The sequence below is a fragment of the Homalodisca vitripennis genome, chromosome 5, assembly GCF_021130785.1.
Source record: "Homalodisca vitripennis isolate AUS2020 chromosome 5, UT_GWSS_2.1, whole genome shotgun sequence".
Lineage (NCBI taxonomy): Eukaryota > Metazoa > Arthropoda > Insecta > Hemiptera > Cicadellidae > Homalodisca > Homalodisca vitripennis.
The window spans coordinates 77,634,979-77,779,157 of NC_060211.1; positions in this window are offsets into that span (position 1 = coordinate 77,634,979).

The following is a 144,179-nucleotide window of genomic DNA, read 5'->3' on the forward strand; positions in this document are numbered from 1 at the left end:
CTGAACTTGGAAACTACCTCTCCCTTTCGAACCCTGGATTTTACCCCTCTCTCGACTGTTCTATCCGGTGTCTTAGGGTTATATATTTTTATGAACTATCCCTGACCCGATTAAACGTTATAGATTTATTTACTTTTGCTTGGTTAAAAAAAATTTTTACACTTGAGTGAACAAATTAATTTTTAGCTACTACAGTTTTTTCTTTAATGTATTTAACAGACATAGCTAACTTACCAAAAATGTCATCTCCCATAATATGAAAAATAATTACTAAACTACTAATGTGATAGGCAAATATTAAATATTATAATAGGATCCCACTAATATTATAAATGCGAAAGTTTGAATGTTTGGATATTATTGGATGTTGGATGTTTCGAGGTTTGTTTGTTTACATTCGAATGTTATGATAAGAACGAAACGTATTTTGACAGCTGTTGACAGCTATAGTTCGCCAAACTTTCTGAAACATCTGTTTACATTTGAATTTTATCAGTAATAAGTAAACAGTGCTTGATTGGTAGAGTAATGCAGATAGTAAATAAAACTTTAATATATAAATTTTACTTCATATCGAGCCAGTGACGAATTAAAATCATCTAATGCATTAAATACTGTTATAAAAATAACCTTAATGAACAAAGTTATGAATGTTTTCACATAAGTTACTTTAAACTGACGGGTTTCCTTGACATTATATTATTACATTTTAACAATTGCTAATGGAAAACAGAGAAATGAATACTAATATGCCTCAACGATTCATTATTTACGTGGCTACAGTCCAAAAAACAAGTGTAACGCAAAACTTTAATAACGATTATTTTGGAAAGTTGGAAAACCTTAATAAGAATTTCCCTCTTATACCGTAAGTACATATTAAGTAGGTAGGACTCTCCCTTAGGTCGTAATAGGCTCTTCAGTCCTACTTATGTGTGTATTTTCTTAATCAGGACAAGGTAAACTCAACTATGTGAACACGATTTTGACCAAAGTAGGTTTCCGAGAACTAGATAATCTAACGTAAATATATATATATATATATATATATATATATACATACAGGGTGTCAATTAAGTCTGGAACCTCTTTTTTAATTTTTGAACCATAATAGAAAGAAATACCAAAGTTCACACATGCTTACTGGTGATAGTAATGCACACATCTGCCCAATTACCGATCGGATAATCTCTTTGGGGGACGGTGCACAAGGAGTCAGACAAAATTCTTAAATAGCAGCATAGGTCTAGTTTGGTATCAAATTAAAGGTCTTACTTAGCAGAGTACAATGCCGCAAACCGGATTTCAAAAGGTGGATTAATTCAGTAGTTATAGCTTTCTGAATTTTAAAACAATTGAACAATGTAAATTATTAAGTATTACAAGTAAACACCTATTTTTAAGTACCTGTGATCAAAGTAAGTGTTCAAAATGTTCCTCTCCCATCATCTGACAATGTAGTAATCGAAGCCAGGAATCAATAATAATTACCAATAACACAACTACTGTTAGAATGTGAAAGTGGCAGATTGAGTCATACACAGCATCCACAGAAACTTAACCTTTGGGCAGGTATTATAGGAAATCAAATTATGGGCCCATTATTTATCAATGGTAATTTAAATGGTGACTCATATCTAGCAATGCTCCAAAATGAGATAATTCCTCCACTACAAGCTGCTCTTGGTCGACAATTTCAAAGAATTTATTTCCAACAAGATGGCGCGCCACCACACTTTGCTCTCCTTGTTAGAGTATACTTGGATACAATATTCCTTTACAGATGGATTAGAAGACGTGGTGCAGTAGAGTGGCCTGCTCGTTCCCCTGATTTATCTCCGCTGGATTTTTTTCTTTGGGGATACCTCAAAGATAAAGTTTATCATACTAAGCCTCGAGATTTGGCGCACCTAAGAAATCTCATAGTCCAAGAAGCTCAAGATATTCCTCGTGACTACCTTCAAAATGCAGTGGATGGCTTTTACAATCGCCTAGGACATTGCCAGACGATGGTAGGGGAACATTTTGAACACTTACTTTGATCACAGGTACTTAAAAATTGGTGATTACTTGTAATACTTAATAATTTAAATTGTTCAATTGTTTTAAAATTCAAATAGCTATAACTACTGAATGAATCCACCTTTTGAAATCCGGTTTGCGGCATTGTACTCAGCTAAGTAAGACCTTTAATTTGATACCAAACTAGACCTATGCTGATATTTAAGAACTTTGTCTGACTCCTTGTGGAACGTCCCCCAAAGGGATTATCTGGTCGGTAATTGGGCAGATATGTGCATTACTATCACCAGTAAGCATGTGTGAACTTTGGTATTTCTTTCTATTATGGTTCAAAAATTAAAAAAGAGGTTCCAGACTTAATTGACACCCTGTATGTATATATATATATATATATATTTACGTTAGATTATCTAGTTCTCGGAAACCTACTTTGGTCAAAATCGTGTTCACATAGTTGAGTTTACCTTGTCCTGATTAAGAAAATACACACATAAGTAGGACTGAAGAGCCTATTACGACCTAAGGGAGAGTCCTACCTACTTAATATGTTCTACTTTTTTTATATTGTGGTTTAAAAATTAAAAAAGAGGTTCCAAACTTAATTGACATCCTGTATAAATATTTCTTCTTCGTCAGAACAGCAAGGCAAACTCTACTATAGTACTGGAAATATTTTAGACCTGAAATATATGACAAGGACTGGAAATATACGCTTTTTGTGTGTGTGTATATAACTTTCCGAAAGCTGTGTGATCCGAGATTTGTGTTTTCTTGATCGGGATGACAAGGTAGATTCAGCTGTGACGTTATGTATTAAAATTAATTTGAACCAGAAATGCTCCTACACGTGCCAAACATGATATAATAATTAAGTTAAAATCTGATACTATTTACTACGAACTTAAATAATATCTACCTGATGTATGCCTACTTAGATTTAAAAATTTGTATAGGACTCCTATCACATTACATCATAATTGCTTTTACTAAGTAATATAAGGAATTTGGTTCTAAGATTGTGTGCGAAACCGCGGGTAACAGCTAGTAAATAAATAATAAATAGCCAGATTTGAGGAATATATGAACAATGTCTTACTTTGGTAGCATGCTTATACACAGGATGTGAGACAGGATTATTACCCTGACAGGGCAATACTGTTAAACCATTTAAAAATATATAAGGTTTTGTTTTAACAAGGGTGACATTTTACAATTTGAATCCAACTGATTATCTACTCGTAAATGAGAAAAATGCTAAACAAAGAAGACCGTTCACAGAAAACATTTTTCAGATTCATCAGATAGTGTTCTTTGGGCATCCAAACAATAAGAATCCTCCTCCTTTGTTAAAACGACAAAGACTGGCCTCTGCTTTTGAAATTTAAAATAATGTGAAGTAACAAACTTATCCCCACTTCCATTTGTCATAATAGTCTATTTAGTTTAGACGTATACTTAAATTGTATGCAAGATATATGTAATTTTATAATATTACTCAAATATCAAGGTTGTTTTTGTAAACAGTTATATCAAAATGTCCATCAATATATACGTATATAGGATTTCGGTTCTACTCCAAGTTTAGCATCCAGCTTCGGTTTGGTTAAGCAACTTTATTTGGTTTCTAGAAACTTATTTGTGGATTAGGGCAATCTATATCGCTGAAAAATAAATTGCAACACGTCAACTGCTATTAAACTCAGTGGTATTTTATAGTTGTGTATTTTATGTTGTTTACTGAGTATTACACAATATCATTGTTAGTACAATGACAAATATTAGACCAATATGGAGGAACTTCGAAGTCAAAGTTGATAGTTTTCTTAGTGAAAGCATTCATGACAAAATTCGATAGCATCCTATGATAACAAAAATGGAATTATTGATACATCAAGTACCATTTATTCAGTGTTAATGGTTAAGAGGATCAGAGGTTAAACGAAATAGAGAATATTCTTACTTCAGGTTTTGCTCTTTTGTGAGCAGTTTGCCACGATATTGAAATAAGGATTTCTGCTACTGTCAAACTTACTTTAAGCGTTCAAACAAATGTAAAATAGTTGTTTACTTAATCAATCACATGGTAGTGCTGTCATATAAAAATGTTTGAAAAGAACAGTTGATTATATTTAACAAGCTTTTTCAATTAATTATATTAATTTTAGAGACCAAGATCGGATTTTTAACTATCTTAGAGACCAATGGGAGACATTATGGATTAAGAATAGGCTTATATTCATACCAGGAACTCTATGAATGTCCATGTAAAATATCATTAGAATCGGTTGAATAGCTTATGCGTAAAACAAGACAAACAAAGGCATACGTACAATCACATTTATGATATTATTAGAATTAATATGAATTGAAGATTAAAAATATTTTGTTCAAGAGAAAAGTATAATTTTATTTTAAATGATTATTTTGTTTGTATAGGATACATTCTGCAGTTAACTCTGTCCTACGTAGACTGTTGGTCACTTAGAGCTTTGATAAACCCAATATGAAGACTAGCAGCTCTGTCTCACAAAGAGAGATAACCAGATTAACAAGAGTGAGCTTCTTAGTCTCATTGTCTTCTTTAACTTTGTTTGTCAGAGCTATATCCTTCGTTAAACAATATTTGGGACACTTACGTTACCATAATTTGAATTTGAATAAAAACTACTTACTATAGCTGCTATAGTTTCACGTTATTTTCAATGACTTCCTTATCATTGTAATTGTTAGCTGGATTTGTCTCAATGTAACATTGATACACACATCAACAATGGAATAAACATATTACTTATTATTATATTCAGTTTTATGGATGAATGATACAAATTACTATATAGTCTAATAATACAAAACAACGATAATAAATAAAAATCATGTATTCAATATAATGGCACGCTAGTAGGTATAGGTGTTGAAAAGGAAATTCTATGTATAATTGTTTCTTTTCCTTGTAATTTTGTACTTGAAATGTGTAAAAATACTATAAATCCTACTAACAATGACATTTCTACAGGTTGTAAAATAAATAAAGTTATACAGGTTTCACAAGGGTTTGATAATTCCCGAACGAATACAGGTAAAGCAATAAAACTTGGTATATCATTACTGCACCTATAAATCTACTTCTTGAAGCAACTATTATTTTTCTGCCATGTCAGGAGTATGGCCCGTAATAGGTCATAAGAAAATCTTAAATGAGAGCATAGGTCGAGTAGTACATCAAATTAAAATATCTATTGGTAGAACACAATGCCGCATATCTGACCTCAAATGGTTTACTCTTTAAAAAATACGCTGGTTTATAGTTTGAAACATTTAAAACGTAGTTCCTGTTCTAGATGGTTTAATATTCTTGTCTTGGCTCAAGTTGTGGAAGTTAAACTTAGTAAATGAATATTGGACTTAAGAAATAGCTTTTAAGGTAGTTAGTGACTCTTCACATATAGTGGAGGATGGTCTACAAGATGTTCGGCAAAAAAATTAAACGTAAGCATAGCTCAAGATGTACATCATTATAAAGGAGTAGTGTAAGAGAGATGAATGTTTAAGGGAAAAACCTTGTACTATTATTATTTAGAAAAAGTTAGTTATTATTGTAATAGAAAGTTCTTATTTTTAGTTTCGGCTTTGGACTTTACTTCAGGTATATCTTAAATTTCACTTTATAACGGATTCAAATCTAGAAATGCCACAGAACGCCTGAGACCTTATCACAATGGACGCTGAGTCTAAGTTGGCCAGGACATCAGCTCTTTCGTTCCCACAGATCCCCTCATGACCAGGAATCCAATAAACCGTCACATTGTTAATTTTGGCAAGGAAAGAACCTAATATCAACACAAGACAAGTTAAAGACACAAGAACAAGAGTGATTTTTGTGTCTTAAAACACACATGAGTCCAATGCCAACAATCTATGAAAATACTAATCGTATTACTCCTATACCGCAGACGAAGATTCTGACGAGCTCACTCTATAATGACTGTGACTTCTGTCTGAAAGACTGTGGGGTAAGAACCCATAGGGACCATTAGCTCCCTAAATGGTCTCACCCCTACAATTCCAGCGCCTGTGCCACTTTTTATTTTAGAGCGGTCTGTAAAACATTCAAGCTCCTCTGGTGGAATAGGTTTCTTTGCTTTCGACCAACGAAGCCTCTCTTGAATGTAAAACTGAATCCTGAAAGGTTTGTCGAAGGAAAATGTTTTTGGCGTATGATCAGAGATCATGCGCAGAGTATTCCTATGAGTCGGAATGCTAATTCTGCAGTGATGCCTGCTGCAGCCTGACGCCTACGTAAGTCCCGCCTTCTAGAGACGGTAGGCATCAGGCTGCAGCCTTCTATGTCCTGACCATAGCCCAAATGACAATGTTCAGGGGAACGAGCTTGCGTAACAGTCTAGAGCCGCGCCCGGTGCACTTGAAAAAGCCCCCAAGACCCACCTATTACACGTATGCATTGTATTAAAGACCATTTCTCTCTAGCTATAACCCTTTCCAGATGGGATCCATAGTTTAGAACTCTATCAAGGATGACACCCAGGTATCAACCTCGGTCTTTAACTCATTATAAAAGCCTCTCAGTAAGAAAGGGGCTAAATGTCCGGTCGTTGGTTTGACTAAATGCCTCATAACTTTTATCAGTTTAATATTTCTCTATGAATGTTTTGCCTGACCTCATGGGGATACAAATACCTATTTTCTATTACCAATCAAATTTAAAGAGATGTATTTATGTAATAATATTTAAAATTGGATGTTTAAATAGTCCAGAAAATCTATCAAATGCTGAGTTGTGTGCACAAAATAGCAATTAGATAATTGTGTGACATTTTTCTACCTGCTGAAAGTTGGATTCAGTGCAATGCAAGCCACATCAAATATTTGGCAAGCATGTATTTAGGTGTCCTTTCAGAAAGGTAACTTTAAGTCAATACCTCAAGGCTATTGCTGAAAACAAAGAAGATTCTTTCTAAACGTATTATGCGAATATGTGATACTTTGACATGAAAATATGGTCACATGATAGTCTGATTTGTGATATGCATAAACCTATACGCAAAAAATGTTTTATAGATTTAGCTAAAAGCACTACTTAAGTATATTTATACGATACAATTTGCTATTAAATGTGATTTAAAACAAAATTTAAAAACTGATAATGGATTAATTTCTTTTGGAAATAAATATATTGGAAATATGCCAAAGTTAATACGGTTGTTTATCTACTACTTTAAGGCTTAACGTGCTGTCCGTAAATTGCTGGTTTTTACAAAATTTTATTCCCAAAGTTTTTCTTTTTGCCCATTTAGCTTTTACATAACGAATTTGTATCTACATGTGAACAATATGTTTCTACCAAAGTACTTACATCGACTTTTATTGCGACAATTTTTCACGATAAATATTTGTGCACTTCTTAATTATTACAAAACTACGTTGGAAGAGTTATTTAACAATTATAGAATAATACCATAACGGTACAAGTTTATAAAGTGTTTAGAAGCGGTAATGACTTAGCCACTGACGAAGAAGTTTAATCTGTCAAAGCAGGATATCGTTGTTATATGTAAATCATGTTACTGTTAGTCATGGAAATTTGGAAAATGGTAAAGTTTAGGAGATTGATTACGTATGTTCTTAATGTGTTCTATGGAACAGTAATCGTGGGTAATCTAGTTACTATATCTATTTTAGTGACCATAATTGAACTTCTTTCGTATAAATTTAAATTCATTGTGATTTATTTTAATAAATTAAAGGATTTGTTAAACTTTCTGTGATGAAAGAAAAAAAAACGAACGCATTGCAATAATTTAATTAAAGCAACAATATCTTATTGGATTTTGTGTAAGAATTCCACTCTAATAGTGATAAACCTTTCCAGGTATAACCAATAAAATAAGTAAACAATATTTAGAAATCAAACTATAAATATAAATAAAATTTTCGAAATTTTTCAGCAAATCTTCAATCAAAATATAAATTTCTTCTCTCAGTTACCAGGTTCACAAACGACCGAGAAGGCTGGTCACGATCTGCTGGACAGCGTCAGATGTTACAAAATCCACTAGGAAACAGAGTTGAAAATAACTCACTTGGTACATGTCACTGATACAAACACCTACATTAGGCATCATTTCACTTATCATTTTAGCATTTCACTTATAAACAACCTGCAGGTCCCATTTTTATGGATGCTATAATACATAAGTCTCTATAGTTGCTAAAGGAAAAGTTTCTTTCATTTTTCAATTATTATCGTGTTGAATATAATGTTTAAGTAGAAACATTTTTGAATGTTTACTATTTGTAAAATAATATACAATAAAACAAAAGAAAGAGTGACAAATCAATATGCAACCTTGTTTATTTTCTTGGTCGTTTTGACGAGTCGTCAGCTCAATGTTATGGTAGTTCTTATCAAAATTATAAGATTTAGCTTTTTACATATTTAAATATGAACTTCCATACCAAATTAATCTTGAGAGGAGTTAAGAATGTAATAACACCTTTGAAGTTTGAGTTCTAACATTATTATTTGGTCCAATAAATGTTTAGATTGTCAACTTTATGAGCTCCAATGCAATAATAAATATCTTATATTCTTTTCATTCTTTACTATAATCCAACACACCATGTTCCGGTTGCAATGTAGTAGTTTAGTAATAAACAGTACAGTTGTCGATATTTTAAATATGATAGAAGACTTTGAGCAGCATAAAAAGGCAAAACTATTTGCAGACACATACATTTTTCTCCAATACATCACACATAAATTTTAAAACTAAAAAGACTGCTATAATTAATTTAACTACGAACCTATTATCTTGTACAATTATATGTTTTCTGGTCACTAACTGGAAAAAGAAACATGGAGAGGCATACTGAAGGCTCCATTACCATGATGTGCGTGTCAGAAAAAAGGTTAGCATCTCGTAAATTATTCACATCACGATAGTAGAGTTGAGATTGAGTACCCTCATGTGTCGTCGATGCTATGAATATAGTACAGTACCAATAACTTTTCTGTATTTTATCATCTGCTTTAATTAACGCTATATTAACTATTTCTAAGGCTTCTATGAATGATATTACAATGTAGGAGTACGCAACTGTTCGTGTCTAGTACAGTGTTCACTGAGGCTGTATGCACAGTTGTAATTATATAAATGATTTGATTAGACTACATGTGTTACTATTTTAGATGTTAAAATGTCAAATTATTGCACTCAGTTTGTTTAGAAGTTTATTTATTCAGCAAATTTCTCGTTGTTAGACCAATGTAAAATTCGTTTGCCTACCCTCAGCCTAATCCCATAGAGTGACATAAAAATTACAGAATGTTATACAGAAATGAAGCTTCATGAAAATTATCAAGTCTATAAGTTAGTGCTTTCTCGAAATATCTGGTGGTAGATATACACACAGACAAACAGGTAAAACTGAGCTTTTGGGACGCCTTAAGTGACAGGCTTCGCTAAAAATAACCTATATGTATTAATATATGTGTGTGTGTGTGTGTGTGTGTGTGTGTGTGTGTGTGTGTGTGTAATCAAAATAACTATAATTCGCTAAGCGTTTTGAGGCAATTTAGAGAGGAGTAAAGTTTTTATTTTATAAATAAACTGTTGATATAAACATTACCCTATTATCAGTAATAATTCAGTCTCCAGCATAATCCGTAACAGCATAGTGTCGCCATGTGATGTGATGTGGCGACTACTTGCACGGAAAGTTAAATTCTCACTATATTATCTGGGCTGTTATAAATCAAACCCAAAGTCTCACCCTTCAAACATACTGAAGTTCTACTTAGCTAAAGTTGAAAGTGCAAAATGATATCATATGTGTATGTGATATTATGATTTTCGGGATGAAATAATTAACTTTTTGTAATCCAACAAGTAACATAAGCTATAAATATACGGTACATATACGGCTATAAATAGGATACAAGCCTTAATATATCTCTCAGAAAATTAAAAACAATCATAACCTAATCCGAATAGCGAGTAGTAAATACGTTAATGTAACGATCGTAAAGTAAGTAGTAACTTTAAAGATAAATATTTTGGGCAAAAACAAATATTACTTATAAAAAAAATGCTGATAAAAAATAAACCTCCATATTCATTTCTCCAAGAGCTTGATATTCTTGAGAAGAAGCCTGGTTAATGCTGAAGTCCTTGAAAGCTTTTAGTATTAAGTTCCCTTGGTCGTTCTAAGAGAAGTGTGAGGGAAGTATCTATATGTTTTTATCTTGGGACTGCTCACTATTACTATTTAGTGTAGCAGTTATTAATTTTATAGGTCCGATGTAGGTATATATTTGTCAATATTTAGTCAGAAAGTATAAAGGATTTTAATTAATTAAAGTAAATTCAAATAAATTTTCTGGATATTTGATTAAATTTGAACGATTATGACCAAAGTAAATGTAGTTTAATATTTTTGTGTACACAATAAAATGTTTTTAATATCTTGAATATAAATATCCTTCAATATTCGCAATTGAAGAGAAAAATATTACCAAATTAAGATCAATAATAACAAAATTACTTTTAGTCTCCTTGTTTAAGCCTATTTAAGTTGTATACGTTTTTTAAGCATTCCTTAACTATTTGGGCCTATTTATTGAATATATCATCATAAAATCGTGAATTCAATCAATTAAAATGAGTTTAAACACCATCATTTGCAGCAGTTTCGTACAAAATCTGTTTGTATTATATTGCTCGTGGCCATGACTATATTGTCTGAGTTATTGAAAATCATTCGCTGACAATAAATAAAAAATTTACCAAAGAATGTTATGTGCTGGCAGCAGGGCACATGCATCTAGCTGAGATATTACTTTAAGATTGAATTGAGAGAATTCAGTTGTGCTTCATGCAATGTGTTACTGGGCTGAGATATAGATTCTTTGATGTCCCTACCCAGCAGACCCACTTCTTGCTTCTCTTGAAGACAATCTATCCAAGATGTTCCTTTCTGCACTGTCTAGTCAACTCTTGAGCTTATAGATTCTTCACTGTTTAGAGCGAATCGAGTTTCTGCCGGCACGTGATCCACTGCTTCATTTGCCAAATACTCATTTTACACAACATAAAGAATTACACGGCCAACTCATTTTTGTGGGGGTAATGTGCCTTGTAATTTAGTACAACTTAGATTTAATTGTATTTTTGAAACTAAATTTGTATTTTATCCTTTTACTTATTTCTTTATTTTGAATAAACTTCCACATTATAGTTAGATAAAGAAATACTGCACATGCGGTTGGCCTCTACACTCGGTGGAACTAACTTGATGTGATGCCTTCTTGATATTTTTATAGTATTTTAATTGTTTGTAACACACACACACACACACACACACACACACACACACACACACACACACACACACACACACACACAGTTCTGATTTTCTATTATATATAGAGCAGACGGACAATTTTCTTTACATGTAAAAATAAAGATTATAAAGTCAAATTTCGACTGAACTACTACAATTTCGTTGTTTGCTTTTGATTTGTGGTAAAAGAGAACCTACGATTTTTTTATTTTTAAATATTAATTAAATACTGAATATAGAGAAATAACGAATTAATATTCCTTACAGTTTGGGATTAAGATATGTTATGTTTGAGTCTTAAATAGATAAGCTGTATGAAAATTATTATTTCTATAATAATTTTTGTGTGTTAATTGAAAATTTAGTTGCAAATCACGATTGATCAGTTTACACAAGATAAAATTGCATTACCAGTACAAAAGATAAAATTAAACAAACAAAATTACATGGAGCTCCAAGTTTATGTTGTACAGGGTGATTCACGAAGATCTGGAGACTGTGCGAGCTCATTTTAAATGTAAAAATAATGATCAGTTTTATATGAACATGAATCAGGAAATGCTTTGTTATCAAGTTACGGCTAGCGCAAGATTTCACTCGAATTTCAGCTTACCATGTAAAACGACGTCTTCCCGAAATTTTGGTAAGTTAGATTAAGGGGCGAATGCAATTGTTATAATGTTAATTAAATAGAGCTTGATAAATGTTTGGATTCCCGGATTATTTAAATCTAATATTTAGTGAAATAAACAATAGCATTTTCATAACCTAGCAACAGATGCAAATAAATGAAAAAAAAATCTGTAAAGCTAGTTTAACAAAAGAGAGTAATTATTTTGAATTTATATGTATAAAAAAATCAGTCACTATACGTTGTTTAATGTATAGTGATCAGGCTTCAGAAAGATAATGCATGTCGTTACGAAATATTTGGTTGTAACTAACAATGATAAAATATGTATATGACAGTGTATGTATTATTACTAAGCTAAACCAAGAAGTAGGTTTATCTGGTCTGAATTTAAATTTTTTTACCCCAAAAGCGCATTTTCCCTATTTTAAAGCAGTAATTTCAGGGCGCGAAGATGGAGTGTGATATCCCCAATGACCAGATAAAATTTAATGTTTTAAGAATACTATTAAACATTGACAATTTCATCAAATTTTGCAAAAATTGTGTGACTTTAAGGCACCCAATGTTGGTTTCACTGTTTTTTGAGCATGGGATAGAAGTGAGTGAAGAAGAAAAAGACGGAGTTGTCATGAATAATGACCTAATGGCATTATAGCAAGTACAATGAACCCTTTTATGTTACAAAAAATGATACAGAAAATACAGAGAATTACAGTATGTAATGTTTGATCAGTAACGTATTGTCTATTTAAATTTATATTTATTTTCAAAGGCACAGGAAATAAGCAACTTCCGATTTTAGAGAATGTTTAATACACAGAGTTTGATCATTAGTGTACTGCAAATAGTAATAACAAAAGTATTATGTAGGTTTTAGTACATTTGGTACCACTGATGAAATAGTTTAATTGACTAGGAATCCTGTTTAATTATTTCCATTAAATCAAACTTTACAAAAAAATATGCATGTGTTCTCTTAACTCCCTCGAAATCGCCTTAAAATATGAGCTTATTGATTTATTTAACGTAATGATTACAGTATTCATATTTATGTGAAATGTTTGAGTCAAACAAATGACAAAACATTGGTAAAAATACACAATTTTGGGTAAAGGATTCACTAGTTAATAACACTCTTTAACTGAATCTAAAAAATAATAGATAATAATTAATTGATTTACAACCAAAAATAAATTTTGGTATACTTTAATAAAAAATTGTATGATATGAAAAATACCTTAAAGCTAATTAAAACAATAATAATAACAAAAGTATTAACAACAAAATCTGTCTTTGATATTTGTTGTTTAAAATTAATAATAGACTACGATAAATTATAATAATCTTGCTTAGCTAAAACAACTCACAGAAAAATCTCGTAGTGTTAAACAGTGTCTTGAATATGAGCTTGGGACTCGCTAAATGATAAGACGAGAAGATTACGGGAACTGGGAGTTTATTCATAAGGTTGTGGTACCGTTGAAATTGAGTGCTCTCAAACGACTTGAGTCGTGTGTATACATTACGTTTCCACAATTTCCTTTCTTTTATTATTTCACATGTATGAAAACATAATGAATATTTAATTTTTGCTTTTTTAAATTTGTGCATCTAATATTCTACAAATTTATATAATATTTCCTCCTATGTAAATTCCATATTTGGTCGGTCAATTTTAAATATTTCTTCAAATTAACCTTAAATTTCCTTTAATGTTTTGATTATTGTAATAGTTTAGAAGTGCAATGGAGTCTTTCGCTTTAGGTTAGTAGGAGGAGAATAATATATTACAGAATAGTATATGAACTCTAATTTATGTCCAGTTGTGTCACCAGTAAGTCTGGTAATTTTCCATATTCACAATTGAAGCTCAGTTAAGGCACAGTAAAGACCCAGTAATTTGTTTAAATCTGCTTAGCTAGTGTCTAGCATGATAGCAAATTCAGGGTGTTCACTTAGGCTGTACCATTTTGAGAGGAGTAGAAAATTGGAACGAGAATTAACGGCATTTATTCGGAGCAGTTGTGCCGGGTTTTAAAGTTTAAAATTCGTGGTTAAATCTCTCTCTCTCTCTCTCCTTCCCTTCCCCTATATCTCTCCCTCCCATCCTCTCTCTCTCCATCTCACCCTCTCTCTCCCCCTCCTTCCCTCTCTTTCTCTTTCTCTGTCTCTGTCTCTCTCTTATATTTCCTTATGATATCATTTATTTATTTCAACGGTACAACACCAAATTTTACAAATATTACAAGTAGATCCGAATGAAACCAACAATAGATAAAAGTATACAAACAAAACAATATCAAGGTATTTTAAAAAATAGGAATTAATTGTAAAACAGAGCCTATATAGCTCATGCACCACGCATCACTTCCAGTCTCTCAGGAAACCAATAGCATCCGTCCTGAAAGAAGAATTCCCGAGGAAATTGACGGAGGAAGAAACCTCTTCGCCAGTCCTCAGGAGTCTGGATATGCCGTGGTTTTGAGTATAATTAGTTGGCTGGAAATGCCTACTGAAAATATCATATTTGCCCAGTATTATCAAGATTCATTAGTAGATCGGTCAAAGGATTAAATTACATCTTTCAGTTAATATGATGTAAAATTTCCGGGCAATAAAATTCCTGGCTCCTGAAAATCTTTTTGTATAGTACACACACGCTGGTTGTAGATATAACTATTTGCTACTAAGATCATGTGTGTATGATTACCGGTCTCCCTTGGAGATCAGTGCCTATGGAACTCTCCAGCCTCTGGGTCTTACCAATCACGTCTTAGGATGCTGCTTACTTAAAAATTGTTACTTATTTATCTGGAATCTTTTACAACTGTGAGACTATGACATTTTGAGTCTTTCTTCAGTTGGAAATACATCAATATTTCGCAATAAATTATAAACATCTTAAAACCGAAGAAAAATCCAAAACTTTAGATGTCAAATTTACAGCTGTGAGTATTTAGATAAAAGGCGTTTTTTTTAATGTTTTACTCGATAAGTATTCAAAACTCTTTGAGCTCACATATCCAACTTTTTAAGAGTACATAAAAAATTGCCATGAATAAAAAGTGTTGTAATTTATTTGGATACAGAAAAAAAATAATTAAATAAATGGGTTATTTAGGGAAAAAAGTTAGCCACAACATTCCAAAATGTTAGCAATTTAAAACAGTTTAAAATATCTATTTTTAATTTATAAAAATATGTTTTGTCTTTCAAAGTTTACTGTCCATTACCAACGAGACTCTATTCAGTATATCTGCCAAAATATTGTAAATTGTTATTTACAAAAGTTTTTAATTTTTCAGAAGTAACGAATATTAATAAAGTTTTTAAATATGTCAACAGATTTTCTATATGTATTACGTAAGTAATTGACATTATTTTATCTGTTTATACAATTTTTATACGGTAATTATGTAATGAATATGTTACAAGGATATTTCCCATATCGTTTATAAAAAGCGTCCTTTCCATGCGTTTGGATAGATTTATAAATGATGTGATGCAACACTAAATTATAGTTAGAAAAATCAAGACATGAATAGAGTTATATATAATCTATAAGTAACACGCTGCAATTTGGTCGATTGTTTCACGCCTGTCATTCGAGTACAGACCCAAAACCTTAATTAGATACGAACGCTAATGGGGCTGAGGAGGAGCTCTAACGAGTTCTCAGAACACAGTAACTCCCTTAGTTTGTGTTTTCTCATCTCGTGTTACACACATTATTTTTTATAAAATATTTAATATTAAGTACTCAATTATTTTATTCAATTGCTTATAAAAATAATCTATAACAGTGTTACTATTCCTTTTTATGGTTTATTACCTTAAAGAATAATTTTATAATTCAAGCTTCAAAATAATATACCTTAATAGACGCATATTGTAATTCTGCCCTTGGCCTAGTAATATCACTAAATTAACGTTGATCTATTTTTATACAAAGGCTGAATAATTAAGGATTTATATTATGTATAAATATATAAATATTACGTAACTCAAAGAACGGTATTAATTAGAAAAATTAAATATAGTACTACATAATGTTGTACGGTAAGGCTTGTTAATGACACTGTTGGCATTCAATCCATGAGTTTTCAAGTGCTCCTCCTGTATACCGGAATAACTGTAAACCACGTACTTTCAATAATGTGGGTCTTTGCTCCACTAGAAGAGTAACAAGTGAGCAATCAGATATAATAATATGTCAACTAAACTTTTTTATAGTTTTAAACAGGTTTCATTTTACATTTATTTTCAATACGCATCACATAATATTGAGTAATTAATAATTCTGAACAAATCTGCCTTTTACATTTAATACTCCATATTAAATTAAACCCAAAAATTTTTTAGGGAATTATATTTTTTATTTTCTTTACGCAACGAGGAACTTCCTTCTTTGAAAACAAAATGGCCAACGTGTTATAGATTATATAAGCTATTCGACTAATATAGTGGAAGGAGTAATAGTTTATCAGTAAGTAATAGTTTACTGATATTTTACTTATAAGAGGAACATATCTGTACAAAAAATATATCAAAACTCGCTTTGCTGTGTTTTTTGACTAAAACTTTTAACTACACAACTTATTACAGAATATATGTCTACAAACATTCTAACAATGGTTTTTGCGTTAAAGCAGAAATATATTTGTGGGGAAGAGCTCCCATTTTAAAAGTTGGTATGGTGCCAATATATTTACACTCCCTGGGTGCGGAGTACAAACATTTTGAGCACATGAAAAGCGATATAAACACACTCTGTGTAATAAAATTGCACAGGTTTGGTGTAACAAAACGTTTCCCAACAAAAGAGTACGAGTAGTAAAGTTTACTTTCACAATGACTCTGAGAGGAAATTTGGAGGACTGATACACGACTTGGCTCTAGTACGATTACGTGATACTCTATATTTACTCAGGTCTACAATAATTTTCATGACAAAAACTTTGTATCTTTAACCTTTTAAACATTTACAGCAAAATAATTATTATACATTATTATTACTGAAACATTTCACACAAGAAGTTATTAGTATTGGTTATTTTGTTCTCAACGTAGTGGAGAAATTAAGAATAGCCAATACAAGCTTAATCTTCAGAAAAAAATGCTGTTAAAGGACGATTACGTTTTTTTAACTTAAATAATTTTTATTATAGAAACAAAAAGTGTTAAACTGTTAAAATGAATGCATCATTAATGATAGGAAACTTATAAGCACAGACTTTTATAATATTCTTGTAGACGTGTTAAAGCTAAATAAATAGTTGTATTAGATTTCTTCCTGTTTTCAAAATGTTATTTTTTAGAATATTCTAGGAAAATATCTAATTTATGTCCTTGCATACGTACGCAAGTGAAATTAACCGTTCGTTTAGTCTTCAGTATGCATGGAGTAATAGATTTCAACCCTGCCTTTGATGTTTTATTCGAGATATATATCTATTAACCAAGTGGAGAGTTTGATTTACAAGGTGTGTATCACGATGGCCTTGATGTATCCCGTGTTTATAATTGTAAAGTGATTTATTCAATATGGAGCCATACCTAGGCATTTTTATAACAATAAAATATTATTTTTCACATGAGTCTATCCAGTTAAATTAAAATAAAACTTTTGGAAATACGTGCTATTCGTTGACCTTTAATCGACTCGTGGTATTACATTTTTGTAGTACTTTACTACTAACAGCTATGATTATCTTACGTTTAACTCCGAAAATACGAGAATAATCTCTCATGCAGGTGAAGCTGAGAGATAATATCGATGGGAGCTGTACGTCCACCAGCTTCTATGGGTCAGCAGCTCCCATTACAAAATAATGACAAAGAACTCTTGTTTTACAAAGACATTCTTTGGTAACAATCTTTTATTTATTAAAATGAATAGAATTCTATAGTGATTGTGTATAATATATTTTTAAAAGTCCTGTTTTATATCAAATGTGGTGTTTGACTCATAATTCGATAGTTTTTCGTCCAAATTTAAATCAATTCTGTATATGAAACTGAAATAGTGACATTAAACACTATTTTTTCAGGTAAATATATGATTTAAAGATTTGAAAACGGTTTTGAACATCACATTCAGTTTATTAAAACTATAAGATAAAATTCAAAGGTTAATGTCGTTTTTTATTTATCCTGAAGGAAAGAAACTAATTTGTCAACTTGGTTGCAACTTTCCAAAAAACCTTCAGTTTTCCAACTTCAAACTGAACTTTATTTCATGTATCTGCAGTGGACCACGATGGATTTTTTAAAGCGATAGGTGATCCTGTGTAACATAAAAAGAAGTATTATAACTCGAGTAGGTCACCTAAGAATAACCATTGGTCAATTTATATTTGTTGGTATTTTCTCTCATGCAGCTCCTTTTGTCGATTGAGAAATAATCAGAATGTTCAATAGAGTAAAATTACTTAAGGAAATATTAGGTTAAATATACTATTATTCTATATTTTAAAAAGTGTCAACAGATTTACGGTGTTTACTGTATATAATAGTTTTTCCCTATATTTCTGGTTAATATATGTGATTACTACTATAAGCGTTTTGTCTATTGAACTCAAACTAAAATAATAAAATTGTAACAAACGAGTACTCCATGGGTTATTTTGTTTTATTTTACTTCTTAGGGTATACACTATTAAATTATTTAGATTTTTATAAACTGTTATAAAAGAACTATAAAGGGAATCACAGTGAAAAGGAGATTAGCAGAATTTTTTAAAAGATCGAGACAAAATGTTTAATACATAACTAATTCTAATAGATTTGGGCATAGTTTTAAAAACTTATAAATTAGCTCCAATCATGTTGAGTAAAGGAGGAGGAAGGTAAAACAGGAAAAGTATAGTACGAAATACTCAACAATGGGGTTCGTCCACAAACTTAGGTTAAATATCTTGAGGTCTTCTGAGTAGTTGCTACTCTTCACATCATTGTTATAGGATGAAGTGATAATTTTTAAAAAGTGAAAAATCTAATTGAGCTTGTTTGACAACGACCAATTATTTTTGGAGGTGGGTGGAATAAATATTATTAAATAGTTATAATAGTTTATATGGATCAGATAATCGGCCAAGTAATTATAAAGGAATCAATTATATAGACGAGTATTTCATTACGTTAAAATGAATGTAAAATAGTTTTTATATTAACACTAACAAAGATTTTTTTGGATAAATACCTCAAGAAAATCATTCTTTCCTTAAAAGTCTTTATAAAATTAAACAATACATGTATATCAACTTCTAAATATACCTGCACACTGTCACAGTAAGCTGAAGGCTCCAAAGACGTTAGGCCAGAAAAGTCTTTTTTTTGTATTGGTTATAATTAGTTATAATGTGTTTTAATTATATGCATAAAAGAATATTATTTAATTCATTTATTATTGAAAAATATATTCGCTTCCATAGGAATAAATTAATATTGAATATCTTCATTGTTAGCTATTTCCATGGAAACTAGATGTCTTTCCATGAATTGAAAATTCATGATGTCAATTCCATGAATTGAAAATTCATAATTGTGGGAACGTACACAAATTTAATATGTGATTGTAAGAGTATAGAGAGTGTAGTGTCCTATAAGTATTTAGGTGTGGTTTTCGATCATCGTTTAAAGTGGACGGAACATGTAGCTTATTTGCAAAACAAAGTCAGAAAATACATTTATGCATTCAGAAGATTAAGTGACATTTTACGTGACAAAGAAATTAAAACTGCGTATTTTGCTTACGTGCAGTCTCTATTATCATTTGGAAATATTGCATGGGGAGGAGCTCGAAAATCGATCCTTGAACCTCTTTTGGTTATTCAGAAAAGTATTTTAAAAGCACGGTTTAGGAAAAGTAAGAGATATCCAACTTACAATCTATTTCATGAAACATCAATTCTTTCCTTGCGCCAGTTGTATATATAAAGTATATTAACAAACATATATAAACATTTTTCTTCAATTTTCTCCTTAACGTCACATTCTTATAATACCAGGAACTCTAATAGAGTGGGGATCTCTGTAATACCATTAATTAAGTCATATTCAAATACTAACTCATTTTATATATCTCAGACCTTAGACCTTTAGAAATATATGTAACAAATTTAGTATTTTTCTTTATTCGAAACCTTGTCTATTGAAATATTCAAATATATAGTTAAAAGTTTTCTACTGCAATTGGACTTGAGGAGGCCGAGACCTTGTTACTGTCCGAGTGTGGGTGGTCATGACCATTTCTTGTACCAACTGTTGCTCATGATTATGGTTTACCTACGACTAACTGCTACAGTAGACATTACTGAATACTACATTATCTCCCCCTTCATTTCCACCTTCGGCTGTAAACTTGAAAAATAACCTGTTGACAGGTACTGGAATACACTGATGGCAATGAACATTGTATTTAATAGAGACTGCAGTAGCTTTGGGTAGAGATATATCAGTGCTACATTCCTGGGATATAAGTTTGTATATACATACTAGGTATTAAAAATACGCACAGGCTGCTTGCCCATGTAGGCTAATTTCCATACGCTATGTATAATACTTTTAGTGATTTATTGTTCGTATATTAATTATCAATTTATATATTGATAATAATTGTAATAGTATTGTAATTATAATGGAAATAAAATTTCTTTCATTTCATTTAATTTCTTTCTGTAAAAAGATTTGAGCTAGTCGGACGCAATTTGAATTTGACTGCATTCTACAAACAAAGCTCAACTTTAAACGTAAATATACAGGAAGGCCTTCTACGTGAGTTCAACTCCAACAGAACAAGGGTAAAGGCGTATTTTGAAAACCTTCACCGTCTCTAGTACTTCGTGAGAAAACAAATCCGAAGTCCGTCACATTTTTCATCTTCTTTTCATCGACTTCAGCTAGAAAAGCGCCCCGTACAGACGTCCAGTAGGGTTGTCGAAACTTCTTGGAACCTGACGATTCTGATTAGAGCCTTCTGCAACCAACGGAATACCGAAGGTACTTCTACAATGTGGGGCGGTGTGTTCAACTAGTAATCCTGGGAGCGGTGCAGAATCTACAAAACAGATAGGATGACCGCTACACTACGACGCGTTGGTCAGAGCGGCGTAGACAGGGGGGGAGACACCTCTAATCACACCGCCCCTTTTCTCTACACCAACACTGGTGTGGACCCTAAAGAAAATTTTAAGTGAAAATTTATTGAATAAAAATGCATCTGTTATTTTTTCGTTCTTTATTCACACCATAGAGACAGAAATATGTTTATAAAATTATTTATGACTTAATAAACGACTATTAACGTTTATAATATGCAGAAAACTCCGAAATATCAACTTGCAATATAAAACTGACTTCTTCCAAAAAAATATGTTTAAACTTACGTTAAAATGTATTAAAACGTTACAAAAATTCAAGAAATAAGCATGTTCACCAGGGAAAACTTTTAGATTACAAAATTTGGTTTTACGTGATAAAAATAAAACATTTGTGTGTGAAGCCTACATTAGTAAAAACGTGCAACTAAACTTAGTGTTGCTTTTATGTCCTAATGAGTAAAAGGTTCATTATAGCCGTATCCTATTTAAACGGTATAATAAAATATCCCGAAAAAAGTCATTCTCACTGGAAGATATTCAAATTTACTAATCCTGGTTTTCTTTACAATACTTGTTAATATTGAAATGAATTATCCCTGCAATTTCAGATACACTTCTTCTATTTTAGGGCGGAGTGTAGAAATGCTAAGACCGTGGTAATTTTAATGAGAGCACGTATATTATTACATGATATACGTATTATTATAAGAGATTTTCAAACGAAAAAGAAATTTTTCCCACATGACCTCCTACTTTATTATTGATAATACAAATTTATAATAATGTACAAAGCCAGGAAGAAATCTGGAAAGGAGGAAGTATGTGGAAAATTCAAACGGACTTGGACCCTTCGACTTATAGCTCTGATCTAGGATATTGATCTTGATCTCTATAAACTTACTGGTTAGCTTCAAGCTTCTGGTGTTTAAAAGTTTCCTACCTCTAAAGGCTCGTGGAAAGAAATTTAAAACTTTCGATGCGAAAATTCGGCTTTGGGACGTTTGAGAAATTGTGACCATTGGGAGCTCTTGACCAAAAACAGTTAAAATCTGTTAATAATAACCTTAAATAAAAATATGTTAAAACTATTACTAAATATAAATTATTTAAACACTTATTCAATAAAACGGAAATAATATTCATTACACAAGAATATTCTGTGTGTGGAGATGAATCGTTATTTAGAATAAAAAAAAAGAAAATTAAAGTATAGGCTTATAACCTCTGGGAGGTTCTAGTCTATAGAAATTCCAGTCACGGCTACTGGAAGCTCTCACTTTATAAGGATTTAGGTTCCACCTGACTCTAGGAACTCCCTGCTTCTCATAGTTTTCAAACATCCTAGTCTCCATTAGCTTCCCATTAGGATTCCAGACGCTTCACTAAGATGAAGGTGAACTGGAAATTTACATTGAATTTGCAAACACGCATTTATTATGTTATATTTCATCCGTTAACAACATATATTGAATTAAAACATAATAAGGTTACAGTTTATGCTTTTATACACTTTTATTTTTCCCACAGGTTTCTAAGAAACTGCTTTGCAATTTCAAAAACCTAATCACGTTGAAAACGAATTAAGAAATGTTTCAGCAAAAGAATGTAATTCTGGTAATATATACAAACATTCCATACACCATAGTATTAACCATTTCTAACATAGAATTCCTTTAATTAAAATTGGACATGCAGCCGCTAAACGAAGCGAAATAGACCGTGGTGTCATAGGTAAAGTTTTTCACTTGCATATTCCACAATATTTCCTTAAATTTCTTAACATCATGTACAAAAATTTAGTGTAGCGTGAGCAATGACAAATATTAGTTGTATTTTGTAAGCATTTATAACTAATTCAATGTCATCATAACCAAGATGAGCAGTCTAAGGGTAAGAATTATACGTTAAGTTTCCTGGTCTCTACTTGTCGTGTAACGGACTTAGCTGAGTTTACAAGCAAACTTTCTTTTTTAGGAGTCCTACGGACAGACAGCCAACAATAAAGACAACTGAGACACGTGTCAGTCTACTGAGTGTTTGGAAAATCAAATCGTGTGGTTGGACTTCCTCCATCATAGAATTCGTTCTTGTCTATCTATAAATAGAATTATTAGTAAAATTCGATGTCTACAGATAAAATTTTTCTCGAGGTATCTTGCCACATACAATTAACATTCCTATTCATTAAGATGTATTTTCTAGCACTATTTAATTTATCAACGTTTGCAGACCAAACAATTTTGTGTATTTTATTAGTAATCCTTATAAAATCTTTGTAAAAACTTTCTTTATAAATGTATTTATCTCCCATCATGGTTGCCTATTAAGACCATTATAAAACTGTTCACTAAAGCTCATCCAATATGTACTTTCAGTAGATTCAAATCGATTAATAATAGTTTTATCATTTAATTACCGCATGTGGAATTGTTGTGAAAACTGTTTTAGTTCAATAATGTACACCTCACATTGTTGTTATGGTGACGTTGGTAAAGCTACAATGATTGGTCGACGTAACATCCTAATACAGGCTCCGTGATAATGCAAGCCTAGCTAATTGGCTCTTGCAAGCATCGGCATTAGAGTCCTCTTGTTGGAGCAGACATGTTCTAGACCAAGAGGAATTTTTCCATACACAATACCATTTAACTATTTATTTCAAATAAGCATAATGGTTCGAAACGTTCTGTCTCTTTTTAATATGAATACTTATTTATTATTAAGAAAGAGGCTTGTATAACAATAAAATTAATCAATCTTTGTCGATTACATAGCTGTATAATACAATTTTTAAAAATACTCACCACCTTACCTATTTTAGTGGTTGTAATATGTATATTTTGGGTGTAACATTACTGAATGGAAATCATGTTGAAAACGGCAAAAATTATAGGGAGATAAACGAGGACTAATTTTTAGTGACGATGAAATATACTAATTTAGAATTCCAAACTTTGGCCACCAATTTCCAATATAAAAGACAACTATAAAGATTTTAGGGAACTGTATTTTATTAAAATATTATAAATAAACAAACACTAATGGTTATTAATATTAGAGATTTTCTTTTCGGCTACTAGTAGGCTCCTACTTCTGGCAGCCCACGTAACCTTAAAGCCTCTAGAACGTCCCTGCATCTAGTAGGCCCTAGTCACTAGCATATTTCAGTATAAAAATACTATAACCTTTGGGAGTCTCAGCCTGCCTCTGGCAGGCTTTAGCATCCGTAACATATCGGATTCTCAGCTCTCTCAGTCTCCATAACTACCCGGAGAGTCCTGGCCTCCGCAGGCCCCCAGTATCTGGTATACCCCAGCCTCTCACAGTATCCGGCCTCTGACACATTCTGGCTTCTGACACCTCGGTCTCAAAGAACCCTCAGCCTGTAAAAAGTCTCAGAGTATAGGAAATCCCGGCCTTTAGTAAGCTCCTGGCACTGACGGCTATAATAGGTCTATGGAAACTCTAGAAGGTCCCACTCCTGGCAAGTCCCGGTCTCTTGTTGTTTCCTTGCCTTTGGTAGTTTCAGGTATTTGTGAGATCCAAGCCTCCAGGACCTCCCGTCGTCTTTGTAGGCTGTCTTCAAGATTTAAACTGTTTCATTGGCGTTTTTGCCAAGCAGAAAACAAAATTTCACAGCTGCACGCTGTTCAAACCCGCCATCGTAAAAAATGGCACGATCATAAAACAGCACTAGCTAAAACTATTACTGCACGGGGACAGAACACGTCAGGTCAACGCAACAGGCGGCACTGAGCTGGCAAAGAGCAGCGCTACAAGAGCCAATAGGCGAGAATTTGTACTACGCAAGCCCCGCCTACGGCAGAGCTATTCCAGGAACTTTTGGGTACCCCATCGTGTGTGTGTGTGTGTGTGTGTGTGTGTGTATATATATATATATATATATATATATATATATATATATATATAGTATATATAAGTAAATAATTAAGTATTATATAAGTAAATTTATTCATTGCGAGTTCGTAAAAGTCACTGTCTAAGTGTCTAAAACCTTACAGATTAGCACTAAGATATAATGTGTTTAATGCCATAATGTATTCTGTATTCTGTTTTTATTTAATTAAATTTTTAAATTTTATTCATATAACATAAAAAACTGAACATGCTGATTTTTTCAGAAGTAATTTTCAAATTTTATGTAAAAATTTGAATTAAACCATCTAGTTGAATATATAGGATAGAATATATTTTATTAAGAAGTAAAAACTTTGTATTGCATAATTATCTCCTGAGTCAAACAATCACCTTAGTGAATTTTGTGTAGTGCATGAGTTTTGTTCTTGCCTTCTATACGGTTAAAATCATCTTTTTATATTGGTTATTTTAACAACCATCAGTCTAAGCCATACTGAGTATATAACCGAGGGTTTTTTTTATCATCGGTCAATAATACAATAAATCAATAGAACTACATTTCAAGATCTACAATCTGATATCTCCCTGATGGTGGATAACTAGTTGGGTAACTAACTTGATACATATAAATCTAGTTTAAAATTTAAAAAATTACCGTATCATGGTGCAGACATAAGCTTGGTATCACAACAGCCATGTTGTTGGTCACTCCATGCTCCTTAAATTTAAAGCGTGCACTTAACAAAAACTTATCGATAACAAATTACCTAATAATATAACTAAACAATGCAGGTCACAACATGTTTGAACTAAACGACTAAACACAGGCACTGAGTGGTATTCCTTTCCAGGTAGTGTTACTTGTGTAGTTAGGTTTATTGTGTCACAAAACTGTAGCAAATATACGAGAATATGTTTCCTTCACCTACTATGTAAATATGTGTGAAGTTAGTTATGTAATAATACATAGAATATGTAAAAGTTTTATTATTTTATGGAAAAAAAAACTTTTGATTATAGTGATATATTTAATTTTTATGATAATAAACTGAACTATTGACCATGACATATTGAACTGGATAGCATAATAAGCAAGTTTCCTTATATTCCCTGGGCTATATTCACTTATATGTAGTTTCATAAGAGTTTTTTAATCTCCCGTTGGTACTGAGTAGCTCAAATGAGGCAATGTATACTTAAAAAGGGAAAACATAATTAAAGTTATCATATAATAGAGTGGAATGTTTAAGGGTCTGCGCTTGCATTAGAATATTTTCCATGTAAAACTCCTATGGTTTAAATGGTTTACCTTTTAAATAGATAGTTACTTCTTGTTAACGCATTTGTCTTTGTGTAATAATAAGATAAACTGCACTAAATTCTTCCATTACCTTTGTATTCACCTTGAATCTCGTACCTAGTATGTTAACATTATTAAGTTTACCAATGCTGCAATTTCTTCACTGGTACAAAATATTTCTTAAATTACAAATATTATTCTTTGTACTAACTCATTTTTATTTCCCTTATAAATCTTGAAAAAAGAGTTCAACGAATTTAGTTTGGAAATGGTTAAAATGAAAATGTTGCTTTTTGATTTAAATGGACGCTGAAGAAGTCATAAAATCTAATCTAAGGAACGAGACGAAAGTTTTAAGAGCTGCGTAGCCTACATTATGCCAAGTTGGTTTAGCCATAATACCTTCTGTAACCACAGCCAGGAGTGTAGTAGCCTTACAAGCTGAGAAGTGTGGCAACAAAGTGCTACAACTTTTGTTACACTTTTATATACACAGGTCTCTCATGTACTAGCTTTTCACTAATGTTTATTGTCTTTAAATATATATATACACAATTCACTGATATTTAACTTATTATGAAAATATTGCTGTTTCTGTTTACTTATTAGATTGCTGACTGAAACTGGGCAAAAAATTAATTTGGTAAATAAGAAAAAAATCTACGACATTTTTTCATGAAATTTTGTTATTTATGTGCTACTCAAAGTATGTAATTCATTAAATAAATCGTACGATTGTAACAGCTTTTTTCCTTATTTTACATTCACGTATTAGTAATTTTATTAAACCTTATTTTCCCGAACACTGTGATAAAATAAATAACAAAATTTTAAGAATAATACAGCGTAAAAAAGTATACCACGAAACGAAGGATTCCTGTTGAGCTCATCCATGGTGCACTCTATGTTGACAACCAACAATCAGCTGTGTAACTACTCGTAACACAGCAGTAGATATAGCTAATGTGATCTTACACCGTTGTTCAACATTTAGACGATTATTCATAAGATAGTAGCCAGTAATATATCAATTTAGTAGTTTGGTCAACATCACTACTATTTACACATAGAATGAGTAATACATTTATGCTATTTTTGAAACAATGCAAATTTTTCAGTAAAGTACAGAATTTTTAGTGATTTCCAGTACATATAGCACTTTGTAAATAATTTTAGTTATACATTGACTGTTCGACACTATTTAAAATTAGTAATGTTCTCATAGCTGCATGCATAAAAACTGGTAGATGTTACTCTAAGAGTAAAATATTATTTCAGTTTTGCGCAACCTCGAAACGTTGAACCGTGACATACAAAAGATAAGTGAAACAATTTCACACTCAATTTGTTGATGCAAGTTGTATGCTTTCTCAGAAGATTTGCCAACTTCACAAGTCGTACCATTACGAAGAATATTCATGTGAATTGCCATTGTGACATGGAATAGTATTTTGGATGATTTGATAATGAAGGTTTATTTAAACATAGAGAAAGTTTTAGTTTCTTAATTTCTCATTAAAATCATTTTGGTGCTCATATCACATTTTAAATAACGTTAAAAATGACGAGATTTATTTATTACTTCTTTACTAAATCAATTGCACAAGATATTTATAATATGCAGAGATTTATTTAGTTTTACATGGAAAATATACTAATGCAAGCGCAGACCCTTAAACATTCCACTCTATTATATGATAACTTTAATTATGTTTTCCCTTTTTAGGTATACATTGCCTCATTTGAGCTATTCAGTACCAACGGGAGATTAAAAAACCCTTATGAAACTACATATAAGTGAATATAGCCCAGGGAATATAAGGAAACTTGCTTATTATGCTATCGAGTTCAATATGTCATGGTCAATAGTTCAGTTGATTATCATAAAAATTAAATATATCACTATTATCAAAAGTTGTTTTCCATAAAATAATAAAAATTTTACATATTCTATGTATTATTACATAACTAACTTCACACATATTTACATAGTACGTGAATGAAACAGATTCTCGTATATTTGCTACAGTTTTGTGACACAATAACTCTAACTACACAAGTAACACTACCTGGAAAGGAGTACCACTCAGTGCCTGTGTTTAGTCGTTTAGTTCAAACATGTTGTGACCTGCATTGTTTAGTTATATTATTAGGTAATTTGTTATCGATAAGTTTTTGTTAAGTGCACACTTTAAATTTAAGGAGCATGGAGTGACAAACAACATGGCTGTTGTGATTCCAAGCTTATGTCTGCACCATGATCCGGTAATGTTTTTAAATTTTAAACTAGATTTATATGTATCAAGTTAGTTACCCAACTAGTTATCCACCATCAGGGAGAGATCAGATTGTACAACTTACGTACTATTTATTACTCAAAAAACTAATAAAACTTCTTATAAACTGAAAGTATACAGTTTTAAGAACGTAAATTAAGGAAAAGTTTGATAGTTTTGTGCAAAGTTCTCTTTCTAGTTTATCTTACATGATGCCTCCATTTGCAGGTGGTGAACGAGTAAAATATTTTCAACTGAATTTCAGACGAGATAAGGAAATCTGAAATATATTACAAATAACTTAGCAAGTATATTACTTATTTGTTCTCGTCCAATACACATGATTGTTACAAATGTATTGAAGGAGTCATTTGGGGCTAAACTTATATATTTTATTCCGTTAGTTTTAACCACTAGTATCTCTCATTATTAATACTATATTACCTTAAGGACGAATCAGTAATTTTGAAACTGAATCTGCGTTTTGTAAATACCTAGCTAGTATCTTTAAAATCATATAACCTCTCTTTCAGACTCAGAATCTAAAGTATATTTTGAAAGTTGATGAATAACATTAAAAAACAACTCTCTCTTGTTTAGTAGTGTTTTATCTTAGTTGTCAGTTTTCTCACCGCCTGACTGAGCACTGTATGTAAAACTTGAACATTAATGTAGCTTTAACATTAGGTCCCTGATAAAATTACTTATTGATAGTATATACATAGTAATAATACTACTGATTTCTATATAGTTTCTGAATTTAATGTACATTACATAGATAAAAATTAAAAACATGAACCGTTAGTAAGTAAGTCATATCGATTATGTATTATTATCAATAATTAGTTTAGTAATTAATAATACTGATAATTAATCAGTTTGATAACCATGAAGAAATGTTATCAATGGGATTTTTACAATATATTGTAAATAACAAATTAGAACATAAATAGTTTACGATGTGCTCATTGTCATTGGTGTAAATTATTAACTCACAGACCTATATTATCTGACAGTGTACTACATTTTATTGTACTCTGAGCATCAGGGCAAAGCAATGCTTTTTATGTAATAATTTAATTAATTAAGAATACGGTATACAGTGACTATGAAGACTGAAAAACAGACAATACATTTGGTAAGGGTTGGGCATTCCTTAAAATGAAACATTTTGATTTGTTTTATTATAGTTGGTTGGAAACAAATAATATATGTTTAGCTGACGGTCTTTCTTGAGGAATGAGCTATTATTGTTTCTCATTTATCCGCCATATACTGTAGGACACGATACTACAGCTATACATACAGGATGGTAACGCATGAAGATGGAAAGAAAGCTCAACAAATTTGGTCAGTATCGTCTGTTACCCTCCCTGGTGTATATATTGCATGAAAATGTGTACAACTTAAATTAAATTAACAGGATGATAAATGCAGTTAAAATATAAAAAAAACTTGTGCTCTACAATTTAAACTAAACAAGCTCCTTAATAAATTAGCTATATATATATATATATATATATATATATATATATTATATAGCTCCTTTATTAAGGAGCAATTGTTTAGTTTAAATTGAATACAGCACAAGTTTTTTAAATGTTTATTGAAATTATATATTTTATATATATATATATATACCTATGAATTATTAGCTCATTTATTAAGGATATTGTTTAGTTTAAAATTGTACAGCACAATATATTTTAACTGTATATATCCTGCTATATATATATATATATATATATATATATATAATATATATAATATTTTGGTTAGGAAAGTATTTTTAAAGCTTTTTGGACTGGCAAGTATAATACAGTATATTATGAAATATTCATTACGAGCTCATACGGTCATATAATATTTTTAATTCACCCTGTCATGAAATTGCTCCTCGATACAAAAAAATCCTTAAAATATTGCCACCGCCAGTGCGAGTGTACAGCTTGAACCATGTCAGTAGAGTTAGCCCAGCTATCCAAATTTTATTTTGTAATCTCTTTAAAAAAAAAACAGTTTTAGAAAAAACGTTGGAATTTATATAAATTCTAAAAAAATAAATGGCTACTTTTACAGATTATACAAATTTAAAATTTTCTTACATTTTAATATAAAATACCTTAATTATACGGTAGATAAGGACGTTACGATAGTAAATAACATTTTTTAAATATTCACGCTAATTTCACGATCGTATGCTTGAACGCAATTTAAAGGCTTGAGAAAACTGCATTTGAGAGTTTTTCTGTCCTATATTTCCTGAATCTTACAAAACATTGTATTATTTTTATTTCTGACCAAGTGAGTATGAGACCATATTAGGTATAAGGTACAACAAATTTTCTATAAGATCATTGAATTAAGTTTGTATTATTTGGTGATAAAACGAAGTACGTGGAAAACACTTCTAAGAAGGGTTGGAAGTCCGAGAGAATGGGCTGCAATTGACTTCTCTCTGAGCCGGTCTGGCAAATGGAATAGCCTCTTTCGTTGAATAGCCCTTTTCAAGATGAGAAACAGGAAGTTTGCCTCCTGACAAGATTCAAAAATATCGTTGAGGCTCGATATATTTCAATATAATTTTGAAATGTTATTTATTGTCAACAAAAAAATATAAAACCATTACTATGGATAAATAAAACTTATTTGTGTAGATATAATAACCATTTGCAAGGATTATTCATCACTTGCACAGGTGTGATTTAGATTTATTAAATGCAGTTTTAAACAGCCGTCACCTACTTTCAAAACACACACACACACACACACACACACACACACACACACACACACACACACACACACACACACACACACACACACACACACACACACACCACACACACACACACACACACACACACACACACACACACACACACATATATATATATATATATATAATACTTTATACTTATGAGCTAATATAATAAAATATTTCATAGACTAAAACTCATCAACATAACACCGAACGATATTTTCAAGTGTGAAACATACATAAACCTACAATAAGACGTCTATGATATAGTAATGTACATCTTAATTTTAAACTCATTGCAGGATGAATAAAAACATACATTTTATTTCATCCTGTAGGGTTAGTAAATATTATGTCAAATAATTGCATATTAATAACTGTAATTTCAAAATCGTATGTGTCTTTACTGCTAAATAAGATATTTAGTTTATTATCCCAGTATTGTGACCTGCCAATATTAACGTTTGTAGTTAGTTTAAATTTTATATTATTCTTGAACACGGCAATACCATACCCGAATTTATATAAAATAAAATAATTATTTATTGGATGATATGTATTAACTCAAAACAGACGCCTTATAAACATTCAAAGGACCTGTTTAATCAAAAGATTCACACAATTGGAATTAATGATTTATATCCGTCCCTAGGAAACTAATTTCTTCTTACCCACTGAACCGCAATATAAAATAAATATTTCATTAACGTTTTTAAACACAGCAAATGAGACATAAATTGGCGTTCCTATTTCATTCAAATAAAATATTCATTTAAACAATAGAACTCTTTAGTAAAATATTTTGTCAAAATTTAATTACGAATTCTGACCTTTCTGTTTTTACCAACTGCAGCATTAGATTTTTTCATAATTGATTAATTTAAAATTAATAATCACCCTTAAATACTAAAACAATACAATAATACGTTATATTCAAGTTAAATGTGTATACATTAACATTCAATATTACATGCTCCTCCCTCAATGGATATGAGCGAGCTTAATCTATAGGATATCTCTTGTAAATTAATTTTCAATTAGAGCTTAGTAAATACTATGTATATATATATATATAATATATATATATATATATATATATATACACATATAAATCAACAAACAAAGTTTCAAAACAAGAGGGCTGGAAGAAATTCCGTTTATGTCTATCCGTCTGTCCGCTCAATATTTCGAAAACAAACCTACCTGTAAAATTATAAGTTTGCATGGAGCTTCAGTTCTATATGAGGAACACAAAGTCCGATGATGGTGCATGTCACACGATTGGATTTGGTTGAGCGTTGGTGAATAATTTTATACTGACCTTAAAGATAACCAAAAAGATAACGAGAAACTCAAAATAAATAAATTTGTAAACAACGCGATAACTTATTATATGGCATTTAAAAATATGACATAAACACACGCAGCTTAATGAATTGTGCTAAGCACTTGAAATTTGCAGTCTGCAATGCAATCTACGCGAAACCTTTTTACGAATCACGTGGTGTGGCGCATGACTATGTTAACATAACAACCATTACATAATAGTTTATATTATAGTGCTGTATAAATTTACCTCCAAACTATTAAGTGCATTATAATTATTATTTTTTGTTCCGTGTCACTTAACAATTACATTTCTTTTACTAAAGATATATTTTTATGAGTATCACTATACTATCCTTAGTTAATTTTATAGTCTTGCGTGTTTTATTAAGAGAATTTTCATTATGGTAAGACAATTCTATCTTCCAATATTTGTATTATTTAGCGTAATGGATTCAGATTTCTAGATATTTATGCAAAGCACATTCCACGTTAGGTGGTTCGTATTTGTTTAAATATGAACTCAACTATGGGCTTGTCGTCGTATTTATATTAATGTTGTATAATTTAAAATGGTGATCGACTTTTGGTTTTCCAAATATAAATAAAGTAAATTTAACCAAGTAAAACTATTTACGTTTTATAAAATTATAATATTAAAATGAAATGAAAAAATCTCAATACACTATTAGATAAATATAATAGATAATATAAATATATACAAATATCCATGTAAATACTCTAACTTTACATTTAACCCTAATCTCCCATATTATATCCCAAAACACAAGGTAAATACGTACAAGGTAAATAAATAGATTTATTTTTAGTTTTACATGTATATGTATGTTAGTTGAATTTTTTACGAGGTTAAGTGGTAGAGAGGACTTTATAGTCCTAGCTTCGCCTCTAATAAAGACATTTTCATTTCTTTTCAAAACACGTGTTCATTTGGCTTAGCAAGTGGATTTCATTTCTGTAAATGATATCGTAATATTTTGTAGAAGTTTTAAGTAAAACAGCCATTACTGTGAGGAAACGTCAATGTTTATCTGTCAGACTTGTTATGCGTAAAACTAAACTTTTTCAATTCAAATAAAGTGAAATGTTTTTATTTAGTGAGTAGTGTTTACCAACTTTGGCATTAAACAGAGTTGCGTGAACCGTAGTGGGTTTGTTTATTTCCATTTGCGATACATTTGTACATGCAAATCCCTATTCGTTTTCGACATTTATGTATTAAAAATGTATCTACTGGTTTGTTACATATATGATATTATAATTTTTGACGTGACAACGTCTTAAATTAGGTTGCGGCTCGGAGTCACTCATGAATAAGTGTAACGCCCGGTAACGTTACGATGCCCGTCCATTGGGTCCGCCGCACGGGATAAAGCAGATAACTGTGGGTCCGCCGCACGGGATAAAGCAGATAACTATGTTTATTCGTGAAAATGTGGAGTGCTTAGATTCGTCATTTACAACAACTACAACAATAAAGGTAAATAATTGTACACTGATATTTCATTATCGTAAACTATGATTGATTGATTAATTGTTAGATTGACACAAAAGTTGAGAAACTGAGTTTATAGGTTATGTCATTCTATTGACAAATGTTGATAGTGTTAAGTAAATTATTAGTTTAAATCACTCTGCAATCAATCGTAATTCAGTCGATTGAGAAGAAACAGCGCGTATTGCTAGTCAAACATTTAAAATAACAAATTATAACCTCTAACCTGTCATAACAGTGCAACCAAACAAACGAACTAAACCGACCAATCACCACGCGCGGAGTTAGAATTTAACTGTGTTTAGCAAGAATTTCAAATTCCAATTTTAGTAAATGTTTTATTCAACTTTACCATTTACAATAACAAATTTTAATTAATTTCAAATTATGTACAATGTTTTAGTAAACAAAATATATTTCTATAGTTAAAATTTTTGCAATTTTTATTTTCATTCAATTCCTTGTTCCTATTGTGCAATTTAATAATATTCATATCAATAAATATTCTACCGAGAAAAAGACGTTGTCACGTAAAATCTTCGCCCGTAAAACCGACTTTACAGGCAACCATAATTTTTTTTTATATTTGTTATATACTTATTTAGGATATAAATACCGATTACTTACATTATTTTCATTATAGAAATGTCTAAATACATACTCTAATTAGTAAGCCAATATTTATGATTATAATACTATACGAAAAATTGATGTTATGATTTAAGTTTATGAACTACAACATACAGTTTTGTTTTCTTACTATAGCTAATGGGACAAAACACTATAAATTAAATCCTTATGTTTTTTCTCTTTGCACAAAAATATACAGAGATTAGGTTAGTCGTACAAATACAAAGTTTTAATCACTGGTCTTAGCTAGATGTTACTTTGAAAGTAATGTGGTAAGTGCTGCCCTTTTCACAGTAGTCGTAGACGTAGACGAGGAAACTAATATACTCGCCCACGCTGTTCTGATATCTTATGTTGCTTTAGTAAGTTTATTCATATCAATATTTATTCATATTCAAATTTCCTAACAGTTTACTATTATTTTATAGCTGTTTGAAATACAATATGCTCTTAAAATCCATTATTTTTTAATTATCTTGACAAACAGAGTACGCGTTTGTTGGAAAACCATTCAAGTACGGTAGAACACTCTCTTGGGGTGTTAGCATCCAATCAATAATCTTTTGTTAATGATAAGTAAAGATTAGGCTCTAAAATATGCATCCGAAAGTGAAGGATAATTTTTTATTTTTCTTTATTAGACACGTTTTTAAATTACAAATTGTTTTTTATTTAATACGAGATAGAGAATTTAGTGTAAATGATGAGAAAAAACAGAATATATACCTTTAGTAAAAGAATAAGATCCAAAGAAGACGCGGGGAATTCGTGGAAGTAACTCTGAAAGTCCCCTCGTTTCCGCTGTAAACACAGGTTGAGAGGGGAAATTAGTAATTATTAGACAAGATATCTCTAAGAATTAGTTTCATGTACATATATTAACTTTTTATTGCTATTTTATATGTATATATGTTTATGTAAATTTTGTGAAACATATATATAACGACCTGGATTGTGTGGATATTAATATTCCAGAGCATTAATATTTAAATTATCAATGAGACATTTCAAGACGATATAAAATATTTTTTTATTAGTAAGCTCCTAGTGAATATTCAGTACAATTTATTACTAAATTGGTTAACTATTAAATATTATCGGGTTTGTCTAAAACAAAAATCCACAGTTCTAAATAAAATAATGGATTTATTTTAAACTGGCAAATTAATAAGTTCAACGTTTCAGAATTTTTGTCACTCTATTTTCCACAAAGAATTGACAATCCTTTTAGTAAAGTTAAAAGTTCCTTTGGCAAGAAATAAAAATTATTAATCAAATATATCAAACCAAAAATCAGAGCTCTCTTCTAAAATAAAATAATAAAGTTTTAAAATAAAAAATCAAACACCACTGGGCAATAACTAAAATAAAAATGTTCATAAATAACATAATAAATAAATAAAAATAAATGTAAAATAACTTCTCTGTCCACTAGTTTGAACCTTAACTTTCCAGTTACTGCAATTCAGATTACAACTCTCTCAAACAATCATAAATATTCAATTAATTTCCAATTGATAATTCACAATAAAACAGTTTCCAATTAAATATTAATAAATTACTGACTTTTACAAATCTCAATTAAAGCTATTAACAAAGTTCAATTTTAATTCACTTTCTTGCAAGCATGAACCAAAATGTAACTTGTATCATTCTATTGTGCTCTATTGTTCCTCGAGAATAAGTTATTCAGATTGCTCTGTAGTTTCTATGAATTTAATCTTTTCGTATAAAAAAAGACAACAAAATTAATTTAATACTATCAGATCAGGAAGACTATTTCAATAAAACGTACAATAAATTTGGATCTTACCTCAAAATCCCTCGCGGAAAAAAATTTAGAAACACACACGCGGCGCACTTTAATCAACTTTATCTCGAAAATAACCAAAAGAAGGGCGAAAATTATGAGCGGGGCGCGCTTAAATACTTCCCTTTCCAATCAACTTTGCAGGGCATCCGCGGTGTTCTCTCATTGGTCCAGCTGTATCAAACCAGGAGAACAATACTCGCAACAAGACAAGTTCTAATCAATTCAAGGCAGTCAAACTGCCTTCCTAACAATTTAAAAACTACCAGTACTAACTTGCCAAAGGATTGCATGTTCGTTTTTTACCCTGACTTTTCACAATCTAATCTAAAATTAAATCCCAATATTTCGATCCCAAAATTTTTATTTAATTTAAGTTTTAATTAAAAAAATAAATCAATGTAGCTTTAAAAAAACGCTACATTACTCCCCCTCCTTTACTTCTAAATACGGCCCAGCAGTTTATAAAAGAAATTTAACACCAATAAGCAATTAAAAATGTTTTTAAAAAAAACGTACATAATTTAGTTACCCACTAATTTTTTTTGGAACAGACAGAACAGAAACAAATAATAAGTTGACCGTTATCAAAGAAATGTAGGTCAATGACTCGAGATAGCGAACCCTAATACCCTCACAATTCTAATTTTACTATATCTACAGTTGGCCAGTCATTCCCGGTCCAAGGAATTTTGTTCTTTCCGGTCTCCTCCTTTCGACGTCTATGTATGGACAGCAGCTCCTTCAGTCAGTGAGTGCTCGTCTTCACGGTCGTATGTGTCGTCCCTTGGGTCCGTCGTGTAGCTCACCACCCCTCGCTGTTGTAATCGGCGCGCCGTCCGCGGTGTGTGACCAGTGTTAGTTAGTGCGAGTGTTGTCCCGTATCTCACCTCCACAGCATTCCACATATAAACAGAACATTCTCTCTTACTATGACATAAGTCCCCTTTGTCACCATTTATGTCGGAATTTCAGAGCTTGTCTCGTTTCGTTTTCAAAAAATTTTAATTTTCATCCAACTCGAAGATTGCTCATTCTTTCCTTCATAAACTTTATTAAAATATTTAAGACCCTTTATTTAGTTACTAACGCGTTATTTACATTGGATTAAAGGGGGGGGGGGGTTGACCTAAATTTCTTTCTCTCATTCATACACTATAAACAAATAACAACATGAAATTGGACACACAAGAAGGAATGTTAGTACATCAATAATATAATGTCTTTATACTAATATCAGACAGTATACTGGTTGTAGACACTATTATTAAATACTACATTTCTTAATTTTAAAGTCCTGAGGCCATGTAATTATCCTCTTCATGTAAATATTTATTTATATGTCATAAAAATTCCCTTTTTCTTTTAATACCTGAAAGAAAACACAAAACCTTGACTTGGCCTATGGTTACTCAATTATTACATTTTACTATGGGGTTATTTTTTAATTTTATGCTGAAAGAAAAAATTGTCCAATTGTTCTTAATTGCCTAAGTGTTCCAATTAAATTTCACTTAAGCGGGTCTCAAATCTTGTAGATGCACTCTTTTCAAAACTTTTAAGTCCTTGGTGTGCTGTATTATATAACTGTTCTCTGAGATAATAATCACAATCCTGTATGGTCCGTCAAATTTCCTATCCAATTTATTTCTGTGTCCAGGTATTTTACAAAACACTTCATCATTAATTTTAAACTTTCGGTGGTTTCTATTATAGGGCCTTAACTTCGAATTTTTAATAAACTGTTTATTTAAATTTTCCAACGCCTCGGCTTATTTTTGTAATTTTTCCTTTGGCACTAAATTTTCAAAAATTGATTTCAAGTTCCACTTTAAATCCAACTCATTGTTAGGTTTAAAATTAAACATTAAAGAATATGCGCTATACCCGGTACTGTCATTCACACACTAGTTAACTGCTTGTTGAATTTTACTTAAATCAGAGTCCCAGTTCCTTTTGCAATCACTATACAAGCATGTCAAAATTGAATTTCAGTTTCTTAAATATCTTTCAGATTTGTTACCCTGGGGGTTGTACGGGATTGTAGTGATTAATTTTACACCCCATTTGAAAAGATGTGCCCTTAATTCCTCGCTGGTGAAGTAAGTAGCGTTGTCGCTCACAATAATTTCCGGCAAACCAAAGCTTAAAAAAAATATTACTCTCTAAAGCTTGCAACACCATACCTGAATTTACTTTCTTGAGAGGTACGATCGAATTTTACTATGTGAAGTCGTCCACCATTATTATTATGTATTTATTCTGCTTTGAAGATCTAGGCAGAGGTCCAAATACATCCATGTAGATTTAGTGTCACTGCAAGAGCGGTACCTGAAATGAAGCTTAAGTCAATATTTGCATTGATTCAACCCTACCCACCATAGTTACTACTTTATGTGCTGAAAGTGGCGTTAGAAGGACTTTTGCTGGATGAAAAGGGAGATGAGGAAATTGTAGGATATTAGATAATCTGGAGACAAATGATAGAAGAGAGTGAGAGTGAAAATGAAAGAGATTTTTTAAAGGAGAGAGAATTTATAATTAAAGAGTTGATCTGGGCAGTCAAAGAGATAAAAAATATAGGAATAAAATGGGATCAAAGGTGAAGTGGTTAAAATGACTTATGGCAGGATGATAAGAACATTGTTTGACTTGTTCAATAACAAGCTGAGGGACGGTGGATCCTCAGGAGTTTGAAAGGAAGGAAAATTCAAAGTGTTAAGATACCAGCCAAATAGGAGAAAGAATGTTGGAAGGAGTGGATAAAGAAAGAGAAAACAGGATGAACAGAGGTCAGTACGGTTTCACTGAAGGCCTACTAACAGATAATGCATTATTGGAAATGATAATAAAGAAATTGCCTGTTGTTGAAAATATCTGAAGCGTTCGACTCGGTGGCCGGAGGTGAGCCTGTGACAATGTCTCAATAACGTCTACCACTTGATCCTTTTAGGGACAGAAAATTATCTCTAATAGCAGGAAATGGGGAAGCATGGAAAAAATATGAATAAGTTTTTCCTTGGAGGACCTTTATTGTAGAATGTGCTGTTCGATGGTTTCCTCAATAACGGAGTGACAGCAAGATAATATCAGGATAATATTTTGATATTTGTGAAAACTAGTACAGCACTTATGAAAAGGACGACACATTAGATATTGGGATGAGGATAAAAGAGGAAAGGAGGTTGACTTTTTCTAAGGAAAAAAAACGATGATGTAGTTGCGGAGAGGAATTCTCGTGGAGCGGTTCATGAGAGACGACATGGGAGGAGTAAGAATTTATTGTTCTCGATTGGGAGTGATGATCTTCAAATATAATGCTTTTATAAATAAATTCTTAAATTCTGAAAAAACCAACTACTATACTAAATATAAATAAAGGAAGAACTTACTTTGACTTGAATGCTTGATAAATAAGCTACAAACAAATATATTATGTCAACATTTATGATTTATTATATACTTGTATATTTGTGCATTGTCATTTAATTATTATATTCATAATAATGAACTGAATCGTATGTAGGGAAAATGTATATTGATAAAACAATAACATAAAACAATATAAGTGTTTATGAGAATAGAAAACCATTTAAGACATCTATAACTACGATAACAATTACATTTAAAATTACAACTATTACATATATTTGACTTATAAGACTTATTCATACAACTAAATAAGCGCGCTAAAAAGTATAGTCTCATATCATGGATTTTATTAATTACTCAGTATCTCTCGTGAATATTTGTTTATTTGTATTTACAGTCACATGACTGGGAAGTCAAAAATTGGTTAATCACAGCCTTCACCTCTCTGAGCTCCTGGATAGTAGTTTAATGTATTGAAGTTTAGCTATTGTGGTATTGTAACGTAATGTAGGGGTTGTAACGAGGTCTTTAAACCTATGACGTTCCCAACACATGTAACAATATGTTGGCTAAAGTGGGTTTGGCTCGACACAGCAATACCTCTTAAGTGTAAATATTATTTTGGTTTATCCCGTATGCAGGACAGATACAGTAAATATTTTGAAACTACAGTTATCGGATAACAGTTTCAACAGAATATCAAATCATGTTATTGTTTTCATTGCCTACTATAATATTAGGCTTATTTTTCTGAATTGGTGCTGGAACTTTCAAAAAGTTTTGAATCGTGATATTAAGTTGGTGTATTAAGTTAAAACGGTGGGTCTAAGATTGAAAATGTAGTAAACATTTATGTGTTGTGTACTTTTTTTAGTTTTTGAGGTGGAAAGCATTTTCATTATTTCATATCAACATATATTTTTTAAACAAAACTTTCCGTTATCAACAGTTGTAGACAAACACTGTCCATGCCTCTTCAGACACAGATAGACAGCAGATTTCTGCTATCACTGTTTTACAACGTACTCAATTAAAAATTGAGAGCTCTTCTCTTTCTTTGGTTACCATCCCAACCAGCGTGGGAGAATAGACTCCTGGCTAAGACGATCTTACAGATTAAGTTTCTTTTCGCGACTGATGAAAGACAGAGATCTCAAAACGCTAAGAAGAACTTTGAGAGCAGTCACCCCATTTGGGACCTTCTGAACCTAAAGATTTGAAGGAGCAATAGCAGTGCTCAACAAATTTCAGACAATTTATGACTGGGGAATTTCTCTACTGACCGAGATATTTAGTATTATGGACTTACACAAGTACATCAGTGCAGTTCACTTCACCAAAACGTGTTAAAACAGCCTTATCACGCGTGGTTTATGCAACTTGGGGAGGATGAATTCCTCCCTAGTCGTATTCAAGCATTACCCTTGCTCTTAGAGAGGGGTTTTTCCATAATCTGAGTTGATATACACTCCTCATAGTTGGCACCACCACTGGGCTATGCTCTTTCGGTTCCCTTAGAGAACCTTGCATCAAACAAAGGAGCAGATACTCCACAGTGAAGCTGTTTAGATATTAATTCGACTCTTCAGACACACATAGACAGTAGATTTCAGCTGTTACTGTGTTACAGCGTACTCAAACGTAACTTGAGAACGTTGCTCTGTCTTCGAGTACCATCCCGGCCAGTGTACGATACTAAACTCTGCGACTAAAATTTTCCTGGCTACGAAAATATGATTACAAGTTGTTTATCTCTCAATCTGTATTATTATTGACCAGTCATGTTGATGAATTATATTTAAAACCAATAAGGTTAATTCTTTGTTTGAAGTTTTTTTGACGAGGGAAGGATTGTAAAGGAAACAGGATTTTTTACGGTCATTTGCCATCGTTCATTGAAACAAAAAAAATCACTGATTTTTTGTTTGTCTGAACGGTGGCAAATAAGATTAAGTTGGTTCTAGTTATGTCGAGGTGTCCACCAGAGACATAGTGCCTTGGTCCTTTATCGAAGTTTTAAAATTAAACTCTAAATTCTAATGTTTTAAAATCAAGTATTAACTTTGCGATGTCTAAATGGATGAATAGTTGGTATTTTTTAAACAACAAAATAATTATAAATTAATATAATATCCACATTATATTTGGCTTTTATTGTTATTACAATTATTAAACAAGATCTATAAGCTGGAAATCAAGAAGAAAGAAAATAAACACATATGTAATTAACTTAACTAATTATGAATTCTCTACTACATTGTAATACGAATATTAGAATATCGATATTGCAAAGCAAGCCTAAAGGATATTTCAGATAAAGCATATTATAACTGATTATTCTACTTATGAAATTATATCTGAGCTATTTAAATTGTAATTTACATTTGGTTGGTAAATAAATTAAATTATTTAAAGTTATTTTTAAGTTATCATTTCACTTTCCATGTTTTAATTTTGTACAAGTTATCTGTCATATTTTTATATCAAGTAACTAATATAAAATCTAAAACTCTCTCTCATATTATTTTTTAGGTTTAATACATTTATTAAAATTACTAGTAAGTAAAAAGCTTAATAGCTAATATACACATTGTATGACCAAGTGACCGTTAATTATCGTTATTGACCAGCAATAGGATAATAAACATTCCATAACTTGACAACTGCCGTTTTATTATAAACGGATTCTAAATATTAGAGTTCGAACTTTGAGCTTAAAGGATTCATACACTAAAGGCCGAAAGAGAGATTTAAAAAAATTTATAATATTTAGTGAATCATCAATACCGCGTTCATGTTGTCAAATAAATTTTCTTTGGCTAAAAAAGTCTCTATTATATTAAATTAAAAATATCTATATTTAGGAGATTAGTAGAAATCGTATGATTTGACAGAATGGATTTGCATAATTGTATCGCCTTGTTTTAGGACCTTAATAGATAATAATTATAAGTACGTAAATTAAAAGTCTACAGTTAAGGAGTAGAAGATAATGGAAATACAAATGCACATTAACAAAGATCAAACATTCAACGAACCCACGGCGTCAGCAAAAAGTTTTAAGGACGCTTCGTTGCTTTGAATGTAGTGGAAGCTTTGTTGTAATGCAAACATCAACCGAAGTTTTGTTTATACTTTGCTCTGAAATTATGAAGATAGGACTTTTTTAAATATCCAAGTAAAAATTAATGTTCGTTATTAGTTCTTGTTTGTTTCGCTTTCACGAGTAAACTTTACATGGACATTCCTAGGGTCCCTGGGATTAATATTATAGGGATATTATTTATTATATTATTTCGAAAATTCTTCCGGGCTCCGCCCCACTTCTCTCTAAAGCAGTTAAAAATCGCATCTTTGTTTCAAAATTTGTGAAATAATAGTTAAAGGAGTCTGTTAAATCTAATCAACTGTTGTGTTTATGGGAGTATATTGTATATTGCATTAGGAGAGTACTACCTCATGTTTAAATTTTCAATAAGTACATGTAATTTGTTGATTTAAGTTTCATTAGACATTGTGGGTTAGCATATTTACTGAAGCTGATGGAACAAAAACGGAGAAACTGGACATTAACATGTTTTAACAAACCATTCGCTCCGTAACTACAATTTGAGGAACAGACAAGCGAGCGCAGTGTGTCCATGATTATAGCAGGAGGAATCAATAAAAAAGATAATAATTAAAATTTTTATGACAGAAAACCGCCGAACAAACATCGAATCCATTGTTTACTAATGAAGTATATTTGTTACGTGTAAAATGATTTAATTTATAAACTGGACTAAGGAAATAGTATGATGTAGCAAACATAGATTGCGAAGCAAGAACATAAAAACTTTACAGTATCATCTTTATATATGGATGACAAATGTCATAATGTAAGTATTGACATGTGTTTCTATTATTTATGTTGATTTTAGTTTTAAATTTTCAATAATAATATCTATATCTATGCAATTTAGGAAAATATACTGTTTTGCACCCAACCTCATCAAAATATTATATGTAGGTCTATTTATATTGTTTCTTTTGGCAAAATAGCAAACTCCAATTTTGCGTTGGAAATATAATTAATTTAAACTAGTATTGAAAATTTACATGGACATTCTTAGGGTCCCTGGGATGAATATAGCTCTATTATTATTTCGAGAAACCCTCCGGGCTACATTCAACTGGTATTCAAAGTAGCGAAAATTCAATCTTGGTCTCCAAAGATGTGAAATATAAATTAAAAGAGCATGTATTTCACCTAATGACTAATGTAATCAACTGTTCTGTGTAATAATTTTTTAATATTTTCAATTTTTTTACTTTTATAGTAAGTGTATTCTATAAGGAATAACTATTATTTTTACGCCATTTTATATTGTAGCGATTAGTCGCCTACCTTAGAAAATGTCCTAAAACCTAAGATGGTCAGATTTCACTCCTACTTTGACCTACTTTGAAACAGTCGGCAAGCACTATTATTAATAATATTTTTCAGTTTATAAACGAACAAAGGGTAGTGTCTTTGTTATTGTACTTTAAACTATACATGTTTAGAAATATGAATTATTAGATATAAAATGCAATGTTACTAAGTAACGTTTACAATTACTTTAAAGACTGAAATAAAACCTATCTAAAATCACTTTTAACAGAAGTAGGCTTCTCAGAGCTGTATATGTATATATTTTCATAATAGGGAAAAAGGCAAAATTACCTATCGAACAGAAAATACTAAGATTGGAGTAAATTACAATGGCCATAAGTATACACATGTTAACATATTTTTTGATCATGGGAAGAAGGCAAACGCATATAAATCTAATTCACTCCAACCAGAAATGCTTACACAGATGCAAAACCTACAAAAGTTACACGCGAAACCATGGGTAACTGCTTTTCAATAAATATAATAAAACATTAAAGCTAACATTGAAGAGCAATAAATAAATATAATTTTCGAAATTAACTCAATGAAACTAAGTTTATTATATGTTTTGTTTAAGTATAATAAACCTCAAAGTTTTGAAATATTGCATCAATTTGTGAGTTACACGCAAGGGTCGTTAGGAGATACAAGGGGAGTCGGGCCGAGTTTATCTTCCAACTAAAGCACTCAGTTTCTTGGATGACGTCAGTGATATTTAGATTACATTCACTCAACTTTTGTATGGAGTTTAAAGACTGTAGATCTTATAGCAGCATTATTTGTTTATTATTATTACTTCAAGGTTTTAAACTTAATTTTAAAGTAGACGGATAGGTGTTTAGGTTATTTTATTAATTATTATGGATTATAAACATGTTATATTCCCAGATACAATTATTATATAAGTATTTGTCTTTCAGTATTCTATATCTCCTTTTGAATCAAACCTTTTCACTTAATTTCAGTGGCTGTATTTATTTATTTATTTTATGCAAATATTAATCGAAAAAGTATTATTGGACATACAGGAAATACAATTTTAGACGACTTGCCTTATGGTCAGACGAATTACGTTTTATCTTATCAATATTCTTATCAAAAATCGTGTCCAAAACAGCCATAAGACATTAGCATGCAACTCTTCAAATGAGACCTTTCTAAAAAGCTTAGTTGCGAGCTATGTTTTTCAGGCTATCTAAAAACTAACCAAACTTTTTATAAAAAACTCAGTAATCGAAAGTACGTGAGCCCAGTACATCTAGTTATATGATTACACACTAAAAAAAGAAAAACAATAAAATTTATCTCTCATTTAAAGGTACGTTTATTAGCTGAGTGTAAGTGAAGCTTATCGCTTGACGAACTGCAAGAGAGTTGATATCTGTTTGTTAGTCCGTTCGCACATCTCTTGAAAGATGTGGTCTATAATAGACTTGGAATTTTACTTGAAGCTTTATTTCTATATATGAAAAATCTAGTCCTATGATACTGCATATTTTTCGTTGGGCAGATTGGATAGGGCTGAGAATCGTTGAAGATTGGTCCTAATGTAACCATGATGACAACGAGAAAGCCACAGAACACTTGGATATAGTAACACATATAACCTAACTATCTGCAAGACATCTTGAGAAACACTGCATTTGAAGAATTTAATATTTTACGTGTTGGGGAGAAGATGTAAACATGTATTATCTGCATGACTGTCTGTAGTTATGTATTATCTATAGTTTTTCAGTCCTTAGAAGTTTTTAAGAAGGAAATGAGATATAGATTTAAATTTTTGAGTAAAACTCAGCGAAGTCTGTTACGTGTTACATGGTGTGGTGTATACCTGCCTAGTATCTATTTAGAATAATGCACAAAGAACAAGAAAAGCGATTATCAAGGCGTTGCATGACTATACTTATATTATGTTTCCTTTAGTTCAACTTCTTAGAGTTAGAAATATACACATATTTCATAATCATATTCAAAAATTAAAACATTCTTCACTATCGTAAAATGAATATAATGAATATTTACTATAATTTATATTAGAAATGATTTTTGCTATCAAAGAAAACGGTTTACACTGTAGTAAACTTCAAACACGTAATTAATTATATGTACTCGTATTTGTATAACAAAAAAGTTAAAACTTACGTGATTAATTATTTATAATCATTGATCCTTATAAAGCTGTAGTATTTATTTCACCATAACAACATCCTACCAGGACTTGACTCACTAGCCTCAAATTACACAGGGCTGGGGAGAACGGCTAACGAGTTCTTGGAACTCAATAATCCCTGATGTCAACGTTATTCACCAATGTCATGTTCTTGTCTCTCTTAGTTTAGAACTAACTAGCTTTAATTACATGTTTCTGTCTTAAGTGAAAATTGAAGATAATAATTAGAGGCCTGCTCATGTGCAAAATGAAATTATTGTCATTAGAAAGTTAGAACGGTTGTTGGTTTTTGTTGTTTCATTATTATTATCTATTGCAATTAAATTCTATAACCTGTGGAAAAACACATACAGATAGTTTCTCTACGTGTATTTTTTCAACACAGTTAAACTTGTCACAGAATGTGACGTTAATTATATAAAGGGTGGTGTTCATAGATTGGTTCAACGATTTGAACGAAACCAAACTTCTTCTTTCATTAACACCGTAAAGAAAGGTAGAGCATTGAAACATCCAGCTCAAGAGAGCTTCTTTTTGTATACACTAATAGGATAAAATACTGTGTAAAAATACATTGCTAGACACATACACTTAGTGATAGTTGGAGTAAATATCTTTTGAAAACTTGGTAATCTGAACGTGTTTATTTATAAAAACAATACATTTAATGTAATTATATTTTAAAACTATGTTTATTTGTTTAGCTCAGTTCTTCATAATAAATTATAATGAGAAACCAAAAAATATAAATAAACTCCAATGACCACAAACGTAAAACGAATCCATTTCATTCACTATGCAAAGATAAAATTTCTTCTGTAGTATATTTTTTATATTTCTTCACCTTTATTAATTAATAAATGACAGTTCCTAAATTAAAAACAATTGTTTTAGTTTAACAATAAGGCCATTTTTATAAAACCTATGACGGTATTTACTAATTTTAATTCATATAAAGGTAGTTTGGCAGTTACAAGAATAAAAGACTTGTGGAACTTATGAACTTGAAAACGGTTATACCTATTGGCTTAACTATTTATTTTAATTTTGACCCACACATATTTTTAATATTGCCCTAGCACAATTTTGATCATGAAGATCATTAAAAAAATACCGACGTTTTTGAATAAGTAACTCAAACATGTCATTGTGAACTCCAATTTTATCTAAGGGATCTTGCCCTTTTTTGAAAGTAAACAAAATTTATGCTTTCATTATGTCCACTTTTGGGAAAGACTATTTAATCATAAACATAGAAATGATTATAATATTCAATACAGATTTTAATTTTGGTTTGTTAAAAATGACATAATATTAGGTTCAAGCAAAACAAACATTATAAATATCAACCATAGGAGCAAATTAAGTTACTGTAATTATTTATAATTATTTTAATTCAATCTACTAATATAATGCTCAAACCAAAGAATGCATAGGTCTCTTGAGAAATTTGTATGTTCTATTTATTACAAACGTGTACATGGAAGTTATATAGAAAGATATCTTGGGCTAATTTTATTCAAAAAAATCTTCTTATAGTTATTTGTCATGGTTTCGTAAACTCTACATAGTAGTAACGGTTTTTGATTAGAACTACAGGGTTTAACATTATTTTTCATACGGGTATTTTTAAACTTCCTGCATAGAGAAAACTGTATAATAGTTATACAGAACTATCCGCTATCAATTCTAAAATAAACAATATAAGCTTAACTAAAAAGAGTGAATAGGCAATGATAAGAATGGTGAGATTACTAAACCACTAAACCATTCGTAAGCGGTAAAAACATCGTATTTTCCAACTCTATTCCATAGCTAAGAATAAAGTCTTTCTTTCTGAATCAAATAATAGTTATTGTTTACAAAATTTTTATTTTTAACTAAAACTAAATGATGTAATTTTGACGTATGCCCTGCATCATTACGTAAGTTGAACTATTATGTAAACTTTATTTTCTTAAGCACCACTGAATCTTAACGATGTATTCATACAAATACTCTATAATCTAATAATAATGCTAAAAGATAATTCATGGGTCTCTTGAAACATACATGAGTTATATTTCATGACTACTTGTACATGGAAACTGTATAGAAAAACAGTTGTTGGTTATTTTTTCAAACAAATTTACTATCTTATTACTTACTATCTAGTTATTGGACACTGGTTAGTTAGCCAAACAACTCAACTTATAGTTAAAGGGTTTTGTGTTGTATAACCAAACACTGTAAGTTAGAACATTCTTTTTAAGACATGCATTTTTAAAATTCACTTCTTAGAGACAACTGTATAGTAGTTTTTCTTATCCCCTGAACATTCTAAGAATATCTACAATTTATCTTAACTGGTCTAAAAACAAAAACACATTTTTATAGATAGCAAACATTTTTATATTACTATCACAAACGAAAAGTGGAGAAACCAAACAGAGTTGTATTACGCTTTATATCAGAACTGTTGGATTTTTCATTAGTTTCCAAATCTGATTCAACTCAATATGTTAGTCTGTAATAAAACTATGCATAAAAGATTGAGATGACTGAGAGAAGAAAGCTTGTGTCGTAACTCCACGAACTGCCTTACCAACATCCTGTACTGTATTCACACCGTATGAAATGGAACAGAGAGGAACGGCTTTGTTTGCTCATAAACTCAACAGATAAACCATGTAATTTGCATGTTAAACAGCGTAAGTAGTGTAAGGCTGTCTCAGCTAGTATATAAGTTAAACATTCTTATAACAAAGTTACTGTACTTATTGTAAATAGAAATTTTGTATTTCAATGATTATAAATGACTTAGTGAAAAATACATTTTGATAAACTATATAGTTATATTTATTTAAGATATTAACAAGATATGAATGTACCAAACTCGGGTACTCATAAGGGATACTTTTTCAAACCTACTGAGTCATAACCTTCAATTTACATCACCAAAATCCTAAGGACAGAAGGTTAATCACCATATATAACTCAATATTGTCTTTGTGGAAATAAAATTGTATGCACAACTTAAAGTCTACATATAAAATAATTTTCAAGATATCCTGTGATTTTTTAGCCTACGAAAACGATCAACCAAATCCAATTGAAAGATATGCTCCATGACAATACCCATATAACATTGATTTATAAAATTAATCATAAAATTAATTGTATAGGTAACATTTTATAGTCCATATCTCAATTAGTTTTTGAAATATTCAGCGGAAAATCATACTCAGGCAGATAAAATAGATAGAGCGATGTGTAGTTTTTCCCGAATCTTTAATGAGAGAAAAAAAATACAGAATTTATGATATTTTCAATCTTGATATATCACTTTAATTATAGGCTAATTATTTAATTGTTCGTTATTTATCGTTAATATTTTATAGTTGTTTTTTAAAATTATTTCTTTCTGTCGAGTTGTACATTTTTGCATTAGTTTAGGTGCATGCCACCTCTGTAAATAGTATATGGACTTGTGTTTTTCTATTATTGTTGCACTTTTCTCGTTTTCTTGTTGTATGTCATGGTAGTTTATTGCTGTTATGCTGTATAGTTGTGTTCTATTGTTATGCTTATTATTGTTTCCTGTTGTTCTTTATATATTGATTGTCATTGTTGTCATTTGTAGACCGGAGAATGTAGTATAAAAAAGTTGTAGAAGAATAAATAAATGGTTCCTTAGTTGTAAAGAATATATGTATATAAATAGCATACTCTCAAAACTGACTCACACTGATTGTACAACTAATAACGGGAGATAATATGAAACCTTCAGCTAAAAACCGATTTAAAGTCATTAATGGCCATAATATGTCTGGGCCATTGTTTAACGAAGCCAATGTTGGCCTCTTCTGATTCATGTATAAAGATTTCTCGGATGGTGATGTGTGTCAAACTTGTGTCTATAAATAGCGTTAATAGTCAATTTAAAATTAAAATAAAACTATAGATTTAGTAACGTTTCTTAAATAACAACAATAAAATATATGACTGGACTATACGAGCTTCAAATTAAATTATTACCCAAATAAAATTAAAATTAACAACTCCCAATCCACAATTTGAGGTCAATGTACAGAAAATTAGGTTACCTGTGATTCTTACTTCAAATTCTCTTTGTTTGTTAGATGGATTGACGACAGTATTGCCTAATTCGTACGCACACACACTTCTTGATGTTCAATATACATTCACCTTCTGCGCCAGCCAATCCATCCAATTATCTAACATCAAGTAAACCTCAACAGCCTAATCATTTGACTCGACCTAAATCATATGAATTGCTAGTGGTTTAGCATTGATATTTTGATATCTGTGATATATTTGGTTTAAAATCGTCCACAAATTGCATTCTGGCTTCCTTATAGATATAATCTGCATTTAATTAATGTTCAAGTTGAAAGTTTGAAAAGTCCACAATAAAAAAAAATATTATTTGAAATTTTAAGCCTGTAATTTTTATTGCTAACCTTTACCTGCTTAATTATGACGTTTTTGGTTTGATATTGAAACATGTTACGTTTTACCAAGAATTCATAGAGTTTCCTGTTTTCCAAAAATTTTAAAGCTACCTCATCTATTACTCAGGTAATACAATTGCATCTAATAATAAACGCATCTGGAGAGAACCTATACAAGGGAAATAGTCTGTAGAATAAAATGTGACTATAAAAAATTGGGCAGAATTCTCTTAATAAAATGCCAGAAATACAAACTAAAGAAACAGAAAGTGAATAATAAAAGTTGAAGCATGCTATAAAGTGAACAATATGTACTTACAGTAATTACATGTTTTAAAAGGTAGAAAAAACGAGGGGGGGTTTACCTGTGTTATTCATCTAACACAGAAAAAAGAACAGGCTTGGTGAATACTCTTACTTGCACTGTTCCCTCATCTGCAGTTGCAATTCTTTCGACCTATACACATTTCCATAGTTGTCTATGGCCTCTATAACTGTTATTTTCGCTATCTAAATTCTTTTAACTAATACAGTGATTATTGTTAAGAAGCCAAAAACCGTACAAGCCAAAAGCTTACATATTCAACTATTGTATCCGAACCCCAGAATTGTATTTTTTTACCACATTTAAGCAATTTCATCTTCCCTCCAGTCACTCTTTCATAGTTTTAAATTGTGTAGCTCTTTATAGCTACCATTTTTCACCTAATTTGTGAATACCATGAGTACCATTCCTAAGTTACCATTATTTACGTACATTTTCTACAATCAACATTCAGCCCTGTTTCAGTCGCAAATGTTTTATAAAGTTTTAACAGTTGCAGCTGCACAAATGAGATCAGGTCAGAAATAATCTGAGGGTAGTCAGTGGATGAATCCTAATCTCCCATGAGAACACCTGACTTTTGAAATTAAATATTCTCTGATAACTAGACAAAAATACTCCACAACCAGGTTCAATTCAGTTATTAGCCCCATCAGCCAAAGAAGTGCGTATATACTCATCTTGCAGTGCAATAGTCTAGTAAGCATCTGGGTTGTAGGACCTAAAACTTTCAGGGTATAAAACAAATATTTAGAGCCTTAAATTTTTCTTAATGCGTGATTGAAAAAAAATGCATTTCATGCACTACAATAATAAAAGGATTTTCTATTTCTAAACTGCTTTTCATAAACATAAATAATGTGATAGGAAATTACATTCATTACTTATACTAAGAAGAAAAATAAAAGTGAATGTAGGTGGTGTGTACAATACTCCATTATTATAAAGAGCGTGTCGAGAAGATGATGGCATCTCGTAAACAATTCAAAACGCTGTAGTGTCGAGTGACATCATATCTGTTGAGAGATATGGATATGATATGATGACACACGTCTTTTCCCTGTTCATTTAAATATTGTTTTTGATAGTGGTTTGAATTAACTTCTGAAAAAGAATAATAATTGTTACTGAAATAGCTAAAGGGATAGTTTTATTTTGAATAGAATGTACCAACTTAAAGTAAATACAATGTTATATAGTGTATCAAATCATCACTTCTTTTTTGTCTACAAAATTATATCTATAAAGAAAAGTAAAAACTGATATGGCAGAATAGACTTTCTACTTGCTCTCGTAGGAAACTGTGTAATTATTCGACATAAATATTAATATAGCATTCTGATATCACGTATCTAGTAAGATATATGAAGATCTATAACGATTTTACAAAACATATACTTACAAAGTAATTCATTACTAGTATCTAAAAATAGCGTAGCTATTTTATAATTTAATTGATTTTCAGTAAAAAAATAAAAATCTTTGATTTACGTTTTGAATACCAATAAAACAATTTTGAATTTTGATCCAAACAGGTTTTAAGAGTAATATAATATATGTCATATAAAATGTGTAATATACTGTCAAGAAGCACTAAGATCCTTTTAGGACTAAGTGCAGTTTATCAGCGTCGTGTTCTAAGAGAACAAATACTCCTTTTATTGAGCTCATATTCTTCTCTCATCGTCATCTTTACGGTTACATATCGATGTCATGGTTTAGATTCCGGTTTGGTGACATCCCTTGAACAAATATTTGTCCATTTATAGGGTTAAGATTGAGAGGGCAGCAACATATCCTTCTACTTTCATATTAAGTGATAAACACGTAGCTTTACTATGCAAAAAACATATTTTGAATTTTTTTGTAATATTTTATTTAGAGCGAGAACCTTACATATAACTGACAAATATACCAGCATTACTCGTCTTACTTATCTTGAACAACACGTTTTTCACATTTATATCATTTGAATCTTCCAAGAATTCTTGGGAGAGTAGTAACAAATGTTTTGTGTACTAGTTCTCTAACTCACTTTCCATTTGATCAGCATCTCATAACTGACCTTGTCACGGACTTGACTCTTATAATATAGAGTCGGCGTCTATGTGGAGAAATCCAGTAAAATCGAAACATTGGTACGGCAAGAGCACTCCCTCCTTGGGTAGCCATTCCAATAATCCATCTAACAATCTCTCACACACACACACAGGGCCAGTCCGCGGCAAATATTTCAAAAACCATAATACTGCAACAAAACAACCACTTCGGCAAGTAAATAGTGCAATTTTCACACTATTGATGCACTCCACTATAGTGTATAAACTGTAATTGTCAAAAGTAATGTTGGATATTCGCAAGATTCAGCCTCAGGTGGAGACAATATTAAAATTCGGTAATAAATATAAAAACTTTTTGGGATCTATATAGCATTACATTCTTGTTCATACCGAGTGTCACGAAATTGTAAAGACAACTGTAAATCACATTATTCTCAGGTAAAGTAAAAAAACATTTCACCGTATAAACACAGGCCTGCGGTGCTTAGTTTTCATCTGTCTGCCTGTAAGTATTTTTCTTTAAATTTTAATATCTTGAAAACTAATAAATTGAATCATAAAAAAATTTTTGATCAAATGTTTATACAAACAAGGATATTTATTACAACAAAATGTTACAATACTATTTGTAATTCTATAAAAATGGCGGCCATATATTTATTTTCGATTTCAATATCCGAATAACCTAAATTTTCAACTACACAACAACATTTTATCACATATGTAGTGACACCAAAAATATTGCAATCAAACAATAAATCAATTACTTTAGAGAAGATTTTAATTTTCATTACATCAAAATATAATCTAATATCTTTTATTGATATGTTTAGTTTTATTAATTAAACATAGAGTTATATTTCATTATTCACTATGTTAATTATTGAATTGTTGATGTACTTCTAATGTTCTATTACTCGATGGTTCCTTGTATATCCTAACCCCTCTTCGTGATATGATATTTCTATAAAGAATTCTAAACCTCTCTTTGGTAGTAAATATATAAGGAAGAAATAACTAAATGTACTATAACGCTAGGGAATAATGTTTATGTGTCTACATTTGCGTTAGTTATTTTTCGTTTAAAACACCTGTGGTTTATATGACCTATCTTTTAAATAGATAATAAAGACTTAGTACCACATATTATATTGATTTAATAATAAGAGCACGCTTCAATTAACTATTTCATTACCTTCATAATCACTTTATATCTCGTACAGGTTATGATTTAATTTTACAATTTTCAAAACCTCTTTTTAAAATGTCTTCATAGGTACAAAAAATGTTTTAAATAAAAGATATTTTTCTTTGTATGAACCAATTTTCAGTTGTCTAATAAATCTTGATAAAAGCGTTTTAACGTTTTACTACTCGAATGCTTAAAATAAATGTTTATTTTCCAATTAATTGAACCAAGATGTCAGAAAGTCTACTCTAAGAAAAGAAATGAAAGTTTTAAGACCTGTGTAGCCCACACAATACAAACTTGGTTTAGCAATAATGCCTCCTGTAACCACGGACGGGAGTTTAGAAGCCTTGGCAGGATTACAGGATGAGAAGTGTGGCAATAAAGTGCTAAAACTTTTGTTACACTTTTATATAGACAAGTTTTTGATTTGGTAGTGTTTTATTTATTCATACGAACTTTGAAGATAATTGATATATTTTTCCTTAAAAGAGATATACAAAATCGTATTGCAACGTGTAATATATACTATCTTATTTAATTATAAAACTACTGCCGTTATGTCACTTATAATATTGCTGAATGAAACTGATTCAAAAGTACATTTCAACATTGCATTGGTAAATCAGATAAAATATACGATATATTATACTACTCAAAGTATATAATTAAAGGAAAACAATTGTAAAATTGTTAAAATAGTCTGCATTGTTTTACATTCGCTGATTTAAGGTTTATTAAATAAGTTTTTACAAACGTTGAGAAAAAAATATGCAAAATTGACTTACAATTCCATTTGTAACAATTTAATCTAATTAACTCGTTGGATGTATATAAATTACACAACAGTATTACTGTTACTTTAGTGAAGGTTAACCATTTATGTGGTAGTAAAATCCTACTATAAACCCCGTCTTTACAAACTGAAATATAGAATATTTTGTTTATGAATGAACGTGTATGAAATGTCAGTATTACTCACTTTACAAGATAGTTTAAACCGAGTGAAATCTCTAACTGAAAAGTTTGTTTAGGGCTTTGTAAAAACAGAATTTCAAAAGGATTGAATAAAATTCTCCTAAATCATCTTTCTGTAGGAATTTAGAGGATACAGGTATTTAGAACATCTATATCAAGATAACATCCTTATAATCTAACAACTCCATTTTTTTACCTATGGACATTTTTTTCAAAACTACCCTCATCTTAAAAGTTTAGTTATCTAAATAAATAGAGTGTTCTTTTCTTTTTGTGCAAAATATTACTAGAATGTTTCTTGAACTCGTGGTTTGATTTTTTATGTTAATATTACAATACAAAAATTAATATTTTTTTGAAATATTCTGTTTCCAAATAATTTTCATGATAAAAATGAAAATAAATAACCTCGTAATGAACTGTGATAAATTAAACCAAGTAATACTAAATTTGTAAACTAAATAATATAAAGTTCTCAGTGCAATAATCACGCTTGAACACAAAGTGGTAAATGTTACTCTAAGACTAAAAATTATGTTTCAGTTTTGCGCAAACACGAAACGTTAAACCGTGACATACAAAGGATACGTGAAACTTTTCACACGAAAGTTGTTGAAGCAAGTTGTACGCTTTGTCAGAAGATTTGTTAACATCACAAGTTTAAAATTCATAGAAAATTAATGTGAAGTGTCATTTTGACATGGAATGTTACCTCGAATGGTTTGATACAGAAAGTATATTCCATGAATAAAAAAAGTTATGCTCCTTTGTCTCTAAACATTGTTTATTTATATTCAATAACAACAGAGTTTTTATACTAGGAGCGAAATTATTGGTAAAATACTTTTTATGTTTTATTCATTCCATTGCACAAATATGAACTATTTACAAATGATTTTTTTTATACTTCATACAGTTTTTCAAATACAAAAACTCAGGAAAATAGTATCGTTTTATTCTATGTTTTCTTGCAAGTTGGTTTGTCTTTCCTGATGGTTCCATTTGCAGTGGGTAAACAAGTTAAATATTTTAACTGAGTTTTCAAACGAGACAGAAGTATGAAACAGTAATAAAAATTACTTTGGCAAGTATATAGTTATTTTTTTGTTTACAAATATATTAGAGTGAATATCTGGAACTAGATATATTTAGTGTTCTTTTACTTTATATAATTTTAACCACTACTAATAATTTTTTTATCTTACAATAACAATATTACACTACTTTAAGCATGAACGGATTAAAAGAAATCTTAAAAATTCATTCATATTTGCAAAAAACTGGCTAAGTAGCTTTCAAATGTTATAAATTCTGTCACGGAATCAAAACATAAAGTAATTATTTGAATTTTGAGTTACTAACAACTTTTTAAGAAATAGCTTTCTCTAGCTTAGAAGTTTTGAGTTCCCTTTACCCTACTAAGCACTGCATGCGAGACTTTTTCCGTAGAATAATTATCAGAAACAATTTGAAGCATTAAATTCCAAACGCATATTGTCAATATACTCATAAGCCTATTTTTACACTTCTTTTCTTTTGTAATTATTTTATTTTACTCGCATATCTCTTTCAATTTATAACTGTCTTATACAATCGAATAAAATACCAACTATATGTGTATGCCAAATTTTAAATAATAATGATTACAAAATAAACCATCCACGGATAAGATTTTGTACTAATATTTTTTACTAGAGCTACTTCACTCATCCATACAGTTTACGGCCAGTATCTTGACAGATCTGTTGAGAGAGACTGATTTATGTAGTTCCCTAAAAGCTTACTCGGGCGAGCCTATCTGAGACAACCGCTCAGACACCCGTATAGGTTGTTTTACTTCCATTCACTTTAAAATAAGTTTTTGTGTGAGCTTTCTTTATTTTAAAATTTCATAACTTTAGTTGTATAGCATTTCTATTAGATATATTATTTAGCATTAAGGTATTAAATTTATCAATGTCTAAGAAGTAAATACGAAAACGGAGTGGGGTGTTTTTTTGAATTTTTACAATATCATTGAAGGCATATTGTAAATATTCTGATTTCTGATTTATTCTGGTTATTTATACTTAATGATTAATATTATTAAAAATGCCTATCTGAATGAATAATAAAATATACAAATTATTATTTATTTATTCAAGTAATTCTTCAATTTATTTAGTAAAACACAACTTATATTGAAAGTCATAGTAAATTAACTTTTAGATTAACACAGGAATATCTTAGACAATTGTATTTTCTAGTATTTGGTAGTGAATTGAAGATGCAATAGCGACTATTCCAAATTAGTAAGAATTTATTACTTTAATTTTGAGCATGTTTGAGTTATATTTTCCTCATACTAGATGTTAAAGCATTGAAATAATGAATTATGCTCTTATCAAATTATGTGTACATTAAGTTGAATGTGTGAATCAGATGAAACATCGTTACCTTATTAGGGTTTCAATATGAGGTTTTCAATAAAGTATATTATTTATACGGATGTATTATTATTATTAATAATCATTAGTATACTATAATGATTATAATTCAGTTATAGACTTTTGCGGTATAAAACTCTGATACATATGTATTACATTCCTTATTTACTTCCTCCATATTTTTACCAACTATCATCAATCTCGTTACGATAATACGGTTAGTACAAAACGCATGTATGGCTTGTAAAATTAAAAAAAGGATGACATCACATTGAGAATTGAAAAAGTTACTAATATTAAAGCAATACCAAAAAGAAAGTTTCAAAGTGGCTATCGGTATATTTGCACAAACAATTGATATGGCATAAAAGCGAGTCACGAGAGGTGCCCAGCCCAGCTCTGTATTGAAACATTATCATCTGTTGTTTCAGTCACTCACTATAGTAGCATAGAATTGTTTTAGTTATGAAATGATATTCACACTCTGAACACCCACAAAACTATTTTTTTTTACATACAAAATACATAATTATTGTGAGTTTCTCGAAACATTCACATCGTAAGGTACTAGTGAATGGTTTTAGATGAATTAAACCTGTAAGAGTAAGCCTATTTAGACTGTCGAATCGCGAGTAAAAACACACAGCAAACCCGTAGCCTTGGAAGAAAAAAATAACAATATTTTGAAACTTTTTAAGTTTTTTAAATACCAAAAAATGAAAAGATAAAGCACACATCGTGCAAACTTGGTCTATCCCCAAAGGTTTCAATAATATTTTCAATATTAGAGAAGTCAAGAAAGATTATTCCGTTATATATACTCTCTAAGAGTCTTGGTAGATATAATTATATAACATTAATATAAATAAATTAAATGACTAAGGTTTCAATGAACAAATTAACAACACTTTTTACCACTGGAAAGAATTTATTGAGATAAAATGGTATCCTTTGAAGTCAGTACAATGTGTAACAAAGCCAACAGACTTCTTTGTCAGTTGGCCTTGTGTTAATTAATTTTATTTCTGTGAATTACGTTCTTACAAATTTCGTTGCTTGCAAGTATTATTTTCGGAATATAAAATATATTATCGGATAAAGTCAAAAACTCTTCAAACTCTTCAAAAATAAACGTGTGGTATTCATTTATAAAACATAAAATTAAAAAATAAATAACGAAATACAAATTTTAATGATATTGAGTATATGCTAATTACTTGATATTTTCCTACGTTCCTAAAATGAGTTTTAGAATGCTTATGTATTTTTGAAATTTGTTATTGAATTGAGAATAATAATTTTATATATATATACAATGATGGAGAACGCCATAACACTTGTCGCGTTGTTGCTGATGTTGCTTGAAAAATTTCAAGTCTATATTTAATAACATTCTCTAGATGTCTTGCGGTCAGAAGGACAGGCTGAAAATAATAAAAGAAGTTTTTAGTTTTTTAATCCCATCCTCTACAGAAAAAGGAGACATTGTGTTAGCGTATTGAGTGATAAGGATTCAATGTCGATCAGCAAAATTCCATGGTCCAAACACTCACTATAATAGAGCTCATTCTTGTATATGTAAAAATGAAGTTTCAGCCGAAAAATTTATAGTCTCCAGATGAAATATTGCTCGAAATATCTTGTAATATGATACATTTATTCGTATGCGTTAAGTTGTTTTATAGCAAAATTTAAATACTATCTACATCGGTAGGTGGAATATTGATTTAAGTTAATGTCACCAAGTGATAATGTATGTGTTAGAGTCATATGTTAAAATGTCACAAGGTTTTACTCAGGCTGTTTCCAAATGTCTTTACTCTGGAAATGTTTTGAACTATGGATCGGGGGTTGGAGTTTATACAGAAAAATTGATTTCCAAGATGTCTGATTGAATGTAGGCTATAAGAACAGATTTAGCCTTCCAGTATTTTTTTTAAACGTAAACTTTTATCATATTGATAATATAATGCAATAAATTTAAAATCTTATGTATAAAACAAAATAAATCAATACAAACTTAGAGAAGTAATAATTTGGTATAATACCGTAATCAGAAATTAACAACATTACATTTAAATGATAGTATTTAAAAAAGTACAGGAGGTAACTTAAGAAAAAGACATACAGCACAATGTTTTTATAATACCTCAATTTCATCTAGATAATTTGGTGATTGTACTTGACATCGCAGAATGTAATGCCTTGAGCTGTCGTCACACATACCACTGGTACTCGGCAAAACGTATAACGTGAAACTCGGCAAGGATGGGATGTCATCTGATTTAAAAAAAAACTGTTGTTTTCGTTACTTATTAATGATCTCCGGGATAAGCTAGGTGGAGCATTTATTTTTGGAATATTAAAATGAATTTACTTTACAAGGACGGTATAATTCTGCGTGCACCTACAACACATACAATAAATTGCTTGCAGTGCATGTTTAGCAATTTATAAAATACTGTGAGAATTAAAATTCAAAGTAAAATTTGAAAAATGTTACAACTTTGACTAAGGAGCGTCTTAGCGTTTGACGTTTAGGGTTCAGAAACAGTAAGGCCGTTGAAGTTGTGGTAGTAAATGTTAAAGAATAGTGCTTAGAAAAGGGGAAACACTGAGTAAAATTGAGAAGTAGCGGTATCAAGGGGCAGAAATCGAAATGTGACGAGTATGCAACGATATGATGGTCTAGCTGAAATGAGCTACGATACGGTCACACTGGAGACTGGAACGTACAGGTCATGCGTGTACGTCAATCTATCATTTACATAATTTAATTTGTGATGTTCTCTTAATAAATGCTTCTGTTAATAAAAATGACCTTTATTAATGCTATTTTCATAAAATTTGTTCTACGTGGCTCAAATATATTGATACAGAACATTAAAAATTTTTAAGGACTTCAAAGAATGTTTCTGAAAAACATTTGCATAGCTTTTGAAAAAACTATAAACTCTCAAAATGTTACTGTTCATTTTTGTACAACATCATGATAGTCCTTTTTGAAACTAAATTTCGAATAAATATGCATTTATTGCATAAATCGTTAAGGTTCACTTCGAATAAGCTCTAAGATTTGTTTACTAATTATTTTACGAGTTTTAAAGTAATAAAAACCAATGCTCTGATTGCTTTCTTAACTTTTCTTTATTTTATCTTATAGTAGATAAAATTGAATTTAAAAATATAAAATAAATAAAGAGTTCTATAGTTATTAAGTTTCTATATTTTGAATCTGTATTTAAGATTGAAAAATATTTCTAAAAAATTTAAATTTATTTAGGATATTTCACAATAAAATCAATTATGTTATTAAGAATATTATTATAATTCGATATTTACTTCCATCACTGAAGAAACACCCATATTTATGAACTAAATGTGTGAGAAACTCTGGACTGTGATTTTTAGATTGCCATCACTTAGGAGATTCTTCCATGTATCTCAAACTGAGGTCTATTGTTAGTTTGCCAATGTACCTTTGCTTAACAAATGTAATTTTTCGTTGTCCTTCGGGGTACGATTGTAGTGGTTTTATGATGACTTCTCATATCCCTCTATGTCTATCATGTATAATTCCTCATATTCTAAAGTTATTATAAATATAATATACAAATTTAATAAAAACTAATGTTTCCAAATTATTTTTTAAACAATGAAACAGTGAAATGCTTTCAAATAATGTTCCTCTTTATACGCGTTAAATACAGGATATGCCCAACTACATGAAAAAACTGCCAGGACAGAGACTAAATGTTTGTCGGACATTTCTTCAAAGGCTGCTTTAATACAGCAGTACAAGAGTTTGCTAGGACCACCATTTTGCTGCTGTACCTCTCCGACGGAAGTAAATAGAGAAGAAAAGTAATAGCGTCCTGTCCGTGCCTTTGTGTTTGTTCCTGAATCCTTCTCTCCTCAAATATACTGACCAAATAACATCCAAACTGCAAATATATGTTGCATTTACGAGTATTGATGTAATCTGGTACAAAATGCCATATTATATCCCTGACAGGAGTAATTTAGCTTATAGTTTATTTGTTTGGTGTACAGTATAACGCTTTTTAGTAAACATTGTAGTACCAGTGCCGTATTTAGGTATGGACAACATGGGTCCGGGTCCAGGACAACTAATCTTTAGAAGCGTAAGTTTTGAAGGCTAGTTTAAATTTTGCAAAAATTCGAGAGCGTGTTATGCATTATCTTTTCTCTCAGGTTTATACACTAATTAATAACATAATAAGTTAGTAGAGACGTTTTATGATACATTAGATATTTTAATACATCTAGCTTGTTTATGTCGGGTTGGGCGCTGTATTGATACTGTGGAGCATAGCTTTAAAAAATTAAAACTTTGTATATACATTTTTTTAAAGAAATAAACAGAATCATAAAACAATTACAAATATTTGACCAAAGTAATTTGTAACTTTATAATATTGCGATATGAATTTTATCAGTCGTCTGTTTTATTGCTACCTATGAGCATATAAAACAAAAATTAATACAAAAAATACACAGTTAAAAGAGACAATAGAAAATAAATGTTGTTTGAATAATATATTTTTATTGTCTTTTAAAGAATATATAGATTCAGCTTTTGCCTCTTATAAATATTTCAATTAATATTTGTAAATAAACGTCGTTTGAAAGGTACTTGTTCTCCCGACCATATGCTAGTTTGGTTATATAAACGGATATGTAACAGAAACGGCAAAGTAAAATATAATTGAATGGTAAAAAGTAAGAGCTCTGTAGTGTAGTGGTAGCGCACTCACTCGGCGAGTGAGAGATCCGGGTTCCAGTCCCCACGGAGAAAGCACTTTTTGCGATTCAATGTTTAATGAAATTGTATGTGTGTGTTCTTTCCCTTAGCATGAGCGAAATCCGAAGTATATACACACCCACACGGCGAGATCCGTTTTCACAGTAAGGTCCGAGACCCCAGAGGTATGTCTGCAAGGACTGTTTTTCAAGTTCCTGGCGTATCGTGGATCACGGATATACCCGATTTGTTCCGATCTGAGTTGGATCTTGTATTGATGGATACTGAGTTTGAGCCATCACATAGCGACACCGTCGCGCAAAACACATTTGAATCTCACCTTGTTATTGTGTATGCAAAGAGCCCCACCATTTAGGCGACTTGCCCTACCTCCACACCCTTGTTTTACAATTTTTGTGATCGTTTTTGTTGCAATTTTCAAACGACATCATGGTACTTAGGAAAGTAGCGTGGTTAAAACTAAAGTGTTCTTCGGACTGTTATTTGTTGCGAAAACAGTTCCAAAAACCCTATCAACTGCTTATTGCACAGAATTATTAAAAGTACTTGGATGAAAAATTAAAATAGTTTTAACTGAATGTCTATAAATTTATCCAGTTACCTAGAATCATAAAAGTTTTACATAAAAGAGATATTCTGTTTGGAACGCAATTTGGTAAGTAATACATTTGATATAGTTTGATTATTGTTCTTTTTATAATGTCTTTAAAATTATGTGTTACTTGATGGAGGATCCTATTTTTAAAAACATTTTACCCCTAAACTACATCCATTTTGGATTTGTAAAAATCTTCATACATATAAAAACTTATCAGATGATCATGTAAACATACGAAAAAGTAAAATCCCTTCAACTCTTTTCATAAGAAAGTTATTTAGGCGGGAGCCTTTTATGACACACATCATAAAATATTTAAGTGTTCATTTTTGTAAAATTGTTTCCAATTTCCTAACCTAACCTAACCTAACCAATGAAGTACAAGGACTACGGTTACAAGCATTAATTGTACCTAAAGGCCTCGAGTGGCTAGTATGTAAACCCGTAGCTAACCGGAATAAGGTCTGGCCATTGCGGATCTAGGTACTTGACAAATTCACAAGGCTGTGTGGACACGCCCTTTCATCTGCCAAAAACTACACTTTTATCCACTACACCAACTTGTTTATACTTGAGATACAATTAAAAATATATATTCTTATTAATTTCACTTCTTTTTAATTGAAACCGCCACAGTTTGTAAATTTGCATATAAAATGACTTAGTTATTAAATTTAAGCATAAATTAATAATAAATTTATTTAATAAATGTATTAGTAATAATGTATGTGTGTATAAATTCTAGGCATTCCAGAAGAAAACTGTTGGGACAAAATAACTGTTAAAAATAATTTGGAAGTATATAAAAATAAATTTACATATGGCGATTAAAATGGTAGCTATACTATACAGATTTAGTTACACAATCGCAGATTTCTCACTCTTTCAGACATAGTTGTAAAGGATGGAAATGTTTTTTATGAATCCCACACGGGCCATGTATTAGCAACACCACGTCTCGTGTACCGGGCTTCACCGAGGTTGAATGCAAAATTTGTAGTCCATAGTTCATCTCATCTTGATATGTCCTACAGATATACAGGGACGTAAAAGAGTTTTTAATCTCACCCGGCAGATACAAAACAATTTTACTGTCGCAGTCTACTATGTAAGAAATTTCACCGACGCACGCTCAGCAAAATCACATGGAATTACATGCATCGTCATATAACGCTATTGCTTATGTAGAAATAAACTTTATTGCAAAGTTTAAAGTATTTAGATGAAATCTTTTCCGAGATATCCTTCAGGTAATTAGACAACTTGTGTCACGTGATAAGATCATATAACTACAATTAGTTTTCTATAAATGTATCGGACATTATTGTAAAAAGTTACTCATTTTATACAATAATACAACACCAAAATACTTAATAACAAAAATTAATTCAATTAACTTTGGTTGAAATTGACCGGAGTTAATTAAATATTCAATTTGATGTTTTTTTTTCCAGAAATTAGGCTAACTTCCAGTTTGATAAAGGTAAGACTGTTGCTTTTACCATACTAAAAACTTGTGTGTATCTGGTTTTTTCTCTGTAATAAAACTATATTTTTAGAAGGTAAAAATAAACTACAAAGTAAAAGATTTAGTGTTTGATAGCAAATTTCCTTACCGCTAAATCTAGCTATGTTGGTCTAAGCAGTAAGTGGGACTGAAGATTTTTTTGTTATGAAGAATTATCTTACCGCTGTCATTTAGTTACGTTTTGTTTAGGAGTTAGTAACACAGCAGATAGAAATCTTACGGAGATCACTGAATTTGGGTGCCATTTATAGAACGAATTCACTTATTTTTGAAAGTAAGCCGAACGATTTATGCTCCATTCTTCTCTTTTCTGCATACCATGACAGGCCACATTCCTTATGGAGGGAACTTCAAAATAAGTTGGTCATGTAAGATTGTGTGTTTATTTAAGTCGCACCCAACATTCATAACATGTTTACGCTCCAGTCTTGAATTTAGAATGAATTTTAAATTTTTATTATCATGGAAACAATATTTTGTAATTGTTAGTATTTCTCATATAATTTTATTTTATAAAGTTTAGCCAGCTAAACAATTCAGGTGAGTTCTCAGAATGCACTGGGTTTAAAGACTATCTGGTAAAGGAGGTGAGTAAATACAATGAGTCTCACTAACAACAATTATACCGCCTAGTCTTTAGAAAATACATTGTGTTGGTGATTCGAAAATTTAAAAAAATATCGCATATCGTTGTTTAGTGCTAAGCGAGAATACGAACGATGTTGACGATTGAATGGTATAAATATTCTGGTCTAATAATACAAGAAACCTCATCAAAGATAAGCATTCAATAAAAATGTTGAAAAAAATATTTCAAATTCATAAAAGCTTTGTGGTAATTCTTAAGTACACCAGGTTAAATGATTATTGTAGGTTTGCTCAAAAATACTTTTATTGAATAACAAAATAATTATTTATAGCTTTACATACTTCCTATCGCCAAATCGCCTGCAAATAGGCCTAGACGAGCGGTCCTTCAAGTAGTCCTAGATGCACGAATCACCTGTCACTTACGAATAATAAATTGTTGTTCTTTTAGTTTTCATTGATTGTCGTATTTACTTTTAAATTTCAAAATAGGTTAAGTATGTTCTTTTTAATAATGTAATTTATTTAGGTCTCCGATAAGGAAACCTCACCCAAAAGTGGTAGCCTCCAGATAATACCAAAGCACCCAAACAACATATGTTTCACAGATCAAAGAAAGAAAACAACATAGAACTATTTTTTGATTGTTGTTTCGATTGACGTACTAAAAACAGCTATATGGTTATTAGGCCAAAACAACCCTGTACTATGTAAAATATTATAGAAATACGAAACGTCTAAATTAGCACGTTCATCACTTTATGCACTTTACGTACTATCAAAATTAACGACGCTGCGGCACTCAAAGGGTTAAGAAATAACAGTTATTCTGTTAGTATTCACAGAAAGTAGATTCAATATTGCGAAGATGTGCAAAATAAAATGATACTGTCCACTTTTTCACCACATTGTTGTGTACGGGTTACGGGGAATCGGAATAAAAGACTGAATTAGTTTACATCATCGACTGTGCTCGGTTAAGGTTGGAGGGTAACTGAGAGAGAGACAAGGGCAGGACACTGGAAGTGGTAGTGGTGGTATGATCTGGTGGCGTGATGAGAACAGCCAATGGCATTTATTGAAACTGATCACCCCATATGACGTCACAGCATCATACGATCATACATTTGGTCTTTGGCTGTGGCTTTAACTTGCCAGTAACAATTTATAATATGTATAATAATTATTATTATAATTATTATTGTAATTCAATACATTACATTTCCTCCCTTCCAAATTTCAAAATAAATTGAATTCACACAAGTCATAGATAAATTAAACAATACAAGTGTAATAATAAATATATAATAAACACATTTAAATATAAATAACACATATCATTATTAAATGTCATCCTTAAGTACTGTAAGTTATTTACAAGTTTAATTTCTCTACAGGTTTCCTAATACGAGTTGGGTATCTGTTTGTATGATCAGCTGTTCTAGTGACAGGAGAAGGAACAGCTGAGGGTAGAGAAAGACGTGGTCTAGAATGAGGGGTAGTGATGTGACATGGAGAGGTATGATGCGGTGAGGAGGGGGAGAGACCAGCTGATCTAGTGAGGTCAGTGTTACTAATTCTGACTGGGCTTGGAGTTGGCGGACACTGAGCGCCTGTCTCACGCTCCGCAACTGTACGGTCCTGAGATGGTGGAATATGACTGTCACTGTCAACAATACTACTGTGTAGTCCTATCAGCTGATCAATATGTCTACTGCAAATTAAACCAGTTTTTGTCATAACAGAATACATCATATTATTTAACTGTTTTATTACAATGCCCTCTATCCATTTGTCTTTAGAGCGATAATCTCTCACTAATACAGATTGATTAGGAAATAGAATTCTCGTTTTTCTACCGCCAAAATATTCTTTTTGTTTGTCCTGTTTTAATTGCACAGTTCTGGCTACATTAGGTCTGAGTAAATCTAGCCTGCATCTTAGTGGTCTATTGAACATTAATTTGGCAGGTGTCTCGTTAGTAGTACTATGAACGGAGTTTCTGTAATCAAATAACATCCTATTCAAGGCTACTTTAGTATCAATATTTTCTTGAAAAGCCAATCTTATTTTACGTTTAGCATACTTAACAGAGTTCTCAGCCTGACCATTAGACTGAGGATGATAAGCTGGTGAAAATGTATGTCTTATACCATTAAGTTGCATGAAATTTTTAAATTTAACTGAGGTAAATGGTGGTCCATTATCACTATGGATAGTGACAGGTAACCCAAATCTAGAAAATAGTTCTCTTAACTTTTCTATAGCTAGCTTAGCTGAAGTAGAGCCTACTTCAAATACTTCCAACCACTTAGTGTAAGCATCAATTACTACCAAGTAGGTCTTATCTTTGAAAGGACCCAAGTAATCAATATGCAATCTTTCCCATGGCATAGATGGATAGTGCCAAACATGTAGATTACTCTTACTAGGACTAGAACGTTCCATAAGACAGGAAGAGCAATTGTTCGCTAGGCTTTCAATGTTTTCATCTATATTTGGCCACCAAATATAGGATCTTGCTACTGACTTCATTTTTACAATTCCCAAGTGACTCGCGTGTAACTCATTTAATACGTAGCTACGCAACTTGTTAGGAACAACAATTTTATATCCCCACATAACAATGCCATGCTCAACTGTTAGCTCGTCCTTCCTTTGGAAATAAGGTAACAATTCCCTATTCTCTCCTGACAAAAAATTTGGCCATCCGTACATCACATAGTTATGTATTTGTTTTATAATAGGATCATTTTGGGTTTCAGCTTTTACATCTTCAAAAGTTAAAGGTACTGAACTTTCAGCGATACAGTGTAAATAGGTACCTTTCCACCTTGGTTCATTGTTATTATTTACAACGTGTTTAGTGCTTAATGGTAAGCGTGATAATGCGTCTGCGTTACCATGCTTTTCTGACCTTACATACTGTACATCAAAATTGTATCCACTTAAAAATAATGCGTATCTTTGTAATCGGCTTGCTGCGAAAACAGGTAAACCCTTTTTCGGTCCAAATATGCTAATTAAAGGTTTGTGATCAGTACACAAAGTGAATTTTCGGCCATACAAATATTGATGAAATTTCCTTACTCCATATACTACTGCTAAAGCTTCCTTATCTATTTGTGAATATTGACATTCTGCTGGTGATAAAGTACGAGAGTGGTATGCAATAGGTTTCTCAACGCCTTCTGGGGTTATGATACTAAGTACGCAGCCCAGCCCTGTCGAGCTTGCGTCTACTGCTAGTTTTACAGGCAACTTTGAATCATAATGCGCCAAAACTGGTGCTTTAGTCAAAACATCCTTGACATGGCTAAATGATTTGAGACATTTTTCATCAAAATCAAATGGCACGTCCTTTTTTAACAAGTTGTACAACGGACTCAAGATTGTTGACAAATTATTGATAAACTTTCCATAATAATTTACCAAGCCAATAAAAGCTTTGACTTGAGTGACAGATTTAGGTACAGGTGCTTGATTTATAGCTTTAATTTTAGATTCAGAGGTATGCAGTCCATCTTTATCGATACTAAAACCAAGATACTCGATTTTGTCTACAAAGAACGTACATTTATCTTTCTTTACGGTAAATCCTTTTTCACTCAGGCGTTTACAAACCTCTTGCAACCTACTTGAGTTTCGTTATTAGGTGCGGTGATAAGAATATCGTCCATGAACACTGATAAGCCTTCTAAATTATGCAAAGATTGTTCAATAACTCTTTGAAATATGCCTGGGGCTGATGAGATTCCATAAGGCATTCTACAATATGAGAAAAGACCCTTATGCGTGCTAATTGTACATAATTTTTGTGACTCACTGTCTAACTTTAATTGCATATAGGCTTGACTAAGATCTATTTTAGAGAAACGTTCTCCATGCTGTAAATTTGCAAATAAATCTTCTATTCTAGGTATAGGGTACTTTTCTACTTCTAGATACTGATTTAGAGTAACTTTAAAGTCTCCACATAGCCTAATTTCACCGTTCTTTTTTAATAGTGGTACAATGGGCGTTCCCCATTCCGAGCTGCTTACTGGAATTAACACTTGTTCGTCAACTAAGCGTTGTAGTTCTTTTTTCTACCTTACTTTTCAATGAGAATGGTATCGGTCTTGGCTTAAAATACCTAGGTCTAGCATTTTCTTTTAGATTTAGTTTAACTGGTTCGCCTGTATACTGACCTAGTTTCTCAGTGAACACTTCTGGAAATTGATTAGTTAGCTCGGACGTCATTGTCTCGAAATTAGCCTTGTTATCTATAGGTCTGTTTATAACACACAAGTTATTTTTAAACGAAATGTCAACTCCCAGTACTTTAAGCCAAACACGACCCATTAAAGGATGTGAACCTCCTCTAATCACATACAAATCTAAGCATTTATGTATTTTCTCATAGCAAACATCAACATTAACCTTGCCCACAGGTATAATAGGTTCATTAGTGTACGAACTCAAAGTTAGGTCGTTTTCTAACAATTTACAAGAACTAAAATTATTTTCATAAAAATCCTCACTACACACTGTGACACTAGCTCCAGTATCAACTTCAAATATGGTTTCTCGACCTTGCACTAGGACTTTAATCTTAATTGGGTCAACTCTAATTCTTTCACCGTGAGTTTCATTTACTTTAAATAAATTCTGTATGTCCTCGACATAACTCTCAAGATTTTCATCACTCTGAACATAATTCTTAGAATTATTTGAATCTGACAGTTCTGATCTATCATTTACAAAATTATGTTTCTTATAATCTTTGTTTTTCCTGTTTTGAAAATTAGACTGATAAGATATACCTTTCTTAACTTTCGAAAGCTGATTGTCTGGTAACTTACTAATTTCAGTAGATCGACATACCTTAGATATGTGATTTCTTTTACCACATTTGTGACACACAACACCAAACAATTTGCACTGCTTCCTATAGTGACCACACTGCCCACAGCACGTACACTGCACCTTGACTTCGTGCCTTGCGTTGTAGCTCGCGCTGCCACCGCTGCCGCCGACTCTCACATGTGGGTGGTGATGCGCTGCCATCCGCTGGACCCGGCTGCCGCCGTTCACTGTCAATGCCGCCGCATTCTTCTCCGCCGCTTCCACTGAGCAGACGATTTTCACAGCCTGGTCGAAGGTTAGGGTGGTCTCTCCCAACAGCCTCTGCTTGGTCGACTCACTCCTGATGCCGCTCACCAGTCTGTCTCTGAGATAGTCGTTGAGGGATGCGCCAAACTCGCAGTATGCAGACAACTTCTTGAGGCTGGCGATGTACTCTGCGACTGATTCTCCTTCCTGCTGATTCCTTTTGCTGAACTTGTACCTTTCAGCTATGAATGATGGCTTCGGGTACAAATGGTCCTGAATTAACTTCACTAATTCATCGAACTTTTTCACTGAAGGTTTTTCCGGCGTACATAAATCTCGTAACAAACTGTACGTTTTCACACCCACGACTGTTAGTAACGTACTAACCTTTTTGTCGTCACTAATACTGTTACAGTCAACGAATAATTCAAATCGTTCAACATACGAATTCCAAGTTTCTGCACTGTTGTCGAAGTCACCGATTCCGCCAATAATTCCCGCCATTTTTACTGTTTTACTAAATAAAGACGAAATGTTCCAATTTACGACCTTGTCTTCCAACATCAAAATGTACCGATTTTGAGTCCACGTGACGCCAAACTACAGACACACTTCCTCCCACTATAATTTTCGGAGAAATTATTTACGCACAATCGAACAGGTTGCATTGCACTCGCGGGATCGCATTAATACCTCGTCGCCAATTGTTGTGTACGGGTTACGGGGAATCGGAATAAAAGACTGAATTAGTTTACATCATCGACTGTGCTCGGTTAAGGTTGGAGGGTAACTGAGAGAGAGACAAGGGCAGGACACTGGAAGTGGTAGTGGTGGTATGATCTGGTGGCGTGATGAGAACAGCCAATGGCATTTATTGAAACTGATCACCCCATATGACGTCACAGCATCATACGATCATACAGTTGGTCTTTGGCTGTGGCTTTAACTTGACAGTAAAAATTTATAATATGTATAATAATTATTATTGTAATTCAATACATTACACACATAAGGAAAGTTTCGTGCGATATATTCTTGAATTAGAGATAAACAAAATTTATAAAGACATTAAATATTACAACCTTTATCTAGGCAAGCATTATACTAATATCTGTTCCGTTTATAAATTGTTTAAAATAGCACATGCCATACATTTAACATCAATATATCAACAATTCGCTTTTGAGTTTACCGTAAGCTAGAGTTATAGTCTAATTTCAGAACTGAACTTCATGAAATTGAATAAGCGAAAAGTGTTTTATAAAAGTATTAATAAACGATTTTTTACTGTTAATAACATTTAAAAATAATATTTTATGAGAATCATAACATGTTAAGGGACATTGGCTACCGTGTATTTAAAGGGGAACAGCGTCGTTACATTCATGATGTGCTGGAGGGCTGAGAACTCTACAAATCGGTTGTCTTATATTGTCTGCTGGGACCATCACGATCCTGTAAATGACTTAATAACGACCCATAATTGAATTGCTCGTGGTTTTCTGGAGATATATTTTCTACAGTACAATGTAAGAGTTAGGAATTACAAGTGACGTTACGTGAAAGCTCTTGATGCCCTTTGATGTCTTGTTATTTTTATTTTTATTTTCTAAAATATATAGGGTAGTAGAAAGAAGACCACCCGGCCAGTGAGAGACTCGAGTTCGAATTCTGTCGGAGCTTTTTTTATTTACTCATTGTTAAAAATTCACTCAGGCTATTGTCACTTATATAAACTTTGTGTGCGCGTGTGTGTGCGTGTGTTTATGTGTGTGTGTGTGCGCGCGGTGGTGCGTGTATGTTTCCGAGAGAGTTAGTGTTCGTGGAAGGAGTTATGTTTTTTTTGCTTTTGAACGTTCGTAGGTTGTCGAAGAAGAAGTCTAACTACTATAGGAACGGTGTGACCCAGCTGATAACATCGATAGGTCCAGACTTCAAATAATTTGTTCGATGGTGGTTGTGTGCAAAGAAATCAGTAGACCTGGCAGCTCATGGTAATTCAAGTTGACCTTCGCAAGAAGAGCAGAGCAGTTGGTGAATCCAATCACGAGTTTGTAGAGGAATACAAGATTAGTAAAATTCGAAGCGTTCCACAAGTGGAAAGAGATCGAGTTGTCTCATCAGGGTGTCAACAGGAACTTCAAGATACCTCCAGCCCATTTTGGTACCAACCAGACTTACAAACCTTCTCTGAATCCTTTCCCTAGTAATATAATGGATGAAATACAGCTTGTAGACCACAGAGGCGTACTCAAGAATATGACGTAAAACATACCTATAGAGTATAACAATAGAGTTCAGACAAGCCACTGGCAGCTGCTAACCCATCAACTTGCTTGCTCCACTGCAGATGCCTCAATGTGATGATCTGGAGTAAGTGCACCTTTTAGGAAAACGTCAAGATCCTTCACTATCTCCCAGCACTGTAAGACTATGTGTATAAACTTTACAAGGTTATAAGATTTAAACATATTAATATTTTATAAAGTTATACTTCTCTATGGGTGGTGCCATATTAGTAAACGAAGCCTTGGGCTTTCAGAGCTTATAATGCATTTGCTTAATTACACGTGTTTGAATTTCCACGCGTTTCACCGCGGTCTAGACGAACTATTCTGACCTATATGTCCTAACCTTATTTTAATCTTGAAAATCTCCACATAAGATTCGAAATGCTCCCCTCTAACTCAAGAAATAATAACTTTATTAAATTGAAAACTTTTGTCCCTTTGCTGGATATACTGGACGATGAACGTTGCATATAATATGGCTCGTACCCCAGCACTTTAGCGTTTCAAGAAATGAAGGACTAGATTACGAAATGGTGTTGTCCACGACCTGGTGGCACCACGAATCCACGGACAGAACTCAGTGGATCTAGCTCTTGGCTAGGATAGGCCAATTTAGAGCCTATAAAATTAACCTCACTTACACGGGATTAGGTGTTTAACTGCCACTTAAAGGTACTGTATGGATGATTATTTATTGCACTATAATATTGATTATAACTACTATATATGGTGTATAGTAGAGGTGAAGTACAAACATTTTGACCAATTTTGTAACAGTGACTTGAGTTGGAAACACTTTCTTTAATTCTTAAAAATGTTTTAATGTTTATATTATGTGTAGTGTTTCAATTAGCAATGCACGTGTGTTAAAATCAATTGGTATAAAAAGAATTACAATTAAAAAATGAAAATGTTATCTGGGAGTAGTTTCAGCTATACTATTAATAGGCCCAAATGCAGAGAATGAGCCTGTTTGAATGAACTGTTACACGAAACGGCGTAGCTACTACATTTTACTAGAGGGTTAGGCAGAACATAACATACGGTTTTGCCACATTGGCGATATAAATTCTAACTGTGGAGCTCTGAAGCAGAATTTTTATCATTGATCGTTTGTGATTAACTGATAATAGCTTTTTTCTGGAATACGAGAATACATTGATGGTTTGAAAAGTAATACATAGTTGTAAACTGGGCATTTTTTGAGGATAGTTAAATAACAGTTTTAATCTTTATCTGGCGCAAATTATAAACCTACCTAATATTTCGTTCTAGTTACATTTTAAATATAGTAAATATATAAAAATAATATACTTTATACATATATTAATGCAATTAAGATGTATATATTCAGAAAAATGTCATAGCATGTATTATTTTGTAATATATAAACTTATTAAACACTACAATATTTTGAAATATATAATTTAAATGTGTATATTACTTTTATTTTATTCAAAATCCAATGTCTATGAAACTAATGAAGAATTGCTACCCCCAAAACAAAGTTTGAAGTTAAAGTTAAAATGTGACAAAAAAGGTATTCATACATAAAAACTTTAATTTTTATAGTGAATTCCGTGCAAAACAATTTTAACCAAAATGTAATGAGTAGATTAACGTTGTTTAAAAATTAACGTTGCTTTCAAATGTGGCTGTAGAAAAATATTTAGTATTGAATATTAAACTCTTACAGAATATATTTTGTTCTATTGCAACAGAATATGTTATCTTTTGAACAATGTCAGGTTCAATCATCAAATTACTAAATACGCAATTGTACACCAAAAAAGTAGAAGTTGTTTAAATATTGCACAATGTTATTGCAATTCAAAGTTTTTCAAAGTCATTATCTCTTCTTTATCCAGGACTGTGAATATTTACATAAACACTCGCAAAACTCCAGTAAAGCCATCCGACCTCATATTTCATAACTGTATGATTTACTACTCAATACCATCAGTTTGTAGTTTAAATGGAACATTGCTCTCAGGGGTAGTATAATGTTTCAACCGTTAAATTAGACTTGACGTCAGTTAAAGTACACAATATTATCTTATTTTGGAGGTTTATATGAGGAAATGAATGTATATATTCACTAATTTTGAGTAATTCTCTCTAACAAAATCAGTAATTCATAATTAATATTATAAAATAGAAGCTGTTCTCACAGGAAAATATTGTTCACACGTTGGAGGTTTATGTATTTTAAATTGTTTTGTAAATATGTTATCAACATAATAAAACTAAACTTATAAGCTTTTATCAAATGAGGGAAGCATTATTAAGCATGCAGCGGGGTTGAGATAATGTGTGATATATAACAGTATTGTAGAGTTATATTAGTTTCAGTTTTAGTGTTTTTGACATGACATGATTACCAAAATACGTGCCAGAAATAAAAAGTTATGAAAGCTATGTTGCTTATTTTCTTAATGTTTTTGTAATAGTAGTCACATACAGTAAAATGTAAAACTTCATTGTATATAAAATATATGTTAATAAACAGGTAAGTACGAGTCACATTAATTATATTTAAAAACGAAACAAATTTAGTTAGTCTACACATAATTCTCATTAGATTATACATATAATTCAATACAGGTCTAATTGTTGATTTAAGCCAGATGTGAAACGAGTCAGCAAACAGAGACAATGCAGAGTAATGGGTGTGTTGCTGTCTGGTCGGGATTCATTTGCACAACAAATGAGATTTTTCTGTGAAAATTCATTTGGTTCAGTAGCTACATGCTATTATATTAACGTTCCCACTTATTTATTGTCCAATACATTTACAGTTTGCCCATTAAGGCGATACAATTTTAATGTAATTGAAACTTGTAATTTACCACTAATAATACCACTATATCCTAAAATAATCTAAGGCAACATTGCGTTATTTTCTGATTATTTCAATTTAAAGCAACGAAAATCATATAAATTATGTTAAAAGTTTTAAATTGCTGTCCATAAATAAATTAGTGCTTTGAAAATAAAGACGTACATATGTTTTAAACCCAAAAACAGTTTTTTTATTGCTGTAATTTAATATTGTTGTTAAATTTAGTTTAGTTTTGAAAATCTTCAGCAATGCAGACAAATGGGTCTTAAATCTTTGAAAGTTCCTGAAAAATACAGTGGCGTATGATATTACGTTTTGTGATGCGTTCGTAGAATAAAACTAATAAATAAAGTACTGATAAAATCTAGAAGTTAAAAACTAAAGTGCTATAGAATATTTTATAATAGAAGAAGTGTACAATTTAGGGTCGTTTAATATATTAAATTTGTATTAATTTCTTTCCTATGTGTCTGAATAAATACGTTTACATAATCAATGAAAAGAAGTAAGAATTGCTAAGCCCTTAATTAATTAATACAAAAAAATGTGAACAACAATTATTTATATAAATAAAATATATTTATTTGCTAGGAAAGGGTGTTTAATATTAAAGTACTCACCTCAAGTGTTAAGCAACAATGAAAAAACAAGATGTAACTTCTCGCCGTTTTAATATAAAGTTACAACCTTAATCATAAAAGTACTCTTGTAAAAGCTGCTGTTCTCTTTTTGGTTGTCACTTTAACAGATTGGTGGAAAGTTTCAATTTATTATCTTACTTACCAACAGGATATTCCTAAAGCAAACTGTAGTTTTATATGAGGGTAAGTAGATTTATTTTTAGGTAAAAAACGAAGTTATTTTATATCATTCGATATTAATTTCTGTTTTAATGCATCATTTATAGGAACTTTTATTCGTTTTGTAACATTATACACTGTGTTATGTTTATGTTTTAGTAGTAGTATTGGATTAAAAATTAACAAATGGAAACACTATTTTTCATTAAGAAACATTATATATTTATTTTATTTTCTAAATATTTATTAATGACTTAAACTTATGAAATGTTAAAGAACAACCAAACAAAGAGGTTTACTTCATATCTATATAATTTTTGATATTTTCCAATATGAATTTATGAGTCGAAATTTTTACTTTTAGATTCTTAAGTATTCCCTATCCGATTATAATATAATATACCAAAAATCTAATTTGACTGTGTTCTATGTATGAATAAGTTTGTGTGTATGTTTTTTTTTTATTAAATAGAGGTTTCGGGAAATGCTATTTACAAACACATTCTTAGTGTTTTAAGGTAATTTATATCTAAAGCCTTTAAAATGAAAATAAATGTCATAGCAAATATTATAAAGTTTAAGAATGTGTCAAAAATATTTGAAAATTAATTTATAGGTCTGTGAATTGGCTTGTAAATAACTTTTAAAACAGGGTATGAAGTTTTGAGCTCTAATACAGTGTTCATTTAGTATTTCTTTTTTATTTATCACTGTAATATACCTGAATTTAGTTAAGTCGACTTTTATAGAACTATAAAATTGGTTGTCTTTTACTCGGTGCTATCACATTGTAATAATTGTACTAATAAACGTGTTCTATATTATTTGTACACTCGCTTGTCAGTCTACTCAGATACAATCAGGCATTAATACTTTATCTAATACCATCCATTGATACTTTGGTGGTATCCGAAGGCCACTATTTTTGAAAAATTATTTTTTACAACGGACTTAAAAAAGATCATATTTTATTTAACTTACTGTGAAATGACATGTTACTATGACCATCGTGCCTAACAGAAAAAAGCGATAGTGCCGATGGCTGCGAGAAGGCAACTTTACTATCTACTATTTCATATTAGGCTATATAAGTAGGTAAGTTTTATAATACGTGCGTATTATAAAAATAAAAAGTTAACGAGTGCTTACGTGATCTGAGCACTCTTTAAATTTTATGTAAGTACGGGTTGGCCGACATGATGTGACGTCGGAAAAATGGACGATATGCGACGAGATCTGAGGTCGAGAAAGTACTGATCGAAAATGCCCCTGACCATCAATGAGAACTTCGGTGGCACACACTCCTCACTTCTGGCAAGAATAGAAAAAACATCCCTCGAGATATTACTTAAATAACCTAGATTATATTTAACTGTGGTACACACTGGTAACATATTTATAATAACCTAATCTTATCCTACATATATCGCTTAGTAAAAAATAGTAGCTAGTGACAGAGTTACCTTCTCGCCACCATAGCTTTCCTTTTGGGAGGCAGGAGACACGAACCAAACGTCAAAATGACATAATTTTTACAATAAATAAAATAAAATCTTTTATTTCTTAAAAAATGAGTTTTTAGGTTTCCGCTGAAAAAAAAACTCTTCAAAAATAGTGGCCTGCGGATAATACCAAAACACCCATGCATATTTTTCGGTATCCATTTTTAGAACTACTATGATTGAATAAAAAACTTCGCAAAAAAATCTCTTAGGGTGCTGGATGTACAGAGACTCAAGAACTGCTTTGTTCGTGTCATATTCAACGTATCCAAATACTTTCACTTCGTTCGTTGTATATTTTACATGCATTGTATATATATAAAACATTCAACTTGCGCTCAGTTGTTTCAGAAATAATTTACATAACACAATAATAGGCACATATCTCCTCGGAAATCCGTCCATAACACATTATCTTTATATCGCTTTTTTTGTGAAATGACTTAGATAAAATATTAACTATAGTGCTTTTCCTTCAAAAATCTTGAGTTTGCCAATAAATACATATAGAATTATGGAAATAAAAAAAGGACACATTTAAAACTAACAGTATTATGATGTACCCTAAAAAGTTAAAACGTATCATTCCTAACTGTAAATCATCCTTTAGCGTATCAAGTGAATATCGAAGGAGTTTTTATTATATATTTTATTATTTATGAAATATGTAAATATCTTAAATAAATTAACTATTGCAGTACTATAATGAGTAAATTAACTAAACATTATAGCCCTGGGTAGAATCACTGAGATAAAATGGCTTCCGTTGAAGTCAATACATGTACAACAAAGCCAACAGGACTTCTTTGTCAGTTGGCCTTGTTGTGTTAATTAGATTCTGTCTGTGAACTACATTTTACAACAACCATTGTTTAAAAATATATTTTCACAATAAATTGCTTTATTGTTGGTCAGGATTGTTAAGGTTCGAATGTATCGTATGGATTACTAAATGTTTTTAATAAAAGGAATTCCACACAATATAGAAAAAGATGTATATGTTTAAATATGCAATGTTTATTAACAAAATACATTTATGAATCCATATTTATCTATACTGAGTATGAATATTGCCGATTGCACAAATTTATTTTTAGTTAATCAGCTCTTAATACACCATTATGCTCATATAGTGTATTACACATAAGTATTTAAAAATTTACTAAATATACTTCATTGCTTTGTATGCTTCACAATAAATCTTAAGCTACTTATTAAAGACTAAATTGTATAATTCTAACATAATTTTTTGTGATCTTTACTCCTTTGTATGTTTATAGATTATATGGTATTACACAAAGTTATTTTCAAAATTCCATAGTTTAATAAAACATTACATTGAATGTAGTATTTATATTAATGTAGCTTCTTATATAGTTTAGGAGTCAAGAGTCAATTAGTACTATATAAGCTCACAACCTTGTTTTCTTGAAATTAAGAAAGAAATTTCCCCTAACATTTTCCCCTAGACATTAAATTTTTGACCTTAAAGACACGTAAGTCAAGCTGTGACTGTCACACGTAAATAAATGTTAATTAGCGTCATTTAACCTCATACAGAACCTTAAAGTTGTCACATTTAGCCTATTTATATTGGGTACCGAATATCCAGACCTTTGGAGATATGCCGAGAACTACTAACGTCGTATTAATCGGGCGTTCTGAATTTTATTCTTTGTAATATTAATTCTGTAGACAAGTTGAATATATTTAATGCTAATTTGAAGAAGATAAAACGCATATTAAGGATATAAATACATAACAAATTAGTTTTCTCTCTTCTTTGTTGTTTATTTGGTTAAAATATACAAGTAGCAGCCAGTGACCACTAAAGAGCTGTTGCGCATTTGTGTGATTTTTAAAAGTGTTATAAAAGTGTGTTTTATAATTGGAATTATAATTATTTTCAGATTTTCTAATAGCTTAGTTGCAGTAAAAAGTTAAATACGAGTAATTAGTTTTAAGCTCAAGAATTTTTCAAGAAATTTGTCTAATAAAAGGGGAAAGAGTTTTAATTTAATGTAAAAGTATTACGTATCATAGCGTTTTGGTTTTATCTGATTCATATCATATTATTATGTTAGGTGCTAAAAATTGCTTTTAAAGTTAAAAATCATTAATTTTTATCAAAAAGTAACTTAAAAGTTAATAACATAAAACGTGAAATAGGTCTAAAATGGCATCCCTCAGTTATTCCGTACCCAAAGAAAGAGTATCGAATTATGAAAATTTAATCTGAAACTAAATATTGGTTCATGTTTTAACCCTTTTAATATATTCTCTTTTTGAACTCCACATTAGCAAGGCTTTTGCAATAAACTTCGTTTTTAGAAAAAGTCCTGTTATGATTCTAAGAAACACCCACTAGACTGACAATATGCATAAAACGCTTGTTTCAATGTTTGAAAAATGTAACCATATTTTTAACAACTTACTTTACCACATTTAAACGTGGTCTAGAACTGGAATGAAAAGAACAGCTAAGAATAATAATTATCTTTAAAACGAATTCTAGTTGAAGATCCAGTTGGGTGGAATAAATCTCAGGATAATGGGAGCGTAATTAATTAGCATCTCTTGAACGGAACTTACTCCTCCTTATTCAAGATGCCTCTTGATGAATACTTCTATAACATTAATTATGAGATTAGGCATTAATTAGTTTAAGTAAATGTAAGACCTAAATAACGTGTTATACTTGCATATTTTTAAACTTTTCGGGGATATTACGTAAAAAATTATGTAATAGAACGAAAAATTAATATTTCCGAGGTAGAACACTCGAAAGGATAACTAAGTTTTAAGTTATTATAAAAACTAAAACACTTACGTTTTGAGAAATAATAACTCTTCTCTACGTATGTAAAACGTAAGTAAAAAGTAATTCATGCAGGTATATTCTGTAACAACAATCTCAGATATTTACCTGATAAATGAAAGGGGAGTATAGAGCTCACAAATTAGAATTTCAGTTTCTGTAGTATATAACGATGGAAATGTTATCCCCACATAGATTTACTAGTAAAACTTATGGATAGTGGACATTGATCTATAGTTTTTTTTTATTATTTCTTTGTGTTGCATCAAAATAAACTAATAAAACGGGAACAAGAAATGCACGTATATAGGGTAGGAAAGTAACAAAGGAAAGGGTGCTGGTTATCCCCGCTATATTTTACTTAAAACAATTACCACGCGCCAGAGCTTTGAACGAATTATCTGACCTAACGCAGCTCCCTTAACTCTGGTGGTCGAATACTCGGAATACCTCCTATTCAAGTTTATAATTAATTGAAATAAAACTGAAATCACCTAATTAAGTTGGTAAGTTAGGTTATTATTTTATTAAACTTTAAGTTTACTTGAGGGCCGTTGGTACCCAGGTTAGTTGTTAGAGAGGGCTACTTAGCTCTAACTTCGGCTGGTAAAATAAAACATCTTTACTTTACTTTTAATTGCCATAAGTTCAGAGTTGTGATGTTCCAGATTCTAAGATTCCATAAGCAGCTGAGACTTGTGACACAGACTAAATAAGAACCTGGGGCTCTTACTAAGATTGTTTGTGATTGGCATGTTTTACTCCACAGTTTTTTTATCGTTTTACTACAACAGATTAGGTTCCGATTGTCAGATAGAAAAAGCTATAAACTCGTTTATAATAAAATGTCTTAGCTATTGCTGAAAGTTATATTACTATGCTGAATGTATATGCACTAATTAGATGCTAGATATTTTGCAGAAGTTCCAGGCAGCAGAAAGCTAAAAAGATTGTTTTCATCCAAAACGTTAACTACATGTGCTTGCTGTTCAATACAAATTCAAATCTCTAGCTTTTGTACTGGACAACACCATTTCATTTTCAGATCACGTAGCCTCACACTATTCAGCGGGCTGTTAGGAGGCAGAAAGGTTTATATAGAGTCGGGAACACATTGCTAAGTACACAAAGCTGTAGCTTATACAGACCCGTCTCTAGCTTGTTAGGAAGCATGTTAGCTGCACGATAAATATGTTCCAGGGAACCGTTATAAGGGCTTAAGAGAAGGTGGCTTTTGGCCATTATAAGCAGCTTCAGAACCATAATTTGAATATGGGCTGATATAACTTATCATAATTTCCGTTCCTACACACATGCAAGGCACACTCAAATACTTTAAATTCCTTTTCTACCCTCAAATATAAAAAAACGGAATTAACTTATAGCTTTCTAAAAGCTAACCATTAATTGCTTTTATTATTAGTATCCATAAAATATTAGATACTTATTTGTTTTATAAACCAGAAATACTTAAAAAAGATAGTCCTAACGAACGAAATTTCAGTAATATCCTTTTATCTTACAAATAAAAATTATTTGCTCAATGTGTTGCTAAGCGGTAATCTCTGAAATGGTGGAACAAATCCGGCAAATTATTTTCTAAGAATATTCATTAAAGTCCGTGGACATTTCTTATGGAGTGAAACATAGAAAAAGTGTTCCGGAGTGTTTTAGAATTAAAAAGAAATTACAATACTATTTTAGAAACCTAATTTAAATTTAATGACAGTAAAAATTTAAATCATCTAATTCGCCAGAGGGGTAGAACAATTTGTTTACACTTAAATGTTAGAAAATATTTTTTAATATACAGTGCTTAATCATTTGAGAAATCAGATTGCAAAGACAAAATAATTATTCTTAATTATGTAATTATTATATCTTATCTAATAAAACTTTTCTTAGCAATTACACATGTGTCGAATTTACACGATCTAATGCATTAAAATACTATTAACTCGATTATGAAAACTACTGTAATGAACAAGTTGTGAATGTTTGCATATATGGATATTCAACACTGGCTGACTCCACGAGATTTTGAAGTGATCCATTATTTCCCAGACTACTGTCCGAAAAACAACAAGACTTTGTCACGCAAAATTTATTATCAACTATTATTTTGATTTTTTTTATGACTTAGTTTAAAGAATGTTTCACTATTCCACTTATACCGGAAGCAGAACATAAGCGATGGAAGCAGATCCTTTTTTACTAAAGTAATTTTTTAAGTTTTCGTTAGATATGTGTTCTTGGTCGAGGTAAACAATAATAATCAATTATAGCACCAGGATATTGTAGTGTAGAAGTAGATGCTGTTTTACCTAAGTTGGTGAAGACCAAAACGATAACTCAAACAGGAAGCCGTAAATAAATTACACAGGAAGTGAGTTTTAACAGTCGGAATAGAAAATTTTTGACCACACTAAATTTTCAGTCGTAAATATATGTTTTTTTCATCATCGTTATGGAAAGGCAAAATTATCTATGTCGCTTAAAATATTTTATACCGGCAGTATATTACAAAAACCGGTAGTTGACTCTATTTGACCGAAATAGGTCTTCAAAACCGACAATTTTTAATTTTTCTTCAACAAGGCAACGAAGCTAACTCAATACTACCACCCTTTTGAAATGAGAATGGAAATGAAGTTAAATGGTGAGAATTAAAATTTTTAGACAATAAAAAAAAATAAATAAAAACGCCGTACACATGGAATTTTCAATCTTACGTATGTATATATACTTTCTTTATCAGAATAGAAAGGCAGACTCAACTTATAGCACCGGAGATATCTTAGACCAGGCGATGATTACAAGGGTCGGAGGCAGATGCTTTTTGATTAAAGTAGGTCACTCAAGTAAAGTGAAAACTAGGTTGCTGTAACGTGAAAACTCAATTTTCAGCAAGGGTACAGAAAGTATAATTCAATTTTCATATTATAATTTTGGATGCCATACAAAATATGTATTAGTTATACACGCGAGTAATAAAATACAATTATATTGGTAGATATTTGAAGTTTTTTAAAGTTTCAAGATACGTCACAAGTTTGGCTTAATATTTTAAAAAAGTGTTTGATGTCGCCTCCGCAATTGAGAAAGTTAAAGGATTGTAATATACACAACTTTGCATGGGTGTAAAGCTGAATAACGTACAGTATAGGATCAAAGTACGCTACAGCAAATGTCACGAAACAGGTTTGGCTGTGGTTGGATGCAAATTTCAAATATACTTCATTTCATTAGGCTACATGTTATCTCACATGTTAAAACGCCATATCCTTGTATGTAGTTTGTTTACAAATGCTTTTCCTGCGATATTCTCATTGCCATCATGTTTCCTTATAAAACCAATGTAAACATTGTTCCTAGCGTTTAGTTAAATCCCACTGAATGACATTCAGAATGATGAAACTTGATACTTACGCAGAAATGATTCTGTATGCAAAATTTTAAGGCTAAGTCAGTTCGTTCTCGAGATATCATGCGGACAGACAGACAGAAATTAAATTTTTCATCCCGTTAACGCTATTCCTCATAAAATAAAATCTTACAGCAAGAATCTAGTGAATGGAAAATATCTCTTCAATCTCTTTAGGAAAGGATTTTTTAATATTCAGAATCAATACCAGATTACAAGTTTTACTTGAGAAACGTTGGGAAGTTTGAAACTTAATAAGTAAACTTTTACATTAAGAAGGAAAACATGCAATATGAAAGAAATACTCGAGGTAAAATGGAAAGGACACATTCCTTCTCCCACATTCGGAGAAAGATACATTTTATCTGCGGCCGTAAAATAAAAATTTAATATTTATATTGTTATCGTTGAAGATTTACATATATGAAGCCGCTGCTGTGAAAATACGACCGTATTTTCGTATTAATACCTAACATTTAAAAGTTCATTTACGTCTTTAAACATAATTTTAATATATTTAAGATCCAAGTTTATTGGCCTCTTTTAAGATAATATATAGTTAAATAGATTATATATAAGTTATATAGATTAAATTAACCGTAAAAATATATATAGTTTGAAATAGTTTTAATTTTTGTCTGATTTAACATCATAATATAGTACATGTAAAAACGTTAAAACACTACATGGCATCTTTTTTTTAAAATTTGGAACTTATTGACCTGTTTAGTTTTGTTTTAATGAAAAATTGCAGTTGTACACAAAATATAAATTTACAAAAACTTTAAAAAACGTCTAGTTAAGAAATATAGTTTATAAAAATTAATAAGCAATTTACTACAGTTACGAAATAAATTTTATAGTTTACAAAATAAATATAAAAACGAGTCATCTTCTGCAGTAGACTAGACCTATTTATATAATTTGCCGCTTCTAGAAATCTATAACGTTGCACAGATTTAAGGGACACATCGGTTTTTTCTACACTCCGTGTAAGTTCAACTCAGAGGTATAAACCAGCAAGAGTTGAATCGTCCTGGGGAATCAGCGTTTTACACCACTAGAACAACATGTGCTCGGCAATAACTCGGATTCTGGCTTAAGGCTTACCGAATAACTATGAAATCGGTGCCGCACTTGAGATATTGTGAGCCGTAACGAAATATAGCCTAAGTGTAGCTACTTTCGGTAAGAGTTATACGCACAATCAGGTTTTTAATAATTTGGTAGATCATAGTAAAATCAAACGTAAACCAGTACACTACAATATGCGAGTTATGCTTAGTAAACCAATACAACAGAGTGTTGAGGCACTTGGTATAACGTAACCAAAAAGCTATCACACATACGGACATACAGACGAACGGGTCTGCTCATTTGTTCATTTCACCCAAAACAATATTGTTCATTCTTGTACCAAGAGGAACTTTGTAACAATATTAAAGCATCTTGAACCTTTCTATTACGATTTATCACACACGTGGACATACAGTTGGACATATTTAAACCTGTCGGTTATTTAACAATTAAAAGACTATCCTACCACTCCAAAGATTTTTAAATACCTTATATAATGAATAAATGCCATCTTATGACGTTACATCAACATTTACATGCAACGTTATATACTCGTATTGTGTTCATTAGTCTGGATGTATATAAGTATTTGGTCCGTGTATTTGAGAAAAGAGAGTTTCAGGAACAAACACAAAGATACAAACAGGACGCTGGTATTACTACTCTTCTCTATTTAGTATTTCCGTCCGAGGGGAACTGCGACATAATGCTGGTACTAGCAAACTCTTATGCTTCTACATGAAAGCAACTTGAACAGAAAATATAAGATTAACACCCTTGCAGCTTTTATCACAGCCCGTATTTAACACACACAAAAACTACCCTATACGTTTTTTATAACACGGGCTGTGTGTTGCAGTATGAGTAAAACCACAGCGCGTTTCGTAATATAATTAGAACTTCATACAACATGAAAAGCTTACAGATTTATCATTGGTATTTTTCCAACACACTCAACTTCATGACTTCTACTCTATTATATTTAAAAAATGTTTTTTTGTTGACAAAATTTATTTATTCGGTGGTTTAAGATTCCCGTAAGACCAATGTAAAAATATTTGCTAATGCTAAATTCACTTCATTTATTATTTACATCGATTAAGAATTGCCATACTGCTGTGACAGTAAAATGAGATTTTATAACTACTTAGGGTACTGAAGTGCCCTCAGCTTAAATATTTTGTGTTTTATATTGCTGTTCAAAAGGTTGCGTTATATGACAATTAAACATTTATTTTCAAATACAATTATAAGTTTATAGTTGAATTGTTATTTAAAAGAAATGCGTATCTATTGTCAGAAAAAATAAATTATTGATTTTGAGACTATTATTGATCTTACCCTAGTTTTTAAAGTATCAGCAACACCAAAGTTTAGGAAGGGCAATAATCGGAGACAAAGTGACGGAAAGAGAATTAGAAAATATGGTAGGAACACCACCTAGCTTCCATGTGATAATATATCTTCGTGTGTTTCGGTCTGTTGTTATAATCCGCTTGAGAAAAACATACGTTAATAATAAGTTCAAACATGACTTTTCAAGAACTTTAATTTCCTATAAGAAGATTAAGATAAATGTAATCACCATGAATATTTATTTCATGTATTGTAAAAGATAACGCGTGTTTATAGTTATATAGGAAAACTGAAAGTTAAGCATTTTTTGTTAAATATTATTGAAAACTACACGTTCGGAAAATTTGTTATAGGCATATATTTGTGTTTGATAAAACCTGAATACGAAATCACTCTTTTTAAAACATTGTACGTTATAAAGCAACGTAAATATATTAAAAGAAACATACTGTCATTGAATTGTCATTGCTATGCAGTAATAGTAAATTACAATAATTGAGGTCTATTTTACAACTCAACCCTGCCATTGTAAAATATGCTTCAAAATCATGTAATTTTAGATATATTGTGCACATATTTTGAGAGTGATTCTTGTTTAAAGTCGTATTTCCAAAGCGGAATCCTCCTTTGGGTGTCGAATACGTTTTACAAATAAATAGGTCCAAATACAGAGAATGAAAGTCTATTACAAAGAACAGAGTCCCTGCTGCATCATTCCAGAGGGTTGTTCCTTCTAACAAATGGTTATTGTAGCTTCCAGTCACTCGCCATAATGACGATATAAATTGTAAAAGTGAAATTCTAAAAACGAAACATCATGATTGCCGATTTATTATTCGTTTAGTCATAATAGTTGGGTTGCCTTGAATGGGATATGCTAGAAATTTGTTAATAATAAATAATTATTAGTTTTAAAGATTTAAAATTTTGACGTAAATTATTAAAATACGCTGATTTGTATGTTATGTTGACATGATATGAATGTATTAACTTTAAAAATGTTACAAACGCATTTATTTAGGAAAATGTATATATATATATATATATATATATATATATATATATATATAATTTTTTTTGTGTTTCTTGTTTTCTTCATTTATATTATGCTTCCTGAAGATGTGGGTATTTAAATCCCACGAAATATATAGAAGCCTTGTAATCTTCGTTTTTCATTTCAATAAGTGAAATAGTATATATCTATTAAATAGGTGACATACGTATATATTTTACTTGTGTCTTTTTCAGCCATTTTATATATTTGAACCATAATGGTACAGCTTTCTTAATCATTTCCTTATATTCTAGTACAGTTAGTTATGCCAAAAGAGAAAAATTAATTTACGAGATTTGTTAGTCTTTCATTTTTAAATTTGTTCTTGACCAAGCTCCTCTTTATTAACTGATTTAAAACTTTTCATTTGATTGAAAATTGCTTTTTTACGATATTAAAATATATTTTAAATAATGGTCATTTTTCTATCTTGATATTATATAATTTATACAAATTTAGAAATATCTACTTTTTTGTTCCAATATATTACTATATATACATTTAACTTTCAAACGTTTCACGTAATCTAATTCTATTAAAACAATTAGTATAACGTTACAACGAAAAAATTAAAAATAAACAAAAATTAAATTCGCATACTTAAAAGATATTCAATTATTATGAACTGTATTTTTACACAGCAAGAAAATATTAGGCAAAAATTAACTGATGAAGATGACTTTGTATAAAAAATGAACAGTGTAAAAAATTACGCTTTATATATGTTAGTTGACGTAAATAATGATTCTACCACACTCTACTCTATAAACTATTTATCTACTGTAAGAAAAGGTTTTATTTCATAATTATATCAGATAAAAAGTACTTCATCCAAAAATAAAAGATTTCCACTGCTTAGACATTGTTGTAACAACGTACAGTCTGGAAAGTCATTAAGTATCTTTATAATGGCTCTTTATATTCACATGAACACTTGCACAACTCCAGTGAAGCCAACAACCTCGTAATTCAAAGTCTGCGATTTACAACACAGTGCTGTCAGTCTGTTGTCTAAATGGAACATTGCTCTCAGAGGAGAGATTAATGTTTCAAACGTACATCGTTGAATGTACTAGTATTACGGTTTACATTATAAAAGATGTTTGTATAAGAATTTATGTTATCACAAGTCCTGGTAAACCTTTAATTTAAAAAAATTGTTCTGTTTTAGCGTGTAATATTAGTGTAAAAACGTTATTCATTATGTTATGATCTGAAAATATTCTTACATGTATTTAGAATATGTTTAGTATAATTTCTTCAACTATTAGTTGTGAGAATATAAAGTTACTTTCAAAAACATTAAAGAAGTGGTTATTGGGTTTTGATAAATTAGATTTTCTTCTCTGCATAGATTCCTAGTTAATTAAAGAAGGTAACAGTAAATTTTAGTTTGAATTTATTTAAGTGGATTTTAATTTGCTTTGTAACTGCAGCAGCACACTTTTAATCAATTTATTTTTAGAAGCTTATAAAAAAATCAAAGTTTTGTTGAAATTTTCTTTGAGCTGAAAAAGATTTTAATTATAAAAGGAACCTCTCCACAGGCACTTACCTCTAGAAGCCCTAGTTATTTTTGAAAGTATTTATTTTAATTTACGAGTGTTTTTTTAATTTCATTTACAAGAATGTTAAATTTTTATTTAAGGTTGCTCATTAGATTTGTACATTGTGTATACATTTGGTTGTTTAGGTTACTTTATTGATTTTATTACATTGTGTATACCATTGTATATAATGTGTTATTGTAATATTTTCAAAAATAAATTATATTCTATTCTATATTCTATTCTATTCTAATTTTAAATTGTTGATGAAAAAAGAGAATCGCGTAAATATGTCCTCAATGTAGTTAAACTCAATTATTTGTCACCAGAACCTGCAATATTTTATTTACGTTTTATAAAATAAATAATGCTATAATGACTCTGTAATTTACAAATTATGATTATTTTGAGATGTTTTGCTTTTCCAGAACTGCTGAGAATTGTTATTTATTTGAGCTGCCACTAATTCCTCCGACAATAGTTACAGCTTTCGGCTCTGCCGTGGACCGATGTGGTAGTTATGAATGAAAAATATCGTTCGAGATGTAACTATCACGTAACAGACTAAATTTATGGAGGGTTTGATCTTAAATAATATTCTAATCCCATCATATCGTAATAGAAAAAAAATAGTTTTGGAGCATAAAATGGAATGAAATACCATTAATTGATTGTTATTTAACTATAACTATTTTGTTTACAGGCATTCTTACTCAAATTTCTAGACTTTCCTATGTAACTAAACTATAACGTCAATAATATCGGTTATCTATCGGAAATCTATGTCCCTGTCCCATCGCGTTTCGCTCCCTCATATCCGAGTCGATTAAAGAAGAATTTTATAAGCATTTCTTATACATGGAGAATACATAGTAAATCCTTACCTCGTTGATTGCTGACACCGCACCATCATCATCACCATTATATACATCCCATAACTTCATCATAATATGGTTGGCAATACTTTTTTAATTTTTACGCATGAACTATATTATCAAAACATAAGTTACATATCTAAAAATCAAAACTATTTTTAAAATAATGCCTACGCTAATATGTAAGAGAACCTTTAGCAATTCTGAGTTTTATATATATATATATTTATATATATATATATATATATATATATATATATATATAAAATACAAAAATAAAATGTATGTTCATTAACAGTTTATGGGACATTTGGTTATTATAATCACTGTTAAACCATACAGAACTCATATTGTATGGTTGTATATTACGTACAATAATTATAATGTAACCATATTGATACACATATATATATATATATATATATACAATAGGCTCCCATTTCAGAATTTGAATATGAAGGGGCGATTTAGTTTGTGTGTAGGCTTTGAAAGATGGTCTTAGAATTATAAATTTAAATGTTTACGTTAGACTGCATATTTCTATTAAGTCTTACTGCCCAGAAAACTGTACTGTACCACGTCTGTTTGAAGTATAAACTGTTCTGTTGTAACCAATAATTGTGTACAATTCCCACCATGTCTACGCTTTATGTAGAGGGCTCAGTCTTTCCACCGTGCTTAGGTTTCGTGTCTAAAACATCGTAGTGTACTCAACTGTTTACTTGATGAAACAATGAGGATAACTCTTCAACTATATTAAACTAAATTTTTTAATCTACGTCTTTCCGATGTCGTATCTATGTAAGGAGTTAACTTGAGCTTCTTCTTCGCCGACTCTTTTTGGTTATCCTTAGACAAACATGATTCCAGACTCCTAGAATCAAGTTAGTAACATCGTCAGATTCCAGACGCTGTACTTTGAAGGTGAACTGGAGCTATCCTCAACATACACATAGCATTTATAATCTTTTTTACAGATACAGAGTGAAACCTAATGAAATCGATGTTATTTTTATTACTGAAGGTTTCAAAACCAATGCAGCGTAATAAAACGTACATGTGTAAACTACGTTATTCTATGTGGTTTAAGTATACAACCCGTGTAAAGAATGATTAAACAAAATCAGAGAGTGCATAGAGTATCCTGTTTATTTCAACAGTATGTAGGTCAATAAAATTGACATAACAATAATGAAAAAATGTTACGAAAATTGTGAGGAGAAATATATTTGAAGAACTCGTAAATTGTTTGTTTTAAGTGTTTTCTTTATAGGAAACATTCGTGGATGTATGTTTTCCGAATTGCGGAAACTGTGGATTGTTTACCGACTAAGGGGACCATAATAAACTTCGTAAACTAGTGATCAGCAATAGGTATTTGCCGTAAGTTCTCTTATTTGTTTTTCTTTATCGAATTGTGATCTAGTCGTAAGAGATTTATTTGTTATAACTTGAAAAAGTGGTCTTTGCTTTTAATCGAGAAATTCAGTAACTCCTTGTAATATTATTCAGAAATCCAACCTACCGTTTTTATTACCATCTATTGTTGTAATACTGATGTTTATTAGACAGAACTCATGTCAAAGTGGTAACTAATAAAAATGTTGCATCAACCACTCCAGACTACACATATACCCATATTTACCAGTTTGTTTATACAATCATGCATTTTTATTTTGCATCTCACTAAATTAGTTCCGTAGCAATATAACGTGATGCCATGCCTCCTATTATTTCATGCCACTTCTAAATGTATTTTTTATTTTAAACAGCTCCAAAACTATGAATTTTTGTGTTTTTAATAATTTAATCTAGTCTAGGCTTTGTATCCAAATTATAATTCTTCTTAACTATGCATTATTGATTCTCTCATCTCTGAATGTTTCTGATAACTCTGATAGTCACGTATTCGATCCAAGTAGAAAGTGGATGATCCATGTTTTCCTTCACTTCTACTCATTGTGTAGTCAACTTATTAAAGTCAAGGTTTTATTATATTTTAAGTGTTTAAAGTTTGTTTTGCATTTATAGCATGATTAAATATATAGCACAATAAAAAATAAGTATTAATTTTTGAAACCTGATACATTTTTTAGTATTTTACATTGCTTGCCCATTGTAAAAATGAGGATCATTAAAATAATCGTGAGTAAAAATTTATTAATTGGATGTTATTCATTGTGTTTCAATACTAATTTATGGAATAAATTAATAATTATAATTAATTTATAATTAATAATTTGTTTTGTAATTCAAACGGATCCCTTTGTATGGTAAAGGCAGGTCATGTATTCTCAAATATAGCAGAACAAGCTGGGCTTTGAAGATAATTAAATATGAGAACTTACATAATAGTTAGCACGCGTGCTATATAACAATTTTTGAACTATAATAAATTGCTCACATAAATAATTTTAGTAATAGTATATGTAAAAATGAATAAAACGTAATGGATTTAATATTGAAAAGCATCAGGTCAATGGTTAAGACTGAGCTTTAAAGAATTCTATAATTAGGTAAATTAAACATTATGAATATTCTTACGTCACCTAATTAGTAGGAAATAGACTGTTTGTGAGGGAAGATACATTCGTTAGGGATTTCCAAAGGTCGGAGCACGGAGGATATTACTTGTTTAAGGATTAATTGTTTGTATCTATAGAAATCAATTAATTGGGTTCCTCTTGTGTTGGAGATATTATAGTCCTATTAATAAAATTTAATGTTTTAAACTCCGTACCGTGCTTATTATTGCCGCAGGAATAAATATTAAACACTCTGAACTATTAGTGATAAAAGATGTATATCCTATACTCAACTGACTGGAAGCATTGCATTAATAGTCCATGAGAGGTCAATAATCCGCCTATCATTGTCTTACCAATTAATTTAAGCTTAACAATGGACAATTAGTTTCAAATTCCATGGTTTTTATATCGCTCAGTGTTTCTGTAAACACTGCAGTTGCCGTATTTTCTCTCCAATACTTTTATGGAATAATTTTTAAAATTATTTTTATGTTGAATTCGTAAAGTTTTGGGATGTTTACTTGTGAAATATACATTTTGACTGACTGCCCTAATTTCATTTTTGTGTCAAAAGTTTTACTAACCTTATGTACACCATGTATATGAGTTTTCTTATTTCTGCAAAATTTTAAATGTCTACAAATTTTTGTTGAAAAAAATAGGACCTCTAGATGTCTCTGTTACTCAAATCCCACTCGCCAATAAGGTCTTAAAAGGAGATATCACTCGAAATAAATAAATAAATTGTTTAATTCATAAAAAAATCGGGAATTGTGTTACTAGGTTTTAAAATTGTTATAATAAATCAAAACATGCAGTTTTATACTTTAAAATATAATACCTAGTTTTATTTTTCTAGGTTTAACGGTAAAACAGTTAATATTAAAATTTGGCTCCGTTTGTACGGCATACTTTCACGTGGCGCTCTTTTTTATCGTGCCTAGTCTGTTACCCAGTTTGCAATCTGCCATTATAGAGAATGTTGATAAAGTGCATAAAAAGCATATAATACGAATATGCTTTAATATTTTACTAAGTGTTGAGGTTTTAAAATAACAGTGTAAAGAATTTATTCTGCAAATTGCATGGCCACAATGGGACTGTTCTCGTAGCTAATTAGATTAAAGGAGAGGTTTGCTGAGGGAGAAAATAATCATATTATAAAAAAAATATCGCATGATTAACTAGTTTTTAATTATTTGATTAAAGATCATGGAGGAATATAATTAGAAAGGATAACAAGACATAAAAATTGGCATCGTCATATGTTATAAAAAAGAAAAAGAACAAAGTTTCAAGATCTACATTAAATTCTCTTCTTCAGGTGTCAGATACAAAGATATAATTTTAAACGAGTGAAAAATTATAAATAAATAAAATATATTTTGATGCACTCGCCGAAGTGAAATATGACAACATAAATAAGCTACATAAATTTATTTTTAAATATACCAGCAACGCAACGACGCCTTTTAAGTCGCTTAATGATTAGAAAATAATGCATAACTGACAAAAATAATAAAAAGGCCATATCTTCATAAATTAATGGCCTGTATTTGTATAGTCTTATATTCATCCCAACCTTTAAAAACAAGATCACATATCTAGCATTCAAAACATGCTCAAAGCGCAATAGATTATTCTGTACACAGAATGTGTGGCGCCATTATATCATACAGCTGCAGACAGGCTTCTTGTATGTCAGAAGTTTACGAATACAAGAATATACTATGTCGTCTGGTTATTTATGTTTGCATGATCCTTTTGGAGATTAGTTTTGGTTTACTTTAAAACATTTTTGTAATGAAATGTGTTTCATGCAATACAACTGCTACTATAATTTTGTAGAGTTAAAAAACTCATTCTCTGCTGGGTCACCTGTGGTTAACGTATCGAACTGATAACAGAAGGATCGTTAATTTGGTCCTGTCGCTTGGCTGATATTTACGTATTTGGCCCCATCTGTGAGTGGTAACGCTGTTGATATGTGTGGAGGCAAAAAGTACATCATTATAAAGTTAAGTAATTATTGTTAAGAGTTGCAACAGATTTTCCACTTTCATTCGAATTTCACAGCTTACTTTAACTCTTAAAATATACTATATATTTATTTAAATGTTAAGGAAATTATACCCTCAATTAAAATTAGCGGGGAAACAACCCTAAATCTATGCCAGATTCATTATATTTTCATTACAATATTTGTATAACCTAAAAGTATACACAAGAACTTCAAAAATTAAAATTAAATTTTCACTCTATATTTAAGAAATGCATTTATACTATGAATTATAAACAATTATGTACGTGATGCTTATACTTATTGCGTTGTTTGTAATGTCTGAAACATTTAATCTTGTTAAGCTCAGCAAAAGAAACAGAATGCCTGTGAGTAACTTTGGTCTATACTTGTTTGACTAATAACACTGTATAAACCAACACTAACGATGTCTGATTTGAAACGATGACAACCTTAGTTATGACAACGCGAATATGAACAATGTGAATGGAAAAACTGTACTTAGTGAAATTACTGTGAAGTATTGTTATATAACAATGGATAGTCACATCGTACGGTATTTTTATATAACAGTGAAAACTACTAATATCATATATATTGCTATGCCACAGCGTGCACTATATGTTGTAAGTATTGTTGTACCAGTGAGTACTACTAATATTATAAGGTGAAGTAATGGCATGCCATAGCGTGCAATACATATGGTAAGTATTGTTATATCAGTGAGTATTACTAATACTAAAACGTAAAGTATTAGCATGTCACAGCGTGCACTACATTTGGTGGATATTGCCACATAAGAGTGAATATTGTAAAACGTGAGTTTTATGGTTATACAGGTTGTCCCACGAGTAACCCGGAAAACTTCACAGGTGGTTTCCTCTCATAAAAATAATTATAAAGTTCATATAAACATATGTCCGGAAACGGTTTTTTAGCGAGTTACTGCTAGCGAAAGATTTCGCCAGATTTTCTAGGAAAGGACGGACATAAAGCGAAACTGATATTTATATGGAATAAAGCTAGTTGTTAAATTTATTAGATTTTATGTAAAATGAACTTAAAAATTTAATAAAATACGTCCCAGACCTGTAAGACCACCCATTTCTGAGATATCGGACAAAATATGCCAAATTCGGTCTCGAAAAACATGCTTTGTTTAGTTTTGAAGTACATGAACTTCATTAAATGAGTATTAAAAACGCAAACCTTTTAACAAAAACTTTTAAAGAACTTAATTCCATAGAGAATAATGTAAATAGGCTAAAAATAAAGAACGCTCATTTAATAATAGCTATTGCATTTTCTGTCTTACTTTTTGTTTGTATTGATTGAGTTAAACTAACGTATTTTTTAACTTTGGTTTTGTTTATTATTTATATTGTAGATTGCAGTACTTGCTGTTATGTTTGACATCGAGTATTGCATATCGTGAGGTATTGATACGTAAATGTGTATTTCAATATAGAAAATATCTTTATTATTTTCGATTAAAAGGGAATTATCTTTTACATTGTTACGAAAAAAGGAGGTTTATTAAATAAGTTACAGTTATGTATGTATATTAAAATTAGACAAGAAGAATAAAAACGTCATCATGATGAAAATATGTCTACAAATATGTGAACACAACATATTCAATAGATCTGAGTATTACAAGTCTTTGTGTTGCCAGTAAATAAAGTTCTCAAATGTAGTGTTGCATTATTCAAAATTACTTGCAAAGCCTACAATAATATTTGCATTAGTAACATATAAATTTATAGCATGAGAAACGGACTCACATACGAGTATATAAGAAATGGACGAGAATCTTGTTATAGGTCTAGTTAGTACAATGATTGGTGTGCCAGAAGTAATCACAGATTGATACGTCATCACTGCCAGGGCTGCTACATCCGCGTGTGAAATGTTTAAACGTTATCAGTTTAACTTGATATGGAGACGGCTTTATGCTGTCCAGTTCGATAATCGATTCTGTCAGATCCATTACAAAAGAGCGTTGATGAACTTAGCACCACATGAAGCATCAAACTATAAAACTGATTTGTGGAACTCTACTAAAAACGCTTAGGTAAGGCTTAAATTACTGGTTGGACTGATATAATATATTTTTTTACGTATATACCAAGTAAATCACAAAATTATTTCTACTAGTTGTGATTACAGAATGAAATAGTTTGTAACCTAACTTCCCAATAAGTTAATTTATAACTAAAAATATTAAATAATAACTACAATTTTTTCTAATCTATGAATTCCTAATTAATATCATTGCAACACCCACCAAACCTGCTAATTTACCCTTATTTTTAGGAGATGCATTTAATACTGTTATTTAACTAAATAGCTCATCCAATAAAGTATAAAAATATAGGTTTGTTTTAAAGTAGAAGATTATCATTTTTTCAAATAAACTTTGTAAAGTGTATTTAAAACAATCAATAATAAAAACCCAACTAACACACAAATTAAGTACGGTTATCTTATCCCGCTTGACATCCCATCTAGTGACTCCAATAATATAATTTCAATAAATCAACACGGCTTCCAAAAAGGAAAATGTACTCTATCAGCTCTGTATCGATTCACAAATGATGTTCTACGGGTCCTTGAAAGAGGGCAGAGAGCTATCAGCGTTTTTTGCGATTTGTCCATGGCATTCCACTGTGTGTGTTATGAAAGTGCCGTGTTATGTTCTTACTTTATATTAATGGTTTAGATTGTACAATTCACTAAAATCACAATGTTTGCAGATTACGTAACCCTGCTCCTCACCGGTAGAGACGCTGTAAAGAGTACTGTGGACTTAGATTTATCAGCTTTCAGATTGGTTTCAGGCCAATGGCTTGCTTATGAACAGAACTAAAATCGGTGCAAATTTGTGGGCATTCTGATGACTCGACCGAGGGGATTGATAATTTTGCTGATATCAACTTTTGTGAGTCCTAAAAGTTTCTGGGATTGAATATGGATCAAATATAATGTGGGAACCTCTTTCAGGTGAATTATTAAACCGCTTGAACTCTGCAATCTTTGTAATTCAAATTTTGAAGCCCTCTAGTAGCAAAAGTGTTCTCATAGACGTTTACCCAGTATACTCTCTGTGTGTGTGTGTGTGTGTGTGTGTGTGTGTGTGTGTGTGTTTCTTTTAATCTTTACATAGAAAGTACGTCGTTCTTGCTTTTCATTACATTGTTTGTACTTTTTTTATCTATTATGGTACTTAACAAAACACAATATTTGTATACTTTTGGTCAAACTGACAAATGCTATTTTTAAATAAGGAATTGGATTGAATTTTGAAATTTTTCATATATTTCCTCGTAATTTCTGAGCTTTAGTTATTTCTAATTAAATGCCGTTAAAATAATACCTAAATATTTGAGGCACAAGATTTTCAGTATACACTGTTAGCTATAAAAAAGTGTTTATATATTTTTAGTTTCGGAAATTCACTTTTTACTGAATATTATAAATAATATCCGAATAAATTTAAATTTATTTTAATATTCCTCTCTGGCGCAACCAAATTCCTTCCCTGGAAAATTACTAAAATACTACACTGCTGAAAGAGCGTTACGGATAAGCCACACTGAGCAGCAATTAATGGCTTAACTTGATTACGACAACTCCTCAAAGGGTGTGGCAGCTGCTATTTGAGTGAAGCTAAATATTTTCAAGGCAAAAAATAATAAAGTTTTAATATAACAAATCCCTCAACGAGGCCTAACCTAATAATGTAACCTAGGCAAATATATTGTAATTAGAACTTGGTAATACAGTTTCAAAATTCTATGGAATGCTGAAAAAATATTATACAGGTTATGCCTAATACTGTGCCTGTTATTTTTATACATACATAAATAAGTTATAAAATTAATTTTAAAATATAAAAGTATAATAAAAAGTATATAAGAATTTGTCATCGAAAAGAAAAATATTTTAATTTCTTATAAACGTAGTAACTAAATATAAAAGTATTGTCTAATATCTCTTTACCGAACAATATAAATAATAATAATAATAACTTCAGGCAATTTACTCGAACACTATTTCATTTGAAATGTCTCAATAAATCTGTAGCAGACGACATTGGCCTGTGCCAGCTGTCAGCTGATGATTTACTGGCCTTATTTGAACTGCTCTTGGCTGATTAGATGGTTTTAATTAGTGAGTACTGATTTCTTCATTGTTTATACTTATATATTTTGTTGCAGTAATAGCTATTTTGGATTTACCTTTTTATAAATAATTTCATTTGGTCAGCCTTATACGACTAACTCGCCTTCGGCTCGCTGGGGGCTACGCCCCCAGGCCCCCAAAGTAAACGCTTGCAAATTCGGGGATAAGCGGAATTCGGTGACTGGTTAAGTCCGGACATTAAGTAAATGACAAGGGATTTAAAAATTGACCTTTTTCATAGATTTTTTTCCGGATTCGTAAAAACTTTTGACTTTGAGGGCATTTTGCGGTTAAACCGTTAGAGATACGACAAAAAGTGACTGGACCTTTCTTGTTGGAAATTTAATTTTGTCTTTCGATTGTGCCCTCAGATATGATCTACGACCTATGGTTTAGCCAGAAATGAGCTCGGGAGAAAAGTCTGCACGGGTCAGCTATCTTGAATTGTTTAGTATAAACATAATAAAAACCGACCTCAAGGCAGTATTTTAAGTCGAACAGGGGGTTTAATATCACCAGGAGACTATCTAGTCAAGGCGAGAAATTCCCTGGGTGGGTGATTAATGTTAAGGAGGTTAAGACAAGAGGGGGTTTAATTTCGTCAGGATATTGTCTGGTCATATGAACAAATTCCCAGGGGGGGTTAACGTTACCGGGGGATAAGTCTCCAGGGGGTTATCTGGTCATACCAGGATCTTCCCAGGGGGGGGGGTTAAGAGATTTGGTGACTGGTAAAATTCGGACATGAGGTCATGGCAGGAAATTCCCTGGGGGGGTTTAATGTTACCAGGGGGGTTAACACATCAGGGGGTTGAATGTACAGGAGGTTATCAGGTCATACCAGGAAAATCCCCGGGGGGGGGTTAATATTACCGGGGGTTAATGACACACTTGGGCCTTTTTTAGAGGGTATTGTGTCTGTGAACATAATAAATATTCCTCTGTCCCTATCTACTATTGACGCTTAGCTAACGCTCAGCCAACTCCCGAAGTCACTGAACCTTTTCTGTAGATCACGTGATTTCCTAAATCCCGTTTAAAATTTGTTTTGAGTTACGACCAACCTTTTAGCCGCTATCAAGCCCGGAATGTAAATTTTTAGGCGAAAATGTCCAATATTTTCACTTAATCGCGTTTTGCGGTCAAACTAAGGGAAATATAGTAAAAAGTCACTGGACCTTTTTTGTAGGTCATCTTATTTCCTAAATAAAACGTTAGTCTTATTTTGACCTCCGACCAATGGTTTCGCCGCTATCGACCCCAAAAACAAAAGTTTCGCGTAAAAGTTACAACAAAATTGTACATAATCACGTTTTTTTCGGCCAAACCAATCGAGATAGGGCAAAAGATTACTGGACCTTTTCTGTAGATCGCGCAATTTGCTAATTTGATGGGTCAATCAGATTTGAGCTACGACCAACGGTTCGGCCGCTATCGGGCTTGAAACATTATTTTTATCGAAAAAAAATCTCTGGAATTTCAAATGTTCGAGCGTTTTGTCGCTTAACCATGGAAGATAGAGCAAAAAGTCATTAGACCTTTTTTGTAGTTCACTTCATTCCTGACCATGAATTTTCCGTCAGATCCGAGCTAGCTCCAACGGTTCGCCCGCTATCGGGCTTACAAAAAATGCCTGCAGGGGTGAAGAATGCGCGATTTTTTGGGAATTTTTTTTGAGGGGTTGAAAATGAAAAATTCTCACTTTTCGGGATTTTCCTGGTGGTTACACGTGGAAAGCTATCTGTGTACCAAATTTCAAGTCTCTAACTCATCTGGAAGTAGGTTAGAATTAGTATACGTGAGTGAGTCAGTCAGTCAGTTACACATGCGGTTGTATATATATTAGAATCGTATCCCAACTGAAACAAAAACGTAATAAGATATTTTCTAGACAATCATGTATATAATCATGTATTAAATTGTTCCAGGCTTTTTTTGTTCTCGTTGATCCAATGCTGTCATTTTAAATTTTATAAACAGATTTAATCCTATTATAGTTCTTCCTTTGTTATATTTACAAGAATAATAATATTTATATTAGTAAATAATCATAAAATGTCTCACTTGAGCACAATTCGTAGCGCGACTTTTTAAAATTCTTTACTAAAATTAATCTCCTGTTTTTATAGGTTTCAGATTTACAATTACGACATTCCACAGAGGAAAGTCATTATTTACAAACAGTCTCGTACAAAGCGCAATAACGTGCATGTGAAAATCTCTACCGTTGTGCGGGCTGCAGACTGAAGCTCCACAACAAACAGTTATCTGCAGAGACGATGGATGCTGGTGCTTAGTCTAGTTTAATCTCGTGCAGTTGGTGCTCTGTTTTGCTTACTTTGCAAATAGTATGATGGTACAAGTAAAGTGGAGAAACTTTTATATCTTTGTGAACGATATCTCATTTATTACTGGATATAAAGAAGATATAAAGAAGATTATATAAAGATTATATAAAGAAGATATATAAAGAAGATTCTTCTATAGCATTTTATTTATTAAATACAACCACAAATTGGGAGGGATATTTATTAAAAATACGTGAATTTTTATAGGCGTGAGTGAATAATAAAAAGAGACTGAAATAGAAAGAGCTACTGAAATAAATTTAAAATTAAACTATCACCATTATTATCAACCATGTCTAATACTTCAATATAGTCCATTAAAAGATCGGTAAAATCCAATCCAATGCTATTTATATACATTTCTCTCTATATAAAACTAAAGTTTTAAGAGTAAAAACAATGTTTTATATAAATTAAAAGAAAACGCACCACCCTAAGACCCATTATCTTTAATTTTCTTTTGCAAAATCTATTTGAAAGATACCTTTTTACTAATTAGGTTTGTTTGTATTGTACATTATACATAGCTCTCATTAATTAATTATAACAACGTGTAGGTTCTAAATAACTCTTATCGTAAAGACGATCATAAACCTACAACCACGAAGTATTGATGATTTCCATGATCGTTTACGATCGCCTGAAAGAGTCCAAGAAATACGTAAAGAAGCCTCACCAAATTTCTCCAGCTCAGACATTGAACGACTCATGATTTGTGTTTCAGATACGTGCTTGAAGACAGTAAACTCGCAATTTTAAATTCACGTAGCTTACTGTTAAGTGGGAAATTGTCGGCAGATGATTTGTGTTTGTTCTCATAATGTCGTTTTATATTCAACCTTTTAACTAACGCAACTGTTTGTTGACAAATCAAGCACATCGGTACTGTTCCAGCATGATTTGGCAGGTTGAAACAATACAAGACGGTCCATTCAGGTAAAAACCTTTCGACTTCCACCTCTCATTTTCGGCTCCATTGTAAAAATAACAGGTACATTAACTCGTAGCGTTGCCAGGAAAACGTATTTAGCGCCCGTGGTGTTGGTGTCCTTCACTTATCATAAAAACAAAGCGCTGACGGGTATATAGTGTCGGCGAGTACTCTTCACCCATCCCTCCTCGCGCTCCACGCCGATCCGTTGTCGAATCGACAACGGTAGGAAGACAGAGCGAGGGTTAATCGAATAACTTACTCAAGTTACATATGTAAAATATTTTTAATTGGTAACACAAGGTCCACACAAAATAGGTTGGTAGGTTCGATCCGGACCGCGTTCGCCCATTTGGTAACCCCTGATTTATAGAGAGTTCGGATAAACCATTGCCTGCGGTGGACGCAGCTTACTACTACTTCGGCTGTTCTAAGTTCAATATATAACTCACGTTGCAGTGAAGGTGTTTACTACACATTTTTAGCGAGAGATATATCACACTTTAATCAATACGAGAATCAGGATACATTTTTGGAAAGATAATTCTTAGCTATAAATGAAACGATATTTCCAGTAGAAAAGTTTGGCCATTTTATAGGTAAGATCCCCTATTGCAATAAATTGTGCTTATATATTATTTAATTTAGACAATTGATTCGTGATAGTGTACAACGCGTACAGCTTACTAAAATAAAATAAAACCACGACAGCAACGAGACGGAACGTAAACATAAACGTTTACACAAAGGTAAGAACGTAAACGGGGTCATACATACCGTACAACCGTTAATAGAACGAAATACATGTTAAGTAGAATATATTCAGACCACAATGTTTGTAGTATGTAAGAAAGCGTTGAAACACATTGTGTCGTTTTACTTTCGTCATCATTCTCGTTTCCCTTATCTTTTTCCTATATCTATTCATCTTTGTTTTCACGTAAATTCGAATGTATACACGGATACAAAAGTGTACACGATCGTATCAGGTAAACTTAAACGATGATTGTTAATCAACAAGCATATGGTAAGTGTTCTTATTATGGCTTATCCAAAGAAAGCATTAACATTAAGTTTCACCTTTAAAAGTCCAACTACGTACGGACTGTACCGACTATGATCTAGATGAGATGTGAGCACTGGGCATAAATGGGTTACTAGTAGTATATTCATGCATACAATTTTAATTAGGTGTTGATTATTGTAAAAGGCGAATGTATACATTAGTTAATGCATATTTCAATTTAGTGTTTATTACATATTTATAATGTACGTTAAAAATGTGTTTCAGTGGTTGCTCCGACGATATTGTTAAGTTTAAATCAATCTAATGTCAAATTCGGATGAAATGCGTTCTCTAATGAAAGAATTAATTAAACTACCAAAGAATTAAATGAACTTTTACAGCAATATCGGAGGATGCTACGTGATTAATTGCATCTGGTTGTGCATTGCACCGTCGATAAAACTTTCTTAACTTAGATCTCTTTAGAATCCCCTTGAGAAAGTTTTACTGATCACATTCTTTTCTCCTTTAAAACATTTTCTTCAGCAATTAATCCGATAATCATTCTGTTCTTAATTTTTTTATACCGCTGATTCAACAATTTGCACTCTGAATAGATTTTTTTTATATTCCATCCATTAGTTATAAACAGAGTATACGATGCATATGACTCTTCTATTTATTATTAAATTTGTTCTATGTATCGATAGTTTATAAGACTTATGCAAAACTGCGAATATCGAACTAAATAATTCTAAGTTCCATACAGAGTGATCTATATGAAGATTAAAAGTGTGTTGTACACTGTGTTTAACAGCTTTTAAACATAAATCCGAAAACTTTTAAAATTATTATTTCATCTGAATTGCAGCTTTTCTAATGAAATTTTTACTTTTATTTTACTTAGTTTTCATTAAACTGGCAAAATTATTTATGCCTAAATGTAAACATAAATATGCTTAACTCTAAGTTTTATACTGTGGTTGAATTTTCAATTCAAATATAATTGCAGCTTTTTCTAATGAAATTTTTGACGTGACAACGTCTTAAATTAGGTTGCGGCTCGGAGTCACTCATGAAAAAGTGTAACGCCCGGTAACGTTACGATGCCCGTCCAGTGGGTCCGCCGCACGGGATCCGCACGGGATAAAGCAGATAACTGTGGGTCCGCCGCACGGGATGAAGCAGATAACTATGTTTATTCGTGAAAATGTGGAGTGCTTAGATTCGTCATTTACAACAACTACAACAATAAAGGTAAATAATTGTACACTGATATTTTCATTATCGTAAACTATGATTGATTGATTAATTGTTAGATTGACACAAAAGTTGAGAAACTGAGTTTATAGGTTATGTCATACTATTGACAAATGTTGATAGTGTTAAGTAAATTATTAGTTTAAATCACTCTGCAATCAATCGTAATTCAGTCGATTGAGAAGAAACAGCGCGTATTGCTAGTCAAACATTTAAAATAACAAATTATAACCTCTAACCTGTCATAACAGTGCGACCAAACAAACGAACTAAACCGACCAATCACCACGCGCGGAGTTAGAATTTAACTATGTTTAGCAAGAATTTCAAATTCCAATTTTAGTAAATGTTTTATTCAACTTTACCATTTACAATAACAAATTTTAATTAATTTCAAATTATGTACAATGTTTTAGTAAACAAAATATATTTCTATAGTTAAAATTTGTGCAATTCTTATTTTCATTCAATTCCTTGTTCCTATTGTGCAATTTAATAATATTCATATCAATAAATATTCTACCGAGAAAAAGACGTTGTCACGTAAAATCTTCGCCCGTAAAACCGACTTTACAGGCAACCATAATTTTTTACTTTTATTTTACTTAGTTTTCATGAAACTGGCAAAATTATTTATGCCTAAATGTAAACATAAATATGCTTAACTCTGAGTTTTATACTGTGGTTGAATTTTAAATTCAAATATATTAGAACCACTCTATCTAGGAATTATTATTTATAAATATTTATAGGAATAAATAGTATTATAAATCATTAAATGTACACCTTGATTCTTTGGTATTGTCCCATGTTTCTTCCTTTATATTTCAGAAAAGAGCTGAAATCGTTTGCTATTTGCAAGTCACTAAAAACCTTTTACCAGGTTAATATGAAACTTAGATACTGCTTATTAAAATTACACATAACTCTGTATTCACTACGGCATTAAATGGGCACAATTTCACACGATTACTTCAACTAGTCCAATTTTTTTAATGCAACAAAATTAAATTTTAAGTTTTCCCTTCCGCTTTAATTTAACCTAAGAATATTTTTAATGTACCCACCCATCCCAGATAACAATATCCGTTATATATCTGAAATAACAGTATACTTAAATATAAATAATCCTTAAATTGCACTTAACATATATAAGCAATACTATATCTTTCTACAAATTAATCATTAAAAGGTATATATTATTTTAAAGCTTTCTGCTATAACCAAAATCTTTACATACTATTAATCTCTTAGCAAAATCTAAACATTTCACATATGTGAAAATTCAATAATTTTGTTTGTTATCAAAACCGTTTTATTAATTCACCAATCTCTCTGTTGTTATGCTGAAATCGTACATAACATTAAGACACATTTTTAAGATTTCTTAGAATTTTGATAAAAATAAACTACGGCTGTGAGTTACATGTTGAAAATGTATCAAGGTTTGAATCTACTAAAAGGAATTTCAAATTTTGAATTGTATTTGAATCTCACCTGTTAAACCTTTACAAGAAGGAATATAATAGCCGATAATTCACTACTAATAACAGCTACGTGAAACTGGTGCAGGAGATATATTAAATGTGCTGCAGTATGAACACACATCATGCTAGAACATTACATGGTTGTTTCACAGCAGATGATACATTACGTCCGAGGGATTTAATTAGTAATGGGCGTTCTTTTATAAAACTGTGTGATACTAGTTTGAATGAATCTTACTTTTTTAAATTTGTTATTTTCGTTGGTTGATTTGAATTGGTTTCGCACATTAGACACAGTTTTAATTGTGTTGTAAAGCTAACTGTGTTCCATGTATGTAAATGTAAATGTACAGCGCAGTTTAAATTATTTTAGTTAAAATGAGTATTTTGTAGTAAATGATATTATATTTCGTTTATATTAACAAAATTCAGTCATGTATTGCCAAAAGAAATCATATTATGTATGATCTTGATATTTTGATGTACTTCAATATAATTTTACGGGAGTATTGTTTATAAGCACTGGAGAAGCTTGCGTTTAGAACGGAGAACTTACAATTTTAACTTTAAGTTTAAACTGTATTACGTTTTCTTGATCTGCTCTACGAGAGCCTTCGTCGAAGTAATCTGGTATTGATTCATTGACTCAAACAGAGGAAATTTACCGGTTAATTGTATATGGTATGGTTGTTGAATTCGAGGTTTCTAGAACTCTTTAGATTATGATAGAAAATTTGTCTAATTGTTCTTGAAATCCATTAAACGCTCAAAATTATTTTAAATAGGAAATATCAGTACACAATTTAATCAGAGATCATAAACATATAAGGGTCCAGAACTTATATTTATTTTGATAACTCGTACATTGGAGCGATTACCAGAATTAGTTTTGATGTCATCACAAACGTTTGGTAGCTTCGAGTATTACTTGGCAGGTCCTTTACGCTCATAAGTTTAAATTGCGTGATTTAATGTCGTTAGCTTATCTTGAAGTGATTCTCTAGTACAAATGGTGGATATTTCAACTCTTTTCATTGAAAAAAGATTTTATACATTGAATGGAATTTGTACACAGAGTGTTCACGAAGAGGTTTACACGTTTTAAACTTTTATAACATATTCATTAACAGGTATAACTATAAAATACTTTAATTATTGAAAAGTATTTTGAAACCATAAAGTACTTTCTAATTATAATATCAAGAATAAACATATACTTACAAGTTCCCTATCATTATGAAGAAAAAATATGACCATGCTGAGCGGAGTTCTGATATGAAGAAAAGAAAATCTTTAATCAATTGTAAATATTTTTTATCAGGTTATTCCTACAAATTTAATTTGATAGTAACTTTTTAAAAAGTAATTACCAAAGAAAAGGCGGTATTAAAATCTAATTGAAATTTGTGTAAAGTTTTAAATCGATCAGCCAATAAATAAATGAGCATGTTATGGAAGCTTAAATGTGTAAACGTTTTCAAAAAGCACAATGTATATGAGTACATAAGAAAGAGTTTACCTTATTGCTATGATAAAATCATATTTACATACTTTTAATGACAGAAAGGAATTTATTCAAACATTGCTTAACTTCGGTCCCTGTAATCCTCATCTGGTCCAAGTCATTTCCATTGCTCTTGCAGCATTTGATGTTTTTCCCGATAAAGAAAAAAATATGTACTTTGGTATTAAAAACTCTACTTTAGTCATAAAGCGGATATTCTGGCCATTTTAATCCAACTGTAGTTGTAGCCTTATGTATTTTTTCCCCAATTAAGAATAGAAACCATGTACGAAAGGTTTTCTTCGGTAAAAACAAATGTTCATGTTTATATTAAATTTCATCTGTATAGGACATTGGATAAACAAAAATATAGTTATTCTAGGGGTACAATCCTATTTCGACCCTTATGCGTGGTTGATCTGTATGAAAAATATTTAAATTGTCTGCTGAGAGCATAAGATACTTTAGTGTAAAATTTCACCTTTATAAGATATGAGAGGTTAAAAATAAAATATAGTTCGGTTGGATAATTTTGATGCATAGGGACAGACGATTGTGTGGGATCAGAAGATCGTTCCTGATTGGTCAACGTCTTTGGTCGTACCGCTCTAGGGCGGAATTGACATCACGTGATCTCGGCGTGGCTTCCCTCTTATGACTATGAATCGTGTGTAACCGCATCTAGGACAGTCTTACATGTTCCCGTTGCTCTCCCCCTTTATTAAAAATGTCTCTTTAAGTATAACTAAGGAGAGTAATCATTTATCTTGTACTGCTTTAAGAGTAAAAGTAGAGTACTGTATTCTACCACTCTATGTCACAAGACTCAGACTTCTAGGAACTGTGTTGTATACCCTGTCTTGTGCTGTATGTAACATACAGCTATTTTGTCGACCATGTGATAGCCCGTTTCGCAAGTCATTCCTTTCTTCACCATTTAGTCACTATCTGCTTTCCATATGTATACCTCCCACTCAACTATGAAAAAAGGTGTTGTAAATCGATTGTGTAATAAATCACACACTTTGGGTTCACTTTGAGCCATATCAGTTTAAACCATAAGTTACTAAAACATATATGAATTATTATATTGTTCTCCGAGCCTATTTTAAAATTCCTTATAATTTAAGACTACAAGTATTTGATTCACTTAAACTGTGGACTTTTTCTGTAATAATACAAAATAGTACATTTGTAACTAGATTGTGACCCCGTATATTATAAAAATTGAAATTTTTGGGAACTTCTTGTTTGCTGGTACACTTTATTTCATATCCTTTAATGTTTCAAAATTGTATCTTATAATATTAAGTAATATTTCTAAAAAATAAACTACCATGACACCCATTAAAGATTCGCCACTAAGACAATATCGTAGAAACTAATCTCCACATTTATAATAAGACCTTCGTTTTGACATTTTAAGATGACGCACATAAAATGTAAATTTCATTTGGCCCTGTTGAACGTATTTTCACGGTTTAATATAGTAGTTTGTTGACATATGAGTTTAATACGTTAGTATGAATCTCTTAAACTACTATCAAATTAAACTTCATTGCATTTAAAATGCAATATATTAGTCAACATATTAATGTTGACTATTTTAAAAATAAATAGAATTAACTTAAAGGAAAATATTTTACTATTTGCTTTAACAAGTTTTCATCTGGGACACATTACATTAGCAAAATTGATACCACGGGAATGTTTCAAGAGCAGTGGGTTGATTGTTGTTTTACATACAAATGATTTTTGTTTCAATCTTTTTGTGGTTTTATAAAGATTGAAACTACAGTGTTGTACACATAACGTTATTATAGAAGGAGCTTCAAAATGATGTTTTCAAATCGAAGCAATATATGAAATCTACGTTTGCCATCACTGTATTGGAAGAGAATATTCATTTTACATATAATAATATTTTTAGTATTTCTCTTCCTCTTTGTATACTAAACATTTGTGTATCTAGAGCACAATGTACTCTTCTTATTTTCATACTAATTTTAAGGTAACACAACAACAACAAAACCAAGGTATTAATGATAGGTTAACCAACAAGAAACATTACAAAAAAATACCAAACTTGGCTTGCAAATAGAACCTGTATAAAATCTATAAATTTTATTTTGGAATAAATTACTCCAAATTAAATGTAAAAGAGAGCTTCGCGACCTGTAAATCAGATTCGTTGCGAGGATAGGGACGTGGAGGACAAAACTTACAAGGGAAGTTTGGGAAAGGTTATAAAAATAAATATTTGTTATGTATTTTAATGTATACAATGTTTTATTGTAAAGAGATTGACATTTTAAAATATGAATACAATCGCTTATCTTTTCGTAAATGAAAGAAAGCTGCTAAACAAAGAAGACAATTCACAGAAATCATTTTTCAGATTCATCAGATAGTGTTCTTTCGGCATCCCAACAATAAGCACCCCCTCCCCTGATAAGGCAACAAAGACTAGCTTCTTCTTCTGAAATTTAAAATTATATGAAATAAAAACCTTGTCCTGACTTTGAAGTTTTATTAAATGCATACTTAAATTATATGTAATGTATGTCATTATAATCATACATACATATCAAGATGTGTTTTTTTAATCAATTTCATCAATATATAATATATACGGATATAGGATTTCGGTATTACTCCAAGGTTAGTACCTATCTTCGGTTTGGTTAAGCAGCTTTATCTGGTTTCTATATACCCATGTATGGATTAGGACAATATCCTCACATCCACTGTAATTAATGTCAGTATTATCTTCTGTTTGTCTATTTCATGTTGTTTATTGAGTATTACGCAACCTTTATTTTAGCACATTCAAAATTTTAACATATTTTCTTTCTTAAAGAAATACTATTATCAATTTCATACATGGAACACTATCACTTAAATGTTATAGCACATAAATTAAAATGTTTATTAAACTGATAGGGAAACATGCCTTGTTCAAGATAGAGGTCTCCTGAAATACCATATCCATTAATATTTTAGCTGATTATTTACATTTTGTAAGGGATAATTGCTGCAGTTAAATCTGCCTCACGTAGACTGTTAATCAATTCCAACTTTGATAAACCCAAGATTAAAACTACATGCTCGTCTCACAAAAAGAGATAACAAAACTGAGCTTCTTAGTCTCGTTATCGGCTTTAACCTTCTTTTAAAGTGTTATTTCCTTTGTTGAACAGTATTTGGATCGCTGTTACGTTTACATATTTTGAATTTCATTAAAAGGTCAAGATTATATCAATAATTACTACAGGTTCACGTTGTTTTCAATGACATCTTTATTAATGTAATTTTACTTGCATTAGCAGGCTTTCTAATCTTAATGTAAAATTGTCACAGACATCAATAATGGAGAAGACTTATCAGTTATTATTACATTCTGTTGCATTTAAATGAGCGAAAAAACATTACTATAAATAGTTTATTAATACAAACAATATCCATAAATGAAAAACCAAACAAGTCATAAAAATAATGACACGCTAGTAAGTATCAATGTTGAGTGTTGAGAAGAGTATAATGTGTTAATTTTGCATATTATTTTTATGGAAAATATATATACATTCTCTGTTTTGAGAAGCCTACTTCTTTCAAAAGACAACTAAGATGGCATTTAAGTAGTTACGTTACATAGGCACTGCAAACTTAATATTTGCTAACATGTACAGTTCAAAATATATTTTTACTAAGAATTTATATTTATTATCTGAATAAACTCTCTCCTCAATAGCGACTCCAGAAAAAAATTAATAATCGTCCCGTTACTTTTAAGTTTACTGTATGCTTTAAAGGCTTTAAATGTGAACAAATTATAATAGTAAATTAAATAAATCGTACGGTTGTGCTCTTTCAATTAATAACATTGGATTATTCGCAACTTTAAAGACCATTCGGGCATAGCACGGAGGGGTTTTTGAAATAGAAACCTTGTTTGTTTACAGGATGCTTAAGAATGTCCATGTAAAATTCTAGTACAATAAAAATCTTTCAGGCTAGTGCAATAAAAACTCGTTATTATGTTAAACCTGTTTTTTGAGGTTTCTGCTATTTGGTAACAATGAACTACTACTTCATGCAACAAATTGTTTTAAAAAACACCTGTTGTCTGGGTAACATAATAAATAATCTTGTCCCTCTATGGTGTCTTTGTGTATATTGCTCATTCATCTGGATTTTAGCTGTAAAGAAAGCCTATTATAGTAAGTTAAATATAATTAAGACTTAAAAGTAATAAAAACTACAGTTGTGAAATTCAGATACAACTCAGTAAGCATTTATCTTTTTACTTTCAATCACCTGTGACATTATGTTGCTGACATGCTGAAACATGTCACACATACACCTGTCATGTTATGACACTCAACCTTGTTTTGTGATGTTAGCTGTCAGAAGTAGTGTGCATTTCCAACTTCAAGAGAAGGCAATTTTAATGACAAGGTGAGACGCTTTCTGACTGTTAAACACTGTTTCTGAGAAAACGGAAAGGCAACTATTTCCACTACCCTACTACCTTAACTGTCATCTTTATCTCTCTGTTACTTAGATTTGTAATATAATAAAAAAATACTTAGTCAAGTTAAAACTAAAAATTTAGGTATTTCTTGAGAGGTAATAACAAATTTACCCACTGAGGTGTTAATGAATTTGTTACTGAAGGAACATCTAAGCCCGGAATCCACTGTTTACTTTTAAAGCGTGATGTTCGCCAAATAAAATATTTCAATAAATTATAAACCGTTGAACTGAGAAGAAAAAAACAATCATTTTGTTAAAATTTGTATTTGTTTGTAAAAAGTCTGGTAGAAAATCAAAACAACAATCTAATTCCTCATATAATACGAGTATGAGCGATTTCAATTGTTTTAATGTCTAAGAAATTCTCGCAGCTTTAATTATTATTGTTATAATACAAATTTGAAATAAAAATTTATAGGAAATATTCAGATCTAAAACGTGGTGTATGTTAAACACTTTAACTGATCATCTCCTAATCTCCACTTTTTGTATCAAAGCAGTATCAAGTTGCATTTTGTGTGCAAGGACTTTCACTCGTAATGATAACCTTTTTGAGCTAACAATACAAACAATATTATTTAAACATATGTAGAAACCCATTTTAAATTCAAATCTTATATATATATATAAGATTGTTATATATATATATATATATATATATATATATATATATATATATGTATATATTTAAACTTTTTTTCCGAAGTAACGATAGTAAATTACTTGAAATATAATTTTAGTCTCTCACAGTTGCCCAGGCATACAGACGGCTGAGAAGGTAGCCAGCGTGATATTTTACCAAACCCACTGGGAAACTCAGTTGAAAATAACTCACTCAGTATAACTTTATATTACTTGTGGCAGGAGTTACATATGAATTTAAACTTAAAAAATTATAATATGCTCCAATTAAAGTTTCAATTATCAAATTTATAACCCAACAACAATGAGTTGCAATGTATTTTATATTATTTAAACTTTATTACTGTAATGCAATCTATGAAATAATATTAAAAACCTTTATTGCAACTGACGTATTATTTCACTCATTTTCTGGTTTAAATTTCACAATAATTAAGTATTATTGATATCCATTGTTGCATCGTATAAATAAAGTGTTACTGTAGTCAAAATAGTTATTTACTTGGACAAAGAGTTTTTACTACAAAATAAATTTTTAAACTGTGACATTACTAAAATATACTTACTCAATTCAAATGCAAACCTAATAACTCGCATAATAATATAATTTGTCTGTTCCCAAATTGGAAGGAAGTTTAAAAAGAATGGATGGCTAGTAATGGCATGCACAAGGCTCCTTTACTATCATGGACTTGTCTGAAAGATGATAGCATCTTACCATCTCGTAATTGATTTGCATCATGATAGTGGAGTTGACATTGAGTACCCTCATGTGTCTTCGTGCTATAAATATATCACGGTACCAATAACTTGTTTGTCTTTTATCTTCTCCTTTAATATGTTTATACGCTAAAGTAACAATTCAGTTCCAATTTATTGTAAATTTGGGTAATGCTGTTGTTTAGCCAAGGAAGACTATTACAAGACAATGACAAAGATTTTCTAACAAAACATTTATTATTCGATAGACTTTTAAACAATATACATTGATCTCACATAAAATTAAATACAGCAAATTTAGCCACCAAGGTAGTAAAAAACACATGACAAATTGGTTTTAATTTTTTATTTTTATAATTAACTTAACCTTATTTTGTACCTGAAGATGAAATCACTGATTTCGAAATGTACATCAAAATAAAAGTTTAAAAAGTGTTAAAGATTTATTCATATTATGTTATTTATATTTATAAAACACTTTTCGAGGCTACATCTCTAGCAAAGATTATTAATGTGACATACTACTACCTTGTCCAAAGAGTAACAAAAAGGACGTAGGGCCCAAAAGTAGATAAAAGTCTTGATGTTTAAAACACCTAAATAAGTGTTAATATCTCTACACGAAAAGTCTGTTACAGTTTTAAACAATATTAAGTAATTGAAGATTTAAATCGAAAGTATTAAATTGCGCTTCATTCGTTAGGTGGTACTGGGCTAGGATTCATATACTACGATTTTCTTCCCCTAAATGTAACCACACGTCTATATTTTCTTTCTCTTGAAGGCAGATGGTCTATCTAAGATATTCTCTTTCTGTACCACCAAGTAAAATTTCAACATTGTACAACTTACCTTAATTAGTAAACCTAATATAACCTAATCTTAGCTAACTTTATTCCTTTGAATTCCTACGGCGTATCTACTTTAAAGATCATACCATCGTCCATCACAAAATACCCCACTTTATTGTACAATACTCGGTTTACACAACGTTATCAGTTTAAAGTAGGTCATTGAACGCAGGAAATGACCCTTATCATAACCTGGACTTAAACCTGTCATAAACCAAATTCGTCATGACTAACCACCCTGAACCTGCAAAATAATAAAATAATGTACGAGTAGATGGTCCTACTATGCTTATATTACTGTTTGACTCTTTTTCTAAAATAATTCTGTGTATAAAAATGTACTATAATGTAAATTAAATGCATTTTATTGAAGTTTTTATTTAATAACTTATAATTTGAGCAGATTAAATTTTATTAGACACATCAGGCTTGCTATGCATAATAATCAATAAGAGGATAATAATATAATGTCGATAAAGTTCAATAAGTTCATATGCGGGTGGTCTGGTGGACTTACTGAACAGCTATCTCGATATACTGTTTTGTTGGCATGTTATAGCATTGTAAAATTGGTTACTTACATGGATGACTGGTGTACAATTTTCGTTCAATGGAGATGTCACGAATATTTGATAAAATGGTACCTAGCGTCAAAGTGGAATTTCGACCAAGTACTATATTTTTATTGTTTGATTTCTATCTTTTTAAAGATATACTCTCCATTTTTAATTTTCAACCAAAATTTATTTGATGAAATTGAAATAATAAATACTTTTTACATCTTGAGGCGTAAAAAACACAACGTTATACATCAACATATTTTTTGTTATAAATGTCTCAAAATTGGTTTATCAAATATTATGTTGAATTATTTATATTTCACACTTATTTATTTAGTGTATAGATAATTTTTACATAAGGTTATAGATTGAAATACAAAAAGGAAAACGTATTTTTGTAAAGTAGGTTAAGATAGATATGTCCGAAAAGTACATATTTAAGAAATTTTATGTTTAGGTAATAGGTGGTAAGTCAGGTAATGAGCAGCCAGCATAAGAGAGAGAATGAAATAAAAAATACAATAGGGAATTCCACGTCCATTCTATGTTATTGTTAAACATTTTAGAGGTGAAAGAACAATAAACGATTGCTTTCTGTTATTTACTTTTGACATTTACATTTGTTCCAAACGCTCTTTGTAATTCTTGTTCACTTTAAACTCGTGTGTTACGGAGATAATTACAATTTATCTTTGTTCAAGTGCATTAAATATAGTTATGGCACTAAACATTTTATTGCCTTCATACAATTAAACAGTCATTTATAATTACACGCTTTTTACAAATATTTAGAAAACAGCTAAATACCAGAGTCAAATATTTGGGACATAGCTTCCTCCCGTTAATAAGTTTAGAAATCTAATTAGAATATGGTAACTTCAATCGGGTAGTGTTTGAATGTAAATATTGGTTACGTCTCGTCAATTAAAAAAAAGAGAATTATTTCCAAAGTTCCATATAATAAAAAATATGCTTATCAAACTTGCACAATTTTTAATTTTCCTGGCACGAAGTCAGTTTTTTTTAATTATCTTAGATACGTATCCAAAGAGCATAGCAAATTTTTAGAAGGTTTGGTTTATTCACCTCAGTATTGAGGTTGTTTTCTTTTGACTTGACAAATATTTTTCGTGTGTTCTCAAAACGTCCTTTTATAAGAGCTCATATATGTTCTTAAAGGTCTTTGTAATAACATTTACCGAGTAAATTGAAATCACGTTTTAATTTGGTGAAGATGAGAATAGAATTATTAGTGAAGGTTAATTCAAACTAAAACACATCCCTGCAGATCTGAAGATTATTTCTTTAAAACAATGGCTGATGATTTCATACGCCATGCTGTGCGTTTAAGCGCTTCAGAGCTGCGCATCTATTTTCTTTTGAAATGTGAATGTACATTAAAAAATTATAATAATAGAAAATGTATGTTTGCTGCTATCGTTTGTTATTGTGCACTGTAATAAAAAATCGACAATATTGTTAATAGAAATTAAAAAAAAATGTCTATTAGTCTATCAGTTAATTTTGTAATTTTGAGAACTGGAAGTTAAACCTTATTTATTGTTTTTTATGTAATGGTTAAGAGTATTGTTTAACATAACCACCTTTTCTGCAAATCAATTAACATTATTGTATATGGGTGTTGATTAAAACTCCATTGTTTGTATTGTTTAACAGCACTTTTCAAAGTCTACATGTGAAAGCAATATATGATATAAATATTTATTTTGATTTTTAAAAGACAAAAAATGCCTAAATTGGGAGATAAAGAGATCAAAAATGATATGTGGGCTTCATCTCAAATCTCTGCCCGCATCTTCATATTAATTATAACAGAGATGACTGTATTATATCATTTAGTTACTAGTAAGTAATGCTTATATATTTATTTATATGAGCAGCATAAACCTCTATCGTTCTCAAAAAGAACGTTAAGTAGTAGTAACAAGCTCAAATAATCGGTTAAATCAAAATAATCAAGTCAGTCACCTAACCAACCAGAGTTATCAGAGTTACCGGTGATTCACCCTGACTCCAGCCAGTAACTTGAGATTACAGGTCTCCTCTATTCACCACCGGGTTCATCCTCTCATTCTGTGTCGCGATCAGTAAAGAAATCGAGTACTCTATTTCAAGCTCTACTTCTTGTCTTACAATTGTCATGTAATAATCGGTTTAGGGTTAAAGTTATATTTTAAGACAACCTAAAAATATTGTGGCCTATTTATAATTTTGGTATGTTATATTTAAAACAAAACATTACAGTTATATTATAATAATTTAGTGTTGTTTAGATAAATGTTTGTACTCATTTCCAAAATGAGAGAGAGATTTTAAGAATTAAATACTTTTTAAGGATATCTTACTTGTAAGAAATAAATTTAACCTATCGATATTCTAGATCCATATGTTTAGTCATAATATAGCTAAAGATGTGCACAATACTATATGCCTAGAGTTTAAACTAATTTGTGTGAATCTGAGTCTGAATTGTTCATGATTTGCAGGATAAGCTGGCTGACTCACATTCAGACTGAATATTGTGCGTGTGTCCACCATTCCTTATCACTCTGTGTTGCTCACCTATCCAAATTATAAAAACGAGGTATTTTTCAGGTAGGGTTTATTTAAATCTCCCTTTAAGACTCATGCATGTGAGAACTTAAGAAATGCCCGAGGCAATGTACGCTCTAATGATGAGGTGGACCTCAAGTCGACCTGGGGAGCTCAGCAGCTGACCACGTTCAACGGATGCTGAGCCGTCCACCACATGTAGCGGTACTAATACCAACATTGACGGTTGTAATTGGCAGTCGATGCTACTTAGCCTCTGGAGTCTCTGAGGTTGGTAACAGTCAGTGGGATATTAGGTTCCAAGATTATACGGAGATTACAAACATTTAAGATTTACATCAATAGTCGCTTTTGTACATTACACAACTATATCTTGACCATCAAAAGAAATGTGATGACTATGGAAATAAAGCTGCTGCTATACAATCATCCATCCATCGGTTGTGAATTTTATGGATTTGTTATTAAATATTTGAAAATCAGCACACTTATTTCTAAAAGTAAACAAGTTTTATGATACAGATACTAAATACTGTTAAACGAAATCATATCGTTATTTTTAAGGTTTTGCAAATATTTAGGTAAGGCATACATAACTGTCCACTTTCTCGGATAAACCTCAATAAGCTATGCTCTCTTTCTTCCTAGATTTCTAAACTGTAAATTTCCTTACGCATCTATTTAAGTTTGTAATGTTATTTTAGACGGTTATAAAATGTATCTGCAATATTTATTGCAGGCTTAAGATGAACAAAAGTTTATAATACTTCTTGGTTAAGTTAAAGCATTCAAAACCATTATATATGAATACGCCAAAGTTTGAAGAAAATACTCTATGACTTACTAACCCATTTTAATATTTGATGTGTCAATTAAGAGATCATTGTAAAGGGACACCTTTACTTGTTTAAAAAGATAAACTTTAGACCCTGCCATTTCTTTAGTATCGAGTTTTTGGGGTCATTAATGTTATTTAAATGCAGCTAGAATATATATATATATATATATATATATATATATATATATATATATATATATATATATATATATTGCTTCAACCTTAAACATTTTATTTATTGCAAAAAAGTAATTAAGCATGTTAAAAATAGAAATTATAACGAAAAGTTTATTAAAAATGCTTAGTATTGATAATGATTTTTTTATGTGTTTATTTTTATTCAAACAGTTTAAATTGATTTATTAATTGTTATCACAAATTAGTTTATCACACGAAAAAGCATAATTTGGCTTAATTTAAAAATAGAACTCATCATAACATTTCTGGTGTCAAAAAATTTCTTAAATTTAAGCTTGGGATGATATGACACGTCGGAAAGATTACGAGAACTCGAAGTTTATTCAAAAGGTTTTGGTGCTGTTGATATTGAGTGCTCTCATACATCTTAAATTCTGTGAATACATTAATTTTCCATACTTTTATTTCCTTTCTCGTAAACAGATGCGGAATATTTATTTCTTACCAATTTTTAATTGGTGCTTCCAACAGTATACAAACTTAACTAATCTTTCTTCACATATATATGCCATATATATTCATTATATTAAGATAACAACATACTGAAATTCTCCATAGCAGAATTTATATCCTTTAGGGACAGTGTTGAAACCATGAATAAAAAGATTCCTTAAACGAGCGAAGAATCTGTTCATCAAAGAGATTGACTTAAACCCAATTTATTTCATTACTAGCAAGAACCCGCGGTTTCGCACGCCATTTCGTAGACTTTGCACGTGTATGAGCACTTCTGGTTCGAGCGAATTATGTTTTTAACGCCAGTTTTTAGTGTACCTTGTTACCACGATCAAGAAATATGTCAAAATGTCTATATTTATGACCATTTAAATTTACACAGGCCTTTTTTCCATAGTTGATTTTGCATTTTTCCGATCAAGATATATACATACACAAGTCTGAGAAACCTATTATAAATGTAATAAAAGCTGTAATTAATTTATATAATAATAATATTTTTATAAATCTTTATTTAATTCAATTTCTTACATTAATTTTACACTATTTTCACTAAACCATAACGCTCGTATGTACATAGAGTGTAAAACATACAGTTGGTGAAGATAATTATTTCATTACAAATTTTTTATATAGTTTGAATCTCAATAATAACACATTAGTCATGTTAAAACTGAGAAACTGAAATATTTATTGCAATGCATAATTTAATAACATGAGATGTATAAACGTTTACGTGCTATTATAGGTTGATAAAGGTTACTATTTTATAAAAGAATCACATGCTGTATTATAATTTATTATTCCTTAAGTGGTCAATAAATTGACAATTCTATAAAGCGTGTATTTGATCTTTAATGTTATTGGTTAATGTTTACAACAAATTTGTGTCAATACTTGTGTTTTTTATCCGCTTGTTCGAGTGATATAGGAATGATGTGTTATCTTCCTACCATAAATAATGGACTAATATTTTTGTGCCAATAATGCAGATGATTTTATCGTGTAGTAATTAGCAGATAAAATAAAACTGTACAAATATTAGTAAAATATTGTGAAAAAGTCCGCTCTTGCAATCATCATGGTAAGCATAAAGAATGGAAATTGAAGATGTGGATTTGTGCAACCCTTCAAAATACATGTAGATGAAGTTTTAAATGAATATCGCTATTAACACAGTTTTATAACATTTAATTATTTATGCAAAACCTCTATTCGTAAAATATTGCTATATAATATTAGTAATATATTCCATACTATATATTGGTATGTACCATTGCTTTTAATTTTTGGCTCCTCTAGGTCCGAAGAACAATATCCGAAACTTAGTAAGTGAGATATTTTTAGTACTCGTATATACTATTTATATAGGAGTACTACAAAAACTCACTACAAAGTCTCGGATATTATTCTTCGTACCTAAAGGAGCCTAAAAATAAATGAAATAAATGGTGTATCTCCTTAAGGTTACCGCCTGTCATACAGAAAGTGTTTTTTCTTTAAGAGTTTCACTTTTAAAACAAATTACCTACTAAAAAAACTGTATAAAAAGTATATTTTTGAAAAGATTTATCAAAAATAAGTTTCGTGGAATCCGTAACTTAAATTTTTTAATAGTGTCCAATAAAAATATTTTTTTCAGTGTTTTGAGCTTCGTTGCCAACTCTATGGATCTCTTCAGACGGAAGATGATTCCAGATTGCAGGACCCAAGTCTGTAAATGCGATAGGTTTCGGTCGCTGCCCTAATTGGAATGAAATGGACATTTAAATTTGCAATCGATCACCCATTCCCACCATAGCTACGTTTCATATGAAAATTACCTGAAATAAATATTTGATAGTAATATTCACATAAATGAATATTATGAATATTTGCAAATTTAGTCCGACCATAAATTTTGAAATGTATTAATCTATGTACACTCTTTCACTCCTGTTCCACAGTCCTACTTCTATAGCACTACAGTACAAATATTTTACTTATTTGGAAATTAATTTCAATCACGTCGGTGCTTTTATTATTGAAACGGATTATTCTGATATGATAAAAAAATTATTTGTGCTAATTAAACTCTAACGTAATGTCGAATAATTGTATATTCATATTGGTTATCAGACCACTCGGATAGTCATTACACTTTACAACGTAACTTTAACTTTGAAAGTTGATCAATAATTCCATGCCAGAGAGGTAAGGCTAGGTGCCAAGGGACCTCTATTAATTACTATCTAGAACTTTGTTTACAAGGCTTTGGCATAAATGTTGTAAGCTTTGATTAAAATGTATGTATGTATCCAACTTCTGTGACCACCGATATCTGGGTTCATTCAGTGTGTGGAAGTTACTGATCCAAAAGTTTGCTTCGTATTTGTTGTAAGCTAGGCTGAGACATCTTCAATCTGTTGCAGCAGATCTCTAGGAGATTTCACCATATGGTAAAAAACTTACCTACTTAAAAAAAAACAACCTGGTCTTTTGGATCCTCGAATATCTGTAATATTTCACTTGCAGTAACAAAAGTCCTTTGTTGTCTTTAAATGTTTCAATATTCTAGCTCCTTCTAGATCTTGAAAATATCTTGCTGTAAAATTCTATCCTGTAGGCGTTTTGGAATCACCTGTTTTACCTTATGACCATCTTTATGAATTGTCCGGCAACCAGAAACCCCTTTGTAACAATCTGAAACATTCAGTCCTTTAGAACACTCCATGATTAGTAGACTACTTTAGAACGTGGTTTATCGGTCCTATTGGATATCTGGACCTTAGAACGTTTGAGAATCTCTTGGTTATCAGAACACCAAACTTTATGAGCCTCTGAGTTCTCAGAATTCTTTGATGGAACCATTTTTCCTTCAAGTATTTTCTTTAGCTTCCTCGTTGAAAGCTTCATTCCCCCGGTCTGATTTGTTGATATCCTGAGATCCGAAGAGTTTAGTCGGATACCAACATAGCAATTATCACTTATGGTGAGAATTTAATGACCATCACAAACGCCTGACATCTTGGATCTCAAGAACTCTGGAGGTTTCAAGCTTATACTAAGCTTCTGGGAAGTGCGAGCTTAGAGTAAGTTTCAGATAAAGTTTTAATTTTAAATTAGTTATGAATATGCTGAGAAGAGGAAAAAATAATTTTAATCGCTATTAACCAACAAAGAACTCAATTTTGCTTATTCAGCAATGAAGGTTTATGCAAAATTACAATTATACCATCTAGATCGGTCTCGACATATCTTTGCGGTATATTGCGGACACAAGGACAGACATACAGACAGAAATAAAATTTTCCAAGCCCTCAAATGATAGATTTCGAGAAAAGTTGTAAGAACATTATTTAAATGAATATGATTGCCTCTGAAGCATAATTTGTTTTTGATCAAACTGAAAAATTAAATGTCGTTAAAGTTCAAATGCTTTAAGCTAATCGGTCAGATAAAAAGAAAAATACAACAGAGATAACAATTCGAAAATATCAGAGAGCAAGTAAAATAGTTAGTAAACCACAAATTAGAACATTGTGACTTATTGTTTTCGTATACTACGCCGATATAAACGTGAAGAACAAATTTAAAAAATTTAAAACCCAATTTAAATAATAATAACTACTCATTTTCCAGTGTAAGTTTGATTTTGCACAATTCCAATGGCCTTTCAAAACAAATATTTTATCTTTAGGTAAAATCAATTAATGTTATCTTTACATAGTTGCCATTGATTTTGAAAGGGCTTTTACGTATTTTGTTTGATTATTATTAGTGACATTGAGTATCTTGAGTTGTATTAAACTTCAAGCATTTGGTATAATGAGTAAGATCTATTTTTACCAGAAATAACATGAACATAACTACTTACAAGTAGATCATACATAAAATTTGAACTAAAAATAAATTTCAGTTAGGAGAAGTAAGTTGGTATAGGGGTAAAGTTGGCAGGTGACAATTCAAAGTTAGTGGTAAGTTGGTAATGATGAGAACATAGCTGAACAAACTCTCTCACCCGCATCTGTCAACATTAATAAACCTGTTGATATATATCTTAATTATGTTGTCAGACGAAATAAATGAAGAAAAGTAAACGAAAAATAATAAACAGAAAGTTAACTTTTTATAACTATATAACTATATATATATATATACACTATATATATATATATAATATTTTCCACCAAATTCATGTTTTAGTGAATTTTGTTTTTAAAGAATAATTTTCATTGGCTCTCAAAACATTTTGACATTAAAAAATTGAATTTTATTTTTATAACTCCTAGCAATCATAATATATTGAGTTTAGAGAATATCTATAACAGAACGAAATAATATGACTACCAATACCAATGAAATACGTTGATTAACATAACTCTACAAGTAACCTTAATACATTTTACAGTGTGACAAAGTTTTCGCAGATCTACATATTTTGACATTCAAATAGTGAATTTCCTTATTTTGTTATGTTTATATTGCATTCATCGGCAATAAATCTTCCTAATTAATCAGAGTTAAAGTCCTACTACCTCACTCTAAGCAACCTCCAATCCTTAAGCAGCTCTGCCATGAGCTCCTTATCCAGAAGATCCCACATTATCTGGTACTCCAATTTGTATTCAGTTGCCTATGCGTTCCTTCTCTAACAACTTTGCTTCGTATTGTTAGATCATATGTGAAAAGTTTGACTTTAATTTTAAAATGTGTCGATCATTGTATGATCAAGTTATCAAATTTTTTAAACCAGACTAAAAAAAAGCAATTTGAGTAATCGACAAAATCAAATTTAGAGAGTCGTGCAGGGATGGTTTCAAGAAATTGCAGGTTTTGACTCTGCCGTGCCTGTACATTTTGGAAACAACTTTGTTTTGTATGAGTAAATGAGCCTTAACCAGAAACCGAGCATACACATGTATGCGACGTGGCAGAGCAAATTACTGAACTGGGAGATACATAACGGTGGTTTATGAACACCTACCCTGGCAAGCGGGTGCCTTTCCTCAACAGAATGCCCAATTCAATTTTAGATACTCCAACGCCTAAGGCGTTAAAGACTCGCCTCAAACGCTTCTTGGTTTCCCAAGCATTCTATAATGCGGGTGAGTTTTTGGCATTCGACTGGGAGACCGCCCAATTAGAAAAATGACTCTGCTGTACTAAGTAGGTAGCTTTGGCGATGAATGAAATAAGCGTGATTATAAAATTGTATGTATGAATGTGTATTGTTTTTATGAATATCTGGAATTTTTAAAAACCAGAATTGACGTTTGCCATACAATGTACATATTGTCCCTGCAATAAAAATGATTTTGATTTTTACTTAACAGTCGAGCCTAATAAAAATTTAAAATGGTTATTTATGATCTACATGAATTCGTTTCGTAACTTCCAAGACTTTAAACATGAAAGTTTTTAAACTGGAACATTCTGAATTTTCGTTTCTGATGTCCCACATAAAATCCTTAAAAATTATGTACAGATTCAAACGTGTGACATATTAACATATGCAGACCAAGTATCCCAACATACACATAATTTTATAGTGATTTGTAGACTTTTGTTTTGTAAAAAGCGATATCAACTCCAATTTAATGAACACAAATTTGAATTTATTATGTGGCTATATATGTGGAGAATAATTTCAAATGTAGACTTTAATTTTGCATGGAACTTTTTTTCTACAAGAACTATGGGTCATTTTCGTTTCAACTTGTTTCTTATATGATTTCCTGTATGTCTGTGTGCCCAGGAGACATCTCGAGAATAAAATAAACTGTAAATTACGATTAATACATGCGACCTCAGCGAAGAATACTAGGACACGTAGTGTGCGTGCTGTGAATACGGGTACAAAGCGTTGCTTACTTATATTAATAGTAGATAGGAATGTCGCGATAAAGCACTAGCCTACATGACAGGTTTAAAACCCAAGACTAGGAATATAGTGTTGGTGTAACGTAATTTTTACCAAAAAATGAGGAACACGCTGTAATTTGATCCTTTACTTTACGCCTGTAATTAGCTCAAGTACACACCCACAAACCCATTATATCTGAACGCTAATGGGACTGAAGAGGAGATCTAACGAGTTCTCGGTCCTCAGTAAATCTCTTCGTCAGTGTTTCCTCATCTCGTGTTACTTGTTTATTTATGAAACGTAGAAACATTTCCTATGTTATTAATTTATTTTATTACTCGCATTAAATTATTTAAAGTAATCTGTAATAGTTGGTTGTATTATTTCCTAATATCATTTTATGACCTCAAAAATGATTTCTATAAGCCAAGATTCAAAGTGATATACAGTATAATAAATAACGCACCATGTAATGAAGTCTTTGGATTAGTGGAAACCTATAATATTAATAAATTACAAAATTTCCGAATTTCTATTCATAGTTATTGACAAAGTTCAATTTTAATTCACTTTTCTTGCAAGTTTGAACCAAATGTAACTTGTATGATTCTATTATGCTCTATGGTTAATCGAGAATCAGTTATTCAGATTGCTCTCTAGTTTCTATGAATTTAATTTTTTCCTCAAAATCCCTCACGGAAAAAAATTAGAAACACGGCGCATGGTTATCAACTTAATTCACGAAAATTACCAAAAGAAGGGCGAAAATTATGAGCTGGCGCGTATATACTTCCCCCTTCCAACCAATTCTGATGGACATCCGCGGTGTTCTCTCTTTGGTCCAGCTGTATCAAACTAGGAGAACAATAGCCGTAACAAGACAAGTTCTGATCAATTCAAGGCAGTGAACCGCCTTCCTAACAATTTAAAACTACCAGTACTAACTTGCCAAAGGATTCGTTTTTATCCTAACTTCTCACAATCTAATTTAAAATTAAATCCCAATATTTCGTTCCCAAAGTTTTCATTTAATTTAATGTTTAAAAAAAAGAAATAAACCAATGTAGCTTTAAATACGCTACACAACCCTAAGTTGACTTTGACTTATTTTATGCAAAGGCAAAATGACTGTACTAAAACTACGTAACACAATGAACAGTAGGTTTATTAATAAGAAAAGTTCAGTATTAATATAATAATGCATCATCGGTGTAATAATTTAACAGATTTATTAGACTTCTTTTAGAATTAAATACCTGAAACTTTTCTAGGGTTCCAGCGGTATACGATAGTAACTACTTTCATGTTCTTTCAAAGATATTGTTCTTTGCTTCCCTCGTCAAGAAAAAAGGTTTTAATTCGATTTAAATAATTTGTAAACCAAGAAATGATAACGTTTTAAGCAAACTTTGTATTAAATTTATGTATAATCATTATGACATAGAGTTTAATATCTAGCATTTTTTTGAAACACCGGATTAGAATTGATGCGACCACATAAAATTATATATATTTGTATTTATTTTATTTTGTTTACGGGACCAAGAGTTTTTTTTTATAAATAAAGAGGCGTAGTGGGCTATATTATAAATTAGATATTTCATTAGACAAGGATTGTGGAAAATAGTAAATAAAGGTAATGCAAGTAAAAAATAAATGAAATAAAATAAATTGCAGCAGATGACGTATTCCAAAACCCATCTGCTGGCACATAATTTTGCAAGATTTTTCAAACAGATTAGGCTATTCGTGCAGTACACTATCTAAACTTGTACTCTAATAATTAAAAAAATCCACACAGCATGTATGATCATTTTAAAATTTAGATACCCGGTATTTGAAGAAAAAGTAAATAATGCTTACTGCCAAAATGTTAGTTCTCATAAATAGGGCCAAAGTGGTAGTTTACGGTGCCCAAAAGTGTTTTACGAGTGAGGGACAGATGTAAAAAAAAATAATATTGAGTTTAGCCAATTACTTTACTACTCTCGGCTCGTTAACAGATTGGAATCTCGATGTAATTAAATTCTACTGATTTGTGAAACAGACAGTGCATGCGATATTTTAATTAATTTAATATTACCGCCTTTGTGTTTGAAGCCATGCTTGAATCACATTACTGATTCAATTAATTGAATACTAATATAAATAAATGACAGAATATGAGGTCAGGAATACGCTATAACATTGTAAGGCTTAGATATATATATATATATATATATATATATATATATATAAAACATAGATTACAATATGTAGCTCACAATGTTAATTTGTTGCTAATGGTTACGATTATTCTAGTGATTTCTACCTACTGCTAAGTTGGTCGTTCGTGTAATTCCCGGAACTATAAATTCCCATAGCGAGGAAGCTGAGAGATAATCTGAATCGGAGCTGTATGTCCACCAGCATCATTGGTAATAATTGTCAGCAGTTCCATTACAACATACTGCTAAAGAAAACATGTTTTATCATACCATTGTTTGGTAAAAATATGTTATGTTATATAAAATCAATGCAATTTATATTAAAGCGTTTGTGTGTGTGTATATATATATATAGCTCTATAATTAATAAATTGTTATAAGAAGTGTATTGTTTTACTTAATAATCAATACTAGTTCTTAATTTAAATTTAAACCCAATGTATTTATAAAAATCAAATAGTTGCTCCAGCTGCAATTTTTCACAGTTTTTACTAGTCCAAAAAGCCTTTATACTGATAACATCCAACACTGAGAGATGGCTATTTATTAATAAAAACTTTATGCTATTGATCTTAATCTGGGAGGTCTCGCGAAAAAAGTATATACCAAGTTACATAGAACTTCTTAAACCATTCAACTTAAACCTCAGATATAGGATACGGATTTTGTCTTTTTAAAACTTACGGGACCTAATTTAGCTTTTAGATACCGACATCTGAAGTTTCTGGTATTTGTTTTCTACTTCCAGAGGTTCTCGGACCTTGGAAAATGTTTGATGATAACGCTCCCTTAGAGCGTTTGAGGGATTTTGACTAGTGGAAGCCCACGACTTCTTGAGATCAAGTTAAGGTTTAAATCTGATTATTTGAAAGAAAAGAAGAATATTTGATATAATTTTGCAAACATATAAATAAAAACTAATTAATATCTCAAATAAAATATATATTGTTATTATTAAACATAAATGATTAAAAGACATTTGTGAAAGAATTAAATAATGTTATCCACATAGGAACAATCTTCTGCGTGAAAATTAATTGTTATTTAGATTTAAAAAAGGATTAAGCTTCCAGAAGGCTATAGTTCAAACGGCTCGAAGGTTCTTTGTAGCAGTTCCAGTCTGGGCTTCTGGAAGGTCGCTTCAGAAGGCTTTAGGATTCCAATGACGCTAGGGAACTTCCGCTTCTCATAGTTTTCAATCATCCGGTATCCATTAGCTCTTATTCTCTAATAGCTTTCTGCTAATATCTATGCCCATGGGAACTCTTGCTTTTTTATCTCCTTGATTCTAAAGGTGTATAACAACAAAATGGTCTTTGTCATCGGAAGTTTTAAAATATTGTATCAATTGCAGTCTTCTGGCCTCTGACTAGTAACATGTTTTAGAAAGATCCTAGCCTCCTGAAAAATGTAGGGTCTCAGGAACCTCTTAGACTCGGAGTACTCTCTGATATTTGGTAGCTTCACGAAGTAAAAGACTTTCGAAAATTTATTGTAATATCCCAGTCAACGATTTTTAATGTATATAACCAATAAGAACCATTATTTTCTGGAATATTTTAAATGATTTGAGAGTTACTATCGTTTAAAAATTTAAAAATATTAAGTGATTGTTTGATAAAAAAACCCATATGAAATAAGTGGTTTAAGATGTTCATTGAGAAAATATTTTCTTTACATTTGCCTCAAAAATATGATACAAGAAAATAAGTAAAATATAAAAAAATGCTTCAATGAAGCTCAGCCTAATTCCATTATTGAACATGAACATTTATAGAATGTATTCTTGTATATGGCATAATTCTTGTAAGGTTTCATGCAAAAAGTGTAAGACACAATTGGTCTTTATGGAGATATCTTACCACATGATACATTCATATTTTTTCATTGAGTTAGGTCTCACAGCAGTGTATAAATAATATCACAGTTAAGGTACAGATGGTACTATAACGTAGGAGTGCGCAGAAACCACAAATCTTGTAACCAACTTTTTAACATTCACTTACACTCTAAGTACTGCACGAATAATTTACATGTCAGTTGTTAAAACTTCGTAATGGTTATAATCAGCTTGTTTATAAATTTATATATCCTGGTTTTCTTTGTCGTTGCTATCGTGCTTACCTATAAGACCAATGTAAAATATTTGCTAATGCTCCGCCACATCTCACGGAGTGACATGCACCATCACACAACTTAACGTTGCTATATATTGCGATATCATGCGGAAAGACATACAAAAGCGATAATTTTCCCAGCCCTTTGTGTGATAGGTTTCATTAACGCTGTCGCTCGTACATTGTTTTATTGGGTTAACTTGTTACATGTGGCTCGTAAATCTCTCAATAAACTGGAAAAAGTTAAAGATGAGGAAAACAATTGGTATGAGATGTGTATAATGTATATGGAACAAGAAATCCAGTAATATTAACTAGGAAATAGTTAGTTTATGCATTGGTCAACAAAGAAACGAAACCAATCAAATTGTGATCGTATAAATTGAACCGCAGCATTGATTATAGGGTATTGATTTAATAAGAGAAATTTGTAAATAAAAATTGCATTTCAATTGTTTTAAGTAATGAATTATTGCCAAACCAACACAACAACACCAAACACACACACACACACACACACACACACACACACACACACGCACACGCACGCACGCACGCACGCACACATTGTTACTTTTCCATTACAACATCTCATTACAATACCTGAATGACGACGGAAGTTATACTCAATATGAGTGTTTATCAATAGAACTTAATAGGTTTAAAGAGCAATTTGCCATGGCCCTGAAGTGGAGGAGTGAAAAGAATTTTTTAAAGCACTACAATCCACTAGCTAGAGTGTCATACCTCTCGATTTATACCTAGTGTCTTTTTATTAGCTGAGCTCTAGCTAAACCTATCACTGGATAGGCTCGAAAACTTAATTTCTATATGTCTGTCTCTACGCACAATATCTCGAAAATGAACTTACCTAAATGTTTTATAATTTTCTTGAAGCTCTAATTCTGTAAACGAAATACTGTGTTCGATAATGTTGCATTCCATAACCATTGGATTTGGCTGAGCTTTGGCACCAAAGATGGCAACGAATATAGTGGAATAAATAAAGTTTTTAATAGACTAGTTACAACGTGATTTAAATATATAAAAAAATGTATTCACAAATTTAAAAAAGGTAGAATTGAGTCTTTTTTAAATGTTGGTGACAATATTGGATTCAGCGCATTCTTGCGTTTTATATTATGGCTGGCTAAAATTAAGTTTTTATTATTTGAACACGGCTAAGAAATCTATCTCAATGAAACAAACATGTAAATGTATTATGTGGCAAAGATTTTCCGAAATTATTTTAATTGGCTGAGCTAAAGCAAGAGCCTATCAATCTTGGGGGCTGGAAAAACCCATCTTACTTTTGTCTCGAAAAATATCTTGAATGATAACTGATCTATAGACTTGAAATTGTTCATGAAGCTTCATTTCAGTATGTGGAAAACTAAGTACAATGATTGTGCATGTCACTCCATTGTATTTGAGTAACGTCAGCGAACCGTTATATTATTGTTATGAGTAACCATGATGGAAATGAGAAAGTAGCAGAATAAGTAAATATATAAGCAAACTCAATACATCTTTCTATAAGAGTATCAAACATGTAATATAATAACAGATGAACCCTTCGTATCCCAACACAATCAACGTCATTTTGTAGTCAATTGGTGTGTTATCTTTTATTGTTTAAAAGCCGATATAAAACCCATTTAAATGAATAAAAACATAAATGCCTCAGTGCAAGATATGTCGAGAAAGATTTCGTCTGTATACTTCAAATTTCGCATGAAACTTCATTTCTAAAAGAATGACTTCTACAGTGCATATTTATTGTATAAAATTCTTTTTTGTATTATCATACATAGTGATGCGACGATCTATACATTGTAGTAAAGATACTTTTAGTAAGGTAACATATCGAGAAATATTCTTTCCAGGTGCTAAATTTGGGAAACGAGCAATGACTGTAGTCTGATATGTCTGATGCAGAGGTGCATTTTATTACATAAGCAAAACTACTATACGTGTCTTTCCCTCAGTTCCTGTTTAAGAATATCACAACTCATCTCTAAATGGATATTAAACGTTTTAAGTTACCTTTATAAACACATAACTATAGTGGTTGTTTATGTTCGTTCGTTACAGCCTTATCTTATTTTTAACTAGTACAAATAGTTGAACGAATACAATTTAAGTTGAAGGTGCTGCATTTAAAGACTTTCGTTTCATATAGAAGAGTGTCTGCAATTAATTTTTTATTATGTTTTTTTGGTATAAACTATACATTTTATAATTAAATATATTTTGAAAACTATAAAAGAACTAACTATCAAAAACCTTTAGCCTCTTTAATTAATACAATTAATGAAGAATATGTTTAGTTAGAAACTACCCACAAAATTGGTTTCATACATTTAATATTTAAATTAATATATTGTGAGTTGGCCTTGTACTGAAAGGAATTTTATATTAGTTTATAAGTGTGTTTATTGACAAAATATTTAGTTTTCTGTAAAAATTTGCCAATTTATCTCGTAATTATTGAAAAGTATAAGGTTTTATTGATACAAACCTATTTTGGAACATTATTTTGCTTATCTTAATAGTATAAATGTGTAGTATAAACATTTTCATTTGTATTAATAAATATTTATTTCAAGATTTTATTAATTGACTATATTATAAATTGGACATTTATAAATGTAGATCTATAATGTTTAAGACTGCCGATTATTACTCAATTCTCGAAAATAATAGTATTTTATAAACTATAATTTTTCATTATTTTGGGCAATATTTATGCTAATAACATTAATTAAATGGAATAAAAATTAAAAGGCCTAAATAAAATACATTACTAAACCTTTTAAAAATGTCTAAAAAAGTCGAAATACAGTTTTTCGTTTGCCAGAGGAAAACGTGTTTGCAAATTTTATTATTATAATTGAAGAAATTTATTTTGACACGTGGATGTGAAGAGTCTACAGTAATCGTGCAGACTGTTGATGGGATCCTGTAGATGAGAGCCATGGCTGAGTCGACTACCCATTAGCATAGTAACAGGACAAGAATAATTGGCGGAACAAGCAGCTGATACCTGGAATGTGATGTGTCCACCAGTAATCGTGCAGACTGTTGATGGGATCCTGTAGATGAGAGTCATTGTTGAGTCGACTACCCATTAGCATAGTAACAGGACAAGAATAATTGGCGGAACAAGCAGCTGATACCTGGAATGTGATGTGTCCACCAGTAATCGTGCAGACTGTTGATGGGATCCTTTGCGGGTCAGAGCCATTTTGAGTCGACTACCCATTAGCATAGTAACAGGACAAGAATAATTGGCGGAACAAGCAGATGATACCTGGAATGTGATGTGTCCACCAGTAATCGTGCAGACTGTTGATGGGATTTTGCGGGTCAGAGCCATTTTGAGTCGACTACCCATTAGCATAGTAACAGGACAAGAATAATTGGCGGAACAAGCAGCTGATACCTGGAATGTGATGTGTCCACCAGTAATCATGCAGACTGTTGATGGAATCCTGTAAATGAGATCCATGGCCGAGTCGACTACCCATTAGCATAGTAACAGGACAAGAATAATTGGCGGAACAAGCAGCTGACACTTGGAATGGACACGTTTGACACTTATCAGAGACCAATGCGCTCTTTTTGTTGCGTTGTGATATTTAAAGTTTCTTTCTTGTAATGATACACCATATTTTTCACACAGGGTCATTATTATCATTACATACAAAATTTAAACTTCTTATACCTGCTGTTTTTATAAGTATCGAGATTTGTCCAGCATATAAAACGATAAAGGGGAACGAATTGCATTTTTATTTTGCAATTAATTCTTGGCTTACTTATATTTTGGTTAAATTATATAAAATATACAATATGCTCATTACATTCTTTGTTTACTTATTATTGTTTAATCATTTGTTAATTTATTATTTACTAATATATTGTTGGTTGGATCTCTTTTCATATGTATGTTATTGTTATTACTTTTATTTAGGGAATCACATAATATTTATTGCATGGGTTTTGCTTAGTTTCTATTTATTTATATTTCCTATTCTAAATTCTATGCAATATCTACTTTTAGGTCTGAATGTTATAGTCCAGTATTTTACATGGTTTATAATTTATTGTTGATCTATAAATATCATTCATTACTTTTCCGCATTCTAATTCAAATAAGTTAAACTTTTCACCATACCATTTAACATTTCGGCTGCCTCGAGCTTTCTAAATTGTACTTTATACATGTCACATTTCTAAACATGTTACACTGAAAATACATATAAAGTAGGTTTCTATTTTCAGTAAAAATGATCTAGCATAGTATTTAAGGGAATTAAATTCAGATATGCAACAAGAGAGAGTATCTGAGAAACTTGAGCTATTTGATGCTCAGAGTTTATCTCAGAATTTATCTCAGAGTTGAGTAATTTACAAAACCCAAACCTCACCACCGACACCACAACGTAACCAAAATTACCTGACACATTCCAGCCCCACGTTACACAAAGAAACTCGATTTCGCAGTGGTTACGCCCGCAACCGCTCATCAGGTATCACAGTCGCTGGGGTTCACATTACTGGCAGGAACTTATCCTACTTTTTAAGCACTTAAATGGACTTTATAACATATGTATTTATATGTAAATTATTAGATTACAAAATTTATAACACGAATACTTTTCGTGTTAGCATAAATTATATAACAGTGTAGAGTTTTTAAAGCTACATTGATTTATTTTTTTAAATTAAAACTTAAATTAAATGAAAATTTTGGGATCGAAATATTGGGATTTAATTTTAGATTAGATTGTGAAAAGTCAGGGTAAAAACGAACATGTAATCCTTTGGCAAGTTAGTACTGGTAGTTTTAAATTTTTAGGAAGGCATGTTGACTGCCTTAAATTGATTGAACTTGTCTTGTTGCAACTATTGTTCTCCTTGTTTGATACAGCTGGACCAATGAGAGAACACCGCGGATGTCCTGCAAAGTTGATGGGAAAGGGAAACATATAAGCGACATCTCATAATTTTCGCCCTTCTTTTGGTAATTTTCGTAAGTTAAGTTGATTACAGTGCGCCGTGTTTCTTAATTTTTTTCCGCGAGGGATTTTGAGGTAAGCACCAAATTTATTGTACGTTTATTGAAATTGTCTTCCAGATCTGATATGAAATTAATTTTGTTGTCTTTTTTATAGGAAAAAATTAAATTCATAGAAACTACAGACCAATCTGCATAATTAATTCTCGATGAACAATAGAGCATAATAGAATCATACAAGTTACATTTGGATTATACTTGCAAGAAAAGTGAATTAAAATTGGACTTTGTTAATAACTTTAATTGAAATTTGGAAAAGTAGTAATTTATTAATATTTAATTGGAACTGTTTTATTGTGAATTATTAATTGGAAATTAGTTGAATATTAATGATTGTTTGAGAGAGTTGTAATCTGAATTGCAGAGACTTGAAAGTTAAGGTTCAACTAGCGGAAAGAAAAGTTTTATTTTTCTATTTTTGAATTTTGAGTGAACTTAGAAGTGAAAATTTTTATTTTAGTTATTTGCAAGTAGTATTTGATTTTTATTTTAAAACTTCATTATTTTATTTTAGAAGAGAGCTCTGATTTTTAGTTTGATATATTAGATTAATATTTTTTATTTCTTGCCAAAGGAACTTTTAAATTTACTAAATGGTTTGTCAATTCTTTGTGGAAAATAGAGTGATAAAAATTCTGAAACGTTGAATTTTATTTATTTGCCAGTTTAAAATAAATCCATATTTTTATTTATAACTGTGATTTTTATTTTAGACAAACCAGATAATATTTAATAGTTAACAAATTTAGTAATAAATTGTACTGAATATTCACTAGGAGCTTACTAATCACACAATATTTTATATCGTCTTGGATGTCTCATTGATAATTTAGATATTAATACTCTGGAATATTAATATCCAAAATCCAAGTCGTTATAAACAGGTTTTAAAATTGTGGATTACTTCTCATGAATATAGTAACAAGTTTAGTCACATCATGCGGGATTTATTGCATGGGTTGGAAAGATATAAAAAGCAAAAAAAAAAAAATAACTTTAAAAATGTCAAAAATAATAAATATTGTGAATTTAAAATAAAAAGTCTGCTTGTGTTATAATACATACTTTGGTTAAAAAAACATTTTCTCATCAACTCCAAATTCATATTACATTGATTGGGTTTCGTATATGTGGACTGATATCAACAAAACTATATATTGTTGCCTGTTGTCCTCAAATAGTCTTCCAATATTCCCCATTTCAGTAGGGGTTTAATTTTAAATTGCTCTTTTTGACAATGTTTGTTTGAATCAGTATAAAATGTATTTTTAAAATGTGTCTGAACTACTTGTTTGTTATATTTTTATGTAAATAAATTATTGAACTCACTACCCACCTCGCTTTCACAATGATGTAAATCCCGAAAGATAAAAATATAGTGAAAATATAATGTCATATAATATTCTACGTCGAAACACCGTATAACTTAAAGGTCCTCTGTAGTAACCATAAAATGGACATGATCAAATTTAGTTAGTAAAAAATCGATATGACACCACCACATAGTCTGTACCAACAACTTGTAACCGAGACCACGTATGTTATATCGTATTATCTCATCAATCACATAATTAAGAATAGCTAAAGCGTTGAAGTAAAAAGGTATCGAGGCGTCATTTTTGGAAAATTTAGAGTTTTGAACAAAAACGGGTTTTATTAACCAAGGCCAACAACGTGTAATGGGATATAAGATCTACAAACATCTATTTTTGTTATTCTGACTGTCAACAGAATGCTCTTGTTTTACGTGCCTTACAGGGTAATTTATAAAAAGGGTCTAATCCTAGCGAATCTGTATTTTTTTTAAATAGCACTTGCTACACATTTCAGCACTGCATTGAAGGTTATGTGTTGTGTTGTGTTGTGTTTTAGTCTGTATTAAAGGTGTGCGTGTTTTATAAATAACTAAATGAGTGATAGTAGTGGTGTTAGGATACGGAGGAAGAAAGAAGTAGGAAGAGTTTCAAAGGAAATTAAGAGTCTGTAAAATTCTGAAAAGGCGAATATTACATGTTGTAATTATTTAGTCAGTGAAAAGTCTACTTCAAAAGGAGGTACTATTTTCAAACGCAAATATAAGTGTAAGAGAACCATAAGTGTACATATCAACCAAAGAATACTTTTTCAAGTAGTTTCATCGACCACAGCAAAAAAAAAAAAAAAAAAAAAAAAAAAAAAAAAAAAAACTATCTTCTGGGCCTAATTCAGGTGAAGCTAGGTGAAGCCGTGATCGTATTGATGAAGAGCATTCTGTAAGTAGACCTCAAGCAGCAGCTCTTTATGCAGTTCCAGATGGAAAAGGTGAGATAGTTCAGGTGTGCAAGAACTTTTTGCAACATTTTCAGTGTCAGGCAAAAATGCCAGCGCCTTGTCGAACTAAAACAAACTTCAAATCCAATTTACGTAGAAGAAGGGAAAATAAAACAATGGAAAGAATATTTACGAAGTTAACATAAACTATATTCCAAGAGATGTTAGCCAACAAGGAAGAATGATTTCCGAAAAGAGTAACTTTCCCCCATATCTAAAGGCTCAGAGTCGTTACAATGCTTTTAAAGTTAAATATCTGGACAGTAGTTTTTCTTAAACGCTATTAATATTCAGTATTCAACAAACATACGAAAAATTGTACACGGAGATCATATACTTGTCTTACTGGTTGGTGATCTCTTGCAAGATCGCCGGATTGATCTAAAATAGCGTATCAAAGATATCTTAAAATTTACCACTTAAAAATGGAAAGGCCAACAATGAAATGAAAAATGATTTTATTGAGGCTCAAAAATTTAACAGCTCTAGTACAAAATTCACGCTTGATTTAGAAAAAGCCATAGTAAGTACCTACCCTAACTCATACAAACATGTATTATTTGCGAAAACCGACGTGTTGTAATCTATATATATATATATATATATATATATATATATATATATATATATATATATTAATTTCGTAATAATGCCGGTGTGATAAATGCCATAAAGACATAAGTATCAGTGGATAGCCGAAATGACAAGCTATTAGCTTGGAGCCACAACTGCTCAGGTTAGACTAAAAGTAAAATGCTATTATTTTGATCAATATAATTGACTGCTACTGTATGATGAAATTAAGTTTTTAGTTAGTGAAAATTCCTTCTTAAAGTGTAATAGAGAGTTTTTAGCAATAGAGGATAGAAAGGAACCTACTAATTGTGTTCCAGAGGACATAAAATACATGATTGAAGGAGTTAAGGAAGAAAACCTGGATTTAGTCAACATGAAGGTTGAGGCAGATTATTTTGACTTCATAAGGCAGTAGTTTTATAAAATATATTTTTTTAAGCACTTTCAATGTAAACATTTACAATATTTTGGATAAAACTAATGAAAAGGGCTCTAGTCATTATTGAAGTAAAAAAGACTTTCAGTTATATTGAACCATGAACTGAAATAAGGGTCTTTTTTTGTAAAAAGGTGTTACAATTAAACATGTACTACAAACAATAGTTGTTGTGAGAGTATACAATTTCACAGGCAAAGAAGACTAACTTAAACACTATAATAACATTTTAAGAAATGGACATACTTATTTTTAATTATTATTTTTACTCAATCAAATTAAAAAAAATTATAATATCTAATATATTTAAGGTAGAAATACGTTAAATTATTTATTTTTGTGTGTTTTATGTAAAATTAAAAAACTTAATGCTGAATTGACAAATGGGGCGTTACTGATTCCAGCCTTCTTGTCTATTTTCCAACGCACTTTGTATCTCTAAAACATCTTGCTTTCAAATACAGATTACCTCATTTTATAATATGATGTATTAGAACAGAGAAACATTTCAGTACTTTAATATAGTGATGTACTAAACAGATATAAGTTCAATGGTACGGATTCTAAAAAAGAACTTTAATTAAATATTTGTCCTAGTATTTTCTGAACTTTAGTAATTTCTAATACAATGGCGAAGAACAATACCTTAATTACTGGAGACAAGACAAGATTTTCTAAATAAAAATTGTGAGCTAAAACGAGTTTTAATTTTAAAATTTCTGAAATACACTCTGATGTACGGTCTCTGAAATACACTTAATACCGAAGTTTAAAAAATCCGCATAATTTCAAGTTTGTGTTATATTTTAAAACAGTGAAAAATTATTAAAATGCATTAAGACTCCTTTGCTGAGAGGGCGTTACACTTAAGCCTCACTAAGCAGTAATAAATGGCTTAACTTGATTACGAAAACACCCCTGAGGCGTTAAACTGTGCTGTTTAACTGCTTTTGGAATGAAGCATCGTAGTTTGTAAATTAATATTATCTGCAAGAAACTTCATGTTTATATTTGCAGTAATGTTTTATGTGCTAGTAGAGTACAACTTAGTGTAAACTGACTCACAATAATCTAATAACCCATGCAAGTATTTTTTAGTAAAAACCTGGGGTTAAAATTGTGACATTACATAGAATGTTGGAATAAAGTACGAAATAAGTTTTTTCTAATTATATAGCCGTTACTTGTGGGTAATTTGTTGAGTGAGATTCTATGCAACTCTATGCCTCTTCTAATAATGTTATCCGACACGAATTAAAAAAAAAACTCAATATTAAAAATTACACATTTTACCCCTGATACTCTGTTTTAGAAATACTATAATATCTGTTTAGTTTTTATTGTAATACTAACTGTGTAATTGTTAAAACGCAATCTGTAAGGGTCAATATAATTTTATAATATACCGCATTTTCAATTATGTCTTGTTTATTAACAACAGTAATATATCTTACGAATTTAGGCATATAGGACTTGCAATAAATGTAAAAACGACTAGGTAGTCGAGAACTGTGTAGTTTATAAAAAATCATCTTATTAATTAGGTTATTATTATATGGGCATCCTTCTTTTCGATGTTACTTATACTAGCATCGTACTCCACCCATTAGAAATATAAAATATTTTTATTGTAACCTACGGCCTGGACTAGCTTTGTAATGAAAACAATAAAATTTATTGTATATCTATTTCATATCTTGCTTTGGTTACTACCTTTCTGTAAAATAGTGTTTCTTAATATAATGTTTTACTAAATGTTTAATTCTCTTAGGACAACAGGATATTCAATGATTTATTGTGTATTTTTTCAGATAAACCACCTGTTACAAGAAAAAATACTTCAGGTGTCATCGTTACCATTAAATTTTCAATTTTTATACCAGTGTCAATGTTATGCTTTGTAAAAATAATATATCTGTCTAGGAGTGTAACAATAATTAGTTAATATTTACTTCATTTATAATACAAAAAATATAATAAAAAAGAGAATAAGCTTAAAACTAAGGTTATGTCCTTATAAGTTCAACTTTAGACAAATGTTGAAAAATAATGAATAGTGGAGAGAAACAATAGAAAGCAATCTGCCAAGAATGACACATTAACGTTGTTGCTGCCAAATATACCCGTCCTTTTTGTCGCTTTTGCATTAAAGGATTACTGTATTAACGTAAAACGTAGTAACGTGTTAAATACATTACATATTTCATTTTAATATGTTGAACATTAAACTTATATTAGTTTTAAAACTTAAACATGGTTTCTTGCCATAAAAGAAAATTATTTTTAATCTTAATTGAACTCAAAAATTGTTTTAACAGTGAATGAAAATTTATACTACGGGTTCTGCACCTAAGTTTAGAAAAAAATACATACTTTCTTTTTAAATACATATTTCTTTTTTTAATATCTGCTTTCTATTAACATAACATTTGAAATATTTCTATTTCTATTTTAAATAACAATGGATAGAAAGTCTTACGAATAGCAGTCATTGTTTTACCGCATGCACGACGATACATGCCTATACGTTAAAATACGCAACAAACGCTCAAATAATTTAATTTAATTTAATTTTTTGTGGAAGATTAAAAATCCTTTGCAGTGTTAACAATTTTACGCATTGTACTGAAGCCATAAAGAAGTTTTCAAACAGAAGTAATATGTTTAGTTTCATATGTAAAAAAGCTGTGTCCACAGCTAAAACACAAAATCCACCCACAGCTCTAAAAGGACCCGTGGTATTAATTTACGTAGTCCGTCGTAAATGCAAACGTGTTTATATAAATAATGAGAAAGGTATATTCCATAGATTCATTAATTTGAAACCAGTAATATATGTGTATGAAATGCTGCGACTGGCAGATATTAAACGATGATAATCGTAATATATAGTACTCAGTAACGTATGATAAAATTTGGCTATAATGTAAGAAGATTTCCAACCTAGCCAAAAGAAATATCCGCAGTAGATTTGAATTATAATGCAAATTACACCAAAATGTTGTCACTATAATTAATAACTCTTTTTTTTATAAAATCGTGGGTAATTTTCAATTTTCAATACTTTTCCAGCTATGTTTGAATTTAAATTTTGAACATAAATTTTGCTTTGGAGCATACTATACTTTTTTCATAAAAATCAAGCGATACAGTCATAGCAATGGACCAGCTATTGAGATTAATATATAGAATTATTTTGGAAACATTATTATGATAGAACTCTAAAAATGACAATATATTAATTTTTTGGTTATTCCAGGTAACAGAGGAAATTTTTAAGTGATTTAATTGGTGACAAGGAAGAAAAAAAAGGAACTTACTTCATCCATTAGCTTAAGTGTTGGAAACAATAAATCTGCCGCCTCACGTCATTTCTAACGTATTGGCGCACATTGTTTACTGTTATAACTCTTATAAAATCATAACTTTTAAACACTGAGTGTAATAAGTTTTCTCAAATGCAATAAATAGCAAAATTTGATCAATAATTTCTTTTTTGTTGATAGGTTGATAGTATTAAATATCTTGGATTACTGGTAGATTCAAAGTTGAATTGGAAATCTCATATAGCTGAAGTTAAGTCTAAACTAGTGAAGTATGTTAGACTTTTTTATTCTCTTAGAACGGTATGCTATACAGGATTGCTTAAACAAGTTTATTTTGCCTTTATAAATTCTAAAATTGAATACGGTTTAGAAATTTGGGAGGAACTTATATTACAACCCTCAAACCAATTATTACTCTGCAAAGACATTTCATAAGAATAATAAAATTTAAGAATAAAATGGAGAGTTCAGCTCCAATTTTTAGAGATTTAAATGTGTTACCGATAAAAAATCTGTATATCTATAAAGTATTAAAATCATTTTATAATCAAAGCAGCAGTTTTTACAATGCAAATTCACATTATAGTCAGAGAAGAATAAACGTTCAAGTTCCGAGACCCCATCTAACCTTGTTTAAAAATTCTATCTATTTTTAGGACCAAAGTTTTTTAATTGTTTACCAGAATATTTAAGAAAATGCAAAATCAAAAATAAGTTTGTTAAAATGCTTCTGCATTTTTTGTTATTAGAAGAAGATGTAGACAGGTTTTACAACACTATAGTATGATCATTACACTTTTAAATTGTAACTTTATATTATAATTTACCTGAAAATCTGATCAACATTTCACGTATATTCCGTTTTATGTTACTTTTTTTAGAAGTTAATCTAGTTATAGTTGTTTCAGAGTATATCATTACGAGGATCTGGTAGGGCAGTCCTTTTTTTTCGAGTTGCTGTTTCTTTCTGTGTACCAGTATAATTCCCGAACAGGTATTTTGTTATCTCGGGCTTTATTGTTGATTTTAGTTTAAGATCTACAGTATGTAAAATGTAAAACTGACAACAATAAAGAAATTTTTCATTCATTCATTTTAAATTATGAAGGATTCATAATCAGAGTTTAGTATTGAATAAAACGAATACTATAATATTAATTGTAAACAGTATCTTTAGTAGCTATTAGTCATGGTTTATTTTGATACTAAATCATAATAATGAGTCTCCTTTTATCTGAGTATTTTATCTAGGACTTATGCTTAGTAACGGATTGTTTTGTTAATTTATATTCGGGGGTTTTCTACAAAGAATTATAGAATTTTCAGATATTTGATAAGTTAGGATTGAATATATTTATAAATGAGGAATTATTTAGCGTAATAAAATGAGTATAGCAAGAGAGCTTTAAACTAAATATGTTTGTTTTAATTGGTTATTTTTATATAGATTCTATACGGTTTATAGATGGTGAGTGAAACGGTTATTTATACCTAAATAGCCAATCGTTTTCCCTAATTTAGTTTGATCTATGGAAAAATACATCTTAGATATGTATTTATTTTTTAAAGATGTAAAGATACAAAATGTCTGATATTAAACGTAGAAATAAGTGGTAGCTAGTTGAAAAGTATTTGAGAAAAACATTACAGTAACAGTAACAGCTATTTGAAATAACTGTAGTAAAATAAATGTATACAAATACCCTATTCGTTTAATACATTGGAAATACAGGGTTATAGACTAAAAAGTGCAGAATTTTAGTTTGCTCATTCTTAAGTGAAATAAACATCATTCTGGAAAGAATGTGTTTGTGGGATTCAGACAGCAAATAATTTGACTTATAATTCACTTCTTTCATAAAATACAAAAGGAAATACCTGCATCGACACTAAAGAAGCAACAGATTTGTTTCAAGTGATATTTTATTAAATAAATGTTCGTTTTAATTTTGTTATTGACGATGAAATGTTTAAAATTGTAACAGAATTTAAGATATTTGCTTAATTATATGTTACAAAATGTATAACACAACGTTTAGAGGATTGAAATCAATCTACTTCGTCAGGTGAAAGAAGAAATTAAGAGAAAGAAAAGAGTTCAAAAACATACCTGAATGCTGCTGGGTGGGCAGCATATACACAGGTCTATATGTATATATATATATATATATATATATATATATATATATATATATATATATATATATATATATACAGAAACAGGTTATTCTCTTCTTAACAAATAAACCACGGTATATTGGTTTGAAACATTTATAAATTTTCGTGTATCTAGGTACACTTCTTCAGATAAATATACATGTATAAATATTTACATAAATTGAAAAAAAAACATTAGGTTAGAACTCAAACAATAAAAAACAAACATTATAAATAAATACAGTAGATCAGCAGCTGTTGGGCCATGGCATGACGTGTGTGAATAAGTTGACGAAAACTAAATTTATCTTAAATTAAGACCCCTTGGATGTCTTGTCTGAAGCACCAATTGGTGTGCAGTTTCACTTTTTTTCAATTTTAAATCTATTAAGGCTTTCGTTTGAATCTTCAGGGATCTTATTTATGCCTTTGATGGTGTAGAAATTTTCTATCTGATTTTGTTTATGGACATTGATAGCGTGACTGGCTAAAGGTTTTTCTATATCGCTATGGACAATGTCAAATCGATGGCCAGTTACTCGTATCCGTAAAGGATTCGATGTCTGGCCGACGTATTGTTTTTCACAAAATTTACAGTCAAATTGGTAAATAAGGTTTTTTGTGTCACAGTTGATAGTTCCTTTGATAGGATATACATGATTGGCTACATTACTTTTTGAAATTTTGACTTGTAGACATGATCTTACAGGTTCCACAACGGGGTTTTTGGCAAGGTTTACAACCAAAGGACTGTGATTCCTTATTTTCCTTTTTTAGAGGATCAGTACAGTCCAACATCTGTTTAATGTTGGCGGGCTTTTTGAATACGACTCTTGGAGAGTTTGAAAATAAGTCTTTAGTTTCTTGAGAATTTTGAAGTAGGTTAAAGGCTGTCTTCATGATTGCGTTGATTTTGTGAAGGCCAGGATAAAATTTTGTTATGAATTTTGGATCGTTTTGGGGAAAAGGATTATTATTTTTGTTTGATGGTTGATTCAAATTGTTCTTGATAACTTTATCGGGATATCCTAGTTTTCTAAAACCACAAGTTAATTTACTAATATAATTAATAAAATCGTCCTCATTACTGCAAAGATTTTTCGCACGAATTGAAAGACTCTTCGGAATACTTTTTTTCACGTAAGTGGGGTGACAATTATTGTAATTCAAATACTGCATAGTATTTGTGTCTTTTACGTGTATTTTAGTTTTTAATTTTTAGTTTTTAACAAACCAGACTCTATAAAAAACATCTACGTCTAAGAAAGTAAGAATTTCATGAGAAAATT